General features: G+C 32.0%; 11 protein-coding genes across 18 annotated transcripts in view; 5 read left to right on the top strand and 6 right to left on the bottom strand.

Moving 5' to 3' along the window:
* The first annotated feature begins 3134 nt into the window (after window positions 1-3134).
* Window positions 3135-10288, top strand: LOC100816897 (putative protease). Its single transcript, NM_001349883.1, has 4 exons — window positions 3135-3621; window positions 4035-4187; window positions 8981-9052; window positions 9259-10288. The coding sequence occupies exons 1-4, from the start codon at window positions 3490-3492 to the stop codon at window positions 9925-9927; spliced, it is 1026 nt and encodes a 341-aa protein (NP_001336812.1). The 5' UTR covers window positions 3135-3489; the 3' UTR covers window positions 9928-10288.
* Window positions 10289-13425: 3137 nt separating this feature from the next.
* On the top strand, window positions 13426-19644 carry LOC100807464 (uncharacterized AAA domain-containing protein C16E9.10c). Of its 6 annotated transcripts, XM_006584673.4 has the most exons (17): window positions 13436-13545; window positions 13658-13877; window positions 14202-14323; window positions 14446-14534; window positions 14634-14669; window positions 14831-14924; window positions 15274-15316; window positions 15408-15508; window positions 15943-16007; window positions 16135-16631; window positions 16701-16788; window positions 16887-17027; window positions 17277-17845; window positions 18082-18220; window positions 18339-18407; window positions 18843-19019; window positions 19150-19644. In XM_006584673.4, the coding sequence occupies exons 2-17, from the start codon at window positions 13660-13662 to the stop codon at window positions 19261-19263; spliced, it is 2562 nt and encodes an 853-aa protein (XP_006584736.1). In that variant the 5' UTR covers window positions 13436-13545; window positions 13658-13659; the 3' UTR covers window positions 19264-19644. The 6 variants fall into 6 exon arrangements, with proteins under 6 accessions (XP_040873820.1, XP_014634118.1, XP_006584737.1 ...); XM_014778632.3 differs by having other exon boundaries at window positions 13428-13877; window positions 16890-17027; XM_006584674.4 differs by having other exon boundaries at window positions 13428-13877.
* A 4257-nt stretch (window positions 19645-23901) lies between these two features.
* Window positions 23902-29831, bottom strand: LOC100811024 (reticulon-like protein B2-like). Of its 2 annotated transcripts, XM_041017637.1 has the most exons (6): window positions 29525-29831; window positions 25621-26538; window positions 24981-25161; window positions 24749-24890; window positions 24481-24550; window positions 23934-24371 (listed from the first exon to the last, which is right to left on the bottom strand). In XM_041017637.1, exons 2-6 carry the CDS (start codon window positions 25820-25822, stop codon window positions 24202-24204), a joined length of 765 nt encoding a protein of 254 aa, XP_040873571.1. In that variant the 5' UTR covers window positions 25823-26538; window positions 29525-29831; the 3' UTR covers window positions 23934-24201. The 2 variants fall into 2 exon arrangements, with proteins under 2 accessions (NP_001239711.1, XP_040873571.1); NM_001252782.3 differs by lacking the exon at window positions 29525-29831 and having other exon boundaries at window positions 23902-24371; window positions 25621-25937.
* Window positions 29832-41878: 12047 nt separating this feature from the next.
* Window positions 41879-42838, bottom strand: LOC100527705 (LEA domain-containing protein). Its single transcript, NM_001249306.2, has one exon. It carries the CDS (start codon window positions 42706-42708, stop codon window positions 42028-42030), a length of 681 nt encoding a protein of 226 aa, NP_001236235.1. The 5' UTR covers window positions 42709-42838; the 3' UTR covers window positions 41879-42027.
* Window positions 42839-45083: 2245 nt separating this feature from the next.
* Window positions 45084-54597, bottom strand: LOC100801077 (respiratory burst oxidase homolog protein A). The gene is made up of 14 exons (XM_003532947.5): window positions 53354-54597; window positions 52979-53138; window positions 52664-52712; window positions 51981-52094; window positions 49863-50285; window positions 48392-48778; window positions 48209-48304; window positions 47799-47914; window positions 47263-47430; window positions 46988-47147; window positions 46593-46793; window positions 46325-46453; window positions 46125-46203; window positions 45084-45903 (listed from the first exon to the last, which is right to left on the bottom strand). Exons 1-14 carry the CDS (start codon window positions 53985-53987, stop codon window positions 45794-45796), a joined length of 2826 nt encoding a protein of 941 aa, XP_003532995.1. The 5' UTR covers window positions 53988-54597; the 3' UTR covers window positions 45084-45793.
* Window positions 54598-74930: 20333 nt separating this feature from the next.
* Window positions 74931-76296, top strand: LOC100796827 (LURP-one-related domain-containing protein). Its single transcript, NM_001317587.2, has 2 exons — window positions 74931-75331; window positions 75806-76296. The coding sequence occupies exons 1-2, from the start codon at window positions 75041-75043 to the stop codon at window positions 76187-76189; spliced, it is 675 nt and encodes a 224-aa protein (NP_001304516.2). The 5' UTR covers window positions 74931-75040; the 3' UTR covers window positions 76190-76296.
* Window positions 76297-77008: 712 nt separating this feature from the next.
* Window positions 77009-81788, bottom strand: LOC100819206 (uncharacterized). Its single transcript, XM_003532376.5, has 7 exons — window positions 81501-81788; window positions 80385-80723; window positions 80144-80299; window positions 78821-79161; window positions 78075-78582; window positions 77915-77947; window positions 77009-77779 (listed from the first exon to the last, which is right to left on the bottom strand). The coding sequence occupies exons 1-7, from the start codon at window positions 81586-81588 to the stop codon at window positions 77262-77264; spliced, it is 1983 nt and encodes a 660-aa protein (XP_003532424.1). The 5' UTR covers window positions 81589-81788; the 3' UTR covers window positions 77009-77261.
* Window positions 81789-89293: 7505 nt separating this feature from the next.
* On the top strand, window positions 89294-93666 carry LOC100790490 (serine/threonine-protein phosphatase PP1). The gene is made up of 4 exons (XM_003532928.5): window positions 89294-89824; window positions 91045-91604; window positions 92179-92391; window positions 93308-93666. Exons 1-4 carry the CDS (start codon window positions 89647-89649, stop codon window positions 93320-93322), a joined length of 966 nt encoding a protein of 321 aa, XP_003532976.1. The 5' UTR covers window positions 89294-89646; the 3' UTR covers window positions 93323-93666.
* Window positions 93667-97395: 3729 nt separating this feature from the next.
* Window positions 97396-107696, top strand: LOC100818675 (uncharacterized). 2 transcript variants are annotated; one of them, XM_041017885.1, is made up of 9 exons: window positions 97401-97780; window positions 97863-100457; window positions 100538-100641; window positions 101401-101470; window positions 102798-103583; window positions 104441-104643; window positions 105650-105776; window positions 106354-106560; window positions 106941-107696. In XM_041017885.1, exons 1-9 carry the CDS (start codon window positions 97625-97627, stop codon window positions 107082-107084), a joined length of 4392 nt encoding a protein of 1463 aa, XP_040873819.1. In that variant the 5' UTR covers window positions 97401-97624; the 3' UTR covers window positions 107085-107696. The 2 variants fall into 2 exon arrangements, 1 of the variants encoding a protein (XP_040873819.1); XR_005892501.1 differs by lacking the exons at window positions 106354-106560; window positions 106941-107696 and having other exon boundaries at window positions 97396-97780; window positions 104425-104643.
* A 7660-nt stretch (window positions 107697-115356) lies between these two features.
* On the bottom strand, window positions 115357-117140 carry LOC102667104 (probable WRKY transcription factor 29). The gene is made up of 2 exons (XM_006584671.4): window positions 116588-117140; window positions 115357-116148 (listed from the first exon to the last, which is right to left on the bottom strand). The coding sequence occupies exons 1-2, from the start codon at window positions 116938-116940 to the stop codon at window positions 115623-115625; spliced, it is 879 nt and encodes a 292-aa protein (XP_006584734.1). The 5' UTR covers window positions 116941-117140; the 3' UTR covers window positions 115357-115622.
* Window positions 117141-123150: 6010 nt separating this feature from the next.
* Window positions 123151-124950, bottom strand: part of LOC100784654 (uncharacterized) — a 4090-nt gene continuing 2290 nt past the window's right edge. Inside the window, 3 exon segments of the mRNA NM_001255006.2 lie at window positions 123151-123496; window positions 124038-124154; window positions 124237-124461. Coding sequence (NP_001241935.1) covers window positions 123431-123496; window positions 124038-124154; window positions 124237-124461 — 408 coding nt within the window. The 3' untranslated portion in view covers window positions 123151-123430.

Raw genomic sequence — 124950 nt, 5'->3', positions numbered from 1 at the left:
GCTTGGATTTTCTTTTGTTAAGACATTATTTATTTTATTGATGTAATTGACTAATTATTGAGATTTTATTTACATTTGTATTGAACTTAATTTCATTGTATTATATTTTTATTAAAATTGAAATTCTTTTAAAATTAGGCCCGCGGATCGACCCGTTTGACCCGTGGGGTCTGCGGGACAAGGGCAGACCAATTTATTTAGTCCGTGTAAGAAGCGGAGCGGACTGACCCGGTCCGCTGCCAATGCGAACTTATGCGGGCGGCCTTACGCGGGACCGGTCGACCCGCTTACCCACCCGTAACAGTAATGCCTCCATGAGTTTCTTTCTTTCCAAAAACATTAGAGATCCTTCCTCTTGTTTCTCTCACTCGTGCTTTCTCCAAAACCTTCCTTCCTCATCAAGAGTCTCTTACCACTGGCTCGTTGTCGACCTTCCTACACTCTCTCCGACCACCACCTGCATTTGGCCTCTAAGCCCTCTAGCCAGATAATCGTCAACTCCGTTGAGATACTTCGTGTCGACGGCGTCATCCATGGTATCGAGCGCCTCATTGTCCCTCAATCCGTCCAAGAGGATTTCAACCGTTGTTGTAACCTTGTTGCTATCTCTGTCGTCCTCCCTGAGGGCGTGTCGGAGGTGGATTGCCCTGCCAACATCAAGCATCGCAGAGGCATGCGTTTCCTTCTTCCCTTTCTCCCTTGGTTGGCTTTTGATTTCGGTTGGTGATGTTCGAAAAATAAAATTATTTAAAGAAACAGTTTCTTATATTTGAAACCCAAATTTTCGGTGAAGGAACTCCCATGCCACATAGATACTCTTCAATGGAGAATTTCTTTTAAGAAACGATTTCTTACACTTAAAAACCCACAAAGCACCTTCGATTGGAGATGCTCTGATTTCCTTTGGATTTCAAACTCTCAAGCATCTATGTGTTGTTTGACAAGAATTTTGGTAGAACCAATTCGACAAAAATAAATTTCATGTATCAATTTGGGAAATGAATATTTCCTAAGATTGTCAAACAATGTTTTGTAATTGTCAAGATTCAAGTTCTCAACTTGAAAACTAAATGAAAATGGGTTTAAGATAATTGATCGAAAAATGAAAATAATATAAAAAAAATGTATGTCTCTTTCCTAGTTATTATTATTATTATATGTAAAAGTAATCATACAATTAAAGATAAAAGACCAAAATATCTTGACCCAAAGTAAAACACAAACATAAATATAAATATATAATTGCAAGCATAAAAACCATTGGTTAAATAACAACAAAACATTGAAAATAATAATAATAAAATAAATTTATTTTGTTTTATGTAATTTTTTTCATAGTTCTGGAAAATATAAACATGTTATAGTGTAGTGTAAACAAGAGTCCAAGATTTTGCCAAGGCTAATTTTATAGAGATAAATTATTTATTTTTATATTACAAATTATAATACAAAATTTAAAAATAAAGACTCTCCTTTTTCTTATTCTTTTAATTAACAATTTCCAGCATTTTATTTTTTCTCTTTTTTTAAATGTGCGTTGCATACAGTATTTTGGAAATTAGTCAAAAAATTCTCTCACAATTTCTCAGAGTATTATCTTTTTATTGTGTCATCTTTTTTTATTAAAATGCAATTTAGAGTTAGGAATAAAACATGTTTTATCTTAATTCTATACATTGATAATTTAAGTTTTAATTTTTATTCCTTTCAATTGTACATCTCAAATTCAAATTGATTTAACAATCATTCCAAAAAAAATCTTTGTCAGTCATTTCAAATTACTCTCTTTTTATCTTTATTTGCTGGAATCTGTTGTGAAATCATGGGATAGTTCTAAGCTGCAGTTTGGTGTTCGGTTCCAATTTCCCTGATTACCGCCTCAGAATTTTTAAGATATAATGTTCATGCGATGCAAATTATGCTGTGCAGATCTTTAACTTCTATTTTCTTTCCCTTCTGCCTTTTCAGCTTTAAAGTTTTTATATTTGAATTAAAGAGTAAATCAAATATCCTAGAAATAAAATACTAACAAATCTAACAGTAGTAAGATATTATCTTGTTAAATATGAGTTCATCTAATCAAATTTAATAAAATATTATCTAATTCAATTTAAACTAATATAAATAAATCTAATAAAATATTATTTAATCAAATTTGAATTAATTCCTATATTCTCATTTCCTTCACACTCAAATTCGTATTCAAATTTTATTTTAGAATTTCAAATCAAATTCAAAATTAGCTAATCAATCACATATAATTCTTTAAGTGTTCCAAATAAAGATAAATAATGTAATATTCCTAAAAAATATAATTAAGATAGTATAAAATATTTTAAATTAAGATAGTTAGATTATTTTCAGGTGTGTAATTTAATTAAGTAATATTTTTATTCCTTTTAAATACCATTAAGTAATATATTTATTATTTTATATAAATAAGGTAATTTATTATAATTTATTTCAAAATTTTAAATTTATTATTATTTTTATATATTTTTTAAAAATTAAAAAATGTCAAGGATCTAAAAGTAATAAAAAATTGCCAAGAACCAAAACCACAAGGCGCCATAATTGTAGGATATTAAAATATATTTAAGCCTAAATATAATAAAAATAAGATTTAATGATAATTTTGATCCTCTAATTTAATTTTAATTTAATTTAGTCCTCCTATTATTAAAAGATTCAATTTAATTAGGTTTTATAATTTTTAAAAATATTTAATAAGGTTTTTATTACTTTTAAAAGTTACAATTAAATTTCTTTTTAGTTCAATTCGATCCATTATAAATCAAATTCAATCTTATTTTTCAAAATTTTCAGAGCAAATAAAAAAATAGACAAGTCCAGATAATTTTTTTAAAAAGGATCTAGTTGTGAAAAGAACAAATTGAATTATTTTTAAAAAATTAGACAACTTAATTCAACCTTTTAATAATAAAATCCCCAAATTAAATTTTAAAAATAAATTTAAGGATTAAATAGACCTAAAAATAATTGAATAAAAGAAATTCCATAACGCAAAAACTAATTCCACTGTTTAGCTATATATAGTAATTATTTTTTCGATAAAAACATCTAGGGTGGTAGAAAGACATTGATAAACACCTACCCACAGGTCTGGTGGCTCTGTACACCGTTAACTCAACCCATTGTAATTTAATATTCGTCAGTTATTCCCATTGGCTATTGTTGCTAGATGCTGGTGACCAAGTTTCTTCGTAATTTTTTCTCGGTCAGAATTGAACACCACAGCGACAAGGCTTCAACGTTGGGGTTATAATAACCTTAACCTTGGTCGCTGTCTTTCTCTCTCTGTGGATGGAACAAACTAGAAGTGGCAAGAGAAGCTTCAAATCACATTCATCTACCCTACCTTAACCATAACCAAATCCCAAATATTAACCCCCCCTTTTTTTAATGTTGATGTAAGGAACTAATTTGAAGGGTGGTGGTGATTAGGTTATTAGCCCTTAGGGTTTATAAATGTTGAGTACCTCTTCTTATTCTGTCTTCACCCGTTCCTTTCTCCCCAATCCAATTAAGGGTATCCCCCGACCAGCTACACTTCGACCTTTTCCTGGGATCTTGGAATCTCATGCCAAGTCTCCAAAGAACGTAAGCACTATCTGATACATATCTTATTTCTTTTCGCTTGTCTCCTTTTATTTATGTTTCTGTTATTTGTCATTGGAAATCTCTGTTATGAATTATTTATTTATTTATTTTTAAGTGTCGAGCCGAGAAGGGTTGGAAAAGTTCTTACTTTTATCCCCAAATGAACCTGAGAATCTGAGACCTCTTAATTCATTGTTTTGTGGAGGGTTTAAACTCTTGAGCTAAAAGTCAATGACTTTAAATGACTCAAGTGGGAAGTTTCAGATTAAGTTCTTAATTGCTTAATGTGTAGTGGAAGTGGAGGCTGATGAGTATTTTTGTGGTACACACATATATAAACATATACCTGGAGTAATTGGCTGCACCATTTTTGCATTGCTGTTTTCATTTTTTTTATTTGGTTTTCCTTGCAGAGATTGAGTATTTTGTGCTTTAGGCACGACCATCATTCTCCAGAAACACCCCAACCTGAAGTTATCGAGCACTATCTTCATGAGGAATTGGTGCAATCTGAATTCAATGACTCCAGTGTCACCAAAAGAGACTGGAAATCAACCATTCAGAAGGTCACATGTCTATTGTTTACTCTTATAACAAATGGTTTTCCATTTCCTATGTGGATGTGTTGTGTAGTGTGGTGTGGCTATTTAAAGATTGGTAGTCTTATTAATGAATATGTTTGCTATTGAAATTGAAATCTGCACTTGTGAGCCCTACCATCAAGTTTCATGGTGATGGCATGTCAAGCAAAATTCACTCACACTAACTTATTTATAATGGTTTACATTAAATTTTGTTTCTTCACTCATACATGCTCTAAGATTGCGAGAGTGATTATTTGGTATGGTCTGCAGTAAAGAGAAATTACTCAATGTTATATTCTGCATCCCTAGTGATAGATTGTAGTTTGCACATGCTAAATGTGCTTAATATATACGAATATGAGGGTTACTATAACACCCTGGCGAATCACATTAGAAAGAGAGGAATCCAGAGGCTATCCAGTTGAGGATATAACTTAAATGAATTAATTGATACTACCTATTTTGAGAAGTTTCACGAAAAACGTGTGAGTGAAGACAACAACAACAACAACAACAACGCCTTATCCCACTAGGTGGGGTCGGCTACATGGATCAACTTTCGCCATAATGTTCTATCAAGTACCATACTTCTATCCAAACCATTAATTTCGAGATCCTTTTTGATAACCTCTCTTATAGTCTTTTTGGGTCTTCCTCTGCCTCGAATTGTTTGTCTTCTCTCCATCTAGTCTACTCTCCTCACTACAGAGTCTACCGGTCTTCTCTCTACATGCCCAAACCACCTAAGTCTATTTTCCACCATGCTAAAAAGTTTTGTGTTGGTTTGTGGGGACAGTCTATCCTAAGAGTAGTCTAGCGTCAGAGCTGACTGTCGGTGTCTTGAAAAGGACTACCTATAGAGAGTTTTGACCAGTGAGGAGTTGAGTGAAGTACTATCGTGTGAAGTGTCATTAAAGTGAGAGCTGTCAAGAAGTCGACAATCAAGGACATTACAAATAATATCAAAGCAAATCTCTCCTAGTACGGTGTGGTTCGATGATAAATTAGGCGGAAACTTGTGGGCATGTAACACCCTGATGAATCACACCAAAAAGAGAGATCCAGAGACTATATAAGTATGAGACTGTACAATTGAGAATGATTTAAAAGAATTAACTGGTATTACCTATATTTATAAGATGCATCTACTTTTCGGTAACCCATTATTTAAGAACTCCACAGTTTAACGTGGTTGACTTGGAGCAATCATGAGATGAGTGACCTTCTGGAAAGTTTCACGGAAAACGTGTGAGGACAAAAATGTTGAAAAATCTCGTGTTGGTTTGTGGGGACAGTCATTGATCCTAAGAATAGTCAAGTGATGTCAGAACTGGTTGTCGATGTCTCGTGAAGAACTATCTACGGAGGGTTTTGACAAAGAGTTGAGTGAAGTGCTATTGTGTAAAGTGTCAGTGTGAGAGCTGTCAAGAAGTCAACAATCAAGGACATTATAGTTACCCTTATTCCGTTGGAGACTTAAAAATAATAAACAAACTCTTTACAACTTAATTTCTTGAGAGACAACTCTTTGTGCATGTATAGTTATGTACATGAACAACTACAATCTTAACCTGTGATTCCAAGGATTACAACTAGATTGAAATAAAGGAAAATAATCTTATATGTAGTAAGTGTTTAACTTTAGGAAGCTAATGATATTTAATTAAACAATATTCAATATTACCCCTGAAGCTAGAGCATATAAATAATATGTATCAATCTTGTTGGTTGTTACATACAAACTATACCCAAGACCCCCAAAGACATTTGGTGATAATGTTCACTAGTTACATACAAACTTTATGCAAGATCACCATGTAAGAAGACAATTTTGATATCATTTTGATGAAATGGCCAATGGCTGTTGTGGAAAGGAAAAGATGCTGGCCTAAAATTTTAGTGTGCCCTTTAGCAGCTAGGCAACGTTTTTTGGTCTGTCTTGCTCCATACCCTACTTTAACTGTAAACTTGTAATAGCCCATAGAAAATTTTCCAAGTGGCAGTGGAACAACTTCTCAAATACCATTTGCGTGTAATGCAGATGTGTATTCTATCATGCCTTGCCACCATTCTGGATGAGAGAAAGCTTCTAATATTTTTGAGATAGACATGGACACTGGAAAAATGAGAATTAAAGGCATAACTGGAAGGAGACAAGCAATGATAAATAAAAAAATTATAAATAGGATTTAGATTGTGAAAGGAATGAGTACCCTTTTAAGTAGTGATGATATGAGGAGATATACTATCCTTTGGAGCAAGATCTCATGAAGGGGTAGTAGTCAGTTGTGATCTGGGCCATGTCCTTGCCAAGTATCCATGTGATGGCACTGGTGATAGATTTGAAAGGGCTAATCTGTAAAAGCATGAGTGGCAGTTGAAGTAATGCTTAAATTAAGGGATAGATAAGTGATTGGAGGGGAAACAATAGCAGTTGCCATGAAAAAAGAAGATTTTTCTTGGAAAGTAACATCTACTGACAAGAAAATGGTCAAGTAACATCTTCTTGGAATCTAATTCTAATGCATCCCAAGAAGGCATACTTAATAGATTAAGTTCATAACTTGTCTATGCCTTTTGTATGATCATGAGCAAATAAAGTATAACCTAATAGGCATAATTAAATTGTGTATGGATTTTAAACAAAAAAGACTTGAAAACAATTCATATCTATCTTTCATTAAATATAGCCCAGTATGCAAGAATAGTCATCGATAAAGGTAACAAAACTGTTGAAATCCTACATTGACTATAAATAGAGCCAAAGTAGAGCTTATAAAGGCCTGACAATTCTCACCTTATGAACTAACTTTTGAGATTGAGTTATACCCAACCCAAATTTATGATATTACTAGAGTGTATCATAGATTTGATATTAGGCTGCCTTTGACTGTCCAAAAATAACCTGGCCCCATATAGGCCACAACTTTTCTAGTACAACATACAATATAAAAAATCACTCCTACAATTTTCAAGGTCCAGGTGTCCAATCCTATGTGTGAGGAGGATGTGTTGAGATCCCATCCCACATCAATTATAGATATGCCAAAGTAGATATTATAAAGGCTTGGACAATCCTCACTTCATGAGCTAGCTGCTGAGGTTGAGTTAACCTGGTTCAAATTCAAGAAAAACAATCAACCTTGTGTCAACTGCTTAGCTACGTTGGGAGTAAGACCGTGAAGGACATAAAATCAATCTTGGGTATGGCCCACTCAGTTGCAATTTGTGTAGCTGGGTCATGAGGTGTGATTACCACAACCCTGATCACTTTCCTGTCTCAAACAAAAGGGATAAAGAAAGGAGGACTTGGATGCTTACACAGCCATATTGAACATTGCTTTGCTCAAGAGAGGAACCTGATTGTAGAATTGAGGCAAAGACATCTTCAATAGAAGAATCAGGGGAGGTACCCAAAATTTGTTGCCAAAAGCATTCAAGTTCTGTTGTAAGAGCTGGTTGCAAAAAACAGTTTTAGTAATTTCATGATATCTAATCTAATGCATTTCATTCTAGTGTCAATCATCCTTTGGCCCTCAATCTAACCTTAAGGACTCTGAAGGCTGAAGTAGGTTTGGTCCACAGTTTAGTTCTTTCTATCTATTGAAAGAAATACTTTCTATCATCAGGTATCTGTATTTTAGCAAGTCTGTTAACAGACTGTCAATCAAGAGCCATTTAGTCAATCTGAGGAAGTGACTGAGTTGAAAATATGTGATGGATGATATATTAAGTATTAACTATTAGGTGAATATCTACTTAATTGGATTACTGGTAGATTATAAATGAAATGATGATATATATGGAGGTAAGAGCACTTTACAGAGAATCTGAGTGTGGATTTTAGGGTCAGAATAGTGACTTTTTGAGCACTGTGACTGGTGCATGCATTACCTGGATTATTATTATTATTTTTATTTTAAGGGAAAATTGAAGGAAGAATGAATTAGGATTTTGATGTGGTGAATCTGTCACGATGTCTGATAGGGCTGAAGATGAGCAGAAAAGATACCTACGAATTACAGTGTTTGGTTGCATCTCACTCCCAAGAAATTGTAGTTTTCTGCTTATAATACATAAAAATGATCAGTCTATTGTAAGAAAGCATCAACACTGTTTACATAGACCTCAAACTTTCTCTGCTAGAAATGGGAGTAAACCCAAATCCCGTAGACTCTAACTAAACCCATACGGAAAACATTAACAATGAAACAAAAGTAACAGCAGCTGAACCCAGAAGACTTGGGGAATACGAAAATTGCTAGATTACCTTCACGATTGAAACTGTTAAATAAATACCCCTAAATGGTAACCCTCTTGTAAAGTCTAAGGTGATGAAATAATTCAGTTAGCACTTGGCACCATTTGACCATTTTTAAATGGCGGTGCAATGACATGATGGATTTATTGCAACCGCCATAGGCAATTTGTGAAGGGAAGCCCGCTATGGTGGCGCAATAGGCCACAATATCATGTGTATATGGCGGAATTTTGGCCTTCCGCCATTGATAACATTGTTTAGCCCTAAATTTGAAACTGAACTAGAAATTTTAATGATTTTATCTGTAAACTTATGCTTTCTTGATTTTAGTGCATCTAAATCTTATTTATCAGTTAAAATATATGAAGCTTTTCTTTGCACGTTGAAACATCAAACATGCATCACTGCAATGGGCGACAGAGTATTATGCCCGTATTGTTAATGAAATAAAAAATTGTATTTTAAGTATTATCTTGTGTCAATCTGTTTACCTAAATACATTATTTCTTTTCAGGCTGCAAATGAAGTCTTTAAAGTAATTGGTTATCGATGGGTTGTGCCATGGAATGCAATGACTATATTACAAGTAAGTGTTTCCCAAACTACAAACAAGATGTGACTGAATAAATTCTCTTTTATATATCAATCTCTCAGATAAAAATTTATGGTACATGTGATGTGAGAGGAATGGAGAGAATTATCATTGACCCAATTGAGTAGAAGTAAAGTTAAAATTCTAAACAGTAAACAGTCAACACATGGTTGTAAACTGTGCAACATTATATGATGCAGGTTATGCTTCTTTGGACGACGGCATTTTGGTTTATAGGATCTTGGATGATCCCTTTTGCTGCCCATATAACTGGCTTTAGCAAGGAATCTTTGACATTTAGAGGGCAGGCATTATTCAGCCTTGTTACTGATGTAACTGAAGGACTTGCTGGAGTTGCGATTCTTCTTCGCTGTCTTTCTCGATTTCGCCCCCTTCCACCTGACTGGTTCGAGTTTAGCCTGAAAGGGAATTGGCAATTAGATGTCATAATGGGATGTCTCATGTTTCCGCTCGTCAATCGGCTCTCACAGTTCAACCTGGACCTCCTACCCCTTTTGCCCTCCACACCCGTCACCCTTTCAAGTGTTGAACAATCAATAAGGGCGAGGGATCCTGTGGCAATGCTATTGTATGCAACAGTAGTGTCAGTCTGTGCTCCAGTGTGGGAGGAGATAGTTTTCCGTGGCTTTCTGCTCCCTTCCCTCACCAAATACATGCCAGTGTGGTGTGCAATACTGGTAAGTTCAATCGCCTTTGCTCTTGCACATTTTAACATACAGAGGATGCTTCCCCTTATATTTCTTGGGATGGTGATGGGTGTGATATATACACGGTCAAGGAATTTACTGCCATCAATGCTGTTGCATAGTCTTTGGAATGGCTTCGTCTTCTTAGATTTGATGAAATAGCTTCTCAAACGTTGTGATTCTCTTGTAAGCAGAGTCCAATGTGTAGGTAGAATTGCAGGCACTAGCATGCGGGTTTATGCTTTGGATAAGCATTTTCAGAAGTAAAATGCATATGCATATAGAACAGTACGTACATCGTTAAGGTACGCTGATCAAGTGTATTTGCAAGGAAGGAGTAACATGAGCTGATGCAATCTTATAATTGTACATTATGAAAAACAGTGCCCCTCATTTGTCCATATATGCTATGAATACGTAGTATAATTTGAGTTACTCCCCCCTTCCTTTTTACTGTAAACATTCATTTTGGGTAACATGATGCTGAAGGACTTTTGTATTATATATTCTGAATGAACTCATCCTTTAAGGCTAATCTAAAAATAAACGTGAAGTTATTGACGGGATTTTCCGAACACTGCAGAAGATTTGCTTTTTATGGTCACTAAGTTATAGTCACTAGTCCTTATAATTGAATTATTTTATAAAGAAAAAGTGCATAATGAGACTTCTAAGGAAAAATAGTGTCTTCGAAGATGCTAGATTTGTTAGGGATACGAAAAGCAAAATGAAATGAATATTTGTTATAATTGTTGGAATGGTATAATGTACAAAAAAAAAAAGCATAATCAAATTTATTTTATTTCATCTAATATCTCTATCTTTGTTTTTAAATAAATGACGTCAATGATCAAATACACCAATTTCTATTCATATATGTTTATTTGATTTAGAAGTTAATAATAATTTAAATTTTTTATTTCCTTCATCCAGTTCTCCCTGTTATCATCATGTCATCATTAGTATTTTTTTATTTTTATATAGAAGTAGTGACGGCTATGATGATAGTAGAGTTGAATTAAACAAAAAGTTGAGACCAATTAAATAAAAATAAATGGATAAAATTTAACGTCAAAATTTAATTACATTTGATTATATATATATATATATATATATATATATATATATATATATATATAATATGATAAATAAGAGAGAAAATTTCGAATGAAACACACTGAGAAGTTTTTTTATAAATGTTAATCTATTTAAATGTAGATTTATTTGGTCCAATTCATTTAACTCATAGTTTAAATGAACTTGGTTCATAGGTTAACGAGTTAGCCAGCAAATTAATTATTTTTTAAAATATTATTTATTATTTTGTAATTTTATTGATGAATTTGAATAATTGATATCTAGTGTTTGATTAGTATACATTGACCTCTTAGTGTTTGAATATTTATAAGTCATGTTAGATATCGATTCTGTTTTGCTTTATTTAATGTTTGAGTGACGTTGATAAAATTTTCTTTTGGATTTGATTATTTCTTTAATTCATATTTCAATTTTTAAAATTTTTATATTATTTATATTATTGTGCCCAAAAACCAATCCATTAACTCACAGTTCTAGTGATTTGAACCTAAATTAATTAAAAATGAGAGCCATTTAATAAGTGAATTAACTGGGCCTGGTCCATTTAAATGCGGACCAAAACAAATTGGGTTAAATAAATTAAACTGACTCATATATGCAACTATGTTAACAATCACAAAAGAATTATTATAATTACAATAAATAATAATATAAAGAGTCTTTCTAATTCTACGTAAAAGATAATATTATGATATCTTATTTTTATGTGAGGATGTTATGTTATTTAGTAGTAATAATATAATGTTTTTCTTTCTGCTTTCCTTAGTAATTGATAGGCAAGAAATGCTTTCTGTTGCAGTCATGCTGCTACTTTCCATGTCACGTGCAATACAGAGATCAGAAGTGATGTATCTTATCTGCACAGAAAGCATGTACCAAGCCACCAACCAAAGTACGTAGTGGATCATTTTTGGCGCAAGTTGTATTTTTGTTTGTGCCACTGCCACTTTAGTAGTATACTCTGATATACATACATAGGTAACTGTGCCCGTGCTGAACACTTTTCCATGCCACAAGTTACAATGAACACTTCTGCACTTCTGCTATTTCACGATGGCTTCATGCATTTTCCTCCGATCCAACTTGCGCAATTGGGCTATGTACTGTATAGCACAATTTAAATAATGACATTTTTAATTCTTTAATGTTTACCGTTTTTGTAAAAGGTGCTTACTGACTACTGAACACATGAATCATATGCAGTTGTTTTAGTTTAATTGGCAATTCTAAATTCGAATTTTTAGTAATACTCCTGTACGTTTAGAAAGAAAGTTTTAACACCCACAATAATTGTATTTAAGGATTTTAACTCAAACAGAAAAGTGTTCATATTCATATTTACCTACCTAAAGACTAGAGTAGTACTAGTAAGTATTTATCTAGTTTATATGACTCTGATCCCGATCTGCTGCTGAGTGCAAAGTTCCGCGCGCACGAGCGTATACGTGAGGTGAGGGCATTTGCGTTTACCTTTCTAAAAGAATACGTTATATATGTGCTTATCTATAACTATTATTCTATAATTATTATAAGAAAAGAATAATGTTATTTGGTGTTCACTTTTTTAATTAATGAATATTTTTATCCTAAAAAATAATAAACATTTAATTTCAGTTATATTTACATCAATTACATATTTAATGTTTTCAGTCCAGACAGGAAGTGTATATTTTTGCCCTAATTATCATAATGATATACAGGTGAATGCAACTGTTTGTTTTCCACATTATATATATATATATATATATATAATCATCGTATTGCTCAAAAGATTCAAAACAAACAAAATATAGTACTTGCTAAAAGAAAAGAGTCAAATTAAAACATCGAAACATGTATATGTTCAGAGGCTAGTATTTGAATACCAGAAAAATTTTGACTTGTTTCTAACACAAAAGTTGTGTTCGCCTAGCTAGAAAATGTTTGATATAGTTCTTTAAAACTTGATGATGTTAATATTTGACTATATTTATTAATCTATTAATAACAAACATTTTGACAGAAATAAAATTATTCAAATATCTGGGAAAATTTTCTAAACAGTAAAACATTTATATCATTGATCATCAATTTTAATTACTAAAACTGAAAAGTACAATTAAAAAAGTAAAAATTATAAATAAATCATATATGTTTTGATATAATAATTTTTTTATATTAATATTCAATCACAAAATTATCAACTTTTATAATAACTATATTAATTAAAAATCACGCTTATTAAACTTTGGAGATATTTTCAAGCTAAAACACTTGCATGTATATACGGCAATTTTGTATTCTAATTACCAAAAATAAGGATTTTTTTTAGTCATAAAAAATATCACCATTTTGCTTTCATTTTATTTTTAACTTTTTGATATTTATCAAACTACTATTTTAAGATTTTAAAAGATGTACATGATGAAGAAAGGAAAGAGGAATGTGTATATCCAAAGCAGAAATAATAAACAAAACTGTGCAACCGCCTAATAAACCGCCAAAACATGGACACGTAACACAGTGCACAACATGAGTCACCCACCAATGCTCCTCTTTAAAACCTCAACTCTTCCAAAGACATGGCCGCATCACAAACGATCAACACTGCATCATATATATCAGTTTTTATTGCACCCTCGCCCCATCATATATTACACTTACACTACATACATAGTTAACACCACCAATAACAGAAAGTTTGTAAGTGTTTGTGACAGAGAGAGTTCTTCCTCTTTCTCTTTCTGTCTTACTGTAAAAGTTTCAGTTTTCTTTTTCTTTTCTTCTTCTTAAGAACTTTATTACTTGCTCATAGTGATGGAACAGAAAAGCATTCTGATATCGGCTTTGGGTGTTGGGGTGGGAGTGGGAGTGGGGATTGGATTGGCCTCTGGACAAAGCGTTGGAAAATGGGGAGCCAACACTTTCTCCTCGAACGCTATTACTGCTGAGAAGATGGAGCAGGAAATGCTCAGACAAGTTGTTGACGGAAGAGAAAGCAACGCCACTTTTGATAAATTCCCTTATTACCTCAGGCATAACACAAAATAACCTTTACTCCTTAATTTGTTTTCTCTTATAATAATTCCTAATGTTTTTTGGATGCAAACCAGCATGGTCTTATTTTATACTTAATCTTTAATTTGGTAGATCAATTGACAATTGATAAGAACTAAGAGATTTGTGGCATGCATAAATATTTGATTTGCGTGATTTTCTCTCTATCTGACATGACTGTCACAAATGGTTTATTAGATACTGATCTGTTCAATGAAGGCTTGATTTGACCATATATCTGAAGTGGTCACTATATATTATAATTTATAAATTTAATATTCGTTGCCTATATTTGATAACAGTGAGCAAACACGGGTTTTGCTGACAAGTGCGGCTTATGTCCATTTAAAGCATGCTGAGGTTTCTAAGTATACACGTAATCTTGCTCCTGCAAGCCGGACTATTCTGCTTTCAGGGCCAGCAGGTTAATTACTTAATTGGAATCTGCTGTTTTCTATTGATAAGGGATTTGATATTCTTTGATGTTTTTATTGTTACTGTTAAGCTAACTATATCTCACACACCTCCCTTTTCATGTCTTAAAAGAACTTTACCAACAGATGCTTGCCAAGGCTTTAGCTCATTACTTTGAGGCCAAGTTGCTTCTGTTAGATTTAACTGACTTTTCATTGAAGGTGAGTGAGTGTAAGAAGTTATAATTCATATATAACTTGTTTATACTTTCTTCAGTTAGTTTACTTATGTACTTAATGGTTGGCTTGCTATTTGTGCAGATTCAGAGTAAATATGGTTTTTCCAACATGGAATCTGTAAGCTATTCCTTGTTTATCTTTTATTGCTTTTACTAGTGTGTTCTATCATCAGTATCCTGTCTAGAATACTGCTGCTTACCAACATAGATAAATTGATTGTTCTTTCTTGACCTAAAGTTTAGCTGCATGTTTTCTTTTTCCTTTGTTTCTTATTTTAGTCTTTCAGAAGATCCACTTCAGAGACTACTTTGGAGCGGCTATCTGATCTATTTGGGTCATTTTCAATCTTTTCACAAAGGGAGGAACCTAAAGGTACACAGATTGATCAGCATCTTCTGACCCTTGGCAAAGATAATCAACCAAAAGTTTTGTCAATCTCTAATACAAGGCTTTTCAGCCTTGTTTTGGTTTCAAGAATAAGTTTTAGTTTATATGTGGAGAAAAGTAGTGATAATGGTAACTTTAATTGATTAAAAGATACTCAGAAGATTAAATTGGGTATGGTTATGCAAATAGCTTTAAATGTTGTGTTTCATGTTTGCTAAGTATAATGGTTAGTGGTTCATCCATTCTCTACATTGGGACACTAGTCCTTAGTTGACAATGTATTAAAAGGAAGTGCCCACAAAAACTACATCACTGATCAGGTGTATTTTTGCAGGCAAAATGAACAGGCCTAGCAGTGGAGTGGACCTCCAATCAATGTAAGTAGAGTAGATGAACTATGTTCTGACTGTGAGAACAAATACAAATTTGCCTTCCAGTTTATTTTATATTATTGCTTTTGTTTTGCAGGGGGGCTGAAGCATCTTGTAATCCTCCAATACTCCGTAGGAATGCTTCTTCCTCTTCAAATATTAGTGGCCTTGCTTCGCAAACCTATCCTACAAATTCAGGTAACTTGAAGAAACTCTATCTACAAAGATAAATGATTATTACTGTTGATTTTTCATTTACATGTTTACACTCTGCTGGAGATTTATTTTTAAGTAGAGACCTAATCATGAAATGCTACAAATGCCAGAAGGCAGAAGCATTAATTTAAGAAAATGACAAAACTGAAGAGGGATACATTTTCATCATGTTTTCTTGAATCGGCTTCAGAACCAAACACGTTGTTTAGTTAATTTATATATAAATCAAATTCATGCTTTCTAATTTGGAGTCTCAATCAGTATCTTTTAGAATTGCTTTTATATCTTAGATGCAAACAAAATCTTTTAGAGTGAGAACTTTTACAATGTACAGTAAAATTATTTTCAGATTCCTTCTGTTAATGCTCTCTCTCTTTCTCTCTCATGATTTCTATTATCTTCTAATCTCCCTTCAGTTCCTCTGAAGCGCACAACCAGCTGGTCTTTTGACGAAAAGCTTCTTATACAGTCTCTCTATAAGGTAATACTACTATTGATTTCGTGGACATTTTGGCATCATTTTGTTATCAAAATTGAACAAGGCTTTAAGCTTTAGATCACATTCCTCCACAAAGGCATTGATTTGATAAGTGGAATTTCACTTGCAGGTTCTGGCTTTTGTGTCAAAAACCTATCCCATTGTGCTATATTTGCGGGATGTTGATAGGCTGTTATATAAATCACAAAGGATATATAACTTGTTCCAAAAAATGTTGAAGAAACTATCTGGACCAGTTTTGATTCTTGGTTCTCGAGTTATAGATTCTGGTAATGACTATGAAGAGGTGGATGAGAAAATTAATTCGCTCTTCCCATACAACATAGAAATCAGGCCACCAGAAGATGAATCGCATCTTGTCAGCTGGAAGTCTCAATTGGAAGAGGATTTGAAGATGATACAAGTTCAGGATAACAAAAACCATATCATGGAAGTGCTTGCAGCCAATGATCTTGATTGTGATGACCTGGATTCCATTTGTGTCTCAGACACAATGGTTCTCAGTAACTATATAGAAGAGATTATTGTGTCAGCAATTTCGTATCATTTGATGAAAAACAAAGACACTGAATACAGAAATGGGAAGCTCGTTATTTCTTCCAATAGGTGAGACTTAAAACATTAATTGCATGAACTATCAAAATTTGGTGAATGACTTTATCATTTGTGAAACAGTTTGTCCCATGCATTGAATATATTCCACAAGGGGAAATCCAGTAGAAGAGATACATCAAAATTGGAAGATCAAGCTGTAAAATCTGAGGTTTGCACTACTTGTCATGTCTGTACATCGAATTGAGAATGATACCTACCAGGTACTGATATGCTTTAAATGCTCTCTCTCTCTTTCTTCATGGACAGAAGCAAATAGAGGAGGGAACTGCTATGAAACCAGAAGCAAAGTCTGAAAATGCCGCTCCTGTAAAAAAGGCTGAAGCAGAAACATTAAGTTCAGTGGGAAAGACAGATGGTGAAAAATCAGTTCCTGCACCCAAAGCCGCTGTAAGCCTTCATCAAATTTTCTTGTGTAACAATATTACAAGAGTATATGTGAGAGGCCTATTCAGAGATAACAATCTCTCCCTTTATGGCCTCATCTCTAAGCTTAATGTATCTTTGTGCTATGCATTGGTGAAATGTTTACTTCATATCTTAGGATCTAGAAACACCCTTTCTATTCTGCTGGCTATCACTTATTATCTATTCTGTAAATTTCATGTCAAACTTTTTCACTCAATTATTCACTTTCAGGAAGTTCCTCCTGATAATGAGTTTGAGAAGCGAATAAGGCCCGAGGTAATACTAGCAAATGAGATTGATGTCACATTCTCTGATATTGGTGCCTTAGATGAGACCAAAGAATCCCTTCAAGAACTAGTAATGCTTCCTCTTAGAAGGCCAGACCTTTTCACTGGAGGCCTTCTAAAGCCTTGTAGAGGAATATTGCTGTTTGGACCTCCTGGAACTGGGAAGACAATGCTGGCAAAGGCCATTGCAAAGGAGGCCGGAGCAAGTTTCATCAATGTGTCCATGTCTACCATCACTTCTAAGTGGTTTGGTGAAGATGAGAAGAATGTTCGCGCTTTATTCACACTTGCAGCCAAGGTCTCCCCAACTATAATATTCGTGGATGAGGTTGATAGCATGCTTGGGCAACGGACCAGAGTTGGGGAACATGAAGCCATGAGGAAAATAAAGAATGAATTTATGACCCATTGGGATGGACTTTTGACAAAGCAAGGGGAGCGGATCCTTGTTCTTGCTGCAACCAATAGGCCTTTCGACTTGGATGAAGCTATTATTAGGCGATTTGAAAGAAGGTACCTCTACTAGTTCTTGACTTTAAATCCATCCTTCATCTTGTCACTACATTTCTACTTTCTCCATATATGCTGATGGTATTAGTACTTCCTCTTGTGAGTTTATGTTAAAGGAGGGCAACACGATAGGCAATGATTGCATACATAGCTATCTATGATGTATGTGTATGACAATCTGAATACCTTGAAGTTGAGTTATTTATTTGTCATTTAAATCTATTTTAATTTTAATGCAGGATTATGGTAGGACTACCATCTGTGGAGAACAGGGAAAAGATTTTGAGGACTCTTTTGGCAAAAGAAAAGGTGGACAACGAACTTGAGTTTAAGGAAATTGCAACTATGACAGAAGGATATACTGGAAGTGATCTAAAGGTTGCTGCTATTCTTTTATATTGTTCACATTGGATATAACACTATCGTGTAACAAGTGCTTTTTGTTTTCCGTGCTTTTAATTATATCATTTATTCATTGTCAACCTGTCCATCGTAGAACTTGTGCACAACTGCTGCTTATCGGCCTGTTAGAGAGCTAATTCAGCAAGAGAGGATAAAGAGTCTGGTAAGTGGCAATTGTATAATTTATTTTGAGTTTAATGGCGATGCACTCATCATTCAATCACAAATCACAGTTAACATAACTCTTTAAGATAATGGCGATGCCCTCATCATTCAATCACAAATCACTCATCATTCAATCACAATTTATTTTGAGTTTAACGGCAATGCACTCATCATTCAATCACAAATCCCAGTTAATATAACTCTTAAGATAATGGCGATGCACTCATCATTCAATCACAAATCACAGTTAATATAACTCTTAAGATAAGTTTGTTCAAGTCAACAAACTTATCATAAACGGTGTTTTTTGATTGGATGACAGTGTTTACACTAGTAGGTAATGTAAACACTTTCTTATATTAATCCTACCGATTATGTGTTCATCATGCTAACCTCCTAATGCTGTTTTTTATTTTTCCTTCTTGGGGGGCAGGATAAAAAGCAGAAAGCTTCCAGGGGACAGAATAAAGATGTCCAAGAAAGTCGAGGACAATCCGTAGTAGGAAATACTCAAGATGCTCTAGATGAAGAAGAGGAAGTTAAACAGGAAAGAGTTATTATTACCCTTAGGCCATTGAATATGCAGGATTTCAAAGAGGCCAAAAATCAGGTAACACCCACCATAACAAATAAAGAAATATTATTTTCATAGGAGTTTTTGTTAACATCAACCTTAGTGCTAATTTTAAGCCACTAAAAGTGAAAGTCCTTTATTAAGAAAGAAAGCATCATCTCTGCAGGTTGCTGCAAGCTTTGCAGCTGAAGGGGCTGGAATGGGTGAGTTGAAACAGTGGAACGATTTGTACGGAGAAGGCGGTTCAAGGAAGCAGCAGCAGTTGTCTTACTTCCTGTGAATTTTACTGAGGATTTCAATGAAACTGTGTGGGAACATTTTCGTGGCTACACCATTTTTCAATGATAGTGTGGGGAAACATTTTCCACTGAATAGGCACCTATCAAGCAATATATATTTTCCAAGAATATCTTGATGCTTTTTCATTCATTCCCTTAAAGCTTAGGAACTAAGCTATATACCTATGGTATTTTGCCCAATATGCTACGAATATGACTAGTTACTATGGTATGCTGTCCTATAATATGGTGTTTTAACAGCTTTGTCTGTCACAAAGCAAAAAGTAGGGTTATTTATTAGCACTATATACGTTGTATTGGTGTTTATTGTAGACTTGTAATGTATGCAGTATCCTTGAAATAAGAGATGCGATTCAATGTAACAGACCTTCAATCTTGATGATAAAGTACATTATTTTATTGACCGCAAATCGCAATATGCATGTAGTGCAATTTATGTAACTTTTAATTGGACAGTGGGGATGCGATTAAGGGCATGTTAGTTTGTTATGACAGTCCCTGTTGTTATTGGTTTTGCTTCTTCTACTTCTCTTCCTTTTTCTTGGAAAGTTAAATTTTCGTTTCACACTTTTACATTTCTATAAAAATTATCCTTTCTATATAACATTAGCATTTCAAGAGTCCATTAACAATTTGATTCTGAAAAGCAAGACTTGGTTGACTTTACAAACAGGCTTTACAGGAAGTACAGAAAATACAATCGAGACAAATAAGCCATCAAAATCAGTTTAAGGAAAAAAAAGATTCAACTACTGGGAAAGGAAGGATTATGGTGCCCCTACTCATTATAAAAAACAGCTGTAGAACAATTGTCTCAGGTTAAAGTGAAAATAAAGGAAATGTATTAATAATAATAGAAAGAACTATGACAGGGCTAAAGACATGTCCAGCCACTAATATGTGTAAAGTGAAACCGTGAATTGCGAAAAAACATACCACATAACCTCTTGCTTTAAAGCATACACTGAAGTTACTTTTCGTCCTTATTATTGTATTTTAAGTTACTTTTCATCCTTATTATTGTATTTTAAGTAGTGCACTTCAAATTTTACAAAGCAGTTAACAAGAGACAAGAATGGAATTAGTACCAAAGCCTGATCATAAACAAATCAGACATAGTGGTTTATCAAATTCACATTGAAACATGGCTGTTAATGAATGCAAGTATGCAGTTTTGGATAAAAGCTAGTAATTATTTATTTCTTCTAATAACTAACAAACATTAGTAGATTTTTATTCGTGAGCATACTATTGTTAACAAATTATCATTTTTCGATAATAAGAAATTTAATATGCAGTTGCAAGTAAATAAAAGGAAAGAATAGCTGTAGACCTCAAACCTATCAGGAAAGGTAGCAATTTGCAAATATTCTTTCTGCAATGTCCAGTGGAGTGCTATCTGAAGAAGCTGCAATAGTGCAATGCAACATCATAAATAATTATTAGCAAAATGGATAAGAATATTAAGTTAAAAATTATAAATTATTAAAGGGAAGTTTATACTAGTTGTGCATATAACAAAGATATATAACTTTTGACAATAAGCATGGGGGGACTGGATTCATATCAAATACGTGTGCAGATTCTCAATTTGTTCTTTATACTTAAAAAGTTATTATATTGTTCGTGCATACTGAGACTTGTAATTATCTATTAACAATTTTCACATCCACAGAGAAATTAAGTTCAGATTCCTTTGAAATATGAGTTTTTTTTCTAACCAACTAAAATAACTTTGTTGGTTACACATTCTTAATTTTATCTCTCTCTATATAAAAGCATTCTTAATTTAGTCTTTTTGTTTGTTATATATTCTTAATTTGATTCTTATCGCCAAAATCAAATTAAGAATGCACTATACGTAAAATAAAAAATTAAACAGCTTACTAATATTAAGAATGCACATATTAGTTAGTTTATTTGTAGTAAAAAAAATTCAACCTACTATTTATTATTTACATAAATAAAAAAAGTAAGTAAAAAATTAATTGTTAACACAATTTTTAATAATTTTGAATAAAATATTACATTGATGATAAAATTAAATGGACTTTTCTGTTAGACATTGAATGATTCATTATTGGATGATCTAGACATCTCTCACGATTTTAATGAAAATAAAGATATAAATTTATGTTAATCAATTCATTGCATGTAAGTCAACAGGTTTGATAATTAAAAACAACCATGGAAGAGACCTATTCACTATTAGATAACTCAACAAGTGGAATAAGCATTTATTTGAACTATCAATTTATTCCACTTTGTATGATTTTGTTTAAAAGGAACATATTTATGAAATTATCCTTTATTTCCATTTATGTGTTTAACGGTCATATTGGGTTATGAATGATGCATATGAAAACTTATGATTCTATCAAATAGAAACGCACACTGTTCGCTTAGTTCTGGAAACAAAAGTCAATTTGCACAATGATCATAATATTCAAAAAGTTCATCCTTTGTTGTATACATAGTATTAGTGAGAGATAAGAATCTAATTGTAAATCTACTCGCTAAGTATGGTAAAGAATCTCTAATTCTATATCAAACTTTTGTTTGTGAAAGCTAAGTTAATGACAAAATAATACTTGAGTATTTTTAGATTCAGAGAAAGTCTAAAGGTTGTGTCAGAAGTGGCAGGAAAGAATACTTGTTATAATCAAGATTTATTAGTGGAACCCTTTACTCATTGACAAAGGAGAACTGGACATAGTTCAAGTTGAGTGAAGTAGTATAAAAAAAATGTTCTTAATGCTTTTTATTAACTTATAAAGTATTTCATTGTCCATTACTATCACACCTTGCACATAAGATTTTTTAGCGGAAGACAAAGCTTTACATGTCATTGGATGATAATCCACCTCTTGTCACCTAACAAAGGTTATATATTTTAAAAAGTTTTATATTTTAACTAACACACTATAACATCCTTCATTTTGAAAAAAGTTTTATATTTTAACTAACACACTATTCAATTCCCCTTTTAGTGTGATTTGTTGTATTTCATTTTCTTGTTTATATATGTTTTTATCATTTCTTTCAAATGTTAACTAAATTACAAAGCTGTCATATTATACACACGAAAATTATTTATTTATATTAGTATTACATTTATACTTCTTTTTCAAGACTAATTTTCTATTAAGATATATTTAGTTTTTCTATTTTAAAATGTTCTATTTAAGTTTTCTAGTAATATAAAATACATTATTTTTTTCAAATACACTATTACATTATTTATTTATATATTTATTACATTAATACTTATTCTTAAATAAAGTTTTCTTATATTTTTTTCCTAGGTTAGAGAGACAGATGTTTCCCAACCCATTACATGAGAGATTATTTCAGCTCGCAGTACATGGCTATCATTCAATGACCCAAGGAAATTTTACACACGGGAAGTCAATACAAATTCTCTCACTAAATAGATTGTTCCCACCGGTATGAACGCCTTCAAGTTTTCTTATATCATTATATATATGATTTTTTTTCCTAAAATATTTTGTAAACTATTTTTTTAAGAAAATCATAATTAAATAACAAAACTGTCATATCATATAAGAAAAAAAATTATATATTTGTATAAATAATACATTAATAGCATTGATTAAATACTAAATTATATTTATGCTACTATATATGTTTTAAGTTTTTCTTTTTTAGAATATGCTTTATAAACTAAAATTTTAAAACTGTAATTCAATAACAACTGTATTATTCTATAGTCTCTTACAGTTTTACTATCTACCGAAAAAATATTTATTTACATATTTATATCAATAATATACTATTATGTTAACATTATATGCTACATTGATACTTGTATATAAAATACGGCTAAAGCGAATTTGGATATCCACACAGAATCATTCTAGAACAATCAATTTGTTATTCTAGTCTAGCGGCAGCTGCTCAAGGCTCAAGCTCTTGTCACGTGTCATGTATAAATTACGAATAAGAAAAATCCTTAACCACGCTTGATAACTAGAAAAATATTATAAAAGCAAAACCTAAAAAAAATCAAAAAATTTCATATTCGTTGCATAGCAAGTATGTGCATTAAATTACGGATACAGATATAACAGTCATTGATGAAAATTACCTCCACAAATTATATGGTTTATTAGGTTAGTTACTAGAATGTGCATTGCCTTGCCAAATGAGCAATTAATTTTCATTTTTTTCACCACCAAGCCCGATGCGGCAAGAGTGTACATACACAGCTTAGGTCTCTTTCAGAGAAGATTACCATACTTGCTCCTCAAATTCCAGTCAACACTATAAAATTTGTGTTTTTTGTTGAAGTGACTTTGGTTAATTAGTTTGCCAAAATTTGCCTCAATGTCTTGAAAATGCTATCCATTTTAAATTTGCATAGATTTATGATCAGAACAGGTGACGACTTCAAACGAAGTGAACTCTGGCTTCAGGTGGGGTGGTTAATGTTATAACAAGGAAATAGAAAATATCTCTGTAAACTGAATCCATTTATTTAATGGGGGATAGGATGAAATGCCTTCAGGTAATTTTTGGGGAAAAATGATTTGTGCCTTGTTATGTTAGAACAAGGGCAGGCACAGGATGGGGCAACCTGTCAAACAGCTTCGAGATTACAAAAGTAGGAAAACATAATTACCACCACGACTTCTACGAAAGCATTCAAATGCAGAGTATGTATTCATGATGTAAATACAACACAATAACAAGTCATCCATAAGCATATAGGATTTCTGAGAGGTACATGTAAAGCCAGAAGAAAAATATACAAGATACTCTTCATCCACAATGTCTAGTAAAAGGACCCTAAAAAAATAAAATATGACATGATAGGGTTTTAACTGATGATGAATCTAAATTTAACAGGACATTCATGAAACCCCACTAAAACATATTTGTCAGAATCTAGTGCCACTTCAATCTTTCTTTTTATCTTTCAAAGGTCCTCTGGGTATCTTGCTCAACACCTTCGCATCAAACACTGCATATTGCTTCTTAATCTCGGCAATTGCCTTCCCACCAAAAGAGTCTACATGATCTTCATATTTCTCATAAAGCACAGGCACAGTGTGCAGCAAAACAAAAGCTGTTTCACGAAAACATAGAAATACATTACATCGCAGTATATAAAATTCAAGTTAATATTAGAACCTCCATGGCAGTAAATGTCAAATGATAAAGAAACACTTCATTACCTATGTAGAACAGGGTCAAGAAGTTGGCCCAGCTACCCAAAATAGAGAAAACCCATAATCCAGCAATCACCTAAATAATACAAAACAGAAACCACATTTAAAAACAAAGAAGTTGGAAATCAGCACAACAATTTGCTGCATTGTAGGACATAAATTATTATCGTCTCCCCCTACTCACTAGCAGAAATTGCCGTGTTATTATTCATTGGTCATAAAGCCAATAGATTCCAAGCAGGAAAGAGCAAAATATAAAAGGAAAACAACATACTGATAAGAACTTCTTGAGATCCCTTCCAGATGCAATATCCCTTAACAACGCAAAAGCCCGGTTGATCTCAACTCTAAGAGCAGAGGCAAATTCTAAAACAGGTTTCTCTGGAATGTGCACTTGTGGGATCTTTGGTGGACTCCTAATTAAAATCAAAACAAGCAATTTAATCAGCCAACAGAATAGACCGAACATCTGAGAACCAAATCAAATTACACTATAAAGACTTTACTTGTTGATGAAAGTGGATGCATTGGACCACAAGAACAACACCGCAAGACCAAGGATCAGGAAGTGGCAAACCAAGGTGAGGAGGTGGTACTCAAGCAATTCAAACAGAACCCATATAGCGGTCGCAACTCCGAGTGTCGATGCAGATATCTTCTTGTTTCTCCAGAGAAAAACGTCGGCCGCTGATGCATAACAAAAAACTCAGTCAAAAGCATAAACACACAAAAAAGGAAAATGAAAATTTAACCAACACAACATAAAATTAAATCCATCGATTATCACAAGCTAGGGGTACCTGTATTAGTTGAGAAAATATTGGTGAAAAATAACACAACTGGGAGTACAGAGGATTGCAGATCTAAAACCTAAATGTTATCCCAGTCCCTCTGAATTTTAATTGTCAAAATCGTACTTAAAAACAAAGAATAGAGAAACAAGAAAAACGATCGGAACAAACAAGATCTCACTTGAACCTCATAAACCCTAGACCCACTATAACCAAACGTAAAAGAGCAATTCAGAAGTAAAGTAACCAAAAAGAAAGAAAAGTACACAGATTGTTAGCATAAATTAGTGAGACAAAACACGAATTGAAAGAAATAAAGAATAAAAAAAAAACCCAATAAAAGGCAATCGCATACGTTTTCCGCCACCAAGAACATGGTGAATGGGCTTTTCTCTGCCGAAAAGCCTGAAAACCTTTGACTTCAAGGAGTCAGAAGCGCTGGTTTTCTCGTTGTCGGAATCCGACGAAGATGACGAATCGTGGTCGTGGATCTTCCCAGAAATCTTCTCCAACAAGGACTCACCCTTCACTTCCTCGTGTTCGTGATGCTCCGCCATGTCTAAGAAATCGCCGATCAATGGAAGCGTCTAGAAAGAATAAGAAACTCCCCTTTTTCACAAAGAGTGTGAGTGTAATGTGTTAAAGCAAAAGTAACAACAAACCCTCACTCTCATTTTCCTTCTCTAAATAGCGTGGGTGATTATCATCGATGCATTTCGCCCGTTCGATTAGTGACCCGAATTGAAAAGTGTGATCCGACCCGATATGCGTCTCGTACACCCTCGCTTCGCAAGCGCCAAGGGACCCAAGCCGTTAAGAAACTTAATTTAAATTAAATGACATGAATTTGGACGCGTGGCAGCACCTCCGTCACCGCTGCTTCAAAGTCTCACACGCGCTTCAACAAACAAAATATCGCCTCATTGCAGCACACAGATCTGCGACACGTTGGACTTTTTTTTCGTGTGGGGACCCTCATTACTAAATTCCCGACTCCAATACATTTTATTAAATAATATATATATATATATACATGGAATTTTGAATGTACAAAATTAAAATGTAGTAAACAACTTAGCTCCTAAGAAAATTGGAGTGTGGTGAATTTGACTAAAATACCCAGCCCGGTCCATAATCCAAAGGCTTGTGGCCATTTTACTTAAGTAGACAAATAGCAGAATCTTCGCGGGGGCATGAGAAGCAAAAGTGGGACCCGTATGGGGGATACGTGTCCCACATTGACGTGGATATTCCGGGATTGGGCCACTTATTGCTGAAATTAACAAGAAATTGCATGTATAGTTATAGACCAGTGATGACCTCATATGTTGATGTTATAGACTTATAGCTGAAGGAAAAGTTCTACATATTACATACAGATCCATCATGTTTTTTCTTGGACTGTTACTGACCGCAAAAAATCAATCAACTTGGAGTAAAGATTTTAATTTAATACCTAATATTGTTCTTTTCTTTGCATCATGATTAATTAAGGAATAAATGAAAATGAATAACATTTAGCCTTTTATTACTTAACCACCCGTTTAATTTAACTTGATCCGTGGGTTCTTTTTCTCTCCCTTTCTTGAATTTAAAGTATTCTTTTTTTTAACAACCTTTATAACTATATTTATTTTTATTTTATCACTTTTTATCATATTACTTATTATATTTGTTTATTTTTAAATTTTTTTCTTTTTATTTTACTCTCCTTTTATCTTGAGACTTGTTCAAGAGTACTAAAGTTCAACTTTTAGGTTGATCAACAAAAAATTTATTTGCTTTTAATTTTTACAAAGGAAAAGGTTATATTTATTATTTATTAATAAAATGACCAAATTTATAATTCTTTTTTTAAAATAATAAAGTCTTTTTTTAAAATTTATTTTAAGTCTCACTAGTTATTATATTATCTTATTCCAATACATTTCAGGGTGTATTTATATTATTCCTTCTAAACATAATCGTAATACATTTTAATTTGCTTATATGAATTTTCTTTTTCATTAACATGTCAGACCCATGAAACCGAAATTACTAACTAATCATGCTCAGGAAAATTGATATGAAGTTGCAATATCACCATTTCCTGGATTGCTTTAAGCTGAATTGTCTAACAATTAAAGGGAACCATATGCGCCAAATAAAATTCACACACATGGGATCACTGATTTTAATACCTAACACTATAAATAAAGTTTATGTAGGATCATATTTAGTTTCACTACAATAAAACCTTGTTCGTTAAATAATTTAAAATTCATGACATTTGTTCAAATATGTATTGGTGTATTTTATTAAATTATCTTAAATTTATATTTTACAATTACATACTTATACAATATGTGTGAGCACATACACATATAGATAAATTTGATAAATTCACATATTTGAAAAGTAAATAAGACAAACTTAAAACTTAGTCAAATATAAATTAGTATAAATTAAATTGAATTGAATCATATTAATAATTTAGATTTTAAACAAAATCAAGTAAATAGTGTTATGAAAAATATTAATTAAATTAAATCAAATCAAGTTTTCTCATCACAACATATTTATATTTTATTTAAACTCTTAAACCAGTTCTATTCTTTACCACATGTCCAAATATCCTCAAAAACCTCAAAAAAAGACTACGCCACCAACCAAAAAAGATCAATGTGTGCACAAGCTATATTAGAAATAATTACTATGACCAACAGATTAGACAAAACATAAGCACCAAAAGCAGAAAACAATAATTTCATAACTCCTGCAATGAAATTTTCAAACTTAATTAAGACCCAACGAAAAATACAGGATATAATACAAAAATCATCCAATCAAGGAAAATCAACGTGAGGAAAAGAAGTCCTAGGAGATAAAACAAACAACCTTAGATCATATCACCTAGTTGGAGGTGAAACAAACACGTAGAGTACACTTTTGGGAGGCTCTCCCAACAAGAGATTAAACAAAAAACTATATTCCTTATTTGCCTTTTTCCTAACTTCTATAGCAATTGTAGTAATAGTTGTGAATTCGTAAGGTTACAAGAAGATAGATCACAAATGCACACTGTAAAAAACACTCTTACCTTATTGTTATGATTAATTGTAATGGTTATTATTGCCTTCCAAAAAAAAATATTGTTATGGTTATTATTTACTGGTAGATAAAGATGAAATTATTAATCTATGTTTTGTAATGTTTGGATTTAAGAATCAAATAATTCATTAATAAATGAAATAATGATTTCTTTTAATAGATTCTGAATACCCAGTAAAGTAATTATGCATAAGAACAAACATAGGAAAAGGCGAAAGAAAGATAACACATATGACAACTAGAACAAACATAAGTGTATAATAGCCAATGATGGTAAGAGAGCACCCAAGATATAGCATGGAGAAAAACAATGTCAAAGTCTCAGTCAAAGTGTCTACAGAGATTAATTATTTAGTTGATTAGTTGGCATTTCAATTGATTAATGTGTGACTCTTTTATCCAGTTCACCAACACAGCAATGCCAAGAGAAAACCCCAAATTTGGTGCAATTGGTGAGTAGTTGTCAAGTTTTTGCAGTGGTTGGTGTGTCATATATTTGCATCCCTTGATTAAAAAAACTAAGAAGAACACCCTCTAAGCCGGGTTGAGAGTATGTATGATATAATTGGGAATTCAATTATGCAAGCGAAAGAAAGCCACAATATTTGGTCTGAGAAATTGTCGATTTCAAGGTATTGCAGTTTTACAACAATATCTACCTTTTGTAACTACAAATAGTTAGACAATATAGTGACAAAAATATATACCAGGCCACCAGGGTGAGTAGGTCAGAGAGTGTGAACCAAGGTGCTGGGTTTCTATCATTAACCACACTAGCAAGCAGGTGTGAGAATGAATGTGAGATACAAATGCTCTCTTATCTTTGTGTTTTATCGTAACTAAGTAATATATAATATGGTTTTGGGGATCAAGGGAAAACATATGAAAACTTTAGAACCAATAATATTAATATTAACAAACACCCTCTATGATGACTCTTTATAATCGAATTTTAATTTGATATATAATGTTTCACAATTTCACAGAGGAGTAAAAAGAAAATGCATTATTTGATTGTTCTAATGGATACCCAGAAATCAGAGCAATACAGTTTGTATTAGCTAGAAAGACTACTGAAGATTAAAGTAAAATTGCAGGAATTACTATATGTGCTGTAAAGTATAAAGTACAAGAGAAGGTAGAGGGATGGTGGGGTATAAACGGATTACCTTATTTAGTCTGAAACAGATAAACGCAGAAGGCAGAGAAAGGGAAGCAAAAGAGTTAGGTTGCTGAACTCTGTATATTTTTATTTGTATTTGTATATGCTGTGTGGTTACTCTCTTGCTGTCGGAGATGAACAACATGGATCTATTCATGGATGACATTGATGATTCTTTATGTATTTTTGGCTGAGTAGCTTGACACAGATGCCATAAGGATTTAGGATTTGCCTTTGATTTGAAAATAAATGCTGGATTGGAAATCAGGTATAATAATGGTTATTTAGAGTAGAACTAAGTTATTTATTCAGCAAGATTTTACAGCATAAAACACATTTTTTCTTCTTCGTCTCTCTATAGTATTCATTATTATGTTTCTATTTTCTCTTCTTATCTCTCTTAAATGGTTTACAAATTTTATATAGGAATATCCTTTTAGAATAAATGGGAGGCTGAACTTGTTAGGTATGAGATTCGTCCATTAATACCGAATATGCGTTGGCTATACCGTTGGCTATATTGAAATTTGCAGTTGCAGCCTTGCCATGCCCGGTAATAGTTGTTAATATGGGCCACCACAATCAGCCCATAGGCTCACAACTCAGCCCAACCCCATCTAATTGATAAACTTGGACACGTTTCATAAGTCCAAAAGATGAAATCAATGTTACACAAGCACAAATACTCAAAAAGATACAGAGTACTCAAATCACGAGTATATATCACTCAGTTTTATATAAGAAATGGTGATTAAATTTAAACAACTCACGTTGTTGGCTAGATCAACTCTAACAGAGATAGGAAACAAAAAGAATGATTCCTTATCTATAAAAGGCATTGCATTTCCATTATACAGGGAGGAAAGCATCTCATCCAATTATCATTTTCTCTCTCAAATACATTACCTTAACTAGCATCACTTGTATTTTGTTTTGTAATATTGAAATTAGAGGTGTCAGAGTGAGTTTCAATACGTGAGTTATTCTGGCCTAATCTAATTCAAGAGCTAAATGAGTTATAAAATGTTAAACTCACTTTTTTCACTGGTAAATTTATTTTTTCTTTTTTTATAAATTTTCTTGATATTTTTACTTTTATATAAATTTTCTTGATATTTTTAATTTTATTTGGTTTTCTTATTCTTTGAATTATTACTATAAATTAGTGTGTTATTATTTTATGTTTAAATTTTTTTAATTTTCTTGTACTTTTTGCATATTTTGTTTTTATTTAGATAGGCTAGTTCACGAGCAAACACACTTAACTCGTCAATCCAGTTTTTTTTTTTCACTAGCCAAAAAAGTAAATCAAAATCAAGTTAACTTACTTTCTGAACACCCTGTATTAAATTGTATGTCAAGTTTTTTTAAGCAAAATTGTATGACAAGTTAATTTACTTTGAAACCTCAACCTTACTTATCTACATACAACTATTTACTATTTACTGGCTCCTCTTGGATTGACTATAAAACACTATAAGCCTGGATTAAAAAAGGTTGACTCACGTTCGAATTGTCAAGTATAATTAACTAAAATTTAAAATTTAAAATTAAAACGGGTGGATTAAAAAAGGGAGCCTGCTTGCTTTTAAAATCCTAAGAAGCTTTTAGGAAAGTTAGCAGACATGGCATGCAGGACAATCCCCTTTTGCATATCAATGCCCAGTGAAGTTTATTCTTTAGAAAGAACACATTACGTGGAAATCAATGCAAATATATTCCTATACTTGTTTCATGTTTACAGAAAAGGATGTTTTCTCTATATAAAAAAAGGATGTTTTCTGTACAAATCCCAATTTCCACACAAATCCATTTCAATTTTCAAGTTTAATATTACTTTACTTTGTTGGAATGGGAAAGGCCGAAATGGGGATCTTTTATGGTACGAGCAAGTCTGCTTTTTATTATTGTTATTTTATTTATCAGCATTGCCCGATAGGTGACAGAGGAATGGATGGGAATCGAAAAAAAAAAGGTTTCAAGATTATTATTGATTTTAGTCTTTAAAAAATTGGGTTATTTTATTTTTTTCCTTTGATTTTTATTTTTTTCTTTCTAAAATTTATTATTTTAATAGTTATTTTTTTATTTTATTAGTTGTTATCACGTCATTAAGTAATATGAAAAGATAGCTATATGTTTTTTTTAGTAAACTATGTTTTCATTTTTTTATTGGTTTAAACAAGTTGATGATGTGAGACTAATTGATAGAAGAGTTTAAAAGCAATTTACTAAAAAAATTATATATAATTATTTGTGAGACTTTTGAATGACATGACACGTTACTATATGATTATTGTTACGTCATTTACCACCTATGTTACTTGATAACATAGATTAAATTTTCTCTTTATAATAAATAAAAAAAACAAAAGACTAAATTAGAAGAACTTTATCTTTTAAGGGCCAAAATCTCTCATATATATATATATATATATATATATATATATATATATATATATATATATATATATATATATATATATATATATATATTTCACTATTGACTATGCACTACAAAGTACAAATGTGTATAATATTTTTTTTATAATATTAGTATAAAATATTCATCAATTTTTTAATAACTAATCTTTTTGAGAAAGTAGAAAACTTAATTTATCATAGTTAATAAGATATTTCCATCAAATCATATTTTCTTTTTTCATAAAACTTAGAACTCGAGACTTGACTCAAAAAAAACATAACTCAAACTCAATATCAATCAAAATTCAAACCATTGACTTATTGGTACAAACTTATGCGGGACGAAAAGCTAAAAGCTCATAGTTTAGTTGTTTTAAATTTATTTTACTATTCTTGTGTTATATAGGGATGGAAGGACTTAAGGCATTGATTCTTCCTCTTCTTTTTTAGTTTTAAATTTTTTAATATTAAGGTAATTATTCTTTATTTAAGAATTTTGATTGTAAAAATAAATATATTTAAGTATTATTTTTTCTATTTTTAATGAAATATTTTATTTTCTTTTTATTATGATAATTAAAAATTCAAGAAATCCATTTTAAATTTGCTTGGTATTTTAATTAAATTGGTTGAAGTAATATGTTTCCAATAACCTCTACGACTATTATTATTACTACTATTATTATTATAATAATAAAATCAGAATATGTGTATTAGTATTTTTTATTTTAAAAAGTTCTATTAAAGAAGATGAATCTAACTATTAATGTTTATCATTAATATATAAACAATGTAATTTTATGGTTAAAAAAACACATCAGATGAATATTGTATTTTCTATTTTAAAAATTATAAATTATGATTTACAAAAAGAATTTAACCAATAAACAGACAGTGTCACCAGAAAAATTAAATTACTAAGAAATTAAAACTTATTAACTTTTTATAATAATTACATTAAAACTATGTTTTATATTAAAAAAATCAACTAAAAACTCATATTTCCATGTACTACCCCCACTACAGATTTGGATATTAACATTTTCTTCATTGTTGATAGGTGTGCCTTGTACGGGTAACTGAGCAATCAAGAATCAACAGTTTCACAAATAAGGAAGCTTATAAGAGGTCACACAGTAGAGACATCTTGCTTGATTAAATATTGAAATTTTACCTTGGATTGATGTTTGTAAAGTGATGAGTGAAAAATCTAAAGTTTTTTTTTTGGGGGGGGGGGGGGGGGGATCAATTGTGAATATCTGGCTGGCTAGTGTATTATAACTTTTATGGTCTTTGGCTGAAATTACACATCCTCCTCTGTCTACCAAATTAAACAATGAAACGATACCTTGATAAATGATACCAAGAATAGTGATTGTGCAACCTAAAATGGATGGGGCGTCTCGCATGATAGCACATGATATTTATTTTGTTCCTCTGATTACAACTTGGGCACTAATAAATGGTATGGGGGCTTCATCACCATGTTCATGCTGTTGTTATGATCACACCGCACATGATATGGCTCCACTTTTCCTAATCTCTGCTACTCTTCAGACCTGCATCCCTGAGGAGCGAGGGTCCCCATTTTCTCTGGGCAGTTTAAGTCTTCTTCACATGTGAACTCAGGGAATATAATTCATGCTACTGAAATTTATGTATAAAGAGTTTTCCACTAAAATACCGATCGTATAAATTAATAATCTAACATTTTAATAAAAGGACTTTAAAAACTATAACAGGCATAAAATTCAGGTATATTTTCTATGGGGGGTTTTGGTAGACAGCGCCATGCAGTGACGCATTGTAGAGTACAGTACAATGTAATTCAGCAATGGAAGACAGGGCCCATTACTTAGCAGGTAGGTAGGTCTGCACTCTGCAGCCTATAAATAAAGGAAGGAAAGTGAGCGGTGTGAGGATGATTAATTCAATAGTCTCCTTTTACAAATTTGGTAAATTGTAGTAACTGATGAAGTCAGTTAACTGATCTTCATATTTAGTTTTTTTTAGACAAGAGTTCATATTTAGTTAGTATATAAATTAGTGAGATAAATTAATTAAATAAATTCGTAGATTAATTAAATGAAATAACTAAACAATAAACTTAATTGTGAGTTTAATTTTTTTTTTATTGGTATAGATTAAACACCATACTAATATTCACACATCTTGTTTAAGTAACTATGTTAGATTCACTTACTAAAAATATTTATTTATTACAATATGCATTTAAAATGTTGCAAGTATTTATTATTATTATTATTATTATTATTATTATAGATTCTAACTCATTTAAATTATATATAAATATGTAAATTTTAAAGTAAAATAATTTAATAGTTTGGTTTTTTTTTGTAGTATTTGATTTTAAAAAAGAGAAAAATAATAAATAAAAGAAAATAGAATGATTTCATTTTCATATAAAAAAATGGCCAAGAGAGAAATACCTACTTTAACTCATTAAAAAATTCTTACCATTTTCATTCTCTCAATATAAACTTCAATATTTTTTATTTTCTTCCTTGGAGGTCTATTATGCTCAGTAATTACGTAATTAATTAAAAAAAACAAAATTTCAACTATTTCATATCATTTTCGTTTCTTATATATATATATATATATATATATATATATATATATATATATATATATATATATTATATAATGAATTGTTTATTCTTTGATTTTTACAATTTTTTGTCTTTATTTCTAAACTACTACATTTGAACATGTGCAATGCGCTTGATAAAAGTTTGTTTCATATAATTAAAATTAATAATATATAAATAAATTTAATATAAATTATATCACAATTTACATTTATAATAAATAATTTTTTTGAACATATAAATTATATTTCATATTTTTAATAACAAATACTATCATTTTATTTTTTAATTATTGACAATTTCTATTTAAAAAATATTTAAATTTAATTTTTAAAAAAAAATTATAAGAATTAATTGAAAGATACAAGAAGTTAAAAAAATCTAAAAACTTTTAAAGTCTCATAGAATAATAACTCAAAAAAAATACTTTCATTCAACGTAGCTCTTCTAATTTATACAAAGAGATGATAACTTTTAATAATTTTTTTAAAATATCAATAACTAAAAAGTATCTTATTTTTAATTTAAATTATTCATTATAAATTTAAAATAGATTCATATATTTAAAGATAATTCTTTATTATAATTTTTAATTACAATAAAATGAGAAGTTATATGTTTAAAAATAGTTATATATCTTCTATATATAAAAAGTAGCATAATTATATTAAATAAGAAAGTTTTTTAAGAATTTTTTTCAATTAAACGATAACATATGGGGCATTTTTATGCATTTTAAATATTTTTTATATATTTAATTTGATTTGACAACTAACTCAAAATATTTATTTATTGGCTATCTCAAGCATCTGTTTTATCTTTATCTGTGCATTTAATTTTCTAAACTGTTTATTTCTTTCGATTATTAAATTTATCTTTTTTTGAAACAAATTATAAAATAGTTAAAAATAATTTTATATCACAATATAAATAATTTGTTTTAACTTTAAAATACATTAAATATTTATAAAAAAAAATAAAAAAATCTCTCACACAGTGTTCTCCAAGGATGTTAATCTGACTTGTCACACATGACTGACCTGCGCAATGAAGCAAAGTGAGAAAATTCTCCTTCTCTCCCAACCATGGAAGCCTTTAGCTTGCTCAAATACTGGAAAGCTGCTGATAATGCCACACTCGCCCCTCCCTACACCGACGGTCCTTTCTTCGACTTGGAGTTGGCCATAACTCAGAGAAACACTTCAACTTAACGCTTTCTCCTTCCACTTCAAGCAACCACTTGCTCTTCAAAGAAAACCTCAACTCCAAGCCTCACTTCACGCATCCCACAAATTCAAGGTGGATGAGGTTCCCATTGTGTCCTTGTTCGCCAAAGCCTCGCAGCAGGGGAATGTTGCTGAAACTGCCAAGGTGAAGTTGGGTCAGAAGCAGGGGAATGTTGCTCTGCCTGCGGGTCTACGCAAGCATTTAGGCAAGGCCCGTTCGGCGGCGGTGCCGCCTCCGCCACCACCGGCGTTGGTGTCTTCGAAACGGCGTGATGATTCACTGTTGCAGCAACATGATTGGATTCAGGGTGCTATTTTGCTTTGCAAAAACTCCTTCAATGCTTCTCCTGGTAATTTACTATTGCTATTCTGTTTTCCCCTTTGTGGAGATCATTTATTATTATTCTTGGAAAATATTAAAAAATATTCTCCGAGAATTCGTTGAAGAAGAACAACAAAAAAATGTGATGAAAAAAATATAAAGAGATAGAATCAATATGTTGTGGGGTGATTGAAAAAAAAAAAAAACGTGTCCTTAAATATTTTTGTTCTTTACATTTTTTTTGTTCTCACTCTATAATTATTTTGTTCAATCTCGTTATATTTTTGTTTCTTAAATACTTCTGTTCAAAACGCTGACTTGTTTACTAACTAATTCATTGAATAAACTTTAGTATCTTAAGAAAATTTTCCTTATTCCTTCATTCTCACTCTCAACTATGGATATTCTAGTTCATCCCAAAAAAAAAAAAAAAATTGGAAGTGAGATAAAAGAAAAATTATATGTAGGATAATAATACAAACTTAAATGTTTTTTCATTATAATTAGAGTTTCAATCATAATGATCCATTTAAAACTTATAAATATAGATTGTCTTGTAATGAAATTTCAATTGTATTTAGAGAACACCAATAGGTAATGAACTTAATAAGGAACTGTATGAGTTTAGTGACCTACATTAAAGTTTGGTTGTTGGAGAGTTTTATTTCACTTCATTTATTCACTCATTGTTGGTTGATATATTATACAGAATGTGAGATTTCTCAGCTGCCACGATCAGTGAGCGACGGATCTCCTGAACTATCTGAGAATTCTAAGAATGACCGAGTGCCTTTGAGATATAATATAATCAATTTTCATGTCCCAGGCACCCACCGAAGGAACATGTTACTACGTGCAAGTGACAATAGTTGTTTTGGCTAGGGTGGTTCGTTTTTCCTTAGTAATTATTTATGTAAGTAAAGCTCTTCTTTATGAGAGAGTGAAAGAAGAATGGGATCTTTTTTATGTGTAGTATGGTACCACAGGCACCACTTTGAACCAACAGTATAATAGGAGTGAAAAATTAGGTTTCGCCAATTCTATATTCTTGTCCAAATAATCAATCGGTATTCTGATCATGTTAGGATTTTCTCCTCGGGAACCTGGCTCAGTGCTTGTCGATTAAAGTAAAACAGGAAGAAACAAAAATATGTGCTCCAATTAATAATCATTGGTGTAGATTTGATAAAGTTAGGGGCTTTTAATAATTTGTAGTACCATAGTTAGTCGAGACGACGGAAAATGCGGTCAGAGAAGTGGGAAAGATGGGGACATGAGCAGTGAAAGTGAGATCTTTTGGGTGAAGGGGAGGGAAGGAAAGGTGTTATTGACCGTGGCACAAGTGAGTATTTATTTAATTTGTGACACCAAAAATGAGAAGAGAGGGACAATTAAATAAAGAGAAGTAGTGGCTTGCAGCTTATCTCTTTCACTTGATCGAGCCTGCATGGGTTTGACGGATTCCAACGTGTGTGATGCCTTTCAGGTATCGGAATGGGTGAAGCTGTGTCTGTCTCTGTTTTGCTTTTGGGAATGTTTCGATTATCCACTCTTCTTTCAATTTAACGGTAGTAATTACAGGTGGTAAGAGCTTATGTTTTTTATTTTTGGCTTAATTGTCTGCAGTTTACCAAGTGAATTATTTTAGTCCTTCTTGTTTGAATTGTTCAAATCAAGTTCCTATACTTGTAGTAAGTTCTAACATGAGAATGGAATAAGGATGCTGGTGGGTTACGGAGCTGTTACAACTTTGGTGTTTTCGACGCATATTTCAGTTTCCAATCATGAGGATTTATTTATCTGGTACTGTCAGCAATTTTAAGATCGTAACATGAGGACTATTGCAGTTTTTATCTTGTTAGGGTGTTTTGATCCCAAATTTTTCATAGGGATCGAGTTTCAAGTTTGGTCCCTAAGTTTGAAACTTTCTCTTAGTATATTCTGACGATGGGTGTTTTTTTGGCTTGGATTTGGCACTAGTAGTTGTGCTAAATCTAACTGTTATAAATAAATTTCCAATTTTGCTTTAAAAAAAAAAATCCCATACTTGTAAAAGTAATAACGGACGTAGGTGATATGATTTTATTTAAACAAAAATTTTTCCAGCATACTTCATCTTGACCTATATAAGTGAAATTAATTATTTTTTTTTAATTAAAGAAATTGGTTAATATTATATAATTCTATTAATTATATTTAAAATATTATTTTTCTAAATGTTCACTGGATCTAGAATCACACTTGAATTGAAAGGTATTTTTTTCGATATATATTGAAAGGTATTTTTGAGACTATAATTAAACATGATAAAAATAATTAAAATTTACTTATATTTCAATCCATTTTTTAGTGCTTTTAGTTACTTATAGTGGATGGCTTCTCGTGGTCAATTACTCAATCATATCCCTTGCGAGGCTAATGTTTCTGCATATTCCCTTGCGGGACTTGAAACACTGAAATAACAACTTCATCTCAATTTTTTTTCATTTATGTTTCTCCGTCTTTACCCTTTTCATTGTACCAAAGAAGGTACCCCGTAGCACATGTGAATTACTCAGTTGTAAAAGTAAATGGATCGATATAGCTTTTTTTCTTCAAAAATACTTAAATACTTAGTTTAACTAAGTTTTTCATACTTGGAATATAGACTATTTTTAAATTATTACCTAACATTCTTTTTTTTCAATTAAGTACCTGAAAAAAATTTACGTTTCATTTTACTAGCTATCGTTAATCTCCTTCTATTAAATGATGATGCGGCAGACAAAATGTCACGTTATCGTGCCTAATCACTAACACCTCAGCACCATGTCATCACCTTCTTCCATTTCTCCTTCTGTTAAATGATGATGTGGCAAACAAAATGTCACACCATTGTGCCTAATCACTGACACCTCAGCACCACGTCATCACCTTCTTCCCTTTCTCCCTTCCTTCCCTTCTCCAACGAAAACCACCACCACCGCACCGTCCAACCCCTTCTCCTTCTTTCCCTTCATCCCCTCCCTCATCTGCTCCTTTACTTGCCCCCGCACCGTCACCTCCTTTGTCAAACTGCCTTCGGACTCCAACCCTTTCGTCGTCGTCGTCTACTACATCAGCCTCTATGTCGTCTGCCGCACCTACGACAACTACCACGTCGCCCAATCCATCCTTCACGGCTCCACTATCTCGATCGACGAGCGCGACGTCAACGTGGACGAGCGCTTCCGCGAGGAGCTATAGCAGATCCTCGTCCATCAGAGCATGACGCTATCGAGCGTCTTTGTTGGCGGCTTGTACATCGACGATGTTGATGAGGTGAGGAAGCTCTACGACAGAGGTGAATTGCATGAGCTTATTAGACGGTTGCCGAAGTCGTAGAGGAACATGTGCGATTTGTGCGAAGGGCTGAGATTTGTGGTTTGCGACGAGTGCAATGGAAACCACAAAGTATTTAGAGAGAAAAGTGGTGGATTCAGGAGTTGTTTGCCTTGCAATTCCAACGATTTGATTAGGTGTCTTGAGGTTCAGGTTCAGATTTGAGAATGGATTGAATGTCTTTGAAGGAAGGAGAAGGGGAAGAAGAGGAGAAGGGAAAGAAAGAGAAGGGGGGAAGGGGTTGGACAACGCAGTGGTGGCACGACATGGTCGACAATGGTGGCGTGGTGGTGGTGGTTTCCATTGGAGAAGGGGAAGAGGTGGAGAAAGGAAAGAATGTGATGACATGGTGTTGAGGTGTTAGTGAATAGGCACAATGATATAACACTCTGTCTGTTACGTTATCACTTAACAGAAGGGGACTAATGACAGGTAGTATAATGAAACGTAAAAAAATTTCAGGTACTTGGTTAGAAATAATGAATGTTAAGTAGTAATCTGAAAATCGCCTATATTTCAAGTATGAAAAACTTAATTAAGCCGAATACTTTATTGAGAGAAATATTTGGATGCACATGCATGACATACCTATATCATATTCATGCTATTGAATTTTACTATTAGCGGTAGCACTATCTGATCCGATTGGCCTGCCTGCAATTAGGATTAGTGGATTAAAAAAAAATCAATCCAAATAGAAATAGGTCTTTTTTTTGTGTGGTCCATTTAGTCTGAAAAGTCAAATGAACTAGGGTCGGACTCACTCATTAAACATAAAATAAGTGTCCATAAGAAGTGACAATTCCAAAGCGATATTATTAAGTTGAGTATTCATTAAACATAATTTAAATGACTTTGTCAATACTTATTAGGTGGAATAAATGCATAATTAATAATGTTTTGCTTTTGGAATTTTTTTAATATTTTTTTCTCCATAAAATCAATTATTTAACTTTTTTATTAATTTCTAAATTGGTTCGAATAGACCCTATGATCTGGCAATCCAACATAAGATTAGGCCTAAGAAATTCAAGTTTGGAAAAATATGGATCGAACTTAAATTGACCCATTTTCAATGTGACCTAATGGGTCGGGTCATACCCATCCAATTTGCCAACCCTAATTAGTGGAGTTGGTTCGACAGCGAGCACCAACTGAATAAGTATTAATATTAGTGTCTTCCTCGTACATATCATTAATCCATTTTATATTCGTTGTGTATATACAAATCAATTGTTTTATTTAACACATTATTAATTATTTTATTATTATTTTACAATATTTTTTATGATAAAAATAAGGAGAGATCGAAGACTTAATTGGATATATATATATATATATATATATATATATATATATATATATATATATATATATATATATATATATATATTTGCAAAAGAATAACGTAATAATTGTGAAACATATCATAGCTGTGCGACGAAATCAGTCAGTTGGCTAGAGAGAGAAGTATTGCATTCTTGTTTGGAGAGTGGAAGGAACAACAACCTGCATTGATCTCAACCCGGTAGGAATCCAATAGAGTGAAGCTGGACACAAACTTACGGAGCAGTGTACATAACAATTCCACTGGGAGTCCTCTGTATTATGACTGGTATGTGCATTATTTTATTGCTGTTATGAGACTTTTTATCGGTAAACCTCTCCGTTTAAATAATAGGAGAAGAAAGCAATTGGCTCCTTTTTTTAGAAGGGAATTGCTATTGGTCTCAATAAATTTTGTTATTGATTCCTATCATTTCTCAAAATTTTAAAATTACCCATTTCAAAATGTATTATGGAAAGAGGAAGAGGAGAATAAATGAATGAAGAAAGGAAATGTGGGAAAGGATAATTTGGTGCCAAGAACAATTTAGCCAATAGTAATACCTTTTTAAAAAGATATGTAATGGAAAACACAATTCATTTGAGTGTTAGGCTTGTGTTAGGCTTTGAAAATTAATTTAAGTGTTTTTTATAAGAAAAAAAACACAATTCAAAAATACTCCCTCCAGATTTAAATATAAACAAATTTAACTGTCAAACACATGCATTAAGGAATTCAGTTATTAATATTTAATTCAAAAAATCTTCCTAAAATAACCTTTATTTACTTGTAAAATAGGAATAAATAATTTACGAAAAATAAGATTTTATTAAATGAAAAACATAATAAGAATACTATCATTAAATTAAATGAAATAAAAATTAGTTAATATTTAATTATATTTAGATCTAATTTTTTTTTCTTCTTATATTTAGGTTTAGAGTAATACACTTTAATTATAAAGACGCTTTAATCAAGAGAAACTTCTTATAAAACTTAATAGAAAAACTAGGGACTAGAGTAATAGTTAACAACATTTACCAAACGATTAAGGAATGTTAACGAAAATTCAAACCATCTATAATCAGATACAGTTCAAGTGTACAATTTTCATCTGTAGATGAAACAGCACTGAGGAGAAACAAACAAGCTACAAGACCTGCTATTTTTCGCTAGATGGCAGAAAACTAGTACAATCCTAACAGTAACAGGTTTCACAAAAATAATATTAATTGCAACCTAAATATCAACGGTTCCAAGACAATTGTCACCATTTGTGACCAACCCAGTGGTGATGTTGTATCCAATGGTGCAATTAAGCTCAACCACAACCTTCCTCGGAAACATGTTGAGTATTTTCACCTTACCATCTATCCTGGTATAGCTGCTGATATTCAAAGATTGATCCCTGAGGTCAATATTCAAAGTTGGGATATCTAAAAGCTTCTTTGCCATAATCTCCAAGGTCGAGTTTACCCTTATGGTCCTTCTTGCCTTGGCCTTACCCGGTGGAGAAGTACCCTCACCTATTCCCATACCACCATAGTAAACAATGGTGGTAGTTTTTCCAAACCTGAGGGTAAAAGCGTTTGTGTTCTTTACAGAGATATCAGCAAGAAGTGTAACGTTGTTTGTGGCACCACTGTTTGCAAAAGTTCCACTTACAAGAGTAACCGAATTCATACTCACCTCGGGTTCTTTGACATTGTAAACGGTGAAGCCCAAGACTATGAGTACGACCACAAGTATCACGACAAGGGCAGTGAAGCAACCGCAGCACAACACGAACTTTCTTATGCGAATGATTTTCTGTTCGGATGTGTCTTGAAACTGATCATGATCTTCTTGTCTGCTGAAGTGGCTTGTTGATGATACGAATGGAGCTAAGGGCTTCATCTGCTGATCAGGGCTCTGAGCCATACCTGATTTTTGTGGTGGATGTGGAAAATTTAATTTAGTATGATATGGTCTTTTTGCTACTATACATTATGATTTATTAGTCATTGGGTGGTGGGTACTTGGATCAATTTCCATTATGTAACGTTTCCAGATGGTGGATTCTACATTGATAGCGATTACTCTATCTTAAGATGATTGGACAGTTAATTTTAGTTTTTAACTATAATATTTTTTTTGTTTTGAATACTAATTGTTAAGAATAGTCCCACATCGGGTAATTCATGAACATGATAAGTGCTTATATAGCTGGGTAGATCACCCCCTTACGAACCGATTTTTAAGGGGACCTTTCAAATGTCTATGCTGCTTACTAATACAAATATACAATGTGATATAATTGATAAATAATGTAATTTTTTAAAATACGTGAATTCAACTTTTATAGTTAGTAGAAAAATTTAATCCTTAAATGTCGAAAGATTAATCTTTAACTCATTAATGAAATGTCTGCATACCAAAAATATATATATAAAAGAAAAACTCTTTGTCTTGATCTTTAGTTAATTAAGGAATCATGGAGTCAGTCCATGGTTAATGTTTTCATGTACGCGTTTCCAGTATTTGCACGGCTTGATCGTTGACTAAATAGGGACTTGATTAAATTAAAGGCAAGGAAAATGATTAAATTTTATTTGAATTATCAATTAAGAATGAAGATGATGAGTTAAGATAAGTGACTTTGAAGGATTCTAGAAATAGCCGTGCGGGAAAAGACACACCCGACCACATTAGAATGAATATGAAATGCACTAATGCAGAATTTCGGATCAGCAAATGCGTTGTAACTAATTATAAAATTAGGCCAAGTTTCGTGCCACTACCGTATCGATTTTCGCCGATTGTGAATGTGACAATTAAAATATGTTTGATTTGGTCATGAAGACTTAGCTTTGGCATTTGGAATATAATTTTTTAACCCACAGGATTCTAATGTTGGCTATTCCCATAAAAATTTTCCTCACCGTTATATCCATCTGATTTCCCTTATTAGGTGAATCAGTCAAAGAGACCTGATAAATCGTTCTTCATAGACCAATTCTCATTTGCTTGTTTCTGTCAAAAAAACAAAATCCCCAATTCAGAAAAAAAGGTGGCACTGCTGAAGTAGAAAAAATAACAACCATTTTAGCCCATTGGGCTGGAAGATTACTCTAGATCCATAAATAGGGCTGGTTTTAGTTGTCCGTTTACTTTATCGTGGACCAAAACATAAATGTACTCATGTTCATAATCCTCTTGATGTGCCGCATCTTCCGGTCCTCAATTGCTCCACTGTATCAGTGATATTAAATAATAAAAATATTCCATATAATAGTATACGATTTGAACATTATTAATGTGTTTAATTTTTTTAATTGTCATAGATTCTCAAGCATCCAAATTACTTCCTCTGTTTTTATTTATGAATTAGGTCTTATAGAAAAGAATAAATACTACTTTTAATTTGGTTGCATGCAAATTACTTTCTGCATTATGCATTTTAATTTGGGTCTTATAGATAAGAAATGAAAAAATTAAAAATAAAAACTAATTATTTCTTAATAAATACTCCCTTCAGACTAAAATTAATTTGGGTCTTAACAAATACTACTTTTTTTTTTATCAAGAACTACAGTATTTTTAGTGCTTCAAATATATTTTTTTTGGTTTAAATTATAATTTCATAAGGTAATTCATATTTTAAAGGTTGCCAAGTCAACTTCTAATGATACGAGAGAGCAATACCAAACATCTTAAGAAATAATACTCAAGTTTTGCACATCCTCACACCACAATTTTTATACCCTTTTATATTCTTTCTTTTTCTTCTTATTATATATACGCATGAAAGGATGTTAAATAATCATTATTCAGTGCATATTTACACGAATTATGGATAGCGGGGTTTTCAATATTTTCGAAGTAAAAAAATATTTTCAATCTCCGTATACTATAACTATTTATTATCATCAATTTAGTACATTTTCAATGGCCCATAAAGTGTAATGTAAAATTTACAATAATAATAATCACCAACATATGTATGTTCTTTACAATTTGATTTTAGTTGACAATGAACAAACCCCTTCTCCATTATGCATTTGGACTTTATTTCATGCACATCCTTTTCAAACGTGGATTCAGATCGCATTCACTTAGGAGGTGTTTAAATCATATTCAAAGTCTTTGCCGAAAAAATTATACCCAAATGGAACCTTACTGAACAATTTTCATGGTGAAGCGTTCTATACGCTGAACAATAATGAGATTTTTTAATAGAGGTGGCTCCAGAAAATCCAGGATGGAATCAAATTCTTTTGATCTGGTTCTTAATATAAAAACTATGCGTAGATAGCTTTAACAAAAAAAGCATTGACCAGATGAGCACATTAAAATTTCACCGGCTCAATAGTTTAATTCGTGTTCATCACCAGTTTCCCAAATGTATATGATCAAATAAATAAATACAGATTAAAACTATTGGTCCCTTTGAAAAAAGAAAACGCTATACCAGTCTCATTTACATAGATATATATAACCCCCCATCCCCGTTAGGATCCAAGCAGAAGCAGAGGTGAGTCATTTGCTTAATTGCTTCACTCAGTTTTCTGGAACTCCTGGAATCCCTTCGAAGGAACTGAGTAAGTTACTCACTCTTAAAAAAGGCATCCCAATCCAATCCCATTTTTTAGTCCCCTTACCTTACCTCCTATTATCTTTTTCAAAAATGTCCACATCCAATTCACTGTGGATCTATCTGCCAATAATCGACGTGGCTCCACAATCAGGTAAACACCTCCAACGCAGCTGTATCGCACTCTAGGTGGTAGACGGTACCACTGCGCTTATCTCTTTAGTTATGTGGCCACATGTATACTGAAATGCCAAGCAATCTTGCTGGCTGTATGTACAATGCTTCACATCTATACAAAATGGTTTTAGTCGTTTAATACTTGAATATAATCGTATAATCTGGCCATGCCAAAAGTTGCTAAAATGACGTGCTTAAGTTGTGACGTGACCATGTTAACTTTAAATACAGTTGGGAGTGCTCCGTTCAAATTCCTTAGAAATGCTCCTTGTGGAACTCAAATTTAGTTGGACCCTTTTCATTGAACTCGAAGCAGAGCTTGCTAAGTTCTCTGGCCAAAACCGGTGCACCACAATAAAATACCCCTGAGCCGAATCATGATACTCATAATGTCAGTAAAAGGGAAAGAAAGAAAAAAAAGAATATTTTTGAGATACGTGTATAAAAGAATAGCATAAAAAAGTGACATAGAAATAAAATTGCATACAATGTCAAAGATTTACTAGAGATGTTCAAATGATGACACTATAAAAAGAAAAAAAAGTTTTAACGACTACCAAAATATGCTTGATGAAGACCAACTGACCTATTCGTCCATTACAGTGCTTGGAGCACATTTTAGAGAAAACCTTCTTCCAGTTAGGCCTAGCAAAATGAGTTCGCACCTGGTAGTAGAAATTCAAAGTAAAGCGAGGTTTTTAATTTTCTCACCCCCGACTTAGGCATTAAAATGGTGCAAACCATAGTGTATAATACATAAAAAAAAAACAAAACGTGAAGGCTTACTCTAGTGCCAGAAACAATGTCAACTCCATTTTTGGCATGGTTGAGTGCTTGCACCATGGTGATGAGAGCGGATCTGGCATCCCCTTCCTCGTATACACTAGTCAAGTAGTTGTGCATCTCAATGACACCCTGAAGTCCATAATTTGATGTTCAACATTAGCCATTGCAAATAATTCTTATTCATCTTGCAGCAGGGAAAAAGAATACTAAAAATCCTTCAGGAGGAAGTATCAATAAGATAAATAAATCTTCTGCAATAAATAATTACCCTTTGATCAAGCTCTGCTACTTCATTCATGACTCCTTTGAACCAATCAAAAGAGCCTTGCTCTCTTGTAACCCAGTAAAAATAAGCGTTGGTAGTCTTCAGTGTTTTCTTCCGTTTTGGCGCATTTTTATTAAGAGATGGTGAATCAGTAGTACTCCCAACACTAAGGTCTGAACCTCTACTTATATCAGAGATTGAATCCTGAATAGAAGTAACCCTGATTATTATATTTTGTCGTACTAAATTTACATACAGATGTTCAAATAATGATCAGCATAACAATTCGTATGCGACGCATCACACATCATAATTAAGCTATATATAACAGATTAACATGAACATGACTTTGTTATATGCATGCTCATTAATCAATACTATGTTGCGCTGGAACTCACCGCCATTTCCTCCATTTTGATGATGTTTTTGAGAAGATCTTTTAGAATGCTGATGAAAGGTGTTGCTCCTATCCCGAGACCGACAAGTAACAAAACATCATATTTTTTATAATCTTGCGCTGGCGCACCGTAAGGTCCATCTATCTTTAACTTCGGCAAACTGTTATCATTGGTTAACAATAAGTAAGCGGGAAATTCAGTATAAATTATTCGTCCCTACTCGCCGAGGACCAAAAATTAGAGGGCTAAACAGATATGGCAAGCGCAAGATGTACCTTTTCTTAGTTGTTTCATCAGCCCTGAGAAGCCCACTCTTCCCTGACACAGGTGGCTCACAGGCCTCAGAGAACACTCTTTTAAGTTCCTGTGTCCAATCACCCAGTTGCCGAATGTGAACACTCAGGTAGTCATCGCCAGGGGCTGAGGTAATAGAGAAAGGATGCCTGTCACGTATATAATGGCCCATGTTACTGTTAGATACCGATACTAATTGAGCAAAGATGACACAAGTTTCACTCTGAAACAAAATTGAGACTCCTAATTGTTCATAAAATGCGATAACACTTCATTTTCCCCTTCTTTTCTTGTTCAATATGCCTGAGCATGAGGGGTAGTATCCTTTCGATCTTTGTTTTATGGATACTAAAAAATGAAGACAGTGGTGGTTAATATTTCCCAATTTGGTATCGTTTTCCATAATTCTCTCAATTAAATCCATAAAAAAAAATTTCAAACAGTAAATCAAGCATAAAGTAAATTGTAACACCGCAACATGCAACATATTTATGTTAAAAATTAAAATGCAACTTACCACTCGAACGGAGAAACAGCAGGACACTGCACAAACATGTATTGTCCGCTCTTGTAGCGAAATTGAGGAGGCTTAGACATTTGCAATGTGAGAACATTTCCAGGATATATGGCAACCTATATATTTTCCATATTCAAAAAAGGGGGGGAAAAGATGTTAACATACTGTTTCAAATTAAATGACTACAATTTATAAGAAGTGATTGAATCAAGTGTCGCTTTTGAGGTTTTTGACTCCCAGTTCTAGCAGTTTTTAGTTTACATTTTATGACTCTTATGTCTGGATCTGAATGCTCACAATTAGCCCAGGCCAATTTTACTTAAGAGTAGTCAAGAAAAGTAATACAAGGATATTTTAAGTTGAAAACTAATTTAGAGCCTAATTCTGATCGGTTCAATTAATCTGCTCACCTTTCCAAGACGGACTGTATACAAACCAGAACGAAATAATCTGAGTATTCTCTCTGACGCATAAAGTAAAACAGGAACCGCAAGATACATCCATGTCTGAAAATGGAAACCAATGCGTACCGGTAAACAAAGCATTTGATAGATATTCTAAATAATTGAAATATGATACTAAAAAATATATACCGTTTTGTGGTACCATTTATGCACGAGGTAAAGCTTTATTCCGTGGATGATGAGGAGGACATAGACAATGACAAACAAATGGTGTGAATACCAGAAGGCATTGAAGCCAGTGAGCCTGCTAAACGGTTTAGGCAGCTTAATGAGATTTCTCCGGAACCATTTGGTAGCAAGTGTAAATGCTATTATCATAAGAAACACCATCAAAATTCCAGTCACACCCTCGACGCCTTTAACTAGGTCTACATAACTGGGTTTATGATCACCAAATACGCCTTTCAAATACTTTTCATAACGTTCTTCAGACGTACTTACAAGTCTTGGAAAATCACAAGCAAGGTGATCCCCGGCATGAAGTATAATACCAATCACGATGGCCCCGGCAATTGTCTGTAAGAATCAATAAGTAAAACTGGAAATCATATACCTAACTATTAGTGTACATAAGTTTAATTATTATGTTTCAGTTATCTTTTTCATTTGTGGCAGAAAACTTTTTTTTTCTTTTGCACTTCAAGTTTATTATATAGTTTTATATATCATCATTATATTTTTATGATCGTTTGATTCACACATTCATTAAACAATATAAGGCTTGGTATATAAGGTTTAATATAACTACATTACTAATTTATAAATGATTATGAGTGAAATCCACCTACTGTGATAATGGAATAGAAGGGAAAAGTTTGATTGACATCAAATTCTATTCAACATCTCATTAGGGAAAGAGATCAAAAAATAATAATAATAATAATAATAATAGATAGATAGATAGATCATAGATAGACAAACAAAAATAATAAATATTAATAAAGTATTTAATATACAAAAGTGACTATATCTTATCATTCCAAATAGAAATGTAATAACATAAAAAAATTGGAGATTACACATGATTTGACAAATTTCTCAATAGAATTACACTGTTTTGTGATTTAAATAAATGTTTTCCTTGATATATTATTTTTTAGAATAGTTTTTATTTGTTTTTAACATTTTAAATTATAAAAATATGTTATAAGGAGATTAGAAATAAATAAATAAAATTGAAATACAGTTGAAATAAAATTTACATTTTTTATAGATAAAAACATAAAGAATGATCAAATTATTTCAAAAATATTTTTTTTTTAGAATTATTCATCATCTCTATCATTTGAAAATGAGTGGTGATGATCAAGAATAATTCCTTGGAATATCTTAATTTTAAGTATTTTATTTATGTGTGTCCTCCATGTTTTAGGATAACCATTAATTGTAGTATTCACAAAAAAAAAAAAAAAACATTAATCTTAGCACCGAGCATTACATGTTTTTAAATTTACAAACACTTAAAAAAAAAAAAGAACAAATATGATATCACGATTTAGAGGACCAAAAATGAATTCGAAATACAGTTATTGGTGGCGCTCGCTATACTGTAAATAAATAGTCAATGCTTAATAAGTTCCGTGGTGGCATTAGTGCGTACCTTATGAAAGTTGATGTTGTCATCAAAAGGTACAACATAGCCCAGCTTGGTCGACCTGAGCCAAGTTATGGTGTTTCTGCACACGGGCAAGAGTATAAGTGCCATGTTGAACTTTAGAGTCTCAGCCGCACCTTTAGCCGTGAGAAGACAGTAACCCATGATCTGAAATGCATCTTTGTTCTTGTACTGAATAAACTTCCACGTGAACAGCCCAATCATTATGGAAACCCACAGTGTTAAAACCCAAAGTCTCCTCCAATTCTCTTGCAAATAGTAGACCAATCTGCGGCTCATTCTACGTATAGGACTTTTCTTCCTCAGCCCCTGTAGGTTCTGGCTCAAAGCTTGGCTTGTGTAGCTAAGAGCTTGGCTGTAGTTAAGGTACGTGTCCTTTTGTAAAAGAAGCGTCTCCAATTGCCATAGCTGCGATGATGACATAATGACCATCCATAATGCCGCAAAACTATCAGATATTAAATCGTGCAAAAGATATTTCAGCATGTCTACTATATGTATTATGAGCATTACAAGAGCAACACAGAATGCATCACGCGTGGATATATACGTGTTCAATAAGGTGTGTACGCCTAACTGGCGAAGAAGCCGAAAGGCCACTTGGCAACTGAAGCATGATGAAATAACGTGTACCTCAGAAAAAACACTCATCAGCAGGAATATGAATTCAGTGTCAATAATGTTGTTGGTCAGGGAGATATTAACCCCTCTTCCCTCTCCGCTCTTTCGCCCACGATATAAATTAGCTAAAGGCTAATATCATTGATCCTTTTTTAATTTACCTCCCAAAACACGTTTTTAAGTTCACAACTGAGAAAGGAATATTAAAAAATGAAATTACTCTATGAACAAGAATAATACTCCTTTTTTTTTTGGTAAATAACAAGAATGATACTCTTCCCACAAAAAAACATTTTCACAACATTTTTTTTTTACTTTTTATCTCTCTCCATCCACTCTGAAGACATGCCCAAAGACAAAAACCACTACTACTCAAAATTATAATTAATATCTTCTGGAAAAAAATGTCTTATTGATCAAAGAAATAATGAGGTCACTGTAATAATTTATATTAACCAGCACCGCGGCCGCTGCACTGCATGAACTGAGTTATTAGAAATAACAGCTTAATTATTATATTACGTACCTAGCTAGGGATAAAGTGGTCTGAATTTAAATTTGTTGACACGGCAAAAGAATGAAGAAATAAGATTGCATGTTAATGAGTGCACCCTATTAGTCTATTACTAATAATATTTTTTTACGTAATTAATGAAATGATGTTGTAAGTATATCAAATCAATTTTTTAAATTCAGCAAGCAAATTTTTACTTATAAGTTATAATATGCCTAATTTGTCTTTCTTTTTCTTTTTACCCTTGAAAACGGCTGAACTACACTAGGAAATTTCGGGTGACTTGTTCAATTCACAATTTGGTCCATTGTTGACTAATTAGATAAGTGCGGCCCTAGCCCAACACTGACTAAGCTAGGAAATTAATGTACACTAAGCTAACTAACAAACAAGCATCATCAACTAATTCATGTTTAAATGTACTTGTTAAAAATTAAAAAATAAACACACCATTTTTAACTAATTAATAAATTTAATTTTTTATTTAATATTTTTTTAAGAAACTCGTCAGTATTTGTTAAACAAATTTGCCTGTAAAAATTAAGTGCTGTTAAATTCGATATATAATTTTCTTTTTGTATTGATAATTACAAAAAAATACCTTATTATTTCTATATTGCATATTTTTAAAGATTTATAAAAAATAAAATAAAAACAAGTAAATTCTTTTATGTTTGGAATTGCGGGAGCAATTGTTCCCGTAATGTGCCAAGAAAACCTTATATAACAAGGAAAAGAAAAACTTATGTTTTTATTTTATTTTAGTAGACTTATGGAAATTATATAAAACAATAATGCTAAAGTAATGGATTATTCCTGTTCACCACGCAATACACATGCTACTCATTAATCGTCTGTATGTTTTCTTTATGAAAAGAAATAACATGAACACATTATTTTCACTATGTGTATGCATGTGTTGATAAATTTAATTAGAATATATTATGGAATATAAAAAGATTTCCCACCTCGATGTAGCCAAGTCCTTCGGGGTCCAACTCTTCCATGATTAGAGCTGCATATTCTTCAGCCTGTTCCTGCAATCTGGACAACCTATTTGCAGAAGCGCTTAACAGGATGATCTGAAAGCAATAGATAAGACAGGAATTGGTTAATTAAATATTTGATGTAAAAACTTTTTAAGTTTTAACTAAACATTACGTGTAAGAAAACAACTATATTGGGAACAAAAGAAAAACTTTAGCTTAAAATGACGACTACGCCCCCACCAACTCCACTGAAAACGTCTTCATTATAAATTCTAAGAATTTGGTAAAATCAGAAAAATGAAAGCGCTATATGTATGACAAAAGCCGAAAAAGTAAGACATAGTTCACTAACTCTTGAATATACGCCAACTAATTAATATTACGTTCTAGAACATGAGAAACATGGAATACGTGGGACCATTGAATATTGGAAGCAGTTAATTTAGTAAGCATTAAATTAAGCTCAACTAAACCAGCCTAATGTTGATTTATTAAACCTCAAGTGGACACCATCTAAGCAACGTATTGCGTCCATAATATGAAGAAGAATTAACAAATTAATTTAAAAATGAGAATTTAAATTAAAAATCAGTTGTACATACAAACATGAGGGATATAATTGCGGTTTGGATTTTGGAATATAAAATTAAAGTCTTCTATACCTCTTTCACCTCTTCTTCGGTGATTCTCCCATCTTCGTTCTTGTCCACCCTGTGAAGATGATTATGATTTATTTTAAATACAAAAGCACGTAATGATCATAATTGCATCACAACTTGCAAGCAAAGAAAACATCAACGCTTTAACGGACATTTAAATATTAAAGCAAATAAACGGTGACATTTGACAATGCTGTGTTTAATTTGTCATTAGGTGTCGCAGACTTAATTAAAGAACAAAAAGTAAACTTAGGAAGATTACTTATCATTAATTAAATTATTGAGCATCGATAACAACAATAATGACCGAATAATTACATGTCGAAGAAGATCTGGAGCCGCGAATCAAAACTTTGATCGGTAATTTGCGACCAGAATTCGAACAGTTCTTCCCTGCTGATTTTGTCAGTTCTCAACCTTCGTTTACGACTCAGAGCATCAAACAGTTCCAGAGCGAATTCCTTCGAATCCTTCATACCTTCGGAATAAATAAAAATTCAGATGCAACACACTTTAAGCTAACAAAAAAAAAAAACAGAAGCAAGAAGAAGAAAGAGTATATATACAAAGATGAAAGATCTAAACAGTTATTGAAAATTCAATGCAATGAAACAGGGAGGGAAAAGAAAGCACTATAGGATAACGAATCTAATGATTTAAACGAACAATGCGAGATTTGAAAAAGAAACGGACCTATGCATTGAGCGAAATCGGTGCGATTGAGAAAACCGTCCTTAGCAAGCCTATCGAAGTTGCTCTGCACCTCGTTCCACGCATCAACGCCATTGGACCTGTTGCTGATAAATTTCAGACCGCGAAGCGCTTTGTGCGCACCGGAGCGCGTGCGATCAAGCTGAGCTCGTTGTTTCCTGAGAGCGCGAGCCGCCAACGCCGTTTCAAATCCGGCGCCGGCGCCGTTCGGAGCAGAGGAAGACGAAAGCGCGCGCGAAGCATGGCCATGGCTCCACGAGAAGCGCCGCAGCTCCTGCGAGAACTGCCTGGCCTTCGCAACCGCCTCGGCTTTCAGCTCCTGCGAGAACTGCCGGAATCCTCTCGACGAGCTCCGACGTATAGTCGGAGACCTCGAAACCGACGCCGGAGTTTGATTTCCGCTGCCGGCGACGCTGTCGTCGATGCTAATGACGGAGGCTGGCTCGACGCTCCGGAGAACGATGGTGTCATCGTCTTGAAGATCGAGTGTCACCTCCACGAACTCCTCCGCGGCGGAGTTGGACTCAGTTCCCGGCGAAGTTCCGGCGCTGACGGTCGCTTTTCCCGGAACGCTGTCGGACGCCCATCGGCGCTCGTGTCTCGGAATACCATTCATTGATCAGTCAAAACGGCACAGACCAATGTACGGATGGGCGTTTAAGTCTCGAATTTATATTCCAAACGAAAAGGAATGTAAATTCGTTATGTAATGCTATTCGTGTTGCGTCGCTAAAGTGGACCAGTGGTTGAGCAGAGTTACGAGAACGATTTGTTGATAGAAGAAAAGCTTTGTTTGGAAACTGGATAATTCCAAGTTGAGTATTGAAGAGGAAAGAGAGAGGGATAACGCGTTCATAATCTATGAGAAAAGGACGTGAACGCACGCGTGAAGAGCTTAACTGTTGAGACTTGAGAATAGAAAGAGAATGCAAGAGGAATATTTTTGCTTTTGCAAAATAAAAAGGGAAGAGTAAGTGTATTTGTTAATGAGGGGGGACCTATATAATACGAGCGATTAAGAGGAGGAAAAGAAATTCATGGAAGAAAATAAGGGTGTATTGTTGAGTTAAATATTAGTAGTGTAGGATTTCGTAGTTAAATGTGGCTGTGGAAAGTAAAGTTGGGAGGGAGAAATAGAAAAGAAAGAGAAATGGTTGTGTATGACCACTAAAAGATGTTGGTGTTTCGTTTTTATTTAATAGTAGTTATGTTATGTGGCATGAGACGGTTGGAGTTGGAGTGGCTTGGTTTAAGAATTAAGACTAATTAAGAAGAAGTTGAGGGTGAAGGAGGAGACCTCTGTGCTGGGTCGGAAAACGAAAGGGAATATCTCTATTTTACGCCAGTGGGACCGCTGATTCCAGAGGTTTTCAGGGGACGCCAGGGATCACTTTTGTCAACTCCACGCACTATCCACTTCCTTTCACATTTTTTCACTCTTCTTTTTTTTAGTACATTGTTAACTCTAATATGTTATGAATTAGTATTAGTACATGTTTTTTTTTTCTGAGAATCTATCCAAAATACACATGCACAGTTCTGCAAGTTTATGTTTATTTTATCTTATAGTCCCAACATTCATCTTATCTAGAGATGTTAATTGGAGTCAGTTTATAATAAGCCACCATTTTTTATTTTTTTTGAAGAATAAGTCACCATATTTTCCAGTTTAGTTGATTTGCGCCAATTTAAATGTGGACTACGAATTCTTTACGGGCTGCGGCAGAAATAGACTAATCCATGAGGACATTTTGCTTAAGTTATTTCTCAATAGCATAAATGATGTAATTTTAATTTTTAATAATCTAATATTTATTAATAATCAAATAGTAGTATGCGCGCTCAATATAATAAATATGTTATTATATTGGGTGAAATAATTGTAAATTCTTTTTTTAAGGAAATTGTAAATTCTCAATCATTTCTATGAAATAATATTTGAAATAAGGTAAATGTAACTTTTCTTTTTTATTAAAAGTGTTTTTTGAATTCAGAAATTATCCCTATATTGAGTTGGGGCAATATGTCCTTTCCATAAATTTTAAAATATAAATATTCAGAAAATAAAATTTGAAACTCATTAAAAAAACATAAAAACACATTATACGTGAAAAAGAAAATAACATGATAAGATGTATTTTTTTATGTTTTTTTATGAGTTTCTATTTAAATGGCGTTATAAAATTTATTTACACTATCCATGATCATTAAACACTTTATTTGAATTAGTACTTTAATTAAGAAAATCTAATTACCAGAATAACACTTCTGTTTTCATTATAGTTTTCAAGTGTTGATGGAGTTACCATGGGTGCAAAAAACTCGTCCTAAGTTTCGTCCAAAACTTGCTAAAACCCCTAAACTAGTCGTCGTATGGGCATTACCTTGTATCAAGAGGTTGTCAATAATACACTATATGATACCTATGCATAAACCACATAATCATTAACCAATAATGACAAGTTAAATTCAAAATATGGTGAATTGAGCTTGTCAAAAACTTTGGTTTTTTCAAACTCAAACTACGTTTCTTTAATAGTGAAGGATTAATAACCCACTATAAGATCACTCTCATTGAATCAATCTAGTCATTCTTTAGGTTTGAAATGAGAACAAAAGAAGAAAAACCAACATAGTAGTCAAATTTTATCTCCGATGACGACAAATAATGGCCGACGTCTAATATTGTTGTAAAAGAAAAAGAGAGACAATGTTAATTAAGATATGAAAAATGCATCATAATATTGTAAACATTAGATCAATTTAAGAGTTATTATTTATGGTTCAGGGTAGATCACCGTAGGGTAGTTTAATTTATTGTAGCCATGGTCTTCTTTTTTATCTGATTATTTTAAATCTGATTATTTGTCTCCCATTATTACTTTCATCACAGGTTTAGTTGATTAATCCATCCACCGTGATTTTGTGAGCATGATTCTGCTAGTTTATTTTTCTTCCTGGTCTGATTATTTCAAGTATGATTCTTCTTCCTATCTGATTGGTTAATCCATCCACCATGATTCCGTGAGCATGATTTTCCACTTCTCATCCAATTGTAAATATATATATATATATATATATATATATATATATATATATTATATATATATATATATATATATATATATATATATATATATATATATATCATTAATTGTAACAGTACAATTATTTTGAGAATACACTTGATAACGACTATACATAGATATTTTTTTTTATTAAGTCATATAAAAAGTTGTTAGATTTCTTCTCTTTTATTACTTTTTTATGTGAATAATTAGAATTTTAATATTATTTAAATTTTTGTCCAGTAGGTATTTAAATTAATGAATTTATAGTGTTTTGGTATTATATTAGTTATAGAAATATAGAGTAAAACTTGAAAGAGAAATTAAAGATTCAAATAGTCTCGCTCAGCACGTCATACATGCTCAACGCGACACAGTTGCTTGACGGGCAAAACTGGCTTAGCGCAAAGAAGTCACATGAAGAAGTCTAATACATAAAGACATACTTAGTACGAGTCGCGTGCTAAGCGCGTGACCACTGACTCACTTGGTCAGTGCGTTGGTCACGCTTAGAGCAAGGTTGTGTAAAATTTAAGTTAATTACGCCTATAAAAAGAGGAGGAAAGAAAGAAAAACGCACACAAAATATGCACGAAACTAAAGCTTCCTATAAAGAGAAAAGGATAGGATTCGTGCAAGAATAGAGGAATTCAACCATTATGAGTCATTCTTTTTTCCATTTCTATTCTTTTTCTCTTCCCATCACCCTTTCACAATTATAAAATTTCTCATGACAATGAGAGATTAAACCTCATTGTTAAGAGCTTAACAACCAAACGTTCTTGATGTAAATATTTCCTACTATCTACTTAATGCTATTTTAATTACATTGTCTCTTTTTTGCACTTAATTTCATTGATTGTGGCTTGATCACCCATATTCATGGTATGTTTTAGGGTTCAGGCATTGAAAAATGTTATTCTCTTAGGAACTGGAGTAAAACATCTAAATAATTCAACTTTAGGGATATAATGATTTTATTTAGTCTGTTATACATTTTATTTATAATGCAATTTAATTGGTATATCTCTTAAGAGATTAAGAGAGAAATTAGATAAATTAAACTCTTTCATATGATGGATCATGGTTAGAGGCACGTGATTATTAGAATAATATTAAATAGAAAAAAATCACTAATATTACATCGAGAGTAATTTTGTTAAGCTAAGTCCCAATACCTCCATATTCTAAATCAATCTATGCTTCAAGTGTTTGTTTTCCTTCCCTTGCTTGTTTTAGATAGTTAGTTTAATTTTATGTCAATTCATTTTTATTGTTCCTTATTACAATTATTAGTTCATTTGTATAAATAAGATCTTTGTGGACTTAATATTGAGATAATTTGATCCACTTATCAATGAATTAACAATACTAATTACGGTGCAAAGACTAAACATGCATATATTACCACTGAAAACATGTTTCTCTCCCATTAGTTCTTATCTGATTACATATTGAATTAATTACTATATTTATCAACCGATTATTTTCAACATAAGCAAGCTCTAATTTTTTGTTAACATTTTTTTTTCATCATATTATAAATGTGAAATATTTATTAGCGTTATCTTTTAATAAATTTTACTAAATAACTTAATTGACTATTTTTAATAAAATATTTTCTTTTAATAACTTTCTTCGTTTACAAATTTTGAATATTAAACCTTAATTGCTTAAAAAATTGAAAATTAATTTCACTTAAACCAATTATATGTTGATCTTTTAATTCATTTTATAGTTCTTGTTGGAGTACAATCATGAAGGTAAAGTCTCACATACAATATTTTATAAAAACGAATAAGTTGAATAACATATAAATAAAAAATATCTACAAACCTAATGTTTAAAGATTTTAGGATGAAGTATAGTGTCAATTTCACTGACATAATATACTCGTGATGCTTTGGTGGAGATCTTTTTTATGTTTAACTCTCTCAAATTTTCCAACAATTTCTCTTATTGGATTGAAATGTCTTGTGTTACAATAATACTTACAATTTAAAGTGGTAAAATATTTTTAAATTCGATATCTCTTTCTTCTCAAATTTCCAATCTTCAAAATAGAGAGATTTTTTTTCTTATTTCTCAATTTTATTTATTTGAAAGTAAAAATATTTTGAATTTAATCATAATACGCTAATAGTGTAATCGTTTTTTATACTCATCCAACGACAAACTATCATGTGGTCAAATATTTTTTTATAATTCTTTTCTTATATTCCTCCCGATCGTCAGTCAAACAACGCATAAAATCATGCATGTAGCAAACTAGCAACGGTGTTCTCTCTCAACACACGATCGCATCATAATTTGATCTTTCAGTTTCAGCATCTAGCGATAGGCGATAGTTACAATGTGAAATAAAAGAAAACCTACTATTTGTTTTCCTGATAACAAAACGTAATAACTTACGACATTCGAACGCATCACTATTTTAATTGCTTACATGCGCAACTCTTGCATAGGATAATAATTTCTCCTTGCAATAGGTAGTGATACTCTTAGTTAACATATCACTTAATTGTGTGAAATAAAATCTTTAAAATAATATACTTTTAAGAAAAATATTAACAACGTACCTTTTTTAATAAATTATTCTCAACATACTTTCTCATTCATTTATCTTTAATAGACATAAAATTTGAAGATAAAATTTGTCAAAAAAATATAAAAGTTAGAAGTAAAAATTGTCAAAAAAAAAAGTTGGATGTAAAATTTATTTAAAAAATAAAAAAATATAATGATGTCATAAATAAATTAAAAGAAGATAAAATTCATAAATTTCTTAAAAGTTAAAAATAAAATAAGTTAAATTATTTTATTAAAAATAAATTTATCAATAATTTAATAATTGCGAATAAAAAATACAACTAAACCTAGATTTTTTAAGATGCGCCCGTCCCTGTCAAGGACAATGGTTGCATTTTCTTTGTTAAAAAGACAAGCGCTTTACTTTGACTGTCAAAATAATGAGTTACAGTCTTGCAGTGATCGGCTTCAGCTTCGGTGCCTGTTTTTACAAAGTAGTTGTCAAAATATCATTTGCTGTAATTTTCATGACGAATTGATGGGAGTTGATACCTCATGACAATTTATGGCACGTAATTGGGAGTTGATACCTCATATCATAACAGAGTCGTTCATGTGAAATACATGGGAGACAGGCAAAACCCACAACAAATAAATATGAATATGTTATCTTTTTTTTTTTTTTTGTACAGTAAGTTTTTCTTTGGGGGATGTTACAGAATCAGAGTGTCATCTTTTTTTTTTTTTTTAATATATCCTTATTTCTTAGGTTTATAGATATACACTATCGAGCAGGGACGTAATCCCACCAAAAAATTTAGATTTTTTTATAAAAATAATATATGACGGCTTTTCTAGGTTTTATGAACATACAATGACTAATTCTTATGTTGGATGGTTTTCGCAAATTTCTAAACATTACAGATGCATGTTGATAGTTAAACTCAAGCTCACGTATCGTTTGAACCACACTTCATAAGGAATCTAATTTAATGTTAGCAGGTTGTAACATTGAACTAGGAAATATAAATTTTGAGTTGAAAATTCTTGATTTAGAAATTTGGTTAAATTACGCTATTAGTGTTTATTTGAATATTGGGGTTTGAATAAGAACTACACGAAGTTGTAAAATCATTTTAATTATAATTCATTCCGTTCTCCTGTAAAAAAAATGATTATGTTATAAAATTAATGTTATCATTTAAGTATAAACAGTACATATATATTGAGAGTGTAAAAGTCATATCAATAATCTTATTTACTGACTATTATAATACTTTTAACTTAAAAGTTAATAATCTAATTACTTATCAGCGTAAATAGTACCACATGCATGCTTGTTAAACTCATAATTTATTCTCATAATATTTATTGGTGCAATTTATTTTATTAATTATTGAATGATTTCAGAGTAATTTAATAACAACATATATGCTGCATATTTAAATAGTTTATGAAGTAAATTACATTAATATAAAACTAAAGAATAAATTACAGTATAAAAATACCCAAACATTTTTAATATCATATTTGTTATTTTTTAATGAATTATTTTTTTCAAAAATTTAATTCACAAAAGAATGAAAATAAGAGTGATTATGTATATTTTTTGAATGTTTAATATAAGTAATTTTTTAATTAAACAATAAATCATATAAGGCGATTATTGTTGTAATACATGATTAAATGAAACTCTTCAATAGAGTTTTATGGAGAACTTACAAATAATCCTTTAAAAAAAACTAGTTCAAACTTAAGTGGTGTGGTTGTAGGAGGATGTCTCCCTCATAATTTTTTTAAGAACATAAATATTTTATAACAAAATATTTAACATTGTTCCATTAAATAAGAGTATTCATCAAGAGTCCAATGATCCAAACTAAACCAATTAAATTGATTCAAATTTCTTTCTAGTTCAAGTCTAACCTGAACCAAACTAATTAGAACCAATGACAATTGATTTGGGCATCAGATCAAGATTTTTTAAATCCAAATTAAACCAAATATATATATATATATATATATATATATATATATATATATATATATATATTATTTTTTAATGTTTAAATTATTTGTATTTTTATGTCGTTTTGTATATCTCATTTGTGTTTTATATCCATCACATACTTATAAAGACTCATTTTGACACTTTTATTTTTCTTTCTCACATAACCCTAAAAGGATGTCACGCATGCACACTCTTAGAACCTCCTCTACCTACCATTTTGTCTCCTCATGATGGTTATTGGTGCCATCAAGCCTCATCTGGACCTTGATCCAGTCGACATTGACAATGCAACTTTGACCTTCAGACATTCTCATTATAAATCTGACTAATTTGATGTGTGTTATAGGACTATCTGTTAATTTTGAGATAGAATTTTTATTTTATATATTTTTTCAAAACATATTTTTTTATTATTTTTTATTGGATATCTGAATCGAACCAACTCGTTCAACATTGGTTTGGTTTGATTCAGATTTGGCAAAAAAAAAAATCTGAAATTCAAACCAAACTAAATCAATTAAAATCAATCTATTCAAATTTTATTTTTCTCCCAAACCTAAACCAACTCAATGGATGAACATCCCTACCCTTAAACATTGTTCTTATTACATCCCCTCAATGAAAAAATATCTAACTTCATCCTTAATGGTGGGAATATAGCCAAGTAAAAAAAAATTATATATATATATATATATATATATATATATATATATATATATATATATATATATATATATATATATATATATACCAAGTGAACCAATTTTTGAAGACTATAAATAAAGTTTTAGCTAATGTAAGAATGTCTTAGAAAAACATATAATGGATTAAAAATTCAAATTTTAAGTTAAATTTAAATAAGTTATAGGAGTAATTTGTTAGAAGTCCCTTTAATAATTATTATTTTTATCAGCAATTGAAAAGCGTCACATATTAATGATGATTTTTTCCGGTTTTGCACTCATATAAACCAAGCTTTGAGTTTTTAATTTTTAATCGACTCAACAGTATAGTAATATATACCAATTTGTAGATGGAAAAATATGGCAGTTTATTTAAAGCCAAATATACCCGAGCATGAGATCTGACTCGATAAACTTTGTCAGATTATTTTACAAAAGAAATTATTTGATAATTGTACTAAGTTTTAATTAGATGTATATTTCTTGTTGACTTTGAATTTAATATGAAACGTTCTCGACTATGTCCAACTAAAGTATCTAACTTGTACCGTAAGGCAACCCTTTGCTTTCATGCAGAAAATCAATGCTGGACACAGAAACTTGTCGTTCATACGGAGGAGAAGGAAGGGTACTAATAGACAAAAGGAGATGAAGAAAAGAAAAAGAGAGTTCATTTGACAAATATCACCCGCCAACCACTTTACCTTAAATTATGACAAACAAAAGTTTAAAAAACAAAAGAAAAAAAAATAAAGTTCACGCCCATTTGCAGCTGTTTGATGCCATATAGTATATTTATTTTCGAATACGAGTGATTATTATTCGGTCTTGGTTGGGAAAATAGCACCATCACTTTTAGGAAGTCCACCTACTCGCTGAATTTCGTTTCACATTTAGTATTTCTCTAGAGACCAAAAAGACGAAGATAGAATATAAACTAAAACAGTCCCGTGTCTAACTCATTTTATCAAGACATTTATTTGCAAGAGTGTTGGTAAAAATTAAGAAAATATTTCTTTTCCTCTTCAGCCTCCTAGAGAGAATATTCTTCAATAACCATCACTTAAATGATCATGAAGTTTTCCCTATACCCTAGTAGGATATTGTATTTTTTTATAGAAAAAAATATAGACCAAGGGAGATCGATGGGTTTGGTGCTATATATGTGAACTGTTTGGGTAATTTTTCGCTGGCTCTGGGAATTTAGGATACGACGACTTGGTCTTTTGCACTGAACTTAAGGGACGGGGATAAGATTACTTACCCTGTTACCCAGAATATGGTATTCAAACTGTAGCTCCAAACTTTGAATTTCCTTTGAGTTATAAAATAATACTACAAAAGTTTCAATTGCTCTTTCACCGTCTAAATAACTGGTAGCTAGTTTACTAATAATTATCAATGATGTAATCGTTACGATTTTTCTATACCCAATAATTACCTTGAAGCCTATTGGAATAGTCTTTGGTCAATTCGTCGGAATTAATTTATCAAATAGTTAATTGTAACAAAAGGGCATGCATTCATATTTGAAGAGCCATCACATGAAATTCTGGCTATAGAGACTTTAATTAGAAGCAGCACAAAACATGGGCCATGGAAGTTGGTCAAACATCTTGAAGTAGTCAATCATAAGTGAAAAGATCACAATGACAAGTAAGAGACGATGCATTCCCAGGTGGCGGGGGACTTAATACCAAGTGCCATATTTCTTTATTCGTTTAGACAGTGAAAATATATATATACATGATTTCAATTGCTAACTTGCAAACTTTGGGGTAAATTTTATAATTTGTAAAATGTCCACATGTGCTCTAGTTGAGCCTTTAATGATTCTTTCGGCCAGCTAAATTTCCATGGTCACGATGCTGGTGGGTAAGGTTCTGCTCGAGTGCCTGACATTTTTTTTAAGGTGTTATACCATCGAATTCGAACCCAATCTCTTATGAATTGTCTTACATCATAATACATTTGTACACCATAATGCATGTTATCATTATAAATATAAACTCATAATATCTAACTAACAATTTAATTTGCGTTAAACTAAACTATTTACACCAATATCATAATATTTTACATTTTTTGTCTGTTAGTAAATGCTGAATCAAGGGGCCTAAAATGATAAAAAAAAAAAAAAAACACTCCTTTCCGTTTTTTTCCTTAAGCCAAACACATTATCTGAGAAAGTATGCCGTTGCTAATATTTCTTATAATATTTTTTTATTACCCCTATAAGAATGACTCAATTTTTTTATTACTAAAATTTGAAGATGAACAAGTTCTGTTTGTAGAACTTGAATTGTTCCCCCACCCTACCTATTTCTCTCCCAATCAAGCTCGTTATATATCTGCATGCATTAATTTATGAGTCCTTCAGGCTGTGGAAGAATTTGTCTGAAGTAGATTTAAGTAAGAATGATCAGAACAGTCATGCAACTACAAGATTCTTTTGCATGATCAATGTAAAAGCGGGTAACGAAGTAATTAAAAGAGAGGATTTCATTTTTTATGTTCCAACATGTAACCTCTGTCGGAACTCAGAACAATTAAGTTGGATGATTAATATATTATTAACATAACAAATTTTAGTTCTTTCCAATATTCATAATTCTCAGGTGTTATGATTCTCAAACATCAAAAAAATTATCTTCTATCAAATACACCCTTAAAAAAATCTCTTAAAAAGTTTTAAATTTTTATAAAAAGGGGGGAAATATCTTTAAAAAAATAACTGAAATTACTTTAAGAAAAACTGCATATTTACGTTATTGATTAACAATTGTTATTTTACTTTATTGAGCTTTGAAAATACGTTCTCCATATTCATAATTCATTATTTTTCAATCCCCTATGGAAACAAATATATCTAACTATATATAGTAAACTTTCGTCCCCATTTATGAAAGTGATAAAATATCTACTCATATTCTACTTTTAACGCAATTCCATGTTTCCTCATTTTAATACGAAAAATACTAATAATATAATTTTACGTATTCTGTCGAATAAATACTTCACTATTAGTTAAAATTCACGTCAATTTATGTATGAAAAAAACTCATGTAACATACATGAAAATTTTAAAGCAAAAAGCAGAGGTAGAAAAACAGGGGAAAAAACAAAGGAGAGAAAGGCAGAATTTGTGGATAGGTGTGCTTCTAGAAAACCATTTCGTATAAGCCAGGGGGCCACGAAATACCTCCAAGTCAAATGCCCACCAACTCCTACCTTTCCAAAAGAAATTGCTTATAGACATAAATGAAGAAAATAATGATGTTTTTTTAATGTTGTTAATTGTTATTGAGGTCTCCAATTTAATTGCTACTTCATTTTCTATTTTTCTTTCACATGATATATATAGGAGTATCAACAAATAAATATATAAGGATTAATGTGCTGTAAAGCTTAAGTGGTTTGCTTTGGCATCCACTTAGACCCGACGTTTTTTATTGGCTCTCAATCGTTTTCCCATACTTTCCATTTGTCCATTTCCCTCTGGATTCTCTTGATAGCACGTGCAACTAAAAATAAGTAGTAATTAGTTCATTTCTACAAGTATTATAGCATTTTTATTCTCATGTATATCTCCTCTCAAAAAACCAAATTCTCATGTATATCTCTTATAAAGATGGCGATACTTAAAAAATAATCCAACATTAAATGTAAACACCTGAATTTCTTAACTGAGATTTGAAGTATATTTTATGGCTTTAAAAGAGACTAAACCTTTTTTTTTATCAGATTCAACTCTGTTTATATTCAATGCTGTATTATTTTCGTGCAATTCGTGTGATATTATTTTGGTACCATATAGCAGTTCTCTGATTGTAATAACTGGCAGATTCTCGTTAATTGTTACCTTTTAAATCAGGCATAATTATAAAGCTTGTGTTGCCACGAAACTAATTAATAACCCAAACTCGCGTTAGTCGTGGACTTTAGTTCTTTCTTAGAGAATGCAGTTCTCTTAACTTTATATCGATCGAAAGTAATCCTTGTTGATTGTGCTAGTCTATATTTAATGTGTGAACTATATATGTTTATATTTGTGGATGAGAGGGTTGAAACGGAAAAAAACTTGAACCATTAATTTCGAAACCCATTCAATAATCATTTGAATAATGAGCATAGGGCATCATCGCATTGTTTCAGGACAACACAGTAGGAAGGAAATGGACACACATAAAAATAATCAAGTCGCATAATGTTGTGTTCAAAGTGAACCGTGCAAAGCATTATTGGGGCACCAAAATCTGTCGTTTAAGCCTAAAAAAAGGAGCCTACTTAATTAAGGCTTTTAGGGCTCCAATATTAATTAAAATGTTTGATATCTTTTCCTTTTTTCTAATTAAGGGGGGAAAAGTTGGTGGAGCAAATACGCTACGCAAGAATGCTAGATAATGAAGTGAGAACAGTGCATGAAGTGTAATAGAAGTTGTGTTGATCTTGACTGCGACTGTTAATGGAGAATGAAGAAATATCTAAATAATAATATTACTGTGTATGGTTTGAACAGGTCCTTCTATATAAACCTAGTCCACGCGTTCGGAGGGGATGTCTTCCCTCGTGGATTCATTCACTAGGAATAAGGAGTTGCATGAACCAAGACTTTTGTTCTTCCATGGGTATCACAATGTCAAATTAAAGATGATAAAAACGAATTTGTCATTATCTGTTCAATACCAAATTAAGTGTTGCTTCAATGTGAACCCGCGTGTATAAAGGGCGTTTTCAAATAAAGAATGAATGAATAACATTGGTTTCACTAACAAAAAATAACAATTTTATATATATATATATATATATTATTCATTACGTCACTTATTTTGTTCCTCATTTTTCTCTTTTTATTGTAAAAGATATTATAAAGAGTTGTTAAGTAATACTACATTGACAAAATTATTCAAAATGAAATGTCTGTTAAGGGCCTTGTTGGTTTTAGGTTAAAATCTCTGTCAGCCCACACCATAAAAAAAAATAATCTTCAGAACATCGTCCTAGAAACCTGGTTTCCTGAATTAGAAACTGTGTAAACAATTGCTTTGGATTTTTAAACAAACAAACACTAATTGTTAGACCCTGAAGGAGCTCAAAGGCTCCTTGTTTACTGAAATTAAGTTTACAAAGAATTGTTCCCTAATGATTAAGATGTGGGTTGATACTGATAGTTGTAAAAATATCCTCCTTTCATGGATATTCAAATGAGCACCACATGCTAATATGTATTTTTCTACGGTCACCTCAAAACATATGTTGTCTTTAATGGGGTGACTGATTATTCATGCGTAAAAAAACTATATACGGACTCTTTCATTTTTTGCAATGGATGATCCACGAGTTCTGTTGGTATTGTCTCAATTCAACTTCAACATTAGATCTAAAGTTTTGGAAATGGTGCTAACTTTGACTTAGGGTGTGAGAACGACTTTGACTTCGAGTTTTTGAGGAAAAATAGAGGGTAATTGGTTTTGTGTTGGACTAGCAAAGTGAAGGAGATATTTACTTGCTTCTGTGTGCTGTTGCTTGAACCATAAGAAATTGTGCAAAATGAGACTCAAGCCTCAAGGAATTGATCAACTTTGATTTTCTCCTTTTTGCTCCCTTGAGTAATTTGACTTAAGATCTGTTTTTTTTTATTATTGTTTTATTTCTCATGGTTAAGCTTAGGTATTAATATGAACTTATCCTAAAATGTCAATTCTTAACTTCAAATTTTAAAAAATATAAAATATGCATCAAGAAACATAAATATTCAAAAAATATATTTTAGATTTTTTTATGACTCGAACAAAATTAATGGCCAAAATATGTGTTTTATTTCTTCTCAAAATAAAGAGAGCCAATTCACCCAACCCAAGGGACAAGTTGGGTTACATTTTTTGTGACTTGGAAAAAGTGAGACAATTCAACTTTATTTTTAGCTGGCAATTTACATAGATAAAGTGAGACAAACAATGTACTTCACAGTTTCACAGCTCTATACTGACATACAAGTAGATGATACATATTTCCCCCTATAAATTATTATTGAATAAAATGTATTTTAGATTTCTTAGTTCTTATGTTAAAATTAATCGTAATTCTTATACTTTAGAAATGATGATTTTGATTCTTATATTTATAAAAATTGGTGAAATTAATCTTCCACCCTAACTCTGTTAGCTGGTGTGATTAACGACTGATACAATATATGCAACGTAATTACCGTGTAACTATCATGTAGTATCAGAGATTAAATTTATTGTATTTTAGAAAGACAAAAACTAAAATTGTGGTTTTAAAATATAGGACCTAAGATTAATTTTGACCAAAATTTTGAGACGAAAAGCACATTTTATCTATAATTATTTAAGGCTGGCAATTTACTAAGGTACATGCAAGTCCTCTTCTATAATTTACTAGTTATTAGGTATTTATTATACTGTGACTCTTTAGAGGGACGAGGCCGCTTAGTGTTTTATTTTGAAATTATTTGATGCTTTTAAAAAAATAGCAGTTTTTTTTTAAAGGATTAATAATAATACTTTTATACGCCTTCGTGGAATGAAAGATGAGTATGAAGAAAATAAATATAGAAAGGAAAGAAGAAGAAAAAACAAAAGATATAATAAGCAATGTAATAGGAAGGGAAAATATATATATATATATATATATATATAAAAGAGTATAACTAAAATATAAAGGGAATGAATTAAAAAAAATTGTATATTAGCTTGAAAGCGTGACATGGATTCAAATAAACAGAGCAGAAGGAAATGGGCTTTAAGCTAGACCTGTGAAGGTATGACAAGATCTCTGATGGGCATTTGAATCCTTTCATCTCCAAACTTATATCATTCACATTCCATTTTATTTGTGTGGAAAAAATACTCTAAAATGATTTATGTCTCAGCACTTTCCTTTTTCACCATGACAACCTGCATCGACCAACAACAACTCCTTCCGCCACCACCGCGTCTCAATCAACATCATCGCACCCCTCACCCAACACTATTGCACCACTGCGCACCTTCACCAACACATTTATATATTTGATTTAATAACGTAAGTGTAAGGAGAGTGGGGAACATGGATTCATGGGATTGTTGTTGATTTTGATGAGTCTGGTTGTGATGAAGGTAAAGGAGAAATGAAAATAAGGGGTATCACCCTATTCCGGAAAAAGAATAGCTCTGAAAATCTATTCCTAAATAGTTATTCCGGTTGGTGAAAATTACCTTTTGGACACTATTTCGAAATGGCATTTTCGAATGGGGGATTCCTAGTGATAGTTTTATCCATACAAATAAAATGAGAGGTACAAAATATAAGTTGGGGGTGCAGAATTCAAATGACTTGAAGTCGGCCATCAAACATATAGGGTCACTTCAAGCCCAACAAGAGGTTTCGTTTGTAAATCAGGCTTTAAGTTAAATTAAAAGAAGAATTGGGTATGTGTTGTTCTTCAAGACACTCATAATTTACGCATTTTCACTCATAATCGCATGCTCTTTTGTAATTGAGTTATTAAATAACACACTGTTTTCTAATATTTTTTAAGGTAATTAATATACAACACATTCATATATCAGTTTTAAGTATGAACATTAAATTGTACAAACTTATTTTCAAATTCTTTTGTATACTAAAATAATAGATAATTTAGTCCGGCCTTACAAGATGTGATTATGTTTGTGGAATAATAAGATTAATTCTTGTGGAAAAAAATTGTGGTTAGATGGAAAAAACAAAAAAAACTTATCTTCAAATAGAGGCACATTGTCACTATCACTGATTAAGAATCAATGTCAATAATGACACTGTATCTCCACGCCTCATACAAAAAAGTAAGTTTTGATGATGTACCCATGCATAACACAAAGTGACGAGCGCGACAACTTGGAGGTGACTTTTTTTCTTTCTGGTTTTGGACAGTAAAAATGATTAGGGCTTAAGGGTGCAGTTATGATAAATCTTGATTGTCATTTTGTCGTATTTAATCTTTTGATTTTTCATATGCTTTGAATTGTTTTAATTTTTTATCTTCTGTTTTTTAGTATTAAACTAAATTAGTTATTGTGTTTGCGTGAACTCGTCAAATTTGGCAATTATTTTCTTAATTGTTTGGACAATTTCCAATTTATTGTTTTCTCAGTTGTGCTTTTTATCATTTTATTATGTTTAATGCCCACCTTTGGTTTCCAAATAAAACTATATATGAAATCCTATAAATGATTTACATATATGGAACGTGTCATTTTATTGAGTTTTGGTCTTTGAAAGACACTTGTGAGTTGTGACCTTTTTTTTTCTAGGGATGTGTTTGAGACAACAACAAAAATGAAATTACCTTAATAATCAATTATATGTATAATAATTATAACTAAAATTAATATTGCATTTGAATAAGTTTATTAAAAAGTGATTTTAAGATAATTAATTATGTTTGACTAGTATTTTGATTTCGGATTTTAACGCCTGGTTTGAAATGCCAATGGTTTTGATTGCTGGATTTCTGAGCTGTTTCTAAGATGCTGTGACTCTGTGAGAATAAATCACCAAGGAAATGGACAAGAGGAAGGTGACAATTAAGATTGAACAATGATCAATGACTAATTTGGTTTTGCCTTGTGTATTCGCTTTGTTCTAAAGAACCTATATATGTAGGATTTGGTAATTAACCATTAAACCTAGCTTGCCTGGCCACCCATAGTCTCTGGCTTTTATTTACCAAGGGAAAATAAATAAGTGGAGAATTTCCGCCACAAACAAGTTGCAGGTTTTAGTAAGTTATTTGCAACCACTTGCTTAACTTGTTCTTAGTGGAACTCACGTAAATCCCACTTTCCAATTTGTACCAAGTGATATATCTCGTCGAAATATAGGATAAAATGTGATTAATTATGGCCTTTGATTGTATTGAATAGGTATTGATAGGAGAGATCCTTGTGTTATGCCACCAACTTTTGCAATCTGGCATCAACCAATAATACTTTTAGTTAAGGAGCAAAAGAACAAATCTTCAAGTTTGTAGATGTTATTACAATATTACTTATTAGGCAGCAGAGGAATCTCTCTGCTCTATATTTTACTATATAAAAATAGGTGGGACGTGTCATGTCATTTGAGAGCTATACTATTATACTTATCTCTTTTATATCTTTAGTGAACTGAATTTTATTTAACACTACAAAATAAATGATTGAAAAATGAATTAAATCATGATATTTTTTTATGCAAAAAAAATTGTGATTAACTCAATCATATTCTTTCTTCTTCTTTTTTTTTTTTTCTCTCATCCTTAATATCTACCCGAAAAACAGGGTGGACGGCTCGTTGATATTGTTCCTTAATATTGGAGTATTATCATCAACATTGTTTACTTTATGAGCCTTAATTACGTGGCCAATCACTCCAGAATTCCAGGAATAGATTGTAAAAATGGATAGACACACGCTCACATCTCCGCTGATCTGCCCCTAACTAACAGATTGAGTAGAGTGAATTTCTTGGGGGTGGGTGAAAGAGAATTCTAATACAATATTCTTATAAGTCAATATTAGAGACAGATCACATAAACAAATTTAAGAATCAATACACCAATAAAAAAAAAAGTTAAGTATTATTAGCCATCTTAACCTTAAACCATATTTTGACCTATCCGTCGGGGAATTTTGATAGCATATATAGATATATTAACAAAAGAAGGGCGGTTTAAAAAAAAAACAAAAAGAATGGCAAAAGAGAGGAAATGGAGAAGGAAGTTATGGTTTAGCAAGTGCACAGGTTGAGGTCAAATCCAAAAGTACTTGCACTTTGTTCTCATTTTCTAAATTCTCATTCTAGCTAGCTATATTATAATGGGACAAATGGGATAATTTTGTCGATGAGGATTGAGGACGGGGATGGCTTCCTTAGTTTTCCAAGAATTTAAGAACATAATAAGATTAAGATGTAACCTTTTCTTTTATTTGTTTCGTTTGTGAGATACTGTTAGTTACATTATTGTTTTTATGGTGTAGAATAGTTACATTGCCAAATTATTCAGTGCCATTTCAAAAATTCATTTTCTTTGATTCATGAGTTTACTTTTTTTTGCTTGGAGTGAAAAAACAAGGTGAGCCCTTTATTCCCCAAAAGGCCTGATTAATTTACCTCTCCTCGTTTGAAAAGTAATGATAATAAAACAATGCAATTAATTATGTAAATGTTGTTATAATAGCTGTAAAGTATTATAATAAGATCTTTATCCTAATTTGTAAAAAATTACCAACCAGGGGTAATTAGAAGGATTTATCTTTATCTCTACCTATTAATCCGAAATTTTGATGGAGTCACTTTCAAGAAACAATAAACAAACAAGCAAGAAAAATAAAAGGAATAAGAAAAAAAAACAAGGAAAGAAAATGATATTCACTGTAATTTGTTGAATTTTATCATAATTATCTTAAAATTATATCAATCATAATTTGTAATTGGATACTAGTATAAAGTTGTGCATGACAATTAATCTCAAAAACAAGACATAACAATCTTTATGTCTAAGATTGGACAATAGCAAATTTCTTTATAAATGTGAAACAGATGAATCACATAAACCCCAAAGTTCTTGATTCCAGCTTCTGTAAACAAAACCCCGTGCCGTCAGCACATGGTTTGGAGGAGCTCGTTCCTTGCATTGCAGGATTTGTTTGGAGAGGAAGACAAGAATTAATGTGACGGTTTGGGGGTGAGACGGAGAATTCGGAAGAGAGGGGACAAAGTAGTTATTTCACTTATTTGAATAGAGATACTCGCCCATTAGAACTCATGCATGTATTGGGCACATGTACATCTTTCATTCATTTTCAAGGGATAAATTGACCCAGTTTAGTATTATTCATGTCCATCTTTATTTAGTGCATCTATATATATGTTTTGATTATATTCTTTTTTTTATTTTTAAAATTTAATGTGGGTTTTTTTTTACTGAACGGGTTCATGAACATAAAATGTAAAAGTATTAATTATATTTATTAAATACATCATGATAAAAACATTAAATGATTTTTTTATTTTTATGTAATAAATATTTTTTTCTTGTCATGTATCTATGCACATAGATTAAAAAACTCTTTCTAATTTAATTTTTTTATGTTTCATACATAAAATAATAGAAAAGTTACAGTATAATTTCTCAACCAAGGACTTTATTAGTAAGTGTAATTTCTGAAGAAAGACATACTAACCAATATCTTTAAAACATTAGTTAAGGTATAAAAAATTAAAAAAAAATATTATTAATACTTTTGTCATGACTTCCAATGCATTCCAATATATTTTGATTATAAGCATCGTATTTAATTTTTTAATAAAATATTAATTCTTTTCATTAATATCCATAATAAGTATCATTTTAATTTATCAATATAATATTAATAATAAGATTAATTTTATAAAATTACTACTTTCATATATTTATTAAATCTTTTAGTTTATATAAAATAATTCAAAACAATACTTATTTGGGGATAGAGGAGGTACATGTTATTGCAAAATTTATAATTAAGATCAACTTTGACCTATATTTCAATTATGTTCAATAATTCAAAATTAATTTTGAGTTTAATTTTATCAAAACAATATTCATTAACTTTAAACCAACATTTCGGTTTCTGTATTTTTAATAGCGCATTTCCTAATTTCCATTTTTTACTATTGTACTTTATTTGATCGTTATTGCTGTCCTTAAATATTTACAGCAACAATGTCTCCACTACCTTAATTATCTGAAGAGTATATCACGTGGAATTCGCAAAGGCCATTACACATGTCATTTGCTTTGTTTGTTTACTTACAATAATTAACGGAATAAATTTAGTCAATTGCTATATAAAAAAATTAGTCAAAAAGTTTTTGGAATATTAGAAATTTTCTTTGATCACTCTATGGCTCTCAGTAGTGATGACTGATGAGTCCTCCCTCTATAATTTCAATCACTTCTTGGGTTCCCTTTTCCGTCTCTTTCGCAAGAGCATACGTAGCAAAGAAACATGCATCAACAATTTTCAAGCACTCCAACCTTTGAAAACAAGATATGAAATATGTGAATATGCGATGTAACCTTGCCGGCCACGCGTCACAATTCTCCAACACCCGTTACTGATGATTTCAACATCAACAATGTTTTTTTCCTTTTTTCCAGGAATCAACAGTTTTTTCCTTGAAACTTCCGAAATATCTCCTTACGTCCGTAAAAAAAAATGTGTAACTATTTATATTATATATTAATAATTCTTGCATGAGTCGACAGACTATAATCATTTCGGTGCCAAGTTCACAATGCCTGTAAAGAACAACATCATATGATGTTGCGTGTATTTTTTTGAGTGGACTAAAATGTTCATATACCATAACTTTTATAATTGATCTCCCGTGACTGAATTGATCATAAATTCGCTACACACTTACCTACACATCTTTCCACATATCACCTCGCATCCTATACATGAATGATAAGATCAAATTATTTTGGACGGTTATACTGGATCCTACATTATATGGGAAGATATCAGTCAAACTCACCTACATTTATTTTTGAAAAATTCAAAATTCGAATTTATCTTCTTATTTTTTTCACTTTCCTTATTCACTTAAGAATCTAGACACTATTTTTCTTATTTTATAACCACACAAATCTGTAAAGATAGCCTCCAAAGTGAATAGGTATTTGAACTCCGACAGAATAAAGTAATCCTTCGTGTCATCAAATGTGAATGCAAGTGAGCTGATTACCAAGCAGTCTTTTCTTTTTTGTTTTTGTTATCAAATTATAAGTACGATATATTTCACAATTTTGCGAATGACTAATGTCAATGGGAAAAATTAACTAATAATTTTTAGTAAAAATAAAATTTCCAACTACATTTTTTAAATTTATCAAACCGGAGATCTCAAGATATCCAATCCAATTAACATTCACGGGACGAATGAAATGTTGGTAAGTTACTTTCTTTTCTTTAGAAAAGTAAAAAGAAAGAAGTCAAAGTGTAGAAATGAATGCATCTGGTCCAAGAGCGTGTAACTTTTAAAGACATTCTCGTCCCACACTAGCCTCCAAAAAGGTTCCTGTGTGCTTAACTGCTAATCGACCCGTATTGTCGCCCTTGGCTTTGTGCTAGAAAGAAGCAGAATTCTAGACCAACTCCATCACCTATCCCTATTTTATTCGTTGGAAAACGTGTCCATATTCCATGTCGTGTGAACACGTTAACTCTAGAGTAGACCCTGTTGGTTGTTGTTATAAATATAATATAAACCCCTTAGAATTTAGATAGATTCCGCCGAAAGAAATAGTCTTGCTAACTACAAAGACAGTGTTAACCAGAGACTGAAGGAAGCAGAAAAGAGTTAGAGCATGAGGGTGTTTTCTAGGTTCAAATTTCTGTCAAGAGCAGTGCACGAGGAACAAGAGGGTGAGCATGATGGGGGGGAGAAAATCAAGTACCCTTTAACGGAGGGAAATTTGTGTACGTCCTTAACATTAACGGTTTGGAGAAAATCCCTTGTGATTAGTTGTAAAGGATTCACGGTGATAGATCCATATGGAAACCTTGTGTATCGGGTGGACAATTACATCGTGCACCCCAACGAAGTCATTCTTATGGACGCTTCAGGAAACTCTGTTCTCACCTTGCGCCGCTCCAGGGTATGTATAAGTTTATCACTTTTCCTATGTTAAGAATTACCGCATTTAGCCAAACAAGTTGTTAGACTGTTAGTTGGACATTCAAATCCACTACCTCTCCATCATTCCTTTCTTCCACCACTATAAGTCAACCTTATATTTCCACAAGTAATTCCTCAATTATACTTATAATGTGAAGCAAGCATTTAAAAGATGTAGTTTTTGGTCTGTAATGTGAAAAAAGCTGAACAACTTAATTAATTATTGAACAAGTACTAATCATATAAACACTTGTGTATAAGTTGCTTTTATAATAAAAAAGAAAATATGATTAAACTGTTTTTATATAATTTATAAGTTGTTTTCACAAGTCATCTAAACCCACAGCTAAGGATCAAAGAAATGATATTTTGTCTGTTGAGATATAAAGTGCTATCTATGGTTTTATAAAATGGTGTTGGTTGTTGATGACATGTTGATTTTATTTGATTGCAGAAGCTAGGATTAGTAGATAGCTGGTTTGTGTATGAAGGGGAAATGGGGAAGCAGAAGGTTAAATCAAGAGATAGTCCAGTTTGTTGTGTACGGAAGCGTGTGAATATTTTAGACGGCAAACCCAAGGTTCAGGCCTACGTGTACCGCGTGACCTCGGATTCAGATAAAAGACATGCGGCGTTTACAATAGAAGGTTCCTATGCACATAGGACATGTAAAGTGTTGGATGAGTACAAGAAAGCCGTAGCTGAAATCAAGAGAAAGGAGGCCAATACCAAAGACGTCTCTTTCGGGATAGAGATTTTTCAGTTAGTTGTTCACCCTGGGTTTGATACTAGCTTTGCTATGGCACTAGTTTTACTACTGGATCAAATGTTTTCATAATACTCTTCATATAGAGTAGTAACACATTTCTAGTTTCTATATCACAATGACACTGTAAATCAGCTGGAGAGATCTATATAAAAAGAAAAAGAAAACAATTGAAACAGTCAACTACAGTGTGTGTTTGATTTCATGTCAAGCAAGAAGCTACACAGATCAGCGCATGTTTGGATCTGCGTCAAAGATCCAAGTTTTCCTCTTAATTCACATCAAAGTTGAAGCCAAAACAATAATTATTTGCTTCAGTATGATGTGCATCAAACGAACATGCGGTTAGGAATGGAATCCATTTCCCAAGAGGCTGAGTATGCAAACAGTTCAAATCATCAGACTGCATCCTCGCTATAAATGGCCTCAAAAGTCAAAAAGAACTAAAACTTTTGTTAATTCAATAAATAACGTATAAAGACTACAAGCATTACCCAGGAGCACATAATGCATGAGGTATCATTTTTTAACCATATTTCTAAAACAAGCCTATGCGCAAATATAAAAGTTACAGCTGCACATAGCTGCGAACAAATTTGGATTCTCTCGGCTTCATTCCCTCCAGCAGCCATCTTGCAGCCAACATCTAAACCCTTAAATTTATTATTATACAAAATTGGAGAGAAAGGAGAATTTAATAGATGGATGAGATTTTGGACGAAAGAAGTGCTGCTGGAGAGCCCGAAGGATATGGATACGAAACCGAAAATGTAGCATTAGTAAATTTAACAATCAATCCAGAAAAAAAAAAAAAGAAAAAAAAACTAGTATAAGAAGCATGCTATAGAATGGCAGTTGCATGCAATTCATAAAAGATACACACAGAAAGAATGAGGGAACTTAATCTCACTAATGCTTGGTACTCTGCGGTAAGCAAAGAATTCTGCTGTTTTATACACCTGTTTTAATGTTACAACATTTGAATCATGTTTGCCTCTCCAACATAAACACTAGCAACAAATTCATCGCAGGCTTGCAGCCACAACATAACAATATGTACAAAGAAGCCTTTTACTAACCTATCATTTGCTAATCACACAACAGCTGCCAGCTGCTGATGCGTCTACTGTCAATAATTGTTTGGTCAATCTGTGTTGTCTCTTCCCCTTTTCCAATCCATCACTACTAATTTTCCAACCTGCTGCTGACCATCACGAGTCTTATCTAAACCCCTTGCAGGTGGGGGCATCATACAATGTTGCTTCAAGATGCTGGCATTTGTGCGTTTGTTTTCCACAAACGAGTCTCTAACTTGTTTACTGGGAAACGATCTACTTGATTTTGAAATAGGCCACACAATGTGTCCTTTCTTGGCAATATTGGAGTAACCACTGTTCTTATTCTCGACTATGGAAAGTCTTGGCTTCTTTGAGGGCATTATCTGCTCCACACTTCTGGCCACCATGTCAGATCCGATCATTGAAATTGGTCTAGAAGATGTCTCCTCAAGTTTCTCATTTGATTTATAGTGGCAAGCTTTCATGGTCTTTTGTGAAGTTTTCCTTTGCCATCTTAAAATTCCATCTGAGTTCTGCCTCTGTGAATGAGTTGCAATTTCACAGAGAGTTTGTGCAGCAGTTAATACTCTTGGACAACGCTCATCTGTCACAAACAAAAATGTTAAGCAGGAGGTCTTGCTCTACTAGAGACTTCAGTAGATTAAAAGGACCAGATTTTCAAAATAGTCAAACAAGTGTACACATGCAAAAAAATGTGTTGTTCTCAATAACAACATACCGTTCTCTTTAGTATCAGCTGGGCCTCCAAATTCTGTATTTTCAGGACAGAGATCAGTCAGATGATTCCCAGAGAGAGGGAGGGAGAAGAGAAGAATCAGATGAGAAAAAGAAAGTAGAGATAAACAGTAAAAAATTCAGGTAGCCTAAGAAAAACTTGCCTGCTTTAGCCCAAGAATCTTCTGAACATGATACAGAAGATGAAGAATCCAACAGATGGAAAGGAAGGTTAGCAAATAAAGATGAGAAATTCTTTTTGTCTGAACTACCAGATGAAGGAACAAGGCTCTGATCATAACTGAATGAATCAAGGTTTGTGAAGGAACTGCGATCAGCATCTGTAGAGCTAGCAATGACACATGTCCTTGACCATTTACCTTGGCACATGCTTCTACTTGTTGATAACTTACCTGTGTCAGAATTAGTTCTAGAATGGCCACCAAAAGCATGTGACCATGGAAAGGTTGGCAGGCTTGGCCGACGAGACACTTGCTTGCCTGACCGTTGATCAATACCATTCTTTGTGGTAACAGCAGGCTTGGACACATCAAGCAGCAAAGACTCCAAATCCTGGAATGGATGGAGTGCAATTCGTTCCAAAACATCCTTAGGTTGATGTAATGGGAAGTCAAGCGGACTAGTTGTACTTTCTACTTCACTACAATGATCCTGGATGTCAAGCACCAGTAAGTACAAAATGACATTAACATTATATACAGTTTTATTATCAGTGGAGGTAAATTAGAATAGGCATACATGACCAAGCAAAAGCAAAAAGTTTAACTGACTGGAGAAGTTAAATATGATGGGGCAGCCTTTATGTAACATATATGAAGCAATCCATTAAATTCAAATTTTATTTTATTAAAGCCAAAATGAATGCATACTTGAAACATTTAATACTAACCTTCTGACATGAAGACATATCTAATGTACAAGACTGCTCTTTATCCCCATTACCAACACTTTCTACTGCACAAACTGAGCTCAATTGGCAAGTTGACATTTTCATGTTGGAGGAGTAATCCATCTCAGTCATATTTTGGGACTGAACGGGTTTTGGGCACTGAAGGATAGAGCATGCCTTTCTTACTGAATTTAAAAAACTATCACTCACACTTGATGTTTTCTTCCCTTTATCTTTGCTTAAAATGGGGCACTCAAAAGTGCCCCTAAGGAGCTCATCTAACGGTGGTTCATCAATAAGCTTTGTGACATCATGAAAATCATGTTTCAGACCATATAGCCCTGGCAACATTTTCCAAAAAAACTGATTGAAATTAATTTAAGTTTCACATAGTAATCACAGTCTTAAAGCATAAAAGAACCCAAACATATTATTCTGGCAAAGCTGAGCTTTATTAAAATCTTAAGTATTAATTAAACAGCTTATATTTGTTGCTTGGAATTGTAGATTAACGGTGTCAGAACATATATCATTTGCTGATGTGGCCGCATGTGGGTTAGGTACTAACTATCAGACATATAGCTAACTGATACAAAATCATATGCTAGGAAGCCAAAATTTTGATATCCTTGCATAGAAGAGCTGGCTCAAAAATATTGAAAATTATAATTAAGAAATAACAAATGATACTCTAAACTTCTACAAGTTCAAAGAATTGAACATTAATAAACTGCCTCCATAGTGGCACAAGTATAGCCAAAATGATATTGAGTTCATGATTCAAGAATAATAATGCAATAAGGTACAATTTTTGAGAAATCAAGGCATTATTGTAAGAAGACTGCTGTTCAAGTATATCTGTTATGAGCGATCAGCAATACAAACATGCCTGATTGACTTTTAAGCTGGATAAGCACATACTCAAAATAGACCTGTTTCTGGCTTCAATATCATTACCACCACGGTAGTAAAGAAAAAACAAAGGAAGTCTCAGTTTGTCATGAACTTGGTTTTTGAATAAAAAAATACACAGTGTATATCCATATCAGTAGACAACTTCAGAGAGTTTTCTCACACATATTGAATGGAATGACCTGAATTGTTAGATAACTTAAGTAATTAATGCTACAAACACACAAATCAGATATCAAGCAGGTTAAATGAGCTCCTAGCTATCTTCAATCACAATGTCCAAGATGCACAGAAAATAAATGTGTGTGTGTGTGGGGGGGGGGGGGGGGGGGCAGTTCATGAAGAGAGAGAAACTACTACAGGAGATTTATGAAGAAAGAAAACAATAGGCCTAATAATTACATTACATACCAAAAAAGTTGTTCCCCCCAGACGTAGAACTGAAGATTGATGCACCCATCTTCATAGAGGATGACTCAAATTTAGCCTTGGCAGAAGGCACTTTAAAATTCCTCTTATCACCACGCTTGCTAGAATTGCTCTTTTGCTTGGGTAATTGATTTTTCTCTACACCAAAAGAAATCAAGGAACAAAAAAGTCAAAAGAGCATATAGATAGAAAGCCGTCGATGGCCTGTGTGGTGTGAAAATACCTGGAGAAGTACAGTTTAAATTATGTGATCCAAGTTTATCAGAAATATCCTTTGACTCCTCAATTCCATTAGGGCTTAAAGAATCTTCTGGTTGTGACATCCGTGGCCTCTTTGAACAAGAACTATTACTCCTGTTTGATTTTGCTGATTTTCGTTGAAATGGTACACCTTCTAATCTAGAATTAATTACAGGACAATTTCTGCCATTACCACTAGGCATATTTTTGGACGCCTCTTCACCCTTGAGATGGGGCAGCAGACTAGAATTCTTAGAGAGTTGAGTTTCTACAAATTTATTGCAGGAAGGAAACTCAGCTGCCGTTTTTATACTTGCAACATCTGGCACAATAACAGTGAGTCGGTAAAATCATGTAATAATGAATAAAAAACCATAAAGATGATGAGTATATCACAAAGTTAAGACTGAAGTTAATAGACTAAACCCAAACCCAAACCCAATAATGGGCAATTCATCCACAAAATGAATATCTATTAGCAATAGATAATTACTTGAAACAGTCAGAGTAACAGCTATTTAAAGTCGAACAACTGCAAAGTGCAAAAGGAGCACACTGGTTTAATCTGGTCATGAGTATGGCCGTATGGGGGATGACTCAAAACCAAGCATTGAGCAAACAGAGTGAGCATCTCCACCACTAAGCAGAGCTCCTCAAACTCCCAACACTTAACTAACACACACATGTGGCCTGCATCAAATTTACACTCAAACAACTTCCTCTCCCATCAATGGACAAAATAATATCAACATGTTTTCACATTCAACCTTCCGTTACCTTTCTAATCAATATTACTGACAAGTGTAGGAATTACAAGACTGCAGCCATAGTCAGAGCAGTTGTCACTGGGTTCATTTTCAGTTATAATGATGTAAAAATTATAAAAATTATCTAAATTACATTTTCCCAGCTTCCAGATTTGCATTATTTCGTAACGATCAAGACCACTAGCAAACAAACAACAGAATATCACAGATCAAATTACCAAATCCCAAAGCCAACGACACATACCCATACATAGACAAAGCAATAACAAAAAAGTAACATAAAGAAAAGAAATAGAAATAGAAAATTGGGGAAAGGATAATGAGCAAGAAACCATTTTGAATTAGCGAGAAACCCTCCGATCCCATCAATTTGGGGGCAGCTGCCACGTCAACTGGTAACGGCAATTCAACGGGGTCCATGGACGGAACCCTAAACCCCTTCGCGAATCTGGTGGCGGTGGCGAGTGTAGAGTGAAGAGAGAGACAGTGACTGTTTGGTGCGAAGGAGCATGTTGCGGCTGTTCAAGAAGTTCTAGGGCAAATTTTGGGATTCAAAGATTGCTATATATAGTTTTCGGGAAATGGTCTCAAGCATTTTGTCAGTAGGGAATATTCGGGTAAGGGCAATCCCACATTATTTTTATATAACACCCTTTTATCTTGTATGAATGGAGGACTTTTTTTCTTTACTTAATTGACGTGTCATTATCCATTTTGTTCTTAAATCAATTAATGCATGTTTATCACTCAGATTAACATATTATTATTACAGTTGCAGTCCTTTTTTCTTCTAATAGATTACCGTATAATTTAGGATAAATAATTAATTTTATCCCTAAATGTTTATAGCATTGATAATTTCATACTCAAAAAATGAAAATTCAAATTTTAATCGTTAAAAATAAAAAATGCGACAAATTCATTTATTCGTTAACTTTTTACGACTGTTAATGGAAAAAACATACGTGACATAGATAGATGAAAATGTTACAAAAATAATTATCAACATGGTTGTTGAATAGACTTGATCAAAATGTCAATAAATTTTCATTGGACTAATTCATTATATCTCAAATTTTGTTTCATTTAAGAGTAAAATATAATTTAATATTTATTTTCTCTCTCACTTTTTTTATCGTTACAAGCATTACAATAGATACTTAAAAACAATAGAAAAACAAACATAATTAGAACAAACACAATAATAAGCATAATATTAATTAATAAGCATAATTTGTCTAGCTGTGAAATTTTTATTGTGACAGCATTAGATTTACAACGATAAACAATAGGAGAAAAAATGAAGATTAAATTATATTTTACTCTTAAATGAAGTAAATCTATGGTCTAACAAATTAATTCAATGGAAACTTACTAAAATTTTGGTTCAATCTATTCAATAAGTCATGTTGGCAATATTTGTGTCCCTTTGTATAATTAAAATCATGACTAGAGTTGACAAAATAAATTGGATCAAGTGGGTCAAACTAGATTGAAAGATATGTAGACTTAAATGTTATTGGACCTATTTGAACCGGTCCATTAGGCGTGTTGAGTTAAGTTTAACTCAATAAATATATGTTCAAATTCGATTGTGTCTATCTTGGTCCGATATTTTATATTTTATATTTTTTAATTTCTATGAACTAGTGTAATAACTCTGTTCTACACAAGTCTTAGGTTTATCAATTACAAATTTTTATATTATTATAATTTCAATGTATTTGTAATGTCTTTTATTTAAAATATATATTTATTTTTGTGTTCGTGCATTTGTGTGCGTATGGTTATAAGTATATTCATATGTATTTGTTAAAAAATTAAAATAAAAAATAAATTAAATTAAAAACAAACAAATTGGAAGCATATTGTTATATTATAACAAATATTTTTAAAACATGTATTTATACAAAAAAATTGTATATTTATACTACAATTATATTAGAGTAACTTAACTTATATATAATTAAATTTATTTAAATAATTTCAAATTACAAATACGGTAGGTTTGACTTATTACATACTTATGTTTCATTAAATAAGAAGTAGGGTAAAAAAATGATTTATTTTACCCTTGGATGTAGATACTCATTAAACTATCTATTTTTAATCCATAATAAATTTTAGTACATATTGTCATCTCTAATCATTATACTTATGATCCAAATTAAAAGATTTAGAATTCATAAACGAAATAATATTTTTATATTATATAATCAATATCATTATACATATATACATCAGTCATTCAAAATCATAATCAATGTGTCCATAACCATAATCATTAGTTTTATTTAGTAGATGCACACTCATCGTATTATATCCATCATCTTCGAAAAAAACAATAATAATAACAACATAACATATCAATTTTAACATTGCAATAGAGAATGATGCATAGAATATTTTTTAAAGTAAAGCTTGACAAATGAAAAGAGAGAGATAAATTATTACCCAAGGAAAACACCCTTTGTCATATCTGTGAAGCGGAAAAGAAAAAAAACATTAGTAAAATGAAAGAGACAAAATAAAATGAAAATGAAGGACAACTAAATTTAGACACTATAAATAATAAAATAAGCAAAACATATAAAGGGATGGATAAAAAATACATTTTGAATTTAAAATGAAAACTAATTTTAATGAATAATTAATATATAATCAAATTGAAAAGATGGACAATCTTAATTACTTATATTTGGAATAATTCAAATAGAATATTTAATCATTGGATTACTTATATTTAATTAATAATAGGCCAATTTTGTAATATTAATAATTTTTTATTAATTAATTATAATATATTTTAAAATAAAAAAATTTCATATTAATAGATGTCTATCATGCGTTGAAAACTTTTTATAACCAAATAATGGCATGTGTCATCCAAACTTTTAGGAGTTGTCTTATTTTGATACATGACATCCAAACCTATTTTTGGATTCTCAAATTTAATAATATAGATTTAGACAAAAAAAAATATAGTAAAATGAACAAATACGGTTTGACTTGGTGGGCCACTAGGTCTCAGTGAACTTGAGACATATATAAAATATGAGTTGGTCAAGATTATTCCATGCTTGCCTCGATGGTTCATGATGAGTTAACCCATCAATTTTATCTGTCATAATCATAACTAGTGTAAAAAATATTAAAATGACATTTATCTAATTTAACATAATTTTTTGATTAATGTGATTATGAAAATTAATAATTTTAAGAAACATGATTATTTACTAATTATGTTAAATATAAATGACGAATAGTCTTTTAATAAATATCCATTGGCTAATATTCAAACATAACAAATAAAAACTCCTTTACAAAAATCAAAAACTCATTTGAGCTTAGTTGTTTAATTTTTTTTTTTGTTTGTAATCCATTGATATTAAAAATGTAAACCAAAAAAATACATAAAAATTTAATTAAAATAACCAACTATCCAAATCAACTAGAAGAGAAAAAAAAATCTAAAAGCAAAGTATCTTCATAGCCAAAAGTCATGATATTAATTCTCAAGATATAAAAATCATTAAAATAAATTTTATCTTTTCAACAAAAATTTCTCCCAATGTACAAACACGAACTTGAACTTTTGTGGGCATGTAAACTTATCTATGGTTGATTAATTTAAATTGTATTTTTTAATTAATTGATATTAAAAATGAGAAGTGAAAAGTACACCAAAAAATGCAAACTAAAACAAATTAGCACATGTATTGGATACTAAAAATTATTCTAACCTATAACTCATTTTTTGTGTTTTTAGTTATAAGTTTTTTTTAAAAATTAAAAAACAAGTTTTTAGTTTTATTTTGAAAAACATCAAAACCAATTTTTTTAAACAACATCTTTTGTGTTTTTTGTTATAAGTTTTAAATAAATTATAATTTTTAGTTTCAAAATAAAACTCCCTTCAAAAGTTTCTATTCCTGTTAAAACTAATTTAAGCATATACTTTTGTATTGATGACGATAATGACAATAGCAACATTAATGGTGATGATAACACTGACAACACTAGTGTCGGTAGAGATAAAAACAACAGTGTGATTATAATGATAGTGCGTGATAATGGTGACGTGATAATGATGTTTGTAATCAATGAAATGATATTGACAACAACAATAATACTAGTGTCAATGATGATTATGTTAGCAACAATGGTGACGACAACCATACAATGTTAGTGGTGGTGTGGTTACACGGTCAATGCTGATGTAACGATAGTGACAGAAAAAAAAAGGTAATGATATGATGTCATTTTTTAAAATTAAAAATAAAAAAAAGGTAATGATATGATGTCATTTTTAAAAATTAAAAATCAAAATCACATTTTTTAAAATTAACTTAAAATATTTTAAAATCAATCAATTTTGCCAAAACAGTTTTGTTTCAAAGATTACATTTGAAATTGAAAAACCAAAAAATCAAAATCACCAAAACAAACCCTTAATTATTAATTTTGAGTTTAAAATTTGAAAGTGTAGTTGTCTTGAAATTTAATAAAAGTATAATTTTTGGTAGTTTTTTTCCGACTCAAACCTACTTAGGATTGGTAAAATTCACAAAAATATTAATGTGTTCGCTCACTCACTTATACATTTTATGTGTTACCCGTGTTTCTAAATATATATATATATATATATATATATATATATATATATATAATTATTTGATTAAAAATATAAAATAGAACGTAAGAGATAACCGAACATTTTGAACAAAAAATCAAAGAATAGAATAAAATAAATTTAATTTCATAAAAATATTAAATTAAAATTAAATTAACATGATAAAAAATTAAATTTAAATTAAAAAATTTTGTATTAAATTATATACTTTTTTTATCTCACAAATATCATTTTATAACTTTATTTCAAAAATTCAATGTAATGTAATATGACAAATTTGATACAATGCTATAGCATTTAAATTTAAATAATAATATTTTAGAGTTAAGTCAATTAGATGTTTAACTAATTTGATATAATAATATCTTACATATATTTTTTAGGGGAGACAATCTTGTGTGAGGGTAAAAAAAATATTATAAACAATTTCTCTAAATATTTAACATAATTGCATACCTAAAACTCAAATTGAAAATCATAGATACATGTAAAATAACTTAAGTATCATATCATTTGATTCACATGCATGGTGGGATAAGTTAATTAGATATTATTATTTAAATTATCTTTCATGGTGGTAGTAATCAAACATATAAAAAAATTTGTCTCTTCTCTCTCTTACCTTTGTTTATATTTTGCAAGTTTTTTTATATTTTTTTTTCACGGTTTAATTATATTAAGAATGTAATATTCCAGAAATAATCCAATAATATTTTAGATAAAAATATTTAAATATATCTCATAGTAAAAGAAAAGATAGACTAAATTATTTTAATGTATTAGAATGTTATTTTTATTTTGAAAATATGTTAGTATAATAATATATTAAGAAAAAATGGAAAAATTCTTTTAACACAATTAATAGAGGAGAAAAATAATAATAAATAATACAAATTTCTTGTTTTAAGCGGAGAATACGACAATCCTTTTCAAAACTTTCATGAACACAACCCTTTTCAAAACTTTCATGATTTGACTCTTAAATAATGTGTTTTGTATTCTTGATATAGATATGAGCATTTCAATAAATTTATCTAAAATTTGTTATGCATAGCTTTAACATAAGTATTTTAATTATACAAGGTCTGTTGCGGTGATTTTTAATTGACGGTGTAATCGCAAATTGTGGGGCGCTTATTGCTTTTTCTTGTTCACAAGTTGATAACCTGGGAAGAAAATATGGTGTTGAGTTTCTTGATTTTATATGCAGTGGCCTCAATTCCTCTGGAGATTAGCTAAAAGGATTTTAATTGTAATTACACGCAGTAGAGTTCGTTTCTCGTTTCCTCTGAAGTTGTTACATCGCATATATATATATATATATATATATATATATATATATATATATATATTAATCAGTGCATTGGTTTATATTAGAACATTTTTATATTCATAAGTAAAAGTACTTTAATTGGGTGACAGTAGTTAAATAAAATTTGGCATTTGAATGTAATATGCATACACTACTAAAAAAATCCAATCCTTTATGCATGTATATACATAAATGTATAGGGATACCTTGAACTTGTTTTCCGAATCGTGTTTCAATGGGTCTGTGTGTTGCATTTAACTGATCATATATGTATACTTATATGTTTAATTATAAACAGGTGTGATGGATTGTTAAGTTGTGTTATTAATTAATGTTAACAATATTATAAGGTTCATGGACGATATTTTTTTTAATGTGTGTTGGTTATTACCTTCTCGAAAGGAATAATGATTATATTTTATTGTAAAAATTAATGAGATATCTTCATATGTGAAATATTGATAATTACTCATTTATGTTGTTTTAAGAACATTAAAAGTGTTGAATTTGAGAAGACTTAAATACATAATTTTTTTAATTATAATTAATATGTCAGAAGGATAAGACACTGAATACACTACTTTCTTTATAATTTTAATACTCATTTAATTTAGATGCTCATATTTTAAGAATAATATTTTAAAAAAACTCTTTTATTTAACTTATTTTATTATATGTGGGATATTTTCAAATTATTATTTCATATTCTCTTTAACATATTTTATCATACATAAGTTATTGTAAAAAGGACGTTACAAGGAACATATGAAAAACATCATTTTTGCATTAACTAAATCTTATTCAACTTTGTAAATCTTTTTAAGAAAATGTTTGTTGGGACCAAAATTTCTGTAATCTAAGTCACCCGTCCTCTTAAATTCTTTGTCCTTTTGTCTAATAATATGTTTGTTAATTCTCATTTTAGGATAATAAATATTATTTGGATTTTTTTAAAAGTCACCGAATTAAATCAAATTTTGGAAAAATATTTTAATATGTTTGACAATATTTATTTTAGGAAAAAATTATATTTTTCTTTTTCTAAAAAAATTACCAAATAAAATTGATATTTTCGCAATTTGATTGAAACACATATTGAAATGAAATTATCTTATTATAAATTGTTACAAATAAAAAATTAGAAAGGTTAGTAATATACTTTTCAATACATTGAAATAAAATAATATTAAAATTAAAAATATTTTAATTTTTATAAATAAACTAGAGAAATATTAACAATATATTCATCACCACACTCCTTATTATTGACTAAAGTTGGAACACGTGAGAGGCCTAATTTTATACTCATTAATTCTGATTTTTTTAAAATACTTATAAGTATTTTATATGTTAAAATCTATTATTAGTGATATAATACATTATTTTTCAGTACAATGTTGTCAAGGACGGATTTTTAAATAACAGGATTTATTATTTATTTTATTTAATATTTAGTTTTTTCTAGAATTATTACTTTATAATGTTATTATTATTTTATTTAAAACATGATAAAAAGTTATATAAAAAATATAATTAAATTAAAACAGTTGCTAATACTAAATAAGCAAAGATCAAAATGAAAAAGAAATATTATACGTAAAAAATTCAAATACTAAAGTCTATAATATATCAATCTAAAAAATAAAAAAACAATTAATTGCATCATTGAAATGACTCGAAAGAAAAATAAATTTAAGAACTGAATCAATTGTAATTAATTTAATTTAAGTAAGAAAAACCAATTAATAAAAAAATTCAAATCAACATGTATTAATGTAATTTAGATTGTGAGAATCATCATGTAAATTCCATGTGAGGAACACCCACGAACGCAAGATCTTCATTATCAATTATCATCATAGGGTGATCATGGTGTGGTGGGGTAAAAAAAAACTCTCTAATTAATTGAAGCAGTAAAAAAATGCTATAAAACTTAGGAGAAGAAGATGAGATGACGTGGAAAAGTAAGGCCAGGGGTGGGGTCCCGGTCCTTCAAAATGGTTTCAGATAGGATTGAGGGAATGTATCGATGGAAGAAAGGAAAGTAAGGTATCGTATCGTATTGTTTTTTTTTTTTGACAAAGTATTTATAGTTAGTTATTAATTAGTATTCTTTTTTGCAAAAAAAATAAAATAAAAAATCCATATACAGAGAGAGAGTGATGATTATATACCAAGAAAAGAAAAGAAGAAAGAAGAGAATGAAAAATGGTGTATAATTTGTCCTTGTCAGCAACTAGGGTAGGGTTCTTACTAATGGCCATTCCCTCCGCCAAACCCAAAGAGTAGAAGAAACCTACAAAAGGAATCCTCTATAAACAACTCCGTTTGTCACTCGTGTCTTGCGAGCGGGAAACGGCGGCTTTAGCAATCACTCCCTCGTCGTTTTCCCCCGTTTTCTCTCCCTTTTCCCCGTTTTGCGTTTTGGATTCATTTCTCTCTATCTTCTGCTGATTTATCTTAAATAACCGCTCTCTCTCTCTCTCTCTCTGAGACTGAGAATCCGATCCTTCGTTTCTGAAATTCTCCCGAGATGGACGAGAACGTGCTCGACGATATTATCCGGAGGCTCCTCGCGGCGAAGAACGGTAGAACGACGAAGCAGGTGCTGCTTACCGAGGCGGAAATTCGTCAACTCTGTGTTTCCTCCAAAGAGATCTTTCTCAGCCAACCTAATCTTCTCGAACTCGAGGCTCCTATTAAGATTTGTGGTATATTTTATTGATAATTCCGATTAATTGATTCATTGTAACCTTGCTTGTTGTTTTATTAATTTTTTTTTTTTGTGTAATTGTGAATTGTGATGTGTGGATTCTTTAATTGTATGGAAAGCGTTTGGAAACTGGCTTTTATTTCTGTTTATTTCGTTTTACATGCGGTTTGTGATGAATGATGATCGTTGTTCACATGGAATTGAAATTAGCGAACGATTAGGTTTTGGTGTGAATATGAAGGTTGTAGGTTATGCCTCTTTTAAACTTTTTTGGTACTTTGAATTCGCTATGGGGTTTTAGGTTGGTGTGCTGAAGTTGGGGTTTTGTCAGTTTATCACTCACACCTTTGTTTGGTTTTCTAGGGACTATTTAGAGGAAAGTCTGATTGACGAGGATACTATTGCTTTTGAGATAATCAGCTACTTGTGTAGTTATAAACCTTTATTTTTGTGAAATCGTGTGTTGAGGAGTCTACGTAAATGAATAACTTGTTATGATGTGTTGTTGGATAAAATTAATGGCTGCCTTCTAAAGTTCTACACCAATAGGTGCATTACTAGTTGCAAAAACTGATTTTCAATGAGTTTGTTGTTCATCTGTCAGTGCAACATAAATCACTGATAGTGACCGATAAGGGGGACCGAGGGTAGACGACAGAGAGGGTCGGTGCCTTTTGGGGTTGTAGATAAGTTGCCCCTTCTGTCAGGTGTGTTTTGCCTTGTGATGTTTTCTTGGTATGGGCAAGTTGATTGCCTTGTTGACATTTTGGTAGCACTCGGTTTAAATGGCCAATAATTGTGAAAACTCCAAAAGCCTATCCATCTAACTTGCTTTGTCATGAATTTAAATTTTAGGGTTGCGGCAGTGGCTGCTGCATTTATTTTGTTTGTGAAATTTAGACCTTAGAGCCACTTTTCAACTTATTTTCGTGCTTCACACATGAATAATTTTTCAGTTTTATGTAAGTAGGAATGTTATACTCGAGTAGTTGACTTATGGAAAAACACTTTAAAATGGTTAAAGTTTTTACTGTTTTCTTCTTTTTCTAACTTTAATGCCTTGATTCTTCATGTGCATACTTGTTGGCACCTTTTGGTTTGAGGTGTTAAAAGCCCTAGGGCTAGAACCTTAAGGTTGCCTTTTTTTTGCTTTTGTCCACCTTGGTTTCGATGGATGTCAAGTAGTGGATGGCATTTGTTTTAATAATTCATTTGCAGGAGATGTTCATGGCCAATACTCAGATCTTTTAAGGCTGTTCGAATATGGGGGATACCCGCCTGAAGCAAATTATTTATTTCTCGGAGATTATGTTGATCGTGGTAAGCAGAGCATAGAGACAATATGCTTACTCCTCGCATACAAGATCAAATACAAGGAGAATTTCTTTCTTCTCAGGGGCAACCATGAGTGTGCATCCATCAATCGTATATATGGTTTCTATGATGAGTGTAAGAGGAGGTTTAATATTCGCCTCTGGAAGACATTTACTGATTGTTTTAATTGCCTACCTGTTGCTGCTCTGGTAGATGAGAAGATCCTTTGCATGCATGGCGGACTATCGCCTGATCTTAAGCACTTGGATCAGATTCGGAGTATTGCTCGTCCTATTGATGTGCCAGATCATGGCCTTCTCTGTGACCTTCTATGGGCTGATCCCGATAAAGATCTAGATGGGTGGGGAGAAAATGACCGAGGTGTGTCATTTACATTTGGGGCTGATAAGGTTGCTGAGTTTCTTGAACATCATGATCTCGATCTGATTTGCCGAGCTCACCAGGTAATGAAACCTGAAGTTTGGTCAATTTCTATGATTTTATTGCTCCTATTGGATTGTGATCATCTGTGGCTATAGGTAGTATCTTTCATGGTTTGTACTTCTATACTTATATACTACAGTTGGTCATGCATGATGTGCTTGCATTTTGCTACTCATTACTCAAGTTGCTAAATGAAAATAATCGCAAGCATTGAATAGATTAATTATGATGTATGAGAATCAAAGGGAAAAGAAAGAGATGGGATGAATGATGAAATTGGTTTTGATGTCACACTGTATTAATCACTATTGTAAGTCTAAAGAATTTATTATGTTTAATACAGTTGGGTTTATCTCTTTCCTTTCTATATCACCAACTTTGACACCTCATAAATATCATGTCATTTGTATTTGTGTTTAATTGATGACCCTTTATTTAGTTGCCAGCCTATCTTTGTTGATGTACTTGTATTTTATCTTTGTCTGTCTATGCTGATGTATTGGGCATTTGCTTGGCTCATCAGTCTTAATCCATTTTAATGAATTGGTGAATCTGGTTTTATGTTTTCCTTCTAAAATTTTGGGCTTTGTATAGGTTGTAGAGGATGGATACGAGTTTTTTGCCAAGCGTCAGCTAGTGACTATATTCTCCGCACCAAACTACTGTGGTGAATTTGATAATGCTGGTGCTATGATGAGTGTGGATGACACCTTGACATGCTCTTTCCAAATACTTAAATCTTCTGAAAAGAAAGGGAAATGTGGATTTGGCAACAACACATCAAGACCAGGAACTCCACCACATAAGGTAAGAAGATGGAAATTATTTTAAGGCATGCACTTGTTCATTAATGCATATTCTGTTTATGTATGTGGATCTAGTGCTTGTATGTTTTGAAGCAATATTTTGCAATCTTGAGTTTTAATCAAGAAGGCAACTGTATCATAACTTCTAGATCTATGTATTAGCAAATATGAAGTGATTTACATGTATCACTTAAGTTGGTTGCTGTGCATGTGATGAATGAATCAATTAGTGTGGATTTATGTGTATCACTACAAGTAACTTTGACAGATGATTGGTAGTTTCAAGTTTTAGAGTAACATCACCGGGGAGACCATAATGATAGCAGAGGCAATGCAGTCCAGGTTAAAACTCATTTAATGATCTTTCCATTGAGGTTGTCTGTCTAAAAGATATTCAAGCCTCTCGGAGCTTTACCGATAAGCACTGTTTATAATTATCTTGGACTTTTAAACCAATTATGCAATTTTCCGGCTTGGCTACGCTCTTTTGTGCATGAACCTATAGTGGTGAAGTAACCTATAGTGCAGAGTCTGTGTTGTGAGGGGCATGGTTGAAATGGCTATGCTCTTTGGGGCAATTTCTCTTTATGAGCTTTACACCTTTACATGGTCAAGGAGTTCGTGTTTGTTGATATTCAATTTCCCATAGTTGTCTACCAATTCTGATTTCCATTTTCTTCTTGGTAAAGTCCATCAATGAGAGAGACTGACTAGTCACACCTTTTGTACAAGGGGTCACTCAATTTTCTAGGTGTTTAATTTTCTTTTTCGTCGTATTACTTCAACATGTATAAATTTTGTGGCATGAAAAACTTCCGAAAGTTTGTTAGCTGCTTTCTTTTCATCTATCATATGCTACACATTTTTTGAAAGAGAAATATACTGAGTTCTGACCTCTTTTACCCTTTTTTATCCAGGGTGGGAAGAATTAACATTCCCGAGCTATACAAGGTCAGTGAGCTGAATGGAGGCATTCATTATTTGTATTAGGTCAAAGGCTTATCGTTCTGCTGCCTGGCATTCACAACATATAAAGCATGACGCCTTCCCTCCTTGGCAACGAAACTAAAGACTGGCAAGGAACAAGGCACTTCGTTGTGCGACTTCGATTGACCCTTTCCCTTTCTTTCTCCCTTTCTCCTTTCTGATAGTTTTTTTTTTTTTTTTTTAATGTACAATGCAAATTCAAACTTCCATATGGAGGAATCCTGAATATCTTATTTTGTCGCCAGAATTTTAATTTAGATTAAATTCAAAATTTCGATCCTTTCGTTTTTCTACTTGCTTAAAAGTTTAGATTTTATATTTAGTCATTACTTAAGAAGTTTGTGAATTGCTCCTGTTGTTTGCACTGTTTTTTTGTTTTGTTTTGTTTTAATCTTTATATAAAAAATATTGCTTTAATCTAAATATATAAGAAATTTACGTGTTTGTTCCCGTGTTTGACACATCATTTTTATTGATTTTCACATGATAGAAAAATCAGTATTGTTGTAACTTATAATTTTGATTATTAGTAAGGAATTAATTTGTAAGCGTTTTTTTATGTATGAATTGAAATGTATAATTTTTCAATGTTGTGCTTAAAATAAAAAAAGTAGGGTGTTGGATACTAATATTTTATATTTGCATCAGCTTTCTACTGTGTGATAGCCCTAACAAAAGAAGGAAAAAGAAAAAAGAAAAATTTGTCAGTGATCGTCAATATACTCCTTTTGTCCCCTTGCAATCAATTAAAAATAGTGTAACAAGAAATTAAGAATGCAATAGTTAAGTAGTAACTCGAATGATGTTACAGTTAAGTGTTGGGATGTATGTTTGTAGAACTAGATCTGTGTAGAAAGTAAGGCGATTTTTACTTAGATAACACATTAAAAAAATTTAACTTCTATAGAAAATGCATGAAAACTTATTATTGAAATTGATTATAGATGTGTAATTATTAAAATGAGATTTAAAATCAGGCGAAAGACACGTAATTTCTAAAGTTCATTTTTATAGGATTTGACTTCTCTACAAAGAGTAAGTGTACATTGAATAATCTCAGTTTATAGACGAAAAAAATTAACAATTGATATTTCAATATATTTATGATTTGTTATTTATATGTATGTAATATTAATGATTAATTGTGTCATTAATAACTAAAATTATTTACTTATTTTCTAAAATGAGTTGCTTAATTTAGAAAAGTTGAATTTATTCTCATATTCTTGCCTTCAATTATGCTTCTCCTTATGCAACTTCCAAGGTAAGAACCCTTTTGTCACCCTTTCAGTTTGTTTTAGATTTTACTTCAAAAGTTTTGAGTTAAACTCACTTTTGAGAGTGAGACCCAGATTTTAACAAATTAGATCTCAAATATCTTGTCATGGATGATAATCATGTTTGATAGTCAAGATAAGACTCACATTTGATATTATTATTGTTAATTGTTTATTTGTGTATAATTTTGCCAAAAACACTATTACATACATAAATTTACCATATTATTATTATTGTCGAACAATAGGAAGACTTGTGTAGCTACTAAACGTAAATAAAAAAATATAATTTGTTTTCAATAAAAGAAATGGATAAAAGATTTAGATGTTTCTTCTTATTAAACATTAGTTTTAGTTATTTTATATTAGTTTAAATATGTTTTTATCCTCAATATATATTTGAATTTTATATTTGTTTCCTAATAAATTTTTCCTTTGCATTTGTTCCTTGATATTTGAAAAGTTTTATTTTAAATCTTTACCATTATTAGTTAAGTAATGATACATTTGTTAAATATTTGTTAATGTGATTTGTGATAGCTCAAAACCGCCAATATTCATTTTGAAACTAAAAACAAACCCAAATCAAAGCACATAATCAATTAAGAGCTAGTGAATTTGGTGATGGCCTTGGTGCCTTCGAAAACGACGTGCTTGGCCAACTCTACCTCAGCCTCGTCAATGCGTTCTTCGCCCACTCCCACTAACGTTTCTGATTTCTTCATTAACACCTTGCTGTTCAAATCCCTTAGCGACATCCAAAACAATATTTGCTGCATTCAAGACCAGATCTACCTTTGTGAGGGACGCAAGGTAATGACGGGGTTAACAAAGGTGCCATCGATCAAGATGCGACTATGTAGTCTAAGGTGGCAGATGTCCTAGATTTGGGTTTCGAGGAGAAAAATCATGATCTTGACATTGGATTAAACCTGGGTGATTTTCGATGGGACAATTTTACTTGACAGTCAACACTAGGGACTGAACTTGGACGACGACAATGAAATGGTTTTGTTTGACTCTAAAGATGGTGATAAAGGAGAAGCCTTCATAGATGAGGCTTGTTCCAAAGAGAGGAAAAGAGAAAGACAATTTTGTTTGTTGATAGGAATCATGAGAAAACAGATGACCCAATAAAAGTTCCTACATCACCTAGGTTATTTCTTTTGCATGTGAGTTTTTATTGACGTTGTAATTTAATTCTTTATATTATTATTGATAGTTTCAAAATCGTCACAAATTATCTTTCAAAATAATTAACTTGCAGATTATCACTTCATATATTAAGGAGCAAACACAAAATTTAAAATTCAAATATATATCAAGAATTGAAAACATACTTAACCCTTTTATATAATATGAAAGTTTTTTTAAATATAATTGTTATATGATAATTTATTTAAGTTTCATTTTTTTTAATTTATAACTTTATTTTTATATTATCAATATCAACGTAAAATTTTGTTTTTGAAAGTGATAGGTTATTTGTTTTTAATAAAGTATACTATCAAATTCATCTTTAAAAGTTTGCGATGTTGTTATCAAGTCTGGAGAATTGTAAAAAAAAAACCTTAAATACGCATTTTATAGATCATGCTAATCCAAAAATAGATATTCCTTTAACGATATTATTATTTGTTAAAAACGCTGTGATAACATGTTAAGTGTTATTTAATATTAAGCGTTATTTGTTAATATGAATTGAAGTGATACATGGACCAAGTGAAATATTCAGGGATCAAAATGATTTTTTTTAACATTCTTTTTCTCTTTTTGCATTCACGTTAATATGAACCAAAATGAAAAATTCACAAACTAAAAGAAAACATTCAAGAACCAAAGCAAAAAAAAATAATTTATTTATTTAACTTATTTGTCTTCAACGTGCCTTTTCTCTCTTCTTCTCTTTCATTTCTCACTGTTGATCTTGAGATCACAACAACACACACCATTGTTATTTATTTTCTTTTCTCTTCACCTTCATGCTTTGTTTCAATCGCTTTATCCAAATGAATCATTTTCATATTTCATAAGGAGGGAAATAATTAATGTACTTCAATCAAATCTAACATAACCAACAATCAAACTAGACAAAACCAGCATCTTCATCCGACAAGTGACAACCTTTCAAACAATCTTAATACATTGCTAATATTGCCCTATTTTGCATTTACAGAAAGTTGTGTTTCAATATACAAGAGTTAACGTTCCCTAGGTCCCAAAATCATCATCATTCTTCAAGATCTTTTGAATAATTTTTCCAGGACTTCTTTGAGCCCATGGATGCATGACGACAACTTCTTTGGACTTTATCGAATGGATCCATGAACCCCCAACATTTTTTCTCCATTGATGAGAAGAAGAAAAAAAGCAGTAATGTATGTGTTGTTATGATCACGGAATCAATAATGATAAATGAAAGAGATAAAATAAAAGAAATAGAAAGTTGAAGGATAGGGGGAAAAGAGAGAAGAAGAAGCAAGTTGAAAAAAGAGAAATTAAAAATATTTTTAATTTTGGTTTTGACTAGTGTGGAATTGTAGATGCAACAACTCACTTTTAAAAACAAATTTGATGATTAATCACTTCTAAACTCTCTCTATACATATGTATCCCAATAATTTAAAATTAATGGAAAGACGTGACAGACGTTAATTGAAAGAATTAAAAAACGAGTTACTTTAAACTTTCCAAAAATAAACTGTACAAAAGACAAAATAGTAGGATAGGTTGCTTTGGGGATTAAACTGTGTGTTAAGTGTTTACTCTAAAAATAATATGAATCTAATCCAAGCAACCACGAATAGTAGGTTCTGAGGGCTAAGTTCAAATCAAGTGTCAAAACAAAACCCCCTGGATTCAAACCAAAGCTCGTTAATCAAAGTTCGCAAACGGAGTGATCGAGTAATAAAATCACATATGTGTATCCGTTATCTAAGAAAAGCAATGAAGTGAGAAATTTGATCATCAATGAAGTGCAGATCGGTGGCGTGCATATGGTCCGACACGCCCTTCCCTCACCGCGTCACCGCCGTCGCCGCTTTACCCGAACCTCCGACTCCGACCTTTTACACCGCCGGATCCAATGGCTCCGTCATCTGGTGGACCCTCTCCACTTCCCCACCGGTATTTTTCAATTTCCACTCTCTTCATTTCAATTATCTAATAATAATAACAACAATCGCTAAGAGCCAACTCGATTTTGCAGCAACTTAGGGCGGTGGGCGTGTTGTGCGGTCACGCCGCACCGATCACCGATCTCGCCGTTTGCAGTCCCGTCGCAGATGCAGAACACGTTTACGGTCCAAGTGGAAGAAGTAAGTTCAGTGCGTTGATTAGTGCGTGTTGCGATGGTTTTTTGTGTGTTTGGAGCAAAAACAGTGGTCATTGCCGGTGCAGGAGGAAATTGCCACCTTGGGTTGGCACTCCCCGCATAATTCGAACTTTGCCTTCAACGCCGAGATATGTCTGTATAGCGTGTTCTTTTGAAGGAAATGAAGGAGTAATTGATAGAGAAACTCAGCCTAGGAAGCCTCCTAAATGCACTATTCTTATTGTCGACTCGTATTCGCTTTCCATTACCCAGACTGTGTTTCATGGAAGTCTATCCATTGGTCCAATTAGTTTTATGGCACTAGTTTTAGGTGATGACGAGAAGAGGAATTCGGTTTTTGTGGCTGATTCTGCTGGGAGGCAGCAGACGGTTTTGATATCGGAGGATCGAGGGGAAAGCTTGGTGAGTTCGCTCGGAGATAAAGGTCAATCGGAGAGTTCTTTTTGCTATGAGGGATTGAGTGGTGTGGAGCAAATTGTTTCAGTTTTAACGTATGGGAATGCTGTTGCTTTTATATTGAAAGATAGGTGTGTGTTTAGGTTGTTAAATGGTGATAGTGTGATTGGAGAGGTTTCTTTTGTGGACAGTCTATTTGGTTTGGATCGGGGTTCTACTCAAATGTATGCTATTGGTGGAATTTTTCTTGAAAGTGATGATGTGGGGAATATGTGCAATGCCAACGAATATGGAAACTCGATTACAGTACAATTTGTTGTGTGGAATAATGTAGGTCATGCAGTTATATACAATGTGTTGTATCAGAATGATGTTTTTAAATGTGAACCTCATTCTGAGATTCCTGGTACTCATTATCAACCTGATATGAGATTATCTGTTTTCTTCCTACAAGTAAATCAACATCTTGTTTGTGTCAAGTCAGTTTGCCTTAATCATGAGGAGCCTTTACTATGGAGACCACTTGCCACAATCTGGTCGACGCATGATTGTGATGATGAACCTGGTAGATTGTACCGTCAATGCAGAATGATCAGTGATGGTGTATCTTTCATCAACTGGTTTGAGAAATCGACTCAGCTCCAGGGACTGGATGGGCTAGAGACTACGCCTACTTTTGGTGTGAGTCCAAGTTCGGATGATGTAGACAACACACATGTGGATAGCATGAGTAATTATTATGCTTACAAGGGGAAGGTAGTTTCTTCTTCCATGATTATCTCTGAGAACCTCTTTACTCCTTATGCTGTTGTATATGGTTTTTTAAGTGGAGAAATAGAGGTTGTAAGATTTGATCTGTTTCACGGGATTTGCTTGGACGATGCAAGTTCCAATCCTGATGAAAAGTCTACTGCATGCAAACAGTGCTTCTCAGGACATACAGGTGCTGTACTTTGTTTGGCAGCACATCAAATGATGGGTAGGGCCAAAAGCTGGAATTTCAAACAGGTTTTGGTGTCTGGAAGTATGGATTGCACGATTCGTATATGGGATCTTGACACTGGCAGTCTTATTATGGTAATGCATCATCATGTGGCTCCCGTGCGTCAAATTATTCTTCCCCCTTCTTTGACTGTGTATCCTTGGAGTGATTGCTTCCTTTCAGTTGGAGAGGATGCATGTGTTGCTCTTGTTTCTCTTGAGACTCTGCGAGTGGAGAGAATGTTTCCTGGACACATGAACTATCCTTCTAAAGTTTTATGGGATGGAGCAAGAGGTTATATTTCCTGTCTCTGTCAAACACATTATGGAACTTCTGATGCTACTGATTTATTATACATTTGGGATGTAAAGACAGGTTCACGCGAGCGAGTCCTACGTGGGACAGCTGCACATTCAATGTTTGATCATTTTTGTAAAAGCATCAGCATGAATTCCATATCTGGCACATTGCTGAATGGAAATACATCAGTCTCTTCATTACTTCTTCCAATAGTTGATGATGCAAAATTCTCTAACTCCCCATTAAATCGGTCAGACAACTTGCTTACTTCATCAAGGTCGTCACCAAGTATTTCAAATATGACTGAGCTGAATTCTTCCAAAACAAATGCAGGTAAAGGAAATTCAGTGATGCAGAATTCATCCTCTCTGATTGGTCTTTTGAGTAGCAAGCTTCCTATCAAATGCTCTAGCCCATTCCCAGGGATTGTGTCTCTGTGTTTTGATCTTGCATCATTGATGCTTTCTTATCCAAAGAATGAGTCCATGGAAAATGGTGGTGGCAAGCCAGTGAATATCAATATGAAGCAGCAGGGAGTTCAGGAGCAAAATCCCAGCTACCATAATCCAGAAACTGTAGAGGGGCATGACTTGGTTAGCCTATTTGAAGAATACTTACTTCGATTTAGCTTGTCATTTCTACATTTGTGGAGTGTAGACAGAGAGCTTGATAATTTGCTGATAAGTGAAATGAAGCTGAGGAGACCAGAAAATTTTATAGTAGCTTCTGGTCTGCAGGGGGATAAAGGGTCGTTGACATTGACGTTTCCTGCTCAGAGTGCTACTCTAGAGGTAATTTGGACTGTATGTCGGGACTTATTTTCTTTTGTCTCATTTCAATAGTTCCTGAGACATTAAAAACCACATTTCAGCTCTGGAAATCATCATCTGAGTTTTGTGCAATGAGGTCATTGACGATGGTGTCCCTTGCCCAACGTTTGATTAGCTTGTCTCACTCTGGTTCAGCAGCCAGCAGGTATAGTGGAAATAGGTTATCTGTATTTCCACATTTTCTTTGCTTTTAAATGAAAATCTTCTAATCATGTCTTGCGTTAATTTTTTTTTTTCCATGGAGGAAACCCTTTTTTCTTCTAAACTGAACTTATCTGGGATACATACTTCAAGTTTAAGCTTTATAAACCAGATGAAATATTTTTTAAACGCTACTAAGTTTCAAAATCCTATTTGAGGTTCTTCACAAACTGGAATAACCATTTTTAACTTACATAGTTCCAGGTGTTATGGATCTAGTGCTCAGTTTCTTTATGTTTTGCCGGTGAATTCTTGGTATTATTTGAAACCTAACATTGTCTTGAAGTTTTTCTTGCAACATATAAATATAACTTCCTAATAGAAAAATGGTGAAGAATGATCAAATGAATAAAAATAAAAAAATGCCCAAATTAGCGTGGACACCTGGTTAATGAGACAGTTAAGCTTGATATTTTTTTAAAAAAATCTTCTTAATAAAAAAATATTTAGTGTATATAGGCTAAATAGTGGAGGTTTTCCATGCCTGGTTCTCATGATGCTTGCAAAGATTCTCTCCTGTTTTTGCCCCCTTACTAATTTGACTTTTACTGTGGGTAATGGGATTTTTGTGCGGTTTTACAATGTGTTTTTCCATTTTTAATTCTGAATTCTTTAATTTATCAAATAATTAGTCAATTTATTTTCTCAAAATGCACTCAATTAGAAAAAAAAATGTGCTGATGATTGATAGTATCATATGCAGTGCTTTAGCAGCCTTTTATACTCGGAATTTCCTGGAAAATTTTCCAGATGTGAAGCCACCTTCATTACAGGTTGTAATATGTAAAAGTGCTTTTGTAGTTCTGTAATTTTAATCTCAATTGACTTTACACATGTCCTATATTATTTGTGAGTTTGTCGAGAATATGTGATAAATTTCGATGCATCATACTGCATTAGGCATGAGCCAACTCTTAATAAGGAGGAATAAGGTTTGGAGGGAATATTCCAGAAGAAATAATTAGTAGGAGGCTAGTGATTTTGTTATCGGTGGTTTCAGGGTCAGTGAGGAGGTTAGGTAGTTTAAATTGGGGAAATTGTAATAGGAACGCATCTTTTTGGTAAATAATAGAAACTATGATTTTCAGTGGGAGAAGGGAACACCCCCTGTAAAAGAATTCTTCCTCTTGTATTCTACACTTCAAATACAAACATCATTCTTTCTACCTTTGTCTGCCTTTCTCTCTTTCCTATTTCTTTTCAATTCTTGTCAAGCTTAGCCATTTTTCTTTGTTTTAGAATCTTATGCTTTATTTCTTTTTGCAATATATGTTATTGCTTTTTGTTCAATTTGCATTCTTGCAAGACAATTTTTCTGGTGTAGTGCTGCACATCTTAGGAAATATGTGTCACTTTTATACATTTCTCAAAAAGGAAAAGAGTTGCTTGATAGTCCAAAAACTATAGTTTAGAAATTTATGGAAAGAAAAAGGCCATTTAGGCCAAGATATGAGAGCAGTAGTTTGATGCCAACAGCTGGCATGTATATGTACCCTAGTGGGAAAAGGCTTGGGGTTGTTGTTGTTTGTACATCAGTACATCTGACATGTATCAGGCGCTGGTACGCTTAGGTACTTTTGAGGGTACAAATATCTTTTTTCTGTCTCAAATTTCCTTGTAAGCACACATTTTGGTTTTAAATAACTAATTGGCAGTTGAAACTTATACATTGTATTTCTTGGACAAAGCTCCTACAAAGGGAGTTTGTTTTCTGAATGTTGTATGTGCCTTTAAAAATTAGTGGGTTAAAATTATGATGCACTTTAAATAAAATCAAGGGTGGATACATCCTTACTTTCTCACTTCTGAAACAAACTCACTTTAGAGGAGATTTGTCCATGTTTCTTGAGTGTTTGAGATAGCTTAAAATCTGGCAGTCTAGTCCATTCTCTTCGCTGCAGCATAACATTTTACTAAAGTATTTTTTTATTTTTATTTTTTGTTCTGTTAGATAATATTGCTGGAATGATCAATTCTAATGTTTGATTAGTATTGTAGTTTGTCATATTTTGGGTGGTTGACAATGCTCATGCATTATTTTATTAAAAACTTCCCAATTACTTGGTGTCAAGTTCTGAAGGCTATCTCCTCTTTTTGCAGCTCTTGGTGGCTTTTTGGCAAGATGAAAGTGAACATGTGCGTATGGCTGCGCGCTCTATATTTCATTGTGCTGCCTCTCATGCTATTCCTCTACCTCTATGCTATTCAAAACCTACAGATTCAAACAACATGGGTTCCCAAACTGGAAGTAGAGACAAACATCTAGGAAATATGGCAGAAGAAAGTATATCTCCTAAGGCAGAAAATCAAGGAATTTCCCAAGATGAGGAATCCAAGATACTTGCTTGGTTAGAATCATTTGAAGTGCAAGATTGGATTTCTTGTGTTGGAGGAACAAGTCAGGATGCAATGACATCTCACATTATTGTTGCTGGTGCACTGGCTATCTGGTATCCTAGTCTTGTAAAACCAAGTCTTGGCATGCTAGTTGTTCATCCGTTAATGAAGTTGGCTATGGCCATGAATGAGAAATACAGCTCCACTGCTGCTGAGCTCCTTGCAGAGGGCATGGAAAGTACATGGAAAGAATGCATTGTCTCTGAGATTCCTCGTCTGATTGGGGATATTTTTTTCCAAGTAGAGTTGAGTGGTCCATCTTCCAAGTTAGTGAAAGAAATTTCAGATGCATCTTTTTCTATTAAAAAGACTTTGGTGGAGGTTCTTCTTCCAAGTTTAGCTATGGCTGATATACCAGGCTTTTTGACTGTGATTGAAAGCCAAATTTGGTCCACTGCATCTGATTCACCTGTTCACATGGTGTCCTTGTTGACTCTTATAAGGATCATGCGTGGTTCTCCAAAGAATTCGGCTCAATACCTTGACAAGGTTTGCAAAGCTACTTGTTACCAAGACTAACCTGATTTTCATTGATGTTTTGGATAGATTCATCTTACTGCTTCTAGTTCTAGATTGATTTTTCACCTGACTTCATGTTTTTGGTTCAATATCTACTTAAAGATGTTCATTTACATTTATTTCTTTTCTTGTTTGATTATTGTTCAATTTCCTTTTGGTAGATGTGAATCCCTTAAATTAAACATATTAGCATATCTTATTGTGGACTGGTTCCTTTATTTAGGTGAAGGACTATTGTTTGGAGAGAATTATATCCAAGGAAGGTTTAGAGAGAAATAATGATACTTTATTATTTTAAATGTAGATTTTATTTTTAAAAAAATAAAATTATATTTTATATTTTTATATCAGATGTGTTTATTGCCAGGGGTAGAGGGAGACCCAAAAAAATTATACGCAAAACAATCAAGGAAGATTTAAAGGTTGATAAACATGCATGATTTGTGACAACATTATGGCATCCTTTGTTCCATGTAACTAAGCTCACAAGTGGGAAAACTTTTGTTGTTTTATATACTAATGTTGACAGCAAGAACTATTTAGTATTTATGTCTAGCAAACAGAATCTTGTCTGTATCTCTCTAAGTTCTTCATTTTAGATCTAAATTTGTTTTTATATGGGTTTGTGTACTTATAATGAATTTCCTATTCTTATCTCTTATTGCTGTTCTTTTCTATTCCTGATGGTTGGGAGCAGAGTGATTTTCTATTTTGAGAGGCTATCATCTTTTTGTACGGAATCATCTGCAACATAGGATTTGCTAGTAGTTTTGTCTGCCCCTTAAGATTAAAGCATGAATTTTTGTGACAGTGCGTCAGATCTGCAGGTGGTCAACTTCATTTTACAGACTATAGATCCAAGCAACTCAGTCATGCGGAAGGCATGCTTTCAGAGTTCAATGACAACTTTAAAGGAAGTTGTACGTGTATATCCCATGGTGGCTGTCACTGATTCATGGACCAAACTAGCAGTTGGAGATGTGATTGGAGAAATTAACAACGCAAGAATTAGGGTTTATGATATGCAAAGGTATTACTATTAGTATTCAGACATGGACTGTAATTTTTAAAATCAGAATAGGTTCAGGCTGAAATGTTTACATTCTCTCCAATTGTTCTGTCTCTCATGTACTTGAGGGGAAAAAGAGAGGTTTTGGTGGCCCTATAGTTACTGCTTTGTTCCACCTCTGATTGTATCCTAAGTAGCTGACTGCTAATTTTCTTTGCTGATAATTGTATTCTTCAAGGTCATATTCAGAAAATGATGGAGAAAATCACCGTATCAAATACATTTGGTGACATTTGTAAATCATCATAACTGTTTTAATTTCCATTTTCAAATAATTTGAGACTAAAATGTTCATTCATTTAATACCATCATTACCATGCGTAGGCTATGGATGATATAGATCAATTTTTTAAGACCTTAAAGGATTGACTGAAATAAATTAGAAATTGATTATGGACCTGACCTACTTTCGCAGTTCACATAATAATGGTATTTATAACTTGTTAGGATCCAATTGTAAGGTATGGGACTTGAGTTCCATATTGGAAGTTTGGGATTCTAGTGTGGGGTTTATAAGGCCTTGGGCTCTTCAACTACAATAGCTAGCTTTTGTAGTGTGGTTCACTCAAGGTTCTTATCAGTTGGTATCAGAGCCTTTCACCATGTCTAGGACTAGTCAAAGGGCAAGTCCACAGCCAGCCCACATGGGGCACCGGGGCTGCGGAACATGGTGGGATGTTAGGATCCAATTGTAAGGTATGGGAGTTGAGCCCCACATTGGAAGTATGAGATTGTAGTGTGCAGTTTATAAGGCCTTGGGCTCTCCAACTACAATAGCTAGATTATGTGGTGTGTTTCTGCCATGGTTCTTATCATAACTTGTTTCCTCTCTCTCATGCTCTCTCCCTTCTATGATTCGATTTTTGAAATTTCTGATTCAAAATGTTGTCTGCTTGTGTTTCTTCTCTCCATGATTTCTGAAGAGATAATAATTTCTTAAAATGGAGATCCTTCATTTTTTATGCAGTGTGACAATGGTAAAGGTTTTGGATGCAAGTGGGCCTCCTGGACTTCCAACTCTGCTCCCAGCAGCAACTTCAGGAACAATGTTGACTACTGCAATTTCAGCACTGAGCTTTTCACCAGATGGAGAGGTACCAACATATTGTGTTGATTAAAATCTTGACTCCTTGGTGTTTCATGATAGGATCTAGTTGGTAGGTTTTGAATTAGCTATCCAAATTATGATATATAAAATTTTTGTTTAATTTAGAAAAAAAGAATACATAAATTGAATAAGAAATTGAAAGAATTCACTGTCAATTCAAATGAAGAAAAAAAATTTGTTTCGAAAGGATATCAATTGCTAAGATTCAAAGAAAAATTATTGTATTCAGAATCTTAATTACATTAGGCAAACTATAAACTCTGATATATCTGTGACCTAAATATTGTGAGACCCACAAAATAATGTGATTTTCAATAAATTTCAATCAATAATAAAGAGTGTGCTAGATAGTATGTTGACATTTCTCTGGTGATTATTCAGTACCACTTGTAATAATTGCACCAACAGACCTCCCCATTGTGCTGTGCATCTCCCAATTTTATGTCAAATATTTTGTTATTTTTTCTCTATGAACCTTGATATTTGTACTTGCTTTAAGTATCTCAAACTGATTATTCTTTGACTTCTTTCCCTCTTATTCCTTGAACATTCTTCACTGATAGGGGCTGGTCGCTTTTTCTGAAAATGGGCTACTGATTAGATGGTGGTCACTGGGATCTTTCTGGTGGGAGAAACTAAGCCGGAACTTTGTTCCTGTCCAGTGCACCAAACTAATCTTTGTTCCTCCTTGGGAAGGATTTTCACCTAATTCATCCAGGTCAAGCATAATGGCCAATATTTTGGAAACTGACAGGCAGATGAACTTTCAGGTAATTTCTTATATATCCTTTTTTTTTACTGTCATAAACTATTTTAAGTCCATCAAATGAAACTAGAACTTGGTCTTCAGCTGAAACCGATGCAATGAGTTGTATAAATTTGTATTTAACAAGAAAATTCAATCTCTAAGTTGGATACTCCTTATTAGTTTAAGTCGGTACATGATGAAAGCATAATAGATAGTTGGTTGAAATCAGGCTAATACATTGAATTGTTGGTTGAAATGCATGAATATAAGTAAATAGTTTGGGATGAAAGCTTTTCTATTTTCACTATCTTTTATTAGCGGTGTTGGGGTCATTAAGTCATCTACTATGGCCGTAAATCTATTTCGTCTATTGAGTAATGCCACCTATATTTCCTTTTGTAGGATAATTCAAGGGATTCAAATCACGGGGACAGCCCGAAACACTTGCTTCATACTTTGGACCTCTCCTATAGACTAGAATGGGTCGAGGGGCGGAAAGTACTTCTTACAAGACATGGTCATGAATTGGGCACTTTTCAGTTATAAGCATCAACTAGTGCTGATTCTTTGAAATTTTTGCTGGGAATTTTCATTGATTCCATAATTTTAGTTGAGGCTATCATGAAACGACTCTCTAGCATCTATTGCAGCCCAAGCTAGCAACAGAAGATTTTTTATTAGCTCATACTAGCATACTGTTTGAAGAGGTATTCATTGGAACTCTTATAAGTAGAGACATCACCTTTGTGAGGATTTATAGAGATCAGCTAGATAGTACCAGGAGGCAATTGGACGGTCTTAGTGTGACTTGAGGTGAATTTGGCTATCTTTTGGATGAAATACGGGGAAAAGGAAGAAGTCAGCCTTATAATGCAGGAACCATTAACTTGTTTGCGGTTAGGGGCCAAATAATTACAAAGTTATTATTCAAAATGAGTAACCATTCTGATTGACTATTTGGTCACTATCTATGAATAAGTTAAGTAGTTTTTAAGCCCCCGAAGAATAATTGGGAAAAATTAGTCTTCATAGATAAACTCGTGCAGTCCTTTTATATATATCTCGAGAGAATACACGTTGATCTCTCCCCAATTTTACAGAGCGGATTCTTTATCCACCTTAAATTTTGTACAGGAATCTGGCATCTCGTGTAGTTTATTTGAGTGTTGTCTTTTTTTTCCTTCATGATCATATTGAGATGAACATGCCCACATAACGTTGATTGAACAAATGGAAAGCAAATAAGAAAAGAAAAGGCCATGACCGCGTGTGGTAGTTATTTTTTTGTAGAAATAAGAAATCAATTATATAGTAAAATACCTTCGATTCCTTCCTCAGATCAGAGTGCAAGTTGAATTACTACAACGAAATAATATGAAAGATAATTGTTTAACTACACCGAGATTCAATATGAAGGATAGTTTTTAAAAGGAACTGCATGAAAATGCAGGATTAAATTATCCAAGAATAGTGAGAAAGGAAGACATATCTATCTCCCGCAGTTATGGGTTGTTACCAGAACGAATGATTGTATTACCGTGGGATCATCTACTTTTTCTTTTCATATTAATAAAATACCACCTACTCTTGGATTTAGCGAAATCTATAATACCTATAATAAAGCTACACCCTTGAATGAATTTTTTTCTTCAAAACGACGCAACAAGTGAAACCTTTTAATTTTCATGTTCAGTAAAATTGTTTTTAGATTTGGGAATTACAATCTATATATTTACATTTTAAAAGTGATTACTTTTGATTAGTTGGGTCAAAATTTTCCACACTTAAAAATCACGTTTTCTCGCAAAAACATGATTTACTTTTGTTATTGTTTGGTTAAAATTTAAGAATTTCAAAATTAATTTTATAGTGAATAGATGGATTAGGAGAGAAATGAAATTTTTTTTCATTAAGTAAAATTTATTATGTTCTGGTTTAGGACTTGGTCAAGTATGACCTATAAGACTATTTAACAGACTGATCCAAATTCTTGAAATCTGAAACTCAACATCTGATGGACCGACCGCCAATGAGATGGTTATTATCTGATTAACGATTTCCATGTAAATTAGGAAAATTATTAGACATAAAAAATATCATTCACACCAACTTAATAGGTCGGATAGATTTATAAATATTTCAGTTTCAATATAAAAGGTACACACTCAAAAAACTAATAAGGATGGGACACTCTAATTTATATAACAAGCTTTATTTTTTTTGGAGTCTTCAATTCTAGAAAGTTAATATTAGTATACTCAAACAGATAATATGGATGAGACTAGCATAATCTTGAAAAAAATATCTATAAGAGTAATTATTCTTTTTTATTATTATTTTAAAAAAACTAATTCTTATAAATTTACTTTTAAAGTATTTTTTAAATATAAGTTAATTTTTATTGATTCTTTCACCATTAATTTTACTAAAATGAACCTTACTTTCTCTTTATTCCCTTTTATTATCAACGACCCACATTCTCTTGCGGCCGAATATATTTATTTCCTTTCCATTCCTTTCTTGTTTTTTTAAAAAACGTTGATCGTCACCCTTTGCAGTTGGCAACTTGCTGGACTGTCGGTGGATCGCGGCCCCACCGGCCCACCCACTTACCTCTACAAAATTCAAAACAAACTCCGGTCTTAACACGTTAGAGGGAATTCAAAATTCAAATAAATAAATTATGTAGCATAGCTTAAAAAGTAAAATGCATGCTGAAAATAAAAACTAATATATCTGATTTTTCCAGATGTGTCCAGAAAAACTCTTTACATATTAATTTACTCTTAAAATTATTCTTATTCTTATCATAAATTTTTATAACAGTCTCCACACACTTTTTCCCCTGAATTCAAGGGGGAAGATAGGAATCATAATCCCAAATAAATAAATTAATAATATCAATAGGAGAAAATAATAATACAAAATAGTTATTGATTTGATAAATTTTTTTTATTAATAGTTCTTATAAAATTAATAGTAAATATTTTTATAAAATTTATTATTTATTGCATAATTCAAAATTTAAATAATTCTTTTTAAAAAAATTCAACTGGTTTAATGTATTTCTAGATCCATTCTTGATTATATTGTTTATTTTATTTCCTTAAGAAATATTGTTTATTTTATTTCACACTTCTTTCTTTTATCTCATCTCTCTTTTATGTCCGAATTGTTATAAGAATTTGGATAAATAACTTTTCTCTATAAGCATTACACAAGGAGACTGAGATAAACTTTTCACTTAGTTTTCTAGACAAAGGACAATAGGATCCACCCATTCAGCAATGATTGATATTTGATGCATTAATTTATTCGTTGAATATGTAACCGCGTTTTCTTCAGACATTTTCTTATACTCTGGCTTGAACACGTCACTGGTATGTAATCTTAATCGCCGCAAATCCATGAGCTGCGCATTTTGTAAGGTTGCAAACTTTCATGACACTTGGGTAACGTTTGGTGTATGAATAGAATAAATAAAACAGCTTATTTTATTTAATATTCTCTTTCATTTTATTGTTTTCAGCGTGAAATTAAAATGTATAAATTTTTTAATTTTAATTATATTCGTTCTATTATATTTTAAACCGTATTGAACATAAAATAAACTTGTGTAGTACATGTGTTTTGTTTCATTTTAATAAGTCTGCTAAATGCTACACATGAGTATTCAGCCAAAAGAAAATCCTAAATTACATATGAAAAGTTTGATGAAATATATGATTTTTTTTTTAATTATGATAGGATAAAATACATACAAGAATTAGATAAGAATGGAACACGTAGTAACCAAAAAAAAGGTAAATTGAATACATTCTTGATAAGTTTTTATGTTATCCAATATTAGATGTACATTGGATAATCTGTTAGATAATATATATATTATGCTATTTGATGTTTGGGGGTGAATTAGATATTATTAGAATTGATGGAGGAAATGTCCCCCAAAAAATAATAATTCAGTAATATTCTTCTTGCAAGAATCTATTGGGAATACCAACGATACAACAACAACAACAACGCCTTATCCCACTAGGTGGGGTCGGCTACATGGATCAACTTCCGCCATAATGTTCTATCAAGTACCATACTTCTATCCAAATCATTAAGTTCGAGATCCTTTTTGATAACCTCTCTTATAGTCTTTTTGGGTCTTCCTCTGCCTCGAATTGTTTGTCTTCTCTCCATCTGGTCTACTCTCCTCACTACAGAGTCTACCGGTCTTCTCTCTACATGCCCAAACTACCTAAGTCTATTTTCCACCATCTTCTCTACAATAGGCGCTACTCCAACCCTCTCTCTAATAGCTTCGTTTCTAATTTTATCCTGTCGAGTCTTACCACACATCCACCGCAACATCCTCATCTCCGCTACACCTACTTTGTTCTCATGTTGGCTCTTGACCGCCCAACATTCTGTTCCGTACAAAATCGCCGGTCTTACCGCAGTCCGATAAAACTTTCCCTTTAGCTTGATCGGTACCTTTGCATCACATAACACCCTCGATGCTTTTCTCCATTTCATCCATCCTGCTTGAATGCGATGATTCACATCCCCTTCAATTTCCCCATCATCCTGTATTACAGACCCAAGATATTTAAACCGTGTGACTTGAGGGATAATATGGTCTCCTATTTTCACCTCTGAGTTACAAACCCTCCTTCTTTTGTTGAACTTACATTCCATATACTCCGATTTGCTTCTGCTTAGGCGAAAGCCATGTGTTTCTAGAGCTCGTCTCCAAGTTTCCAACCTCTCATTCAACTCCTCCCTCGACTCTCCAAGGAGGACTATGTCATCTGCAAAAAGCATGCATCTCGGCGTTATCTCTTGGATTTGTTCCGTGAGGACATCCAGAATTAAGGTAAAAAGGTAGGGGCTAAGGGTTGACCCTTGATGCAAACCAATTGTGATGGGAAAATCGTCTGACTCTCCACCCTGTGTCCTAACACTAGTCGATACCCTATCATACATATCTTGGATAGCTCGAATATATGCAACCCTAACCCCTTTCTTCTCTAGAGCTTTCCACAAAATCTCTCTAGGCACTCTATCATACGCTTTCTCCAAGTCAATAAAAATCAAGTGCAAGTCTTGTTGGGCCATGCGATATTGCTCCATCACCCGCCGTAATAAATAAATCGCTTCCATGGTCGACCTTCCCGGCATGAAACCAAATTGATTCTCAGTAACTTGAGTCTCCTTTCTTAATCTCCGTTCGATCACTCTTTCCCATAATTTCATGGTATGACTCATGAGCTTGATTCTCCTATAATTTGCACAATTTTGTATATCCCCCTTGTTCTTATAGATTGGCACTAACGTGCTTCTCCTCCATTCCTCCGGCATGCGTTTTGACCTCATAATTTCGTTAAAGAGTTCGGTGAGCCACTCAAGACCTCTATCTCCAAGAGTTTTCCACACTTCAATAGGTATGTTGTCTGACCCCACCGCCTTACCATTACTCATTCTTTTCAACGCTTCCTTTACTTCCTGTTTCTGAATCCGACGATAATACTTATAGTTCCGGTCCTCTTCTCTTGTGTCTAGACTGCTAGAGTCATATCCATATCCATCATTAAATAAGTTGTGGAAATACGCCTTCCACCTTTCCTTGATATCTTTTTCATGCACTAAGACTTTGCCTTCTTCATCCTTAACACACTTTACTTGATCCAAATCTCTAGTCTTCCTCTCTCTACCCTTAGCAAGCCTATATATAGATCTTTCTCCGTCCCTGGTTCCTAGAGCTTGGTATAGTCCGTCAAAAGCTTGGGCTCTTGCCTCACTCACCGCCTTTTTGGTTTCATTTCTAGCTATCTTATACTTATCCCAAGTTTCAGAATTTCTACACCTAGACCACTCCTTGAAACACTCCTTTTTTACTCTAACTTTGCTCTGAACATTTTCATTCCACCACCACGATTCTTTACCCCTAGGTCCAAAACCTCTAGATTCACCCAACGTCTCTTTAGCCACTTTAATAATCTCTTGGGACATCTTGTTCCACATATCATTTGCACTTCCTTGTGATTGTCCACACCATCCCTCCCATATCTTTTGTTGGAAGATTCCTTGTTTCTCACCCTTCAAGTGCCACCATTTGATCCTTGGTGCTACCATAGGACTTCTTCTCTTTGCCCTATCTCTAAGTCTTACATCCATAACCAAAACTCTATGTTGGGTAGTCAAGCTCTCTCCCGGGATAACTTTACAGTTCAAGCAATACTTCCTATCAGACTTCCTGATAAGGAAGAAATCTATCTGAGAACATGTCCCTCCACTTTTGTAAGTGATAAGATGTTCCTCTCTTTTCTTAAACCATGTATTGACTATAGAAAGATCCAAAGCCTCTGAAAACTCCAAGATGGATTTACCCTCCCCATTCATCTCCCCTAGGCCAAAACCCCCATGCACCCCCTCAAAACCTCTAGCCACGCTACCTACATGTCCATTGAGATCCCCTCCTAGGAAAACTTTCTCTCCTTGGGGTATATCCTGAAGTACCCCTTCTAGATCCTCCCAAAATTTTACCTTAAAGTGTTCTGCTAACCCAACCTGAGGTGCGTACCCACTAATAACATTAAAGGTGTCCTGTTCCACTACCAATTTTAAGACTATGATACGATCTCCTACTCTTCTTACATCCACGACATCCTTCTTCCACTCCTTGTCCACAATAATCCCTACCCCATTTCTTGATCTGATTTTTCCCGTATACCACAGCTTAAATCCCGAGTTGTCTAATTCTTTCGCTTTTTCACCTGTCCACTTAGTTTCTTGTAGGCACATAAAGTTGATCTTCCTCATCACCATAACATCCACTATTTCCATAGATTTTCCAGTAAGTGTGCCTATATTCCATGTACCAAAGCGAATCCTTCTGTCATGAACTAGCTTCTTTACCCACACCCGTTCACGAAAATGTGGGAACCCTTGCTTACTTTTCACTACATCCGAGCGGCGATGCAGCGGCCCTTGCTCTTTTGACACTGTACTCGAGCCATACAGCGCGTTGCTTCCGGGCAACGACCTAGCATTCACATTATTACGTAATTGATCCATGTCATAGAGATTCGACAAAGTTTAACGTTGGCTGTCGAAAGCCTAACACAACCCTCTCCTTTTATCCGGGCTTAGGACCGGCTAAGAATAGCAAAGCTAACCTAGGCAGGATTGGGAATACCAACGATATAAAGCAAAAATAATCATTCAAAAAATGAACAAGAGACACAAATTTTTAACATGAAAAAATACTCAAAGAAAAGATAAAAATTATGGATGGTCCAGAGGATACTAGGAAGTGCACAAACAATACATACAATCAACCAAAGTAACCAAACAACAATCCTGACAAATAAGAAGATGAAAAATATAAAAACAGAGCTTCTTTTCTCCCACTCCAGACCTCCAATTGACGATCCAACCAATGAAAATGCAGGAGCACGTCTGCTGAACAATAAGTCCGATCCAATGCTAAATGAATATGCAATTAAAAAATCTATAGTCTGGTGGGTATTCAAACTTCATGGTGTCTTTTCCTCTTATCTTTTCACTCTTTGTTTGTTGTTGTCAATTTTTGTATAATGAGATTTTTTCCATTAAGTTAAGTGAGACATAATAAGTTTACATATTTGAGTTTTACTACACACAAAAAATCCAAAACTCAAAAGGAATATGATATAAAATATACGTAAATGGTAATATTACTCTTTTATAAGAATTATGTAATATTTTTTAAAGTTATTTTAAATATATTTCTTAACTTTTTATACATTTTTTTAAAGTGTTATATGAAAACATGTTTAATATTATTCCTTTCTCAATTTTATACATCATTCCATATTTCTATGCTGTAAAAATTACATAAAAGATCAATGACACAATTAACATCGAAAATTTTATAATAAATTATGAGAGAAAAAACCTCAAAATGATCGACTTCATAAAAAATCCAAAACCTTCAAGGCGGGAAACCCATTAGAAGGCAACACAGAATATACTAAGCAACATTACAAGGAAAAACAGAAACCCAACAACAAGCTTGAAGATGAATCAACTTCACAGGAGAACTAAAACCTTCATGGTCGAAAACCCACTAGAAGGCAACACAAAATACACTAGGCAGCTGGCCTACAAGGTGAAACACAATTAGCCTCAAGATGGACCAATTTCATGAAGGTATTGAATTTAAAAGCCTTCATGATTAAAAACCCACTAAATGACAACAACAAACAGCTTTGTAAAGATACTAAAACTTTTAAAGTTGAAAACACATCAAAAGGCAAAACAAATCCAAAGTAGAAATTCACAATACAAACCCTAAGGATGTATTTGATAGAGGAGAGAAAAAGAAAAAAAATATGACGAGTCTCACATATTTTAAATTCTATTTTAATTTAAATATTTTTTTTTTCTATTTTTATCTTCTCTATTTTTATTATTTTAACTAAACACGATCTAAGAGAAATCGACCACTTGATGTCAATAATCCACTTAGAGATGACACGCAGAAGATAATCATTGAGAACCTAAAAAAATGGTCATTATGACAATGTAAGTAATGACAACCTATAGACTTGCAAATAGTAATGGCATAAAGGTCTTAAACATCAATGGACAGTGAGGGCATTAAGGTCTTATACAGAAAGAAGAATCACTCATTATCACTCCCTAAGCAAACAAAAAAACGAAACAAAAATTGGTAGTCAATATATATATTCAATTCTATTTCTTTGTATTGGGTTTGAAGAATGAAAGATTTACTAATTATACTAAACAATGGAGACAAAATAAAATAAGGAAAATCAACAAAAAAAGAAGAGAAGTGTTTGCTTGAAATTGCAATAACATCAAGGCTCGTATAGGTTTCACCATAGCATTGCAAATTACAGCGAGTTTAACCGCAATGTAAAAATCGTGATATAATCACAACTGCAATTCAAAATACCCAGGAAACTGATCGAAGGTTTAAATAGGGAGTTAGGGACTATAGGGAGGCCTGATCTACAATATTGTCCTAAAAAAGAAAAATTAAATCACAAATTTTCGCTATTCATATTTGTTTCATAAAGGAACAAATTAAGGGTGTGGAAAATCATCCGTGAAACCACCATCTAATGCAAAATGTTGGCACTCAAGCCCTATCAGTTTCTCAAGATCCGAGCTTGGAATCCAACCATCAACAAATTGAGCACTATCATCATCCAACCAGTCAGTAAAATCTTCCTCTTTCTTCAAGTTCATGCTTTGTTGCACTTCAATGGACTTTGAGGAACAATTAGTATTCTTTTGGTGACGATGAGTGGTTGGAGGAGGAACAAGGGAATTGTTCTTCCTTGTGGTTCCAGCAAGAGAGTTTCTTCGAGTTGGGTGTGGATGGCTGTGTTCAGCAGTGTAGGTTACCAGAAAAACCGCAGGATCTAAGTGGCTTCTTTCAACCTGTTTCCTTGCCAAACACCCTTTGGAACTGCTGCACCTATAATAGCTTCGAGGATATGGTGAACCCTTTATTGGTTTCTGTCCATATTTACGCCATGCCCATGCATCGTCAAGACCTTCTGCTGTTGTCACTTGCTTCACCACACTCTTGTTCTGGCTCTTCTTGCTGCACACAACAACATGCACATCATTATTTACTTTGCACTACTGCACATACCCCTATGGAAAAAAAAATATATACATACAAGCTTATATAAGTAAGCACAATAGAAATATTTATTTTTATTTTATTTCTTTTTACTCTACTTAATGGACACTAAGAGTTTTAGTGCAGTTGTTGATAAACTCTCTCTTCTTTGATTTGTCCAAACTCTGAACTATTCATTCAAAAAATAATTGAACCAAAATTCTTAGATCTATCTGCAGGGTACCATAATAACTTTCAACAAAAAGTTCTATTTTGAATTTTTAAAATTATAATGAACTTCAAATATATTTTAAGTCAATTATCTATATCAAATTAAATAAAAAGTATGATATTTGCTCTACAAATAGTGTAAAACAAATGAAATTTCGTGTTTGATTGAATGGACAAAGTAACATACCTTTTTTTACATTTAGGTGCTGCGGGGACTTTCAATCCTTGCAGGGCTGCTACTTTCTGTTCTGATGCTTTGATAACTTGTTTAGGTTCCATGTTGATAGGTAGGGAAGTTGTAACGATGGTGTGCGGTGAAAGAGGGTGCAAAACTGGGTAGAAGGGTTTGTAAAGCTCTTCCAAATCATCGAGAACTCTCGTGGTTTCTGAGAATTCGGGAAAGCTATCAAGTAGCTCATCTTGTTCAGAGAAGAAATAAGAAAAATCAGCATTTGGGTCATCCATGGTGATGGCTTCACCGGTGCTTCCTCTTACAATAGCTTCCAAATCCCAATCTCTCAAGCACGCAAATTCATCCATCAACCAAGTTGCAACTAATTAAGTTATAATATATCAAGATATATCAAATTAAAAATGAAAAAAGAACTTGAGAGGGGGTGTTGGACCGTGTGACTTCAAGATTGCAAAGAGAAGAGGGTTTTGAAGAAATGTCGACCGAAATGTTTGGCTATATATAATAGATGAAATGGTAACCAGTGGGTAGGGTTTTGAATATATGTTCTCTCTTTTTGCTTCAAAGTTCAAATTGGCAATAGTATTTCAATTGGGTTGACTAACTATAAAGTCAAAATGTGAGCAAGTGGGAGTGTAGAAGGGATATTTTTTTTCAGCAATTCGGTGCTGATCCAATTAATATATTAACCAACTTTTTCCTTTATTTGGGGTTATAGGCGAGTGTATATGTGCATGACAGTGAATAATAAGACAATTGAATCAGTCTTGCGGTTAAGTCAATTCAATATTTCAATACAAGTTGGTTGGAGGATCTCGTACGTAAGGGACCAATAATTTGGAGTTTATTATTATATTAACATAAACTAGTTACGTGTAGAGCCCTCACTTGGTTGCTTGGCTGTTTTTCTCTCAGGCTGAAAATAAAAATGTGGATCGATCAAAAAATTCAGTAATTGAAGTCCCAGTATGAATTGATTTAGCTAGGTATATTATTTATACAATATATATTTTTATAATATTTTATATAACACTTTCTGCACATTAATTTTTTTTTAAGACTTGTTCTCTTTTATCTGTTTATCCATTTTTTTATTGATTTTTTTTATTGAAAAACATATACTCTATATACAACTATTACGGATATGATCATGATACGTCATGCATGCATGTGAGTTTAGTAAGAAATTTAGAATTTTCTTTAAAATGACTTGCTTTTTATCTGATTATTACGTTTCAGTTTGAGGAGCTTAATTTTCTGATTTTAGACGCAGTCAGCTGAAGTGTGCTTATAATTAGTTACATACCGCACACGTTTCTAGCTCTTTGTCATAGGGTTATAACTGTAATAGTCCCAACCCTTGCCTAGATTTGAGACCACACTCTCCTTTTTGGGCACGATACGTTACCATATAGTACTATAAACCCTAGCTAGGATTCTAGGAAAACCGAACGTAATCACTTCTTTCTTCATTGTACTCTTTAGAGATGTTCCACTCATTTATCACAATTCACAATATAATAAACATATGAATTTAACTATTTAGCAAAGAGCTATATCAATTTTATATTTTTTACAATATTTTTTCTAATTCATTTTTCTCTCTTCATTACTTTAGTACAACCCATTTTACACTCTTCTTTCTTTTCTTATCTCTCTTTAGCGCAGATTGAACCAAAAATTAAAATAAATAAACTCTAATATATACTAAAAAATATTTTATATACTAATTAAGGTTAAAAAAAAGGTATGCATTGAATTTACTTCCCTTAATATAACTTACATATGTAGGAGTGCAGCTCTACATAAACGATATAATACATCATTCAAACAGTATGAGCATCGATATATTAATTTCCTTTATCAACACAACTATTAGTCATAGTCAATATGCATGTATCATACTTTTAGTAAAGATAAGTTTTATTAATTAGATAAAGAACATACAATAAAGACAAATCTAATACATAATATAGTTAGTTCATTTTTTGTAGTAATACATAATAGAATTAGTAAGTTATTAGATTATATTAATTTTCAAGATAAAGATTAATTGTATATAACTTTTACAAGAATTGTTTTGGCCCTTACCTCCCTTCTATCGGTCTCATCTTTCTCTTAGTTGTAGATATGATCGTATAAAAGTACTGAGAGACTGAGAGTACAGTTTCTCTTTAAGTAAGTTGTCCAAAACAACCTTGCCAATTAATTGGCTGCTAAATCCATTTCCTTTCAACAGTGAATATATAACATGTATATATATGGCCAAGTTAGGATGTGGATATCTGTTCTTAAATAAAAAAAGATAAATGAAATTAAGTAAATTGTTGCAACTTGCAAGGATCCCCCACTTCGATGCAGTAATATTTGGGGGATGTATGGACATGGTTTTCAATAGTGTTAAATTAACAAGGACAAAAGTAGAGCAAAGAAAAAACAAAAACCTTTAAAAGCTGAAATATTGTTTGTTTCGTAAAACGCAGGGAAAGTGCTACATGCAAATGTAGACTTTTTATTACTACCAATGTGGTCCGTGTCGTATAGTTCGGAACCATCAAATATTACATTGTCATCATATAGCCCAATTTGATGAATTTACCGGTTGTGCTTGTTCCCAAGATTGAAAGTTACGGGAGTTGCTCCTCGCGTGTTCCTATGAAAAAATTCAAATAAAAGAGAGTTAATAAACAGAGTTTAATTTATGTATAAACTAATTTTAATTTATAAAAAAATTATTTTTTTTCATTTTTTTATTTCTATATACCTATCGAAAAAGCTTATCTAAAAATAAATCTATATAACTAATAATAATAGTGTTTTAATTTGGATACTTCCTAGAGTCAATTTTAACCTTCAAAATCATGGTGCAAAATTAAAAAGGTTGAAGCAATTATTTATTGTTTTGGCTTCAAATTCATTTTAGAATTGATTTTGATAAAATTGAAAGTTAATCTAAACAGACACTAACTGTTTCTCAGAAATACAGTGGATTTTGTTATACGGTTTCTGCTGTGTCCCATTGATTCAATGTACATAAGTTGCATTATTCTGAGTGATACAAAAAGTACGTTCGTACATATAAAAAAAATATTTATTAAAAGAAATTAGTTTCGTAAATGAATCATGGTATTTCAAAGGATTGATTATTGATTTCTGACTAAAAAAAATATCCGAGTTCAACATTAACCACTTGAATTGCTTATTTTAGCTTTACTCACTTTTCATAGTAAAATTAGTAATCTCAATATATTTTATAAAAAAATATAAATATGTTAATATTAATTTTCTCATCAATAATTGAGATTATTTACTTTATTTTTACTTACCAGAGGGGTCGATCATATATACTCATACTAAAATTAATAATAGTACTGAATATATTAAATGGTACATTAAGATCAAGATTAAACCAACTTTCTTGAGGCCATAACCTAAACATACTATGCTTATTTATAATGAATTCAAACACGACTTTTCTAATTCCAAACTCATCGAATCTTAGTTTGTAATATATATTAGTGTTCAACTTGCTTAACCCCTATTGTTTGTTATAGTGGTTAGACACGTGTACATGTTATGTAGTAGCGGATCTAGATTTTTAGTGAGGAAAAAAATATTTATAATTATTTTACAAATGAAAAAGAGCTTAATGATTATGCGGTAAGTGAAAAACTATTTTATACTACTATCAAACTTGTGATTATATGACTGTAAATTATTTTACTCTGTTAGTCATAATCTTTTTTCTTAAAATGAACTGTCAGAAACTTTTACAAATTACATAATATCATAACAAAAAAATATAAAATACTTAAACTTTATGAATAACAACTATTCTCTGCTTACTTTTATATTTTGAAAATGTCCTACAATTTTCATTGTTTACACTAAAAAATATCCCTCTCTAAGTATGAAATGGAAATATTAAAAAAATAAAAGATAAAATAATAAAATTAGTATCAATTTTTTTTTATTTTTTATATTCATTTTAAAAACTATTTTATGGGGACAAAAAAACGTTTTATTAGAAATACAAATAAATAAATAAAATCTTGTGTGAGCATTGTTCCAACACCCTAACAAGTGGATCCGCGTGTTGTTACGTAGATAGCCTATTTAGCAAAAAAAAATAAAATGTTCAATTCTTATTATGTGAAAAAAAATTGAACTAATGAATGGAATCCATGCAATTTAAATAGATATAAAGGAAACTGTTTTTATAGATTCACAATAAAAAATAATATACTTAAAAAAACATAATTTTGTGGATTCTTTTTTTATCTAAGGTATAGTGAATTAATATTAATGTCATGTCTTTATTTATGTTATGTTATGTATCTATCTATATAGATAGATATAAATATAATTAATCATATAAATATGATAAATAGAAGATAAATTTGGATTAATGAATTTTTATTTGCGGATATATATACTGAAACGGAACAATCCATGTCCCGATTATAATTAATCTCTAATTCATGAGGCTGAAAAATATCCGCTAAAAAAAGACTAACCAACTTGCGTGCGGTCCTTCAAAGCTTGAACAGATGGCATACTTTAACAATATTATGTTTATTTCTAATGAATTAAAACACGACTTTTTAACTCCACACTTAAATGACTTAATGAATCTTATTCTATAATAAATACACACAGTTTATATGATAATATAAAAATAATACTTATTTTTTGTGAAGTATAAACTACAAAATTTTATTTGAATTAATATCGTTAAAAGAAATATATATATATATATATATATATATATATATATATATATATATATGTGATATTTTAAATTGGTAATACGAATACTAAGTAGTTTTTAATATTTATTAGCTAGTGGTTGTATAGTGTAAATTATAATTTTAAATTTAAGTGAGAAATTTTTAGTATTGTGATAAATGAGAACATTTGATTATAACTATCTAGATTAAAATTGATGGTTCAAATTATGTATTTAATTCACATGAGATTTGTAATTAAGAACTCTTACTCTTCTTATTTCTCAAAATAACCAATATGGATAAGACAATTGATATTAAATATCAAACTTCAAAAAAGGACATATTAATAACCTTTTACCAATTAGTAAAAAAAAAAATTACCAAAATAAACTTTATTAATTTAATAGTTAACTTTAAAGGAATTATTGTTATTATTATTATTATTTGGGTTATAAAGGGTAAATAAAAGAAAGAAACAGAAAAGAAAATGTATTATAAAATAAAACCTACATAATTTCATATTAATTTAAATATTAATTAATACTGCACTATACTAGTTTATTTTAATATAAATATACTAATTGAAATATAAATTAATATATAATTCGAGTTTGTATCTATAAATTTCTCAATTAACTAAAATTATATATATATATATATATATATATATATATATATATATATATGTATATATATATAATTATCAAAATAATATCAAATAATTCAAAAATTAAATCGATAAAATTTACTTTTTATAAAATGTTTTCAAATGTATCATTTTATAACACTTAACACAAATATCAATTTATACTATTTCGTACACACACTAAACACATGGAAACACTATTCTTTTTTCGACGCATATAAAATACATGGTTAAGTACTCTTCCAATTCATGTAATGTAAAGTGGTTTGAAGGGTTTTGAAGCTAGGTTAATGATAGGTCAAATTCGAATGTATGACATGCCCACGCCACGTGATATCAATCATTACACATTTACACTACAAATATATATATTAAAATTCGATTTTGTATCTAACTCACATTTACACATAGTTTAACTAACAAATCTCAACTAAGCTGATCCCCTAATTACATTTTATAACATTGCCTGAATGCAAGTGATGCTTAACCGGAATTTTTTTTTCTAAATTAAAATCAGCGTACTAACAATTAATATACTACTTCAAACACACTTTGTTATTATTAGTTACACATCTTTGAAAGTAAATTTTCACTCTTCCTACTATTTCAGTTATATTTTTAATATTCTTTTTCTTGTTAAGAGGTATATTTCACACAATAAGCAACTATTATAAAATTTCTCACTCTTGCATTCCCTTCTCCCAACTAGTTAATTATGATTTGCACCACTTGTTAAAAGTCATAATTTTAAAATGCTCAATTTTAGAATAAACGGAGAAAATAATTAAAAAAAAACTATTTATTTTCAATCATAAACATTAAAATTTTACTTAAAATTAAAGGCTATTTTACTTGGAATTTTAATCAAAATTTACAAAACCCCAATACGGCTTTCCTTGATTCGACAGCTTTATCTATCGAGAAAATGTGACACAAAACACTCCCAACTCACTTGAATTGATCGTGCCTTCCTCATAACCACCAAACATTACTCGTGATAATACTCTATCAAACTTTGTCATCACTCAACAAGCTTTCTAGTACATTCCATGGTAAGTTTGGTTAATTGAAGGGCAGAGAAGAAATCAGATAAGAAAAAAAAGCATTTTTATGTATGATTTCTGATCTACAAAAGGAAATTTCATCAAGCTTTTCTTGATAGAAAAGAAATTTTAAAGTGCCACGAGAAAAGGAACCCTGTTGACATTTCCATGTCCATTCATTATTTTCTATACGAGTAAACAGATAATTTCAATATTCAATCCAGGATACACATGCACTTTTAAAATTTAAACTTAAAAGAAAAAATTATTAAATTTCATAAAATGCTATTTAATACTACAACATACGTTGATAAAGCTAACCAATGCAAATTTACCTTAGACTAAATTCCAAACTGCCCCCTTTCTCTCCTAAAATATAATGAATTAGAAGAGGCCAAGAAAAAGAAGTATCAAAATTTCAGCTTCTCTTTGATGCCAATCGCACTCTTTTCCCTTCGATATAAAACTTCCTACTACCTGTCAGCTGCAATCAAAGAACAAAAACCAATCATGTAACAACATAGGAGTGGATCCCATATCCCAAATATTGCCATGGCATGGAATGTCAAGCATAATATCGAATAAATGCACCAGCTCTATTAGGAGTGGATCCCAAATATACACATAGTTGAGTACAAAAAATATTTCAGGCATCAGATATTTCTATCAAGAAAAAAGGTTAGGCTATTGTTGAGAATTTACCATAATTCTCCACAACCCCACATAAGTCCATCCACAAATTTTAGCCAGATAATTTTGACAATAATATAAGAGGACATAAAAGAATATAATTTAGCCTTTCTGAATTTTTTTTTTGTTCATGTTTGATGAACATTAATCTGTGAATCAATCAAATTTCGGTTATTCACATAGTTTAAGACTTATCAAAGTGATAACAACAATAATCCTTGACACCTTGCGGAATGATAATTTTATACACATATTTGGAGCATTTGTCAATAACATTACATCTCTTGATTCAAAGTGAATTGTCTAACTATGATATATGATTAAGGTAACCATACCTTTTGCTTCAAGTAAGCAACAGACTCTCTTCTTGAAGAAAAATCAGACAAAATTGAAGATGAATGTTCATCAATAAGAACTTTGAGCTGTTTCAGTTTCAATGATTCTCCAGGCACCTGTAATTAGGCAAAAAGTAATCAGTCAAGAATTTCCCAATAAGGGGAAAAAAATACTAGCAAAACAAGAAATAAGTCTCACCTGTTGTAAAATCTGTTTGCACAACTTTTTCAGCTTCACTTTGCCTTCAACAATCTTTTCTACTTTAATTAAGTCATCATTTGCTGCTTGTTCCAGGGAATCGTTATCAGCAGAATCTTCATCACTATCATCAAAGGATTTCTTTTTACCCTGAAAATAGCAGCCAGCTACTTTCTTGGGTCTGTCCTTGATGCCTAGTCCTTGCTTCCCCGTTGTGGATTTCTCCTGTCATAACAATTACTATATAATTAATTATTACATCCTTCAGGTTTGGCTATGAAATTATTACCACAATGTAGCACTAGAGTTAAGATATCAGTTGAGCACTAAGAAGCACAGATTCGGACATGGTATTGGACACAACATGGACACAGACACGGGTGTACATTTATATATGTAAAATATGATCAATATCAACATGACAAATTTAAATATGATCAAACATGAAAATGAAATTTATATATTCATATGATAATAAATCTAAGAAAAATTATGTCTTCATAATCATTTAAATAAAAAATATTATCATTCTTGCAATTTTTTATTTATTGGTAGTGCGGGTGTAAATAACACAAGCAATCCAGTCTTTCTATTTCTAGGCAGGGCAGCCCAACAGAAAGCAAGAGAAATCAAAACGCAACATTTTTACTGCTGCTGCTTTTCTGTTTGTCCAGTAAGTGCAGTCCTAAGACGCAACACTACTAAGCCATGGAA

This window comes from Glycine max, chromosome 8 (genome assembly GCF_000004515.6).
Source record: "Glycine max cultivar Williams 82 chromosome 8, Glycine_max_v4.0, whole genome shotgun sequence".
Classification (NCBI taxonomy): Eukaryota; Viridiplantae; Streptophyta; class Magnoliopsida; order Fabales; family Fabaceae; genus Glycine; species Glycine max.
Note: the sequence above shows the minus strand (reverse complement) of the source record. Positions and strands in the feature narration are given on the sequence as shown.

Excerpts from the sequence above, each read along its gene's own strand:
- LOC100527705 (NM_001249306.2), bottom strand. The coding sequence starts at position 42,708 with ATGGCTCAGAGCCCTGATCAGCAGATGAAGCCCTTAGCTCCATTCGTA.
- LOC100816897 (NM_001349883.1), top strand. The coding sequence starts at position 3,490 with ATGTTGAGTACCTCTTCTTATTCTGTCTTCACCCGTTCCTTTCTCCCC. Across the intron at positions 4,188-8,980 it reads GGAAATCAACCATTCAGAAG|GCTGCAAATGAAGTCTTTAA; the intron begins GTCACATGTCTA and ends ATTTCTTTTCAG. Across the intron at positions 9,053-9,258 it reads ATGCAATGACTATATTACAA|GTTATGCTTCTTTGGACGAC; the intron begins GTAAGTGTTTCC and ends TATATGATGCAG.
- LOC100801077 (XM_003532947.5), bottom strand. The coding sequence starts at position 53,987 with ATGAATGGTATTCCGAGACACGAGCGCCGATGGGCGTCCGACAGCGTT. Across the intron at positions 52,095-52,663 it reads CCGAAGAAGAGGTGAAAGAG|ATCATCCTGTTAAGCGCTTC; the intron begins GTATAGAAGACT and ends TATTGCTTTCAG. Across the intron at positions 46,794-46,987 it reads TCAAAATGGAGGAAATGGCG|GATTCAATCTCTGATATAAG; the intron begins GTGAGTTCCAGC and ends ACTTCTATTCAG.
- LOC100819206 (XM_003532376.5), bottom strand. The coding sequence starts at position 81,588 with ATGGACCCCGTTGAATTGCCGTTACCAGTTGACGTGGCAGCTGCCCCC. Across the intron at positions 80,724-81,500 it reads TTTCTCGCTAATTCAAAATG|ATGTTGCAAGTATAAAAACG; the intron begins GTTTCTTGCTCA and ends TTATTGTGCCAG. Across the intron at positions 78,583-78,820 it reads ATATGTCTTCATGTCAGAAG|GATCATTGTAGTGAAGTAGA; the intron begins GTTAGTATTAAA and ends CTTGACATCCAG.
- LOC100807464 (XM_041017886.1), top strand. The coding sequence starts at position 13,660 with ATGGAACAGAAAAGCATTCTGATATCGGCTTTGGGTGTTGGGGTGGGA. Across the intron at positions 14,925-15,273 it reads ACAAAGGGAGGAACCTAAAG|GCAAAATGAACAGGCCTAGC; the intron begins GTACACAGATTG and ends GTATTTTTGCAG. Across the intron at positions 16,789-16,886 it reads ATCAAGCTGTAAAATCTGAG|AAGCAAATAGAGGAGGGAAC; the intron begins GTTTGCACTACT and ends CTTCATGGACAG.
- LOC100818675 (XM_041017885.1), top strand. The coding sequence starts at position 97,625 with ATGAAGTGCAGATCGGTGGCGTGCATATGGTCCGACACGCCCTTCCCT. Across the intron at positions 97,781-97,862 it reads CCCTCTCCACTTCCCCACCG|CAACTTAGGGCGGTGGGCGT; the intron begins GTATTTTTCAAT and ends TCGATTTTGCAG. Across the intron at positions 106,561-106,940 it reads ACAGGCAGATGAACTTTCAG|GATAATTCAAGGGATTCAAA; the intron begins GTAATTTCTTAT and ends TTCCTTTTGTAG.
- LOC100790490 (XM_003532928.5), top strand. The coding sequence starts at position 89,647 with ATGGACGAGAACGTGCTCGACGATATTATCCGGAGGCTCCTCGCGGCG. Across the intron at positions 89,825-91,044 it reads GGCTCCTATTAAGATTTGTG|GAGATGTTCATGGCCAATAC; the intron begins GTATATTTTATT and ends ATTCATTTGCAG. Across the intron at positions 91,605-92,178 it reads TGATTTGCCGAGCTCACCAG|GTTGTAGAGGATGGATACGA; the intron begins GTAATGAAACCT and ends GGCTTTGTATAG.
- LOC102667104 (XM_006584671.4), bottom strand. The coding sequence starts at position 116,940 with ATGGATGAATTTGCGTGCTTGAGAGATTGGGATTTGGAAGCTATTGTA. Across the intron at positions 116,149-116,587 it reads GCACCTAAATGTAAAAAAAG|CAAGAAGAGCCAGAACAAGA; the intron begins GTATGTTACTTT and ends TGTTGTGTGCAG.
- LOC100811024 (XM_041017637.1), bottom strand. The coding sequence starts at position 25,822 with ATGGCGGAGCATCACGAACACGAGGAAGTGAAGGGTGAGTCCTTGTTG. Across the intron at positions 24,891-24,980 it reads GCATCCACTTTCATCAACAA|GAGTCCACCAAAGATCCCAC; the intron begins GTAAAGTCTTTA and ends GATTTTAATTAG. Across the intron at positions 24,551-24,748 it reads ATCTCAAGAAGTTCTTATCA|GTGATTGCTGGATTATGGGT; the intron begins GTATGTTGTTTT and ends TGTATTATTTAG.
- LOC100796827 (NM_001317587.2), top strand. The coding sequence starts at position 75,041 with ATGAGGGTGTTTTCTAGGTTCAAATTTCTGTCAAGAGCAGTGCACGAG. Across the intron at positions 75,332-75,805 it reads TCACCTTGCGCCGCTCCAGG|AAGCTAGGATTAGTAGATAG; the intron begins GTATGTATAAGT and ends ATTTGATTGCAG.